The following is a 136,126-nucleotide window of genomic DNA, read 5'->3' on the forward strand; positions in this document are numbered from 1 at the left end:
GCTAACCGTTAAAAAGAAAAGTAAAAATAATCCAAAAAAGTGGCGAAGGGGGCGGCAAAAGACTCAAGCAGGCGCCTCATGAAGAGAAAAGCCAGAGAGCCAGTAAAGGCAAGAAACCAGATAATCCACCTCGTTAGTAATCAGAGAAATGAAAATCTGAACTGCAGCGAGAGAGATTCCCCACCTACAAGACTGGCAAAGATTTAAAATTCTTTCAACATCAGGTTCCTGCAAGGATGTGAGCAACTGGAACACTGGGAGGCGGGCAAACAGATACAAATTCTTTGAAAGACGAATTGACATCCTCAGTGACGCCACAGATGCACAAACCTTGTGACTCAGCAGTTTCGCTCCTAGATCTGCACCCTAGAGAAAACTCAGGCAAGCCCAGGGGAGAGAGGGGAAAGAATGGCTAGTAGGCGTCTTGAAGAACAGCAAAGCACAAATAACTCAAGTCTTCATTAAGCATCATTATTAAAACATTAGGGCATTTTCTTATAGTGACCTACTATAGAGCAGAGAAGTAAATGAAATACCGTTTACATGCTGCAACAAGATCGAACTTTAAGAACGTGATGTTAAGCAGGAAAGCCAATCAGGAGTCAAATCGCGGTTGCTAGGGCTTAGGGGTGGAGGAAGTGGGGAGCTGCTGATCCATAGGCATAAAGTTTCAGTTATGCGAGGTGAGTAAGTTCTAGAGATCTGCTGGAAGACACTGCACCTGTAGCTAACAATACTGCACTGAACACCTCTGGTGAGGGGCGCCTGGGTGGCTCAGTCAGTTAAGCGACCGACTTCGGCTCAGGTCACGATCTCGCCGTTTGTGGGTTTGAGCCCCGTCCTGGGCTCTGTGCTGACAGCTCCGAGCCTGGAGCCTGCTTTGGATTCTGTGTCTCCCTCGCTCTCTGCCCCTCCCCTGCTCATGCTCTGTCTCTCTCGCTCTGTCTCTCAAAAATACATAAAACTTAATAAAAAAAAAATCTGTCGAAAGGGCAGATGGTATGTTAAATGTTCTTACCACAATTAAAAAAAAACACAAAGAAATAGTGTAATAAACATAGATGAAAGATAAAAATAAAAACAGGTCAAAAAAAGAGTGCCCACAGTCTCATGTAAGGGTATGCAGTATCATGTAACGATTACATATTCTTCAAATAAAGATAAATCTGAACAACGTGTTGTTTAGGGATGCTAATGTGTTTGGTGAAACTGTGAAGACAAGTTAAGGGATAATAAAATAAAAAGGCAGGATTCCCTTCTGAGTGTAAGGAAATAGGATGTGGTTCAGGGATGTGTATAGGGGAACTTCAAAGGGAATGGTAATGTAATGTTTATTACACCGGATTGTGGGGTCATATTTATTATATTTATGTATTGTTTTGCATCTACTTTATGTTCAATTACCAGAATTTTGAAAATAAGCACTCATTCAACAAATATCTATTGAATCACTACCGTGTCTCAGGCACTGTTCCGGGTGCTCAGGATACATCAGTGAATGAACCATCCCTCACTGCTCACCTAGTAGCCAAGGCACCGCGATGGTAGCACAAATCACAAACAATAAATGTTCCAAATAAGCAAACCGTGTGGCACGTTCCAAGATGAGACATTTATGGAAAAAAAAAAGGGGGGGGGTTGAGCAAGATAAATGGGAAAGGGTGTGGATGGGAAGTTTTGTCAAGAAACTATCTTGGGGAAGAGCAATCTAAGTAAAAGGAAGGACCGCATGAAGGCTCGAAGGCAGGAAAATGGCTAGCAATTTGAAGAATAGCTAGGAGGCCCCTGTGGCTGAAGTGCGGTGTGCGTAGAGGGGAGATAGCAGAGCAGGTGATCAGGGAGGTGCTGGAGAGGGTGGAGGCCAGAGGCGGAGGATGGCTTCAGCTTAGGCAGGGATTTGAGACACGTTACTTTCCTATTGCTGCTCTCACAGACGACCACATATTTCGTGGCTCTGAACACCTCAAATTTATTACCTTACGGCTCTCTAGTTCCTCTGGGATAGAGTCCAGCTGTCCGGGTTCATTGTTTTGGAGGCTGGAGGCTTTCAGCTCCTAGAGGCCGTCCTCAGTCCTCGGCTCCTTCCTCCGTCTCCAAAGCTGATGGTTTAACACCTTCCAAGCTTCCACCACCAAATTGCGTTCTCGGACTCCACTTCTCCTGCCTCCCTCTTCTAAGGATGCTTCTAATTGCCCTGGGCCCACCCTGAGAGTCTCCTCTTCGTGACAGTCTTAATCAGGTCTGCAAAGTCTCTTCCGCCATAGAAGGTGATACATTCACAGGTCCCAGGGATTTGGATGTGGACATGTCTGGGGAAACAAAGAGACCACGAGAGACATGACTGAATAATTTTTTAAAGGGGCTTGGCAAGAGCAAATGTAAACAATTGGGAAGTTATCCTCATCATCCAGTTGAGAGTTGATGGTGGCTCGCATCGGGTGGCTTGGGGAGGCGGGTGGGGTGGGGGTCAGATACTGAGTGTATTTCTAATATAGTGCCAACGTTATCTCATAATGGATAGGACGTGGGATATGAAAGAAAGGGCGAAGTCAAGGATGAATACACGTTTTTTTCTCCTGAGCAACCAGAGAGCTCAAATCATCACCAATTTAGGTGGAGAAGACCACGGACTGGGTATATTTTTAGGGGGAAGATCCATTGAGTGTGTACATTGAGGGAGACTACAAAAAATAGACACATCCTTATTACACAACGTCCCCTGGCACTGTGACTCTGCCCCTCCTGTTATCAAGGGGTGAAGGCCACTTCTCCACCCCGTGACTCCAGAATGACTTTGTGACCAAGAGAGTGTGGCAGAGGTGACACCATGTGACTCCTAAGCCTAGACTCAGGGGCCCTTGCTGCTTCTTTCTCCCACTCCCTTGGAAAGCTGCCCTGAGACCGCCACACAAAGAAGGCTGGTCTGCCTGCTCGAGGATAGCAGATGGGGCAGAGCAGAGACCGTCCCCCAGTGAGCCCCCACCCCCACCCCGATCAGCCGGCCAACAGCCGGCACCAACCACCAGATGTGTGATTGAGACGTCCTAGATCACCCAGCCAGGTTGAGATTTCCATGGTATCATGCTGTCTGTTTCCTTTGTCATCCTTTTTATTCTCATTCAATGTCGCTGCCAGGTGTGGTGGTGAGCAAAGACCTCACCTGTGTGGGCTACATCGTTGGGGTTCCCTGCCTTCTGCCTTCTGATTAGTCAAGGCAACGGGGTGCACCGGCTGGAAAACCAAGGCTGTTGTTGTAATATATTGCAGGATCGTGGACTTTAGAATGCTTTCATTCCCCACCTTACACATTCACGTTATTGTTGTCTAATGTTCTAGTTTGATTGTTTTTATAGCCGTGGTGTCAATTCATTTATTCTAAAGAAGTCAATGCTTATGTGTTCTTATATGATACATAATCTTATATGATTCTTAAATGATTATGGCTTATCATTTTTCACCATTTCTTCTACAGTTTTTATCTCCCAATTATATATAATTCTCTCCTGAGTTCACTCTTTAGTAATTCTTTCAGAGGGTTCTGGGAGGGGTAAACACTCTCACTTTATTTTTCTGGAAACATCTTCATTTACTCTGAACCTTGGATGGTAGTTTGAGTGTAGAATTCTGTGCTCACGCGTATTTTCCTTTGTTGACTTATTATTCATCTTCACCCTTTATTGTTGAAAAGTCTACGGTTGGTCTAATTCTCACTTCTTCATAAAGGATATGTCTTTTTTTTAACTTTAAAAAAAGTTTTTTAAGGCTTAATATGTTTTAAAAGTTTATTTATTTATTTTTGAGAGAGAGAGAGACAGAGAGAGAACTCTTTAGAGAAGACAGAGAATCCTAAGCAGGCCCACCACTGTCAGTGCAGAGCCTGATGTGGGGCTCAAACTTGTGAGCCATGAGATCATGACCTGAGCCGAAATCAAGAGTTGGATGCTTAATTAACTGAGCCCCCCAGGCATCCTGAAAATTTTTATTTAAGTAATCTCTACACCCAACATTGGTCTCAAACTCACGACCCCGAGATCAAGACATGTCTTTTTCTCTTGATGCTTTTAAGATGTTATCTCTATCAGCCTTGATCCGTGTCTTTACTATAGTATGTTTTTGTGAGGATTTATTTTATCCCTCTCAAGACTCATTATATCTCCTGGGTCTAAGTAGACATGTTTTTCGTAATTCTGTAAAATCCTTATCACTACTTCTTATGTAAAATAGTAAGTGCAGACAGGATGCCGTGGTTCCCTCTACTATCTTTAAAGCATCCTATACTATCCCTGTGTTACACACAAGACTCTTCCTGGTGGCCTGTTTACATGGGTTGTGCTCTTTTACACTCACCAAAGGTTCAAAGTCATGCCTCAGTTTAGTCTGTTTCACAGGTAGACCACAACCACTTTGGATAGTTTTGTTTTGGGTTTTGTCTTGTTTTTCTAATGTTTTAAAATCTCTTTCTGTTTCTTGGTTGGGAGAGCAAACTCACACCTTTGTCACTACGTCTCTAGCATTTTCCAGTTTCATACGCTTACCCAGGGGTCAACCCACAGTCCAACTTCAGCCTGTAACTCGTTTTTTGCAGCACCTGAGAGCTAATGGTGGCTTTTACATTTTTAAAGGGTTGTAGAAGGAGGAGGGAAAGGGGTAGAGGCTATACAGGGTGAAACAGATGAGGTACTCATTTGGGGTACAAAATTTAAAGAAGCGAAAAAGCTCTGTGCTATTTTTTTTAACACAATACATAAAAAATAAAATTGGCAAATTATGGCATGTTTTTGTAAAGTTTTATTGGAACCAGGGTCAGGATTAGAATGAGACAGGCTCATGCAAAGGCAGGGTTGGATCCTGTCTTTATTTAAAATTTTAATATTTTAGGGCACCTAGTTGAGCGTCTGACTCTTAATTTCAGCTCAGGTCATGATCCTGGGTCATGGGATTGAGCCACACCTCAGGCTCTGCACTGAGCATGGGTCCTGGTTAAGAGTCTCTCTCTCTTTCCCTCTGCCTTTCTTCCACTCTCTCTCTCTCTCTCTCTCTCTCTCTCTAAAAATAAAAAAATAAAAATAAAATCTTAATATTTTGCTCATCATAGTTTTTTTTGCGTTAATGCAGATTTTTACAAAATATTACATAAATATTACTTATCTAGATGACTGAGATTTTTGGCAAATTTTGTACCCAAAGAAGGTGCCTGCCTCACCCTAGTCCCAGTTCCACCTAAAGTACTTACAATCTGGTCCTTACAGAGGAAGTTTGCTGACCTCTGCTCTTATCTATTGCTTGGATTCCATTCTTCCTGAAGACTTTCTTTTTAAAGCTCACTGACTTTGATTCTAATTTGACAGGTTTAATTTTATACTGCTGCACAAAAATCATCCTCGGATCTCTTTATTGAGCTCCTGAGTGAGAGACACCATTTCTTGGATTCCATATTGTCTTCTGGACAGAAATTATCTCAGAAACTCCTCTTCTGTCTGAAAGCGATTTTAATTTTGCTCCTGCATTTACTGATAGTTTGACTAGGTATAAAATTCTAACAACAAATATATTTTCCCCCTGAGCTTTGGATACTTGGACCCACTGTTTTCTAACATTGATTACTGCTAGCAAGAAGTTGCAGATAAAAATTCTGATACAGATCTGATTTTTCAGCTTTTTTTTTTTTTTCTCAATAGCGGTTCATTACCATCTTTGTGCTGTGAAATTGCCCAGTGATGCATCAAGTGAGGTCTCTAGTCATATGTCTTATTCAGCTCTGGGCACACTCGTGCATTTGGAAGGCTCATACTTCATTTCTCCTCTGGAAATTTTTCTTCTTTAAATACTTCGACTAAATTCCTATTAATCTGATGTTGAACATTCTTACTTGATCCCCTTTTTTCCCATCTCTTTCCACTGATATTTTAATTTCTGAAACCACATTTTTTTAGGTCCCAAGAGCATGTTCTTTTTCCAATTTTTTCATTTTTCGTGGCACATTCTATGCCCTTATTTTATTGGTATGCATCATGATTTAATTAGTGATACTGCAAAGATTCTACTTGACATAAAAGTTTTTACAACAATTTCTTTTTTTTAAATGTTTGTTATTTATTTTTGAGAGAGAGAGAGGCAGGGTGAGGGGCTGAGAGAGAAGGAGACAGAGGATCTGAAGCGGGCACTGCACTGACAGCAGAGAGCCAGATATGGGGCTCGAACTCACGAACCACAAGATCATGACCTGAGCCAAAGTCGGATGCTTAACCAACTGAGCCACCCAGGCGCCCCTACATCAGTTTCTATTTTATGTATATTTTTGTGGGACTTTATAGTGCATATTTGTGACCAATAAAGAAACAGCTAATTGTAAGGTTTACTCCTATAAGATACATATTCTAGGGGTACCTGACCAGCTCAGTCATAGAGCACATGACTCTTGATCTCAGGGTCATGAATTCAAGCCCCACTTTGGACGTGGAGATTACTTAAAAATAATTAAAAAAAAATAAGATACATATTCTAAGTTAAAAAATGTTAACGTTTATTTATTTTTGAGAGACAGAGACAGAGCACGAGTGGGGAAGTGGCAGAAGGAGAGACAGAACCTGAAGCAGGCTCCAGGCTCTGAGCTGTCAGCATAGACCCTGATGCGGGGCTCAAACCCATGAACTGTGAGATCATGACCTAAGCCAAAGTCGGATGCTTTACTGATGCTCCAATATTTTAAATTTTAAAGCAGCAATTTCTTTTTTCAAAAAATGAGATGGGAATTTATTTTTATCCTCCTGTTTGAGGACAGCATTGTACAATGTCAACCAGCTAACTTGGAGGCATCATTTTCTGGGCCATAACAAAAGTAAGCTAAATGGGCTGGGTGAGTGCTGAATCCAGAATAGCCTCAATAATTCCATACTCATCTCTTCATATTCTCTTCTCCCTCCCTATTCAGATCTCTTTTCTAGAGAGTTCTTATCTGCCATGCCTGTTACTGCGAAGGCAGCTGTACCTTCTCTTTCTTTCCACCCACCCCCCATTTTAATGTTCATGGTCCTGTTTGTGGGGGGTGAGGGGGAGAACTCCAGCTCTTGCCCCTTGAGGGAAAGACCATGTAGAGTGAGAGTCAGGAAATGCGGTCCTACTTCTGTCCACTTCTTTCCCTTAGGCAGGAAATGCAACCCCTTGCTAATCCAACCGTGGCTCTTGACCATCAGCCTGGCCGTTATCTGGGGACTTGTTAGAAATGAAGAATCTCAGGCGTTGACACAGACTCAATGAATCAGATCCTGCATTTTAACAAATCTGCAGGTGAGTGGTGTGCACATTAAAATTTGGTCAGCACTGGGGCCCCTGGGTGGCTCAGTCGGTTAAGCGTTTGACTTCGGCTCAGGTCGTGATCTCGGGGTTGGTGAGTTCAAGCCCCGCGTCGGGCTCTGTGCTGTCGGCTCGGAGCCTGGAGCCTGCTTCGGATTCTGTGTCTCCCTCTCTCTCTCTGCCCCTCCCCTGCTCACACTCTGTCTCCCTCTCTCCTTCAAAAATAAATAAACATTAAAAAAAAAAATTGGTCAGCACTGACTTAGCCTCTCTGAGCCTAAACTTTCTGCGAAATGAAGTTTCAGTCCCTGTATAATGGTATTGCTCTAAAACCCTACAATTTTATGTATGGGAGGAAGACATAACCCCTCTTTCAGAGGCGCCCAGTAAATATTTTTTGATACTCTGTCTCCCAATTAGATCTTGTGAGCCAAGCTGTGAGGGGCCCTGTTGAGGTCATGGAGAATGCCCAAAGCTGTCACACATGGATTCAGGGACATACGTACGGGCAGAGAAGTTTCTCTAAGAACTGACTGTCATCCGCTCGGCTGGCGTCAGTCACATCTGGAGCCATTTGTGGGCTCTCTGAATGCCACTTTCCTCCTGGCTGTTGTTGTTACATCTGAAAGGCCAACAGTCTTCAGAAAGTCTCTGAGGAAATGACAGGAGTTCTCTGCAGTCTTGAGAAGAGCTCTCAGAAGAAAACAAACAGGATTCTTCTTTTTTTAATTTTAATGTTTTAATTAATTTGTTTAGTTTTGAAAGAGAGAGACTGCAAGCGATGGAGGGGCAGAGAGAGAGGGAAGACAGAGGATCTGAAGCGGGCTCTGTGCTGACAGCGGTGAGGCGGCTGCCGGGCTCAAACTCACAAACCGCGAGATCATGACTTGAGCCGAAGTCAGACACTTAACCGACCGAGCCACCCAGGCATCCATAAGCGGGATTCTAATTAGAAAGACCGCCACAAAGGAGCGTGGGCGTTTGGCCACGACTGTGACCTTCAGGAAGGCATTTGTCCTTGCTTCTGCTCTCTTGCTCTTAGACTGGTCTCGAGAGACACATATATTTCTGAAGCCCCGAGGGGGGACAGGAAGGTCCCCTCAGTGATGCATCCCCACAGGGAGGTGTAGTTCTAAGAGGCCGTGCCACCAGGTGCCCCACTGGAGCCAGAAAAAGAGCTGCCCCACGCCAGGAGCTACTGCAGGGGGATTCTCCAGCGTGTGGGAGGTCAACCCCCTCTTTGTGGCTCCCGACCCTCCCGTTACGTTGTACATCACACCTGTGATTACAGAGTAACTGTGGCTGCTGTTTTGTTAAAATAACACAGAAAGCTTTTATGATTCAAATGCCGATGAGTTCTTGTATATTTATGAAAAGTTTCAATCAGCCATAGCCCTGCCTTAGATAAACCTCATGGCATAATACACCGACAGCCTGGACTAGTTCACCACGGGGATCTCATCTGTAGATGAGCTCATACATTGCCTTGTTTTCTTTCTTTCTGCCTTGATTACACCAATAGTTTGGAAACACATGGTGGGCAGACACCTTGCATGTTACTCCTTTTATATACCCAGAGATCTAATCAGAGCTCATAGCATGACAGGGGCCAAGGAAGTGCTTTGCACAACAAATGTGTGAACGAATGGCCTTGAATCTCTTTAACCTCTACCTCGTGGTTTCCAGACAGAAATAAAATATTTCCTCCAACCCTGTGCAGTCTGGGTAATATAATTGACTTTGCTTTAAAGAAAACCGTTTGCACCAAAAATCTTACGAATGTTTCAATCTTATAATTCTTTGCCTTCTACGTAGAGTCTGTATCAAGCGGGGGGCTTGGCAGGAAGCATGAGGCACTCTCAAGAGGGGTAATTTGAGAGTTTGGTAAAGAACTGTTTACGAGGGAGTGAGGGGGATTCAGGAAAGCCAGAAGGACTCACCCGCAGGGAGCAGGAGCCCAGAGGGTGGTCCTCACTAGGCAGCGCCTAAAGGGAAAGTGGAGGGAGCGGGTGCTGGCAGCTTAATGGAGAGGTCTGCAAACAGGGCGATGTCTTCCAGAGAGGGATGCAGCCTCCTGGCAGAGAGGGAGCCGGGAAAGGCAGCACCTCAGCGTCCTGTCCCTCTGGCCACCTGTATGGTGAACTCCAAAGATGCACAATTATGCCGGAAAAACTTCTTTCAGTGATAACCCTCTTCCCTCCCACAGCTCTTTGAAAGGTCAGAAAAATTGGTGAGCAGGGGGGAGACTATTGAATAGAAATAATAGCGCTGGAAATAATTTTGTTTTAAATGAGATTGTGTGATCAGAAAAAGCAAAGCAAAGAAGTCGCAGGCCAAACCACTGGAAGCAAAAGCAATCCGTTCCAAGAGCATCTCAGAGAACCACCAGGCTTGGGGCACCTGGGCAGAGCAATGGCCAGCCATGGGCACTTATCGGGGTTCATAATGAAAGGGAATTAACTCTCTTCTCCATTTCGGCTGACCCAAAAAGTTCTACATTCTGGCTCACAGTTTCCTTGTAATATATGCCCAGTCTTTCTTTCTTTCTTTCTTTCTTTCTTTCTTTCTTTCTTTCTTTCTTTCTTTCTTTCTCTTTCTTTCTTTCTTTCTTTCTTTCTTTCTTTTTCTTTCTTTCTTCCTTCCTTCTTTCTTTCCTTCCTTCTTCCTTCCTTCCTTCCTTTCTTTCTTTCTGTCATGTTTATTTATTTTTGAGACACAGAAAGAGAAAGCACAAAACAGGAGAGGGGGAGACACACACACACACACACACACACACACACACAGAATCCAAAGTAGGCTCCAGGCCGTAAGCTATCAGCACAGAGCCCGACGCGGGGCTCAAACCAACGAACCGTGAGATCATGACCTGAGCCGAAGTAACAGACTGAGCCACCCGGGCTCCCCCAGTTCCCAGCATTTCTATCAATGAGATGTATTCTTCTTATTAAATCTCTGCTCCCCTCTGATTAACAAATTGAGCTCTGGAGCTCTTTCTGGAATAACAGGACCACTTGAGTTTTTCCTATCCCCACACTCACTCAGGTGCGTGTTTAAAAGCGCTCCAGTCTATACCACCGTGGCAGACGCGGAGGGAAAGTGGAAGGAGAGGAGAGGGGGCTCCTTTGGAGAGGCACGGACACCTTGTGCAGCACACCAGAGCCTTCCACACTGTGAACACGGCCTCCCTCACTTCGCATAGTGCTGATGTACCATAATTTATTTACACGGTCCCTGATGATAGATAATTTAGGTTGTATGGTCAAACTTCCTGATCTCTGCCAATCGGATAGGTGATAAATGATAACTCAGAGTAGTTTTAGGTGCAATTATCTCATTGTGAGTGAAATCAAACATCTTTTCATGTATTTAAGAGACTTTTGTATTTTCCTTTCTGTCAGCAGCCCGTTTGTATCCTTTCCTGTCCGCCCCCCCCATTGGACTGTTTGTCTTTTATTACAGATAAGGAGGCAATATCTAAATTGGGGGTGGGGGCTGAAAAACAATGGAATCAAAACTGGTAAAAGCCCACAGGTCACTATCTCTGAATTAAAATACAATGTAATTGTATTTAGAGGACAAGTCAACTCCACCGTTTACAGCATTTTTTTAACTTCATAAATTTAGCTCAGCAGACAAGAAAATACACTGCTAAAGCCACTAAACTCATCACGTGAAGACTAGAAAGAATCTTGCACATTATTTAGCTCTATTGGTTCTTTGTATAGGTTTAACTGAGAGAAATCAAGGCAAGCAGCCTTAGTTAATAGAATTAGTTAACAGAAAAACCTCCAGATTACTAGTCCAGGGATCTTTGTATTCTATTTTGTTGCTCCTCTTTAATCTGCTATTTAGAGAAACCAGAATTTTCTGTCCTTGGCTGAAAGTTTCTTTTCAAAAGATATGTGACTAGCCAGCTCCAAACCCTTTGAAGAAAGCCCGGGACAGCTGAGCTCGATTTTGCTGGGGCAAGTCTCCTAACTGCTTCCCCGGCTCTCCCAGCCTTGACCTTAAGCTTCTGTAAAGGAAAGAGTTCAGCAACTCTGGGTAGACAAACACATCTTTTGGGTTTCCCTTCGGTGATAGAAACACAGAACAAGGCAGCCCGGGGGGAGGTGTGGCCAGGAAAACCTCAGAGCCAGCACTGCGCTGTACCCCGTGATCCAAGGTAAACATACAGCCGAGTGAAGTTTCAGGCCCTTGGCTCTTTGCCTTTATGTCTGATCCCCTATAAAAGGATGTAATATTTGACGAGAAACAAAAGATTTGAGCAAACCAGGTAATAATCACGTACTGAGAGTAGATACAGGAGCTTCATTGTTTAGATCCTGGATTAATAAAAGTCCAAATGTAAGGATTCCAGCAGAAGCAGTGGCTAGGGAACAAGACAGCCCCTACTTAGAGCTCCAGGCTCAGTAAGGATACGTTGGAGGATGAGGAACCAGACGCCAAGCTCTCTTCTTAAGTAGAGCAGAAATCAGTTCATGCCCACATGTCATTCTGGCAGTCTCTGAAGAAAAACAGGGATTCCTAGGTGAGAATGAGAGAATTGGCTGGGCTGAGTTGTGCCATGAGGGAGAGAGAGTAGCAGACCGTCTCTGATGGATCACACGCAGGGCCGACCAGGAGAAAACTGCCTGCCCGGTCAGGAGTGCCCTGTACAGCTGGACAGCTTGTGCATTCCTCAAAGGCACCATCTGAAAGAGTGCACAGGCTGAAATCCAGCCTGCCTATCACTACTGGGTGCAGGAAAGGATTCTTTTTGCAAAGGCAACTTCAGGGCTGCATCTGAGAGCACCTTTTCCTAATTCAGGCAGAGGTTGTCACAAAGTCCCCTGGCAGCCTGAGATCTTATTATAAATGCAGAATCTCAAGCCCTCGCCCCACCCCAACCACTCGATCAGAACCTTCCCATTAACGAAATTCCAGGTTGACTCGTTAGTCTGAGAAGCACTGCCTTTAAAGCACAAGAGAACATGTTTCACTTTGCAGCAGGGGAAACAGATACACAGGAAAGTGTTGTGTTTAGAGAAGAGGCGGGGTCGCACTCAGGCCTCCTGAGCTCCAGCCCTCTACTGGCTTTTCCAGTAACCTTTTATTAACTCTGATCTGTTTGATCATCGTAGCACAGCACAGGGACACATGACCTGAGTCCCTCATTACTTTTAGAGTTCTAAGCCTCCCGGAATCCTCAAGACTTGCAACATCTTTTTTTTTTTTTTTCCAAGACTCCCTGTTCACTTGGGAATGGGGATCCTCAGATGATATCTGACCCAGAGCAGTGGAGGCTCCGGCCCTGGTCCTGCTGAGAGATCCTTCCTGGATTGTAGCTGGCACCCAGGTCTGAGAGCGTGAGGACGGGGGGGGGGGGGGGGGGGGGGGGGGGGGGGGGGGTGTCTCCAGGGCAGACAGAGTCACACGGCATGCACGTACATCGTGCTCTTCTACTAGACTTTTTTCTTTACTTGTCTTATTATTATTATTACTTTAGGAGAGCACAAGCAGGGCTAGGGGCGGAAAGACAGGGACAGAGGATCCGAAGCGGGCTCTGCGCTGACAGGCTGACAGCAGTGAGCCTAACGCAGGGCTCGAACTTACAAACCGCGAGATCATGATCTGAGCTGAAGTCAGACACTCAGCCGAGCCACCCAGGTGCTCCTTTACTTATCTTTTTACTTAGGGTTTTAGTACTCTTCTAAGGGCCTCGGCCACCCACCTGGCCTGTCACACAGTCCCCAAGAACTTAACTGTTCTTTGCACTCCTGGTCCCTGCAGACAGATTGTACCATGGAAGGTCTTTCAACTGAAGCTGTTCCGTTATCGTTGGTATCATTTCTCTCAATTACTTTCTATTTCTCTCTTTCCCTCTCTCTCAGATTAAGTCACCTTACTAGTACTTCGAGGTGACGTCTAGCCTCCAGGAACAGAGAGGAAGTCTTGAGCCAGAAGTATTGAGGAGGGATTCAGAATTTTTTTTTTTTAATTCAGATGTGCTGTAAAAATCAATGCATCTGTAAAATTCTGGTTATAATGCATCCATTTGAAGTAGCAAGCATCGTCTCACGGTTAACCTGTCTGCTAGCCGCTTCTCAGAGAAAAGCTGTTCTGTTTTTCTCCTTAGGTTTTCTCATTATCCCTTTCTTTCTGACCTCTTTCTCCTCTCCCTTCTCCCCTGCCCACTCTCTCCTTTCCCTCTCTTTCTCTCCCCTCCCCTTCCCACCAGAGGGGACCTCTTTCATTTTCTGTAAGCCGATTATGACTTCCCAAGCTCTCCTTTGTGAGTCCCGGGAAAGAAAGGAAGACAGTGGAAACAGGTGTCCACAGCAGGCTTTCCCAGTGTGAGAGCCCATTCCCAATCTGGGGTTCCTCCATCTACACCCCTCCGTCCCTCCGTTCCAGGGGCTGGAGCCCGGGGACCCTGACACCTGGGCACACAGAGGCTGCCGTCTCTCCAGCAGCTGCGCCTCCTTGCTCAGGAAGCCATTGATTTCTGTCCCTGCTCACAGACCGCCCTTCCTTCCCTCCCCACTTCTAGCCGTTTGTCAGGTGGGCAGAAAGACGGGGAAGGAGTTTCTACCCGATACTTTCTATTAGGACAAAAGCCAGGGAAGGAGCAGTGGTCTTGGCCTGAGAGAATAGGGGGTGGGGTCAGAAGTGTAAGGAAAGTGGAGACTTTACATTTTTGTGTGACCACCGATCGAGGACACAGAAGGATGCTTGGGTGGCCCCGTGACTTTCTTACAGCCTGCTGGTGCTGGTGAAGAGGAGGATTTAGACTCATATGCATTTTCTTCTCTCTCTCCTCTCACTTGCTTGGCCTTCCCAGCAAGGAGGGCGTTTTTCCAGAGGAGTCTCAACTCACTGACAATCACGTTATGGGGAATGAGGAGACAGAGGAGACATTCCAAGCCACAGATCTCATTAATTGGATCTGTTGCTTCACCTCTCTGACCCTGAATTCTATTGGACATAAAATTAAGATAATGCCAGTGATCCAATCCGTTGCACAGGGATATTTTCTATGTGTGTGAAAGAATTTTGAGAAGTATAAAATTGCTCGAGGAGTAGAAGGAGCTGTTAACCTCAACTCACTGCTTCGGTGCTCTGTGGATATAAGGTTGGGGATGAATTTTTTACCAGTCAAAGAGTTTACAAATACAATCAGGGAGGTAAGATATAGAGCAGTCAATAAAAGCTGATAATACGAGACAGCATGGAGTAAGGAACAGAGATTTGGTACAGTACAAATGAGTAGCTAGAAACCTACAAGTTGTAAAAAGAAACAAAAACAAAAACACAGATCAAAGAGTGACTTAGGAAGTCTCCTTGAAGAGACGGGAGCTATTAGGGGTTGAATTCTGTCCCCCAAAAAGATACATTGAAGTCCTACCCCCAAGACATCACATGTGATCTGATCTGGAAAGAGAGCCTTTGCAGAGGTAATTAGTTAAAATAAGGTCACACTGGGTAAGGGTGGGCCCTTTTAATCCACCGTGATCACTATCCTCATAAGGAGGGCAGAGAGAGGGGCGCCTGGGTGGCTCAGTGGCCAACTCTTGGTCTCAGCTCAGGTCATGATCTCACGGTTCATGAGTTTGAGCCCCAGGTAGGTTCTGCACTGAGAGTGTGGAGCCTGCCTGGAATTCTTCCTCCTTCTGTCTCTGCCCCTATCCCACTTGTGCTCTGTCTCTCTCTCTCTCTCTCAAAATAAATAAATAAACTTAAAAAAATTTTTTTTACAAAGAAGGGCAGAGGGAAACACAGGGAGAATGCTACTTGAAGACAACACACACACACACACACACACACACACGAACAGAAATACCATGAGATGAGGAAGACTGCTGGCAACCATGAAGCTAGGAAGAGGCAAGGAAGGGTCTTCCCCCACAGATTTCACAGGGAGCATAGCCAGCCGACACCTTAATCTTAGAGCTCTGGCCTCCGGAACCGTGAGGCCGATTTCTATTGTCTTAATCCACCCAGTGTGGGCGCTTTGTTCAAGCAGCCCTTGGAAACTAAAACAGGAGCTGAACAGGGTCTCGTAAGCTGTGCTGAATTGCCACAGGCAAAGCAGACGAGCAGGAGATTCTTTGTATGACATCGGATCACAGAGGAGTGTTTACCGGTCAAGTTAATCATTTCTCAACATGCTGTCATATACTGGAATACTATCTGTGTTCCGCCTGGATAAGATCAGCAAGTTCTATTTTACTATCTAGTAATCCGTATTATCAGAACTTTGCTACCCAATGTATTGGGCTTGGCTGCACAAACCCTCTTTTAAATACTTCTCCTTGCCCTTTATCTATTTATTGTCCATGAAGAGTCACGCTGACCCTGTTTTCATTTTTAAAAAATCAGTGTTTGGCTTTCATGTTGATTGATACGCAGATCTTAGCGGTACCCAAATTTCCTGATAAATCTTGACATTCAGCTCTAAGGAAAGCAGCATGAGAGCCGCAATAAGAAAGCCCTAAAGCACTCGGAGCACGGTCTGGTACTCAACAGATTTTGCTTCAAGGAAATCCTGTTCTCTGAAGAAGCTGCTACGGTCTGCTGGACCAGTATCCTACCTTGAGAAAGATCTAAGAGCCATATTTACACGTGCAGCTGTCATAGGTCCAAAGTAGCCATTAGTAACGATTCGGTAAATAGAATAACTTCAAATGTCCCTGAATACATATTTGCAGGAGAACAGACCATTGGATGAGATGTTCCTCTTTTAAATAAGCCCAGTTTTTAAAAAGGAGACTCTGGTTAGGTTACAAGCACACTGGGGAAGGCTGCCCTCATTTCTGTGTGTTACCGGGTTACCTATCGTGGTTGTGTCTGACCACGTCTTGGCATCCTTTGGGCTCTCTAAGGGTGAGGTGGACTGGGCAACATTTATTTAATGCAAAGTTCAGGATACTGACCAGTCTTCTAAGCTTAGAGCAGCGGCTTTTGCTTCCATGTCCCCAGAGTTAGTAATAGATGTCTATGTGCTGCTTGCCTGGTTTCATAAAATCTAACAGAAATCATCCGTTTAAACTCAAGCAACCAATGGTCTAATTCAAGCATCACCTATGCATCCTGAAGATTAAGATTTTATAGTCTGGAGCCAGACTGCCTGCAATTCGGCATGCTTGCTCTGAAACCTTGTCCAATTTATTCAACCTTTCTGAACCTCGGTTTCTTCATCAGTAAAATAAGGATGACAGCAGTACGTACCTCCTAGGACTGCTGTGAGGCTTACCCGAGTTGCTGCAGGGTAGGCCTTTAGGGCAGGGTCTGGCATACGGTAAACGCTCAGTGAGTGCTTCTTATGATTTCTTGCTTTTAGCTAAGTTATATGAAGTCCAATAAAATATTTTACACTAATCGGAAATTCTACTTGGCAATGGTATGTGTCTCAACCTAATTTTTAGTCATTATTAGTTTATTTCTAAGATGTCTTTTTTTAAAAATGTTTATTTATTATTGAGAGACAGAGAGAGACAGAGCATGAGCAGGGGAGGGGCAGAGAGAGACGGAGACACAGAATCAGAAGCAGGCTCCAGGCTCAGAGCTGTCAGTACAAAGCCCGACGTGGGGCTCGAACTCACAGACCGTGAGATCATGACCTGAGCCGAAGTTGGACGCCTAACCGACTGAGCCACTCAGGCACCCCTTATTTCTGAGATGTCTCTTAACACCTGGTTTATACAAGGGAGAAAAAATAAAAGGGGTCATTGGTGGTAAAAAAAATATTGGAAATCACTGTGTTTAGGTTTTTTTTTTTTTTTTTTAATTTACATCCAAATTAGCATATAGTGAAACAATGATTTCAGGAGTAGATTCCTTAATGCCCCTTACCCATTTAGCCCATACCCCCTCCCACAACCCCTCCAGCAACCCTTGGGTTTTTTTTTTTTAAAGACTATTTTGTTTACATTGTGTTGACACAGCATCCAAAATCATAAAATCAGAAAACCCAGTCCTTAGAAGCATAATCCTAGTACAATGATAGTGACTTAGTAATCGGACACAGTATCTAATTCTGTCAATTTCCCATTAACATATGCAAAGAGATTCAGAAAACTAAAAATGAAAATGGACACTTAGTAACACTCTAATACTAAAATCTGGGAGGAATCTCCCCTAGATTCAGGTTTTTCCCGAAGACAAGGAGAAACTTCCTCAGGATGATAAAGGCAAACTGCAAAGCACCAATATCTTTGCATTTTGGATGCAGCATTGAAGGTGCAGACAGTGTCCTCATCATTGAAGACCAGAATGCTTTCCTGTCCGCCCCCCCCCCCCCCCGAGCTGAGCCAGGTGTCTGTCTCTTTTTTCACTGAGTTCCCAAGACAGCCTCTGTGTTCTTCTATCATATCACTTGCCACATCATACCAATACTATCTGTTTATAGGTCTACGTTTGAATCTAAATTGTAGGAACCGTCTACTAGTCATATCTGCATCTCCAATAACTGGAAGGGAGCTGAACAAAGAGAGAGAGTGAAGAAAGCTCTGGGATACCCAGAGGAGTTTCCCTGAGTCGTTGGCTGAATACCTAGCTGCACATGAGTGAACCGTGATGCCACGTGGATGGGAAAAGAATCGCCAGAAAGCAGCTGACAGAAACAATTTCTAGAGCGTAGGCAAAGCTAGAGATCGTCCCTGCTTTGACCAGTCGGGGGCGGGGAGAGACCTCCTAATACGCGAGCATCAGCAGTGCTGTGCTACCCTGGGCTTGTACAAACTTGAGACAGCTGATTGTTACATCTCAGGGATTTTGAGAGCTGTTTGGTGTCACATTGGCAGATTGAAGCTGGCTGTAATAGGAAGTAAACAAACACCGTCAATTGGGTTTTTATTTTTCTTAGAGAACCAGTTGGTAAATATTCACCAGCACATCACTGAGCCCGGAGTAGGGTCTTTAGAAAGAACCGTGCTTTAGTAGTTTAGTAAATTTGTCCTAGGAAAAATCTACCCTAGGAAGAAACAAAGACAAAAACAAAAACAAAAACAAAAACAAAAACAGGCAAACCTCAAAAGGATCAAGCAGACCTACAAGTAACTTCACATTAATGTAACCTCAGTTAAGGTCAGACACTTTTGAAAGTATTAAAACAAAATCCAGCTCTTAACATAACATTCATAATAATATGAATAGCCTACATCCATTAAATAAATTTAATTCATTATCAAAAGCACTTTCACAAAGAAAACTCCAGGCCCAAAGGATTTCACTGAATTCTATGAAACAGTTAAGGAGGAAATAAAACCAAGTCTATACAGACTTTTCTAAAAAATAGAATTCAAGGGGCGCCTGGGTGGCTCAGTCGGTTAAGCGTCCGACTTCGGCTCAGGTCATGATCTCGCGGTCCATGAGTTCGAGCCCCGCATCGGGCTCTGTGCTGACAGCTCAGAGCAGAGCCTGGAGCCTGTTTCAGATTCTGTGTCTCCCTCTCTCTCTGACCCTCCCCTGTTCATGCTCTGTCTCTTCCTGTCTCAAAAATAAATAAACGTTAAAAAAAATTTTTTTTTTAAATAAAATAAAAAAATAAAAAATAGAATTCAAAATGCTACGAGGCCAACATCACCCTGCTATCAAGATAAGGCAAGAACATTACAAGACATTACATCACATTACATTATATTACATTATATTACATGACATGACAAGGACACTGTAGACCAATATCCCTCATGAACAGAGATACAAAATGCTCAGCAAAATATTAACAAGTCAAATCCATCAGTCAGTAAGGATAATAATAAATGATAAGCAAGTATTGTTTATCCCAGGAATGTGATGTCAGTCTAACATTTGAAAAATCAATCCATATAATTCACCACATTAACACGTTAATGTAAGACTCTGTACCATATGATTCCATTTATATGAAATTCTAGAAAACACAAAATTGGAATGGCAGGAAGCAGATCAGTGATTGTCTGGGATTGCGATGGAAGGAGGGGATGGACTGCAAAGGGGTACAAGGGGGTATAATGGAAATGTTACATTTCTTTTTTTTTTAATTGAAGTATAATTAACACTTAACGTTATATTAGTTGCTGGCGTACAAAATAGTGATGGGAGAAATGTGAAATTCCCTAATAATGGAAGTCATTATGTGACATTGCCAAAATTCTTCAAACTGTACATTTAGAATGGAGGGGGTTCGGGACACCTGGGTGGCTCAGTCAGTTAGGCGTCCGCTTTGACTCAGGTCATGATCTCGCGGTTTGTGGGTTTGAGCCCTGCGTCGGGCTCCGTGCTGACAGCTCAGAGCCTGGACCCTGCTTTGGATTCTGTGTCTCCTCCTCTCTCTGCCCCTCCCATGCTCATGCTCTGTCTCTCAATAATAATCAAATGTTAAAAAAATTTTAATGGAGGGGTTTCATTTAATGTAAATTATACCTCAAAAAAGCTGATATAAGCATTTTTTTTTTGGCCCAGATCAGCTTCTATGACCATCTCATTTCTCCAGGTCTCCTCTTTCCCTTCCTTGTTTAGCCCTAGTAATACCTTAGCACACGTCAGCTCTGAATGGTTGGTCCCAATGCCCTGCCACCACCAGAAATGGCAGTCATGGGTTCTCTCAATGGAGAGTGTCCAAGAAAAGGCAAAGCATGGACTTCCAGGCTTTTCTTTCCTCTCCTTCTTCTGTCAAGTGAGTGAAGGCTTGAGGCTGGAACTCTTGATAGACTCTCTTTGGTTCAATTGGAAGCATTCATTTATCCATTTATCATTTATTCATTTATTCATTTATGACATTAAATATGTCAAGGACTGGACTTAGGAGTCAAATGACCAGATTTTAGAACTGGTTCTGTGTGAGCTTGAAGAAGGGAACAAATTGCTTACCATCATTGGCTGTAATATCATCCTTCAAAAAAGTAAAGATTGATAATTCTTAAAGTGTTTCCAGTAAAATCTGAGTCATTACTTTCCAGAGGCAAGACTTCTACACATTTACTACCCCTTTTTACACCTTTACTTAGAACTGGTCATCTGCCTTCTATTCATCACTTCAAAAATCATGTCTGTAATATTTTAATGCTCAATTATACTCAGTTTAGTAGCCTTAATATACAATAATACCTCATCCATCTAGCACTCAGAGCTCTCTATTTCTCAATTCTCCAGAATAAAATCAAGGATCAGATAAAAAGCTCTGAAATAGGGAGACGGACAGGGGCTCTGAGCAGTCTATTCAAAGACTGGAGAATTTTTCTAAAAGAAGAAATCCAAATGTTTACTTAGGGTTAACTCATCGGGTACTTTATATCCAAACCTAGTAAGATTGATTAATTTGTTCTCAAGCCCATGCTAGATAATCATCAGCAAATTAAAAGGTACTGACAAGCCAATTACAAGGGAAGGGGTAGAAAAACCATAAAATACAGGTACAATAAAATACAAAGGATTTTATTGTAGAAAGTAAACTGTCCCACACATACTTCCAATAGGTCCCCAGGGAACTACTGGTATTTTGGAGCGAAGTATGATTGCTAATCTCATTAATGCTACTGTCTTATGTTTTAAGAGACAACCTCCCACATGTCCAGAAAACTGGATGGATTTCTCCAGAATGACTCAACCTTGGACAGTTTTGGAAAGTTGATGTTTACTATAGTATATTTTATTTAGCAGCTGCTTCATACGTGTAAATGTTGTGTTCTTTTTTTTTTTTTTTTTTTTATTTTTTAATATATGAAATTTACTGTCAAATTAGTTTCCATACAACACCCAGTGCTCATCCCAAAAGGTGCCCTCCTCAATACCCATCACCCACCCTGCCCTCCCTCCCACCCCCATCAACCCTCAGTTTGTTCTCAGTTTTTAACAGTCTCTTATGCTTTGGCTCTCTCCCACTCTAACCTCTTTTTTTTTTTTTTTTTCCTTCCCCTCCCCCATGGGTTTCTGTTACGTTTCTCAGGATCCACATAAGAGTGAAACCATATGGTATCTGTCTTTCTCTGTATGGCTTATTTCACTTAGCATCACACTCTCCAGTTCCATCCACGTTGCTACAAAAGGCCATATTTCATTTTTTCTCATTGCCACGTAGTATTCCATTGTGTATATAAACCACAATTTCTTTATCCATTCATCAGTTGATGGACATTTAGGCTCTTTCCATAATTTGGCTATTGTTGAGAGTGCCGCTATAAACATTGGGGTACAGGTGCCCCTATGCATCAGTACTCCTGTATCCCTTGGATAAATTCCTAGCAGTGCTATTGCTGGGTCATAGGGTAGGTCTATTTTTAATTTTCTGAGGAACCTCCACACTGCTTTCCAGAGCGGCTGCACCAATTTGCATTCCCACCAACAGTGCAAGAGGGTTCCTGTTTCTCCACATCCTCTCCAGCATCTATAGTCTCCTGATTTCTTCATTTTGGCCACTCTGACTGGCGTGAGGTGGTATCTGAGTGTGGTTTTGATTTGTATTTCCCTGATAAGGAGCGACGTTGAACATCTTTTCATGTGCCTGTTGGCCATCCGGATGTCTTCTTTAGAGAAGTGTCTATTCATGTTTTCTGCCCATTTCTTCACTGGGTTATTTGTTTTTCGGGTGTGGAGTTTGATGAGCTCTTTATAGATTTTGGATACTAGCCCTTTGTCCGATGTGTCATTTGCAAATATCTTTTCCCATTCCGTTGGTTGCCTTTTAGTTTTGTTGGTTGTTTCCTTTGCTGTGCAGAAGCTTTTTATCTTCATAAGGTCCCAGTAATTCACTTTTGCTTTTAATTCCCTTGCCTTTGGGGATGTGCCGAGTAAGAGATTGCTACGGCTGAGGTCAGAGAGGTCTTTTCCTGCTTTCTCCTCTAAGGTTTTGATGGTTTCCTGTCTCACATTCAGGTCCTTTATCCATTTTGAGTTTATTTTTGTGAATGGTGTGAGAAAGTGGTCTAGTTTCAACCTTCTGCATGTTGCTGTCCAGTTCTCCCAGCACCATTTGTTAAAGAGACTGTCTTTTTTCCATTGGATGTTCTTTCCTGCTTTGTCAAAGATGAGTTGGCCATATGTTTGTGGGTCTAGTTCTGGGGTTTCTATTCTATTCCATTGGTCTATGTGTCTGTTTTTATGCCAATACCATGCTGTCTTGATGATGACAGCTTTGTAGTAGAGGCTAAAGTCTGGGATTGTGATGCCTCCTGCTTTGGTCTTCTTCTTCAAAATTACTTTGGCTATTCGGGGCCTTTTGTGGTTCCATATGAATTTTAGGATTGCTTGTTCTAGTTTCGAGAAGAATGCTGGTGCAATTTTGATTGGGATTGCATTGAATGTGTAGATAGCTTTGGGTAGTATTGACATTTTGACAATATTTATTCTTCCAATCCATGAGCACGGAATGTCTTTCCATTTCTTTATATCTTCTTCAATTACCTGCATAAGCTTTCTATAGTTTTCAGCATACAGATCTTTTACATCTTTGGTTAGATTTATTCCTAGGTATTTTATGCTTCTTGGTGCAATTGTGAATGGGATCAGTTTCTTCATTTGTCTTTCTGTTGCTTCCTTGTTAGTGTATAAGAATGCAACTGATTTCTGCACATTGATTTTGTATCCTGCAACTTTGCTGAATTCATGTATCAGTTCTAGCAGACTTTTGGTGGAGTCTATCGGATTTTCCATGTATAATATCATGTCATCTGCAAAAAGCGAAAGCTTGACTTCATCTTTGCCAATTTTGATGCCTTTGATTTCCTTTTGTTGTCTGATTGCTGATGCTAGAACTTCCAGCACTATATTAAACAACAGCGGTGACAGTGGGCATCCCTGTCGTGTTCCTGATCTCAGGGAAAAAGCTCTCAGTTTTTCCCCGTTGAGGATGATGTTAGCTGTGGGCTTTTCATAAATGGCCTTTATGATCTTTAAGTATGTTCCTTCTATCCCGATTTTCTCAAGGGTTTTTATTAAGAAAGGGTGCTGGATTTTGTCAAAGGCCTTTTCTGCATCGATTGACAGGATCATATGGTTCTTCTCTTTTTTTTTGTTAATGTGATGTATCACGTTGATCGATTTGCGAATGTTGAACCAGCCCTGCATCCCAGGAATGAATCCCACTTGATCATGGTGAATAATTCTTTTTATATGCTGTTGAATTCGATTTGCTAGTATCTTATTAAGAATTTTTGCATCCATATTCATCAGGGATATTGGCCTGTAGTTCTCTTTTTTTACTGGGTCTCTGTCTGGTTTAGGAATCAAAGTAATACTAGCTTCATAGAATGAGTCTGGAAGTTTTCCTTCCCTTTCTATTTCTTGGAATAGCTTGAGAAGGATAGGTATTATCTCTGCTTTAAATGTCTGGTAGAACTCCCCTGGGAAGCCATCTGGTCCTGGACTCTTATTTGTTGGGAGATTTTTGATAACCGATTCAATTTCTTCGCTGGTTATGGGTCTGTTCAAGCTTTCTATTTCCTCCTGATTGAGTTTTGGAAGAGTGTGGGTGTTTAGAAATTTGTCCATTTCTTCCAGGTTGTCCAATTTGCTGGCATATAATTTTTCATAGTATTCCCTGATAATTGTTTGTATCTCTGAGGGATTGGTTGTAATCATTCCATTTTCATTCATGATTTTATCTATTTGGGTCATCTCCCTTTTCTTTTTGAGAAGCCTGGCTAGAGGTTTGTCAATTTTGTTTATTTTTTCAAAAAACCAACTCTTGGTTTCGTTGATCTGCTCTACAGTTTTTTTAGATTCTATATTGTTTATTTCTGCTCTGATCTTTATTATTTCTCTTCTTCTGCTGGGTTTAGGCTGCCTTTGCTGTTCTGCTTCTATTTCCTTTAGGTGTGCTGTTAGATTTTATATTTGGGATTTTTCTTGTTTCTTGAGATAGGCCTGGATTGCAATGTATTTTCCTCTCAGGACTGCCTTCGCTGCATCCCAAAGCGTTTGGATTGTTGTATTTTCATTTTCGTTTGTTTCCATATATATTTTAATTTCTTCTCTAATTGCCTGGTTGACCCACTCATTCGTTAGTAGGGTGTTCTTTAACCTCCATGCTTTTGGAGGTTTTCCAGACTTTTTCCTGTGGTTGATTTCAAGCTTCATAGCATTGTGGTCTGAAAGTATGCATGGTATGATTTCAATTCTTGTAAACTTATGAAGGGCTGTTTTGTGACCCAGTATATGATCTATCTTGGAGAATGTTCCATGTGCACTCGAGAAGAAAGTATATTCTGTTGCTTTGGGATGCAGAGTTCTAAATATATCTGTCAAGTCCATCTGATCCAATGTATCATTCAGGGCCCTTGTTTCTTTATTGACTGTGTGTCTAGATGATCTATCCATTTCTGTAAGTGGGGTGTTAAAGTCCCCTGCAATGACCACATTCTTATCAATAAGGTTGCTTATGTTTATGAGTAATTGTTTTATATATCTGGGGGCTCGGGTATTTGGCGCATAGACATTTATAATAGTTAGCTCTTCCTGGTGGATAGACCCTGTGATTATTATATAATGCCCTTCTTCATCTCTTGTTACAGCCTTTAATTTAAAGTCTAGTTTGTCTGATATAAGTATGGCTACTCCAGCTTTCTTTTGGCTTCCAGGAGCATGATAAATAGTTCTCCATCCCCTCACTCTCAATCTAAAGGTGTCCTCAGATCTAAAATGAGTCTCTTGTAGACAGCAAATAGATGGGTCTTGCTTTTTTATCCATTCTGATACCCTATGTCTTTTAGTTGGCACATTTAATCCATTTACATTCAGTGTTATTATAGAAAGATATGGGTTTAGAGTCATTGTGATGTCTGTATGTTTTATGCTTGTAGTGATGTCTCTGGTACTTTGTCTCACAGGATCCCCCTTAGGATCTCTTGTAGGGCTGGTTTCGTGGTGACAAATTCCTTCAGTTTTTGTTTGTTTGGGAAGACCTTTATCTCTCCTTCTATTCTAAATGACAGACTTGCTGGATAAAGGATTCTCGGCTGCATATTTTTTCTGTTTAGCACACTGTAGATATCGTGCCAAGCCTTTCTGGCCTGCCAAGTTTCAAAGGAGAGATCAGTCACGAGTCTTATAGGTCTCCCTTTATATGTGAGGGCACGTTTATCCCTTGCTGCTTTCAGAATTTTCTCTTTATCCTTGTATTTTGCCAGTTTCACTATGATATGTCGTGCAGAAGATCGATTCAAGTTACGTCTGAAGGGAGTTCTCTGTGCCTCTTGGATTTCAATGCCTTTTTCCTTCCCCAGTTCAGGGAAGTTCTCAGCTATAATTTGTTCAAGTACCCCTTCAGCACCTTTCCCTCTGTCTTCCTCCTCTGGGATACCAATTATGCGTATATTATTTTTTTTTAGTGTATCACTTAGTTCTCTAATTTTCCCCTCATACTCCTGGATTTTTTTATCTCTCTTTCTTTCAGCTTCCTCTTTCTCCATAACTTTATCTTCTAGTTCACCTATTCTCTCCTCTGCCTCTTCAAGCCGAGCCATCGTGGATTCCATTTTGTTTTGCAATTCGTTTAAAGCGTTTTTCAACTCCTTGTGACTGTTCCTTAGTCCCTCGATCTTTGTGGCAAGAGATTCTCTGCTGTCCTGTATACTGTTTTCAAGCCCAGCGATTAATTTTATGACTATTATTCTAAATTCACTTTCTGTTATATTATTTAAATCCTTTTTGATCAGTTCATTAGCTGTTGTTATTTCCTGGAGATTCTTCTGAGGGGAATTCTTCCGTTTGGTCATTTTGGAGAGTCCCTGGCGTGGTGAGGACCTGCAGTGCACTTCCCCTGTGCTGTGGTGTGTAACTGGAGTTAGTGGGCGGGGCCGCAGTCCGACCCGATGTCTGCCCCCAGCCCACTGCTGGGGCCACAGTCAGACTGGTGTGTGCCTTCTCTTCCCCTCTCCTAGGGGCGGGATTCACTGTGGGGTGGCGTGTCCCGTCTGGGCTACTTGCACACTGCCAGGCTTGTGTTGCTGGGGATCTGGCGTATTAGCTGGGGTGGGTAGGCAAGGTGCACGGGGGCTGGAGGGGCAGGCTTAGCTCGCTTCTCCTTAGGTGATCCACTTCAGGAGGAGCCCTGTGGCAGCGGGAGGGAGTCAGATCCGCTGCCGGAGGTTTGGCTCCGCAGAAGCACAGAGTTGGGTGTTTGCGCGGAGCGAGCAAGTTCCCTGGCAGGAACTGGTTCCCTTTGGGATTTTGGCTGGGGGATGGGCGGGGGAGACGGCGCTGGCGCCTTTGTTCCCTGCCAAGCTGAGCTCTGCCGTCCGGGGGCTCAGCAGCTCTCCCTCCCTTTGTCCTCCAGCCTTCCCGCTTTCCGAGCAGAGCTGTTAACTTATGACCTCCCAGACGCTAAGTCGCGCTTGCTTTCGGAACACAGTCCGTCCGGCCCCTCCGCTTTTGCCAGCCAGACTCGGGGGCTCTGCTTGGCCGGCGAGCCGCCCCTCCGCCCCGGCTCCCTCCCGCCAGTCCGTGGAGCGCGCACCGCCTCGCCGCCCTTCCTACCCTCTTCCGTGGGCCTCTAGTCTGCGCTTGACTCTGGAGACTCCCTTCTGCTAATCCTCTGGCGGTTTTCTGGGTTCTTTAGGCAGGTGTAGGTGGAATCTAAGTGATCGGCAGGACGCGCTGTGAGTCCCGCGTCCTCCTACGCCGCCATCTTCCGGAACCTCCTAAAACTGTAGGTCGTAAATGTTGTGTTCTTAACTGTACCAAAGCTACCTGAGGGGAAGACCAGGTCATATATGTCTCTGTGCCTCCCATACAATCATCTTCATCTATATGGTGAGACCAGTGACACCACCTTCACATGGGTGTCATTTAGGGGAGGGACCCAAATGTCTAGACAGAGCCTGGCACATAGCTGGTCTTCGATTAATGTTGGTGGAATGAATGACGTTAGTGTGTGGTGTGGTTCCAGAAGTAATTGAATTACTATTGATTTAGGGATCCCTGTGCTTTCTTCAAAGCTGCATTACATGCCCGGGAGTGTCATCCTTTGTCTCTAAAAAATTTACCAATCTTCCCTACACAAATAATATCTGAAATCCCACAAATTTCCAAAGATTTTCCTGAAAAGGTCTGATGGTTTCTCTTCAATCCCATGAGGAGTGGATCACAAACTCCCATGGCCTTTGATCCTATGCTCTTCTCAAAATGTCCTTGCTCTGGGGAAAAAACTCAGAATTTCTCTGATCTCTGACTCATATTTGATGGGAATAGTTTATAGATTGGGTTTAAGATCTATATTTTATTTTCTCTTTTCTCTTTCTATGTTCCCATCATATGGTTGTCTTATATTACATGTTTTTAGTGTCCTGTTGAAACATACCTTCGTAATGACTTTTTACAGTTTCCTGTAGCCAATTAGGTGCTTAAAAATTGCTTAAGAAATAGGAATTAGGGGGTCGAGGATCCAAGCACCTCCAAAACAATATTTTCATTGGATGCTTTCTGAAAACAAAACATTTTAGAATCAAAAAAGAGTATTAATTTATGATTGACTCTTCTGTAAAATTCTGGAACAGGTCAACAAGTCTGTTGTGTGTCTCTTATAAAGCTAATGTAGGGCTGTGTGAGGGAGAGGATACCAAAGTGATAGAACCCGACAGAATAATCCAACTTGGGTATTTCATATATTTGTCTTTGTATACATGTGACAATAAAACACATTTTAACCTTGACAAATGCAAGAAAAAAATACCTCATACAAGACTATGTGTATCAACTTTAGAAATGCTGTGAGTACAGTACCTATGTAGAAAACCCATTTCTTGCCCTGGAGGAGTTGTAGATCTCGGTGGTAAGAGACAAGAGCTACCCAGTTGATGGAGTTTCAAACGAGGTGAAACCATGTGTAGTTTCCAAGTACTAAATGGAGTATTTGCCAAGGAACAAAAAATAGGGCCTATAGAATTCTTCCCTCCAAAAGTGCTTCAAGGTACCCAAAGTATGAGAAAATATCCAAAACCCAAAACCGTCTCTTCCAGGGACCCACTGGTTGAACAACAAGCATTGAGGGAATGTTCCTGGCACCAATAACACCCACCAAGCAGGTGGGAGATAAGGATTCTTAGCCCATCCACTGTGACACAACCGCACCACCAAATAAGTGGGGTTATGAGAGATTTTTCAAAGCTTTGTTCCTATTACATCCTTGCTTGGATATAGCTTAACACCTCTGTAGAGTCACGGCTGAAACAAACTCAAAGTTAGGCCTGAACATTTGGGCAGATACTAAAACACACTGCAGCTGGAGGATGTTAAATCTGCCATTCTCCCAGAACAAACGACAGCCAGAGATAAGCAAGCAGTCATGCGTATTTATGCTGGAAAATTCTTTTTTTTTAATATGAAATTTATTGTCGAATTGGTTTCCATACAACACCCAGTGCTCATCCCCACAGGTGCCCTCCGCAATGCCAAGCACCCACCCTCCCCTCCCTCCCACCCCCCATCAACCCTCAATTTGTTCTCAGTTTCTAAGAGTCTCTTCCGATTTGCCTCCCTCCCTCTCTAACTTTTTTTTCCCCTTCCCCTCCCCCATGGTCTTCTGTTAAGTTTCTCAGGATCCACACAAGAGTGAAAACATATGGTATCTGTCTTTCTCTGTATGACTTATTTCACTTAGCGTAACACTCTCCAGTTCCATCTACGTTGCTACAAAAGGCCACATTTCATTCTTTCTCATTGCCACTTAGTATTCCATTGTGTATATAAACCACCATTTCTTTATCCGTTCATCAGTTGATGGACATTTAGACTCTTTCCATAATTTGGCTATCGTTGTAAGTGTTGCTACAAACATTGGGGTACAAGTGCCCCTATGCATCAGCACTCCTGTATCCCTTGGGTCAATTCCTAGCAGTGCTATTGCTGGGTCATAGGGTAGGTCTATTTTTAATTTTTTTGAGGAACCTCCACACTGTTTTCCAGAGCGGCTGCACCAGTTTGCATTCCCACCGACAGTGCAAGAGGGTTCCCGTTTCTCCACATCCTCTGCTGGAAAATTCTTAAAATGTGCACTTATAGGGGCACCTGGGTGGCTCAGTTGGTTGAGCATCTGGCTCTTGATTTCATCTCAGGTCATGCATGGATGGAGCCCCACATCAGGGTCTGCACTGAGCGTGGAGCCTGCTTGGGATTCTCCCTCCCTCCCTCTCTCTCTCTAAAAAGAAAAAAAAAAAAAAACAACGTGCATTTATATGTGCAGGATATGTGCCAAATTTTCCTACTCAGTGAAAAGCACAGCCACCTTGATGTTGGGCAGCATTCTCTTTTCAAGAACTGGTGTGAGATCTGTTTTCACTCCAGGCACAAGAATTTGCAATTAGTTAGGATCCTCCAATTTGTACCTGCAGTTTCTGGTTTTAAAAATCAAATTCCAGGACACCTTGGTGGCTCAGTCCGTTGAGGATCTGACTCTTGACTTTGGCTCAGGTCACGATCTAAGGGTTGTGGGATCGAGCTCCACACTGGGCACAGCACTGAACACGGAGCCTGCTTGGGATTCTCTCTCTCTCCCTCTGCCTCTTTCCCCGACCCACACTCTCTCTCTAAAAGAAAAATATATATATACATTTTTTTTAAAAGAAAATAAAATTCCATGCAGTTTAAATATTATTTGCTTCTCTCAAATCAAGTTTAAAAAACAATAAACGCATTAATAAATGTTCACTCTAATGCTACTAATTCATTGGCCTGCTAATATTTCTAAGATTTCAAATAACAAAAGTTATGACTTACCCTGGGATCCCAGAAAATTTGGTAAAAAGTGATTTTCTCTAACTATTACCTTGGAGAGAATAGAATCATAGAATATTAGAGCTCTACATAAGTACTGGGGATTATAAAGTCCCATTTCTTCATTTTACAGTGGAGATTTTGAGAGATCAGAAGATTATCAAGAAAAAGTCATAGCTAATTAGTGGAAGAATCCCCATGCAGGCTTCTACCTTAGTGAACATTCGATGAAACTTTGTTGAATGTCTTGTCTATGCTAAGAACTTGCATGTTCTTGCCTCTGGATTTATCGAGATGGAAACAATTCTTAAGGAGTTTACATTCACATGTACCTTCAAGATTGCTTATAGTTGGATCTTAGAAAAATATTTATATTTAATACTTTTCTTTGGTTTAAAAAAAAAAAGATCTTTCTTAACCATCTTAGCTTATGGAGGATGGCAGTAATGCACTTCAGATCCTAGGAACTAAAGAGGATCCTCATTATCCCAATGTGAATTATCCAGGTGTCTGAGCTCTGATGCTGCATAAGGAAGCAAAAGAGGCTTTAAAAGGAAGTTTGGGGGGCACTTGGGTGGCTCAGTCGGTCAAGCATCCAATTCTTGTTTTCAGCTCAGGTCACGATCTCACAGCTCATGGGTTCGAACCCTGCGGCAGGTTCTGCGCTGACAGTGTGGAGCCTGCTTGGGATTCTCTCTCTCTCTCTCTCTCTCTCTCTCTCTCAAAAATAAATAAACTTAAAAAAAAAAAAGAAAATGTTCACTAAATGAATTTCCACTTAAAAATTAGTGCCCACTCAAACATCCCTTCTCACTCAGCACAGTGTTTACCTTCATCCTTTGGGTTACCATTTTTGTTGGTCAGTCTTTGTCTGACTGACCAACACAATGCCAATTGGTTGCAAAATAAAATTGGATCTCTTCCCGAAAGAATTCATAAAATAAATCAAGTTTATGTTGGAGCACTGCTGAACCACACCCAAAGCTGTCGATCAATGAAGTGCTGCTAGAAATACAATGGTTAATGGAAGAAGAGAAAATAGAATGATGACAAAAGCTACTCCGAAAAAGAACGGTCTGAGTATCCTTGAATTGAGAGAAGATCCTGAGAAAATTAATAACATTCTTGAATATTTTCTCAAAAGCGTTCCTCTTCATAATTGTAGGATGAGACTCAAACAGGAAGTGGAGGCCATTGAATTCTGCCAGCATACCCATCTTTCAGAAAAACTCACTCCAAGAGAGAATGAATACTCTGTCATTCTTTGTTCATGCTAAGAATAAAACACTGTTTTCATTTAAATACATGTTTTATGTACAAAATAAGATGAACTTGGGGCGCCTGGGTGGCTCGGTCAGTTGAGCGTCCGACTTCGGCTCGGGTCATGACCTCACATTCCGTGAGTTCGAGCCCCACATCGGGCTCTGAGCCCACAGCTCAGAGCCTGGAGCCTGCTTTGGATTCTGTGTCTCCCTCTCTCTCTGCCCCTCCCCTGCTCACTCTCTGTGTCTCTCTCTCTCTCTCTCAAACATAAATAAACATTTTAAAAATTATAAAAAGAAAAAAAAAGAAACAAAACAAGATAAACTTATTTTTAAGAGTTTTAGTTTGATGCTTAGCGACCTAGTTCCTGCCACTCTTTGATTGGGAACTTTTCAAGTAGACTCTGTAGCCATCAGTAACGGAGATGACCTGTAATTGTAGAGGTGAAGGAACAGAAAGTGTAGCAACTTTTCTAGGGTCTCACCTCCAGTGAGCCCATAGATCACCTAAAACTCCCATCGCCCAGAGATCGCTAATCTCTGTGCAAAGAGGTAAAGAGTTTGCCTTGCATTGAACATGGCTTTTCAATCAAGGTAAGAATTTGATGGCAGGAGAAGAAGTAAAAGACGCCGAGGAAAGATCTTATGGAAGATCAAGTAAAATTTGTTTTCCCTTTACTTTAGCTAAAGAAATGACATGTCTAAAATTGATCCTAATCCTAAACGTACATTCCAGGGATAAGACTTGCCCATTTTAAAGCGTGTTCTGGTGCAATTAAGAGACACACTTAAGATAGGGATTAATCTTGATGGTACTGTTTAGGGTTCTTTTTTAAAGAGAGAGTACACAGGAGGAACTGTGACACTCCCCAGCACCATCGCCCCTGCCGCCTTGTTCTTGGAGGAAGTGACAATATAAGGCTTAAAAGGAGGTCACAGTGTTATGGACTGAATGTTTGTGTCCCCCGAAAGTCATATGCTGAAGCCCTAGCCGCCAATGTGATGGTGTTTGGAAGCGGGACCCAAGGGAAGTAATGAGGGTTAGATGAGGTCATGAGGGTGGGGCCTCCATGATGGGATTAGTGCCCTTGTAAGAAGCGGAAGGGGCCCGCAGGCAATCCTATGCCAGTGCGCTCTTCTGTGTGCACATGTGCACTCTCGCTCGCTCTCTCTCTCTCTCTCTCTCTGCACCATGAGGACACAGAGGGAAGGCAGCCATCTGCAAGCCAGGAAGTGGGCCACACCAGGAACTGAATTTGCCACCACCTTCATCTTGGACTTCCCACCCTCCAGAACTGTGGGAAAATAGATGTTTACTGTTTAAGCCACCCGGCTGATGGCATTTGGTTATGGCAGCCTGAACTAAGACGCAAGGTCTCCACACCAGGTTTGGGTTCTCAGTTGGTAGTTTTCCGGGGACCACAATTCCCTTTCTTGTAGATGCGAAGGAGACGTCAGCATCTGGAGCAAACAGGCTAGGAATGTGCTGTCTCTCTCAGAAGGACGGGGACCGGCCTGGCTCTGTATCTCAGGGAATAAGGCACCCCCTGTACCACCTCTGGACTGTGCCCTTGACACTGGTTATGTTACTTTAGCCTGCCCGGTAGCCCTTGGACCAGGCCAGTGGCAGCCAGTCTAAACAATAAACACCGAGGCCTCTGCTCTGCCCTTGGGAACACAGAGGTCTCACCTTTGATCATTTTAGGGACTAGCTCCCCAGCTAGGCATCTAGGCGGCCAGGGCATCTCTGGGCTATCAGGCCAGGCTCAGACCTACACAGCGCCCAGGCCTCCAACCCACCAGATCTGCTTGCTCCTCGGCATAGAGCATAAGGGAAATGCAACAATCTGCCTTGACGATGAAGACCTTGGTGGCTGTGTCATGGTGACAGAGGGAGCCCAGACTGGGTGGATGGAGGGTGACGTTCCTCAGTAGTCCCTGGTGGCTGTTCTGCACGGAGCTCTGTCAGCTGCAGCCCTTCCCAGGTGTTCGGCCACCTCCCTGTGACGCTGTGCGCAGACGCAGTGCCTGGGGCCAGCAGCAACTGCTAGCGACAGGGCGCTTTCTCCCGATGGTCCTTCCATGCATCCTCATGCCAGTGGTTTCTAGAACCACTGAAGGCCCCGGGACTGGGCTGCACTGCTCTCTCTTAGCATGCCATCAGAGGGTAGCTCCCAAAGGGCCCCTCCCACCCTCACCCCCCCAAACCCCGGGATGGCAGTGGGGCGGCTTGTCTCTGTCTCTGCACAGAAGACACCACCGGCACCACCAAGTTCAGCATACCTAACACGGAGTGCTAGCTCACCCCTCCGTCAGCCGAAACGACCCGATCCTCCAATGCTCATCGCTTCAACCAACAGCAGCGCTAAGGTCATCCACCAGGCCAGAGATCTCTCCCCTCTTTCCTCATAGTCAACTGAGCCAAGACTTCTAGGCCAGAACTCTGCACTCTTCGCATTCCCTGCTTGGACCTCTAGTCCAACCGGCTTCGCAGACGGCAGCCTTCAACTTGTCTAATTTATTCCCTCCCCAGCCTTATTGATCCATTCCCGCTCATGCTCACTAGTCTCTGGCAGGTCCCCTCTCTTGAAAGTTTTAAATCCAAACACCTCGTAACCTTCAGGACACTACACCACCAGAATCTGACCCGGCTCTCCTGAGCCACCTGTCCCATCCCTACCTCACACCTTGCATTCAGGTCTTTTTGGAATATTCCATCTATGTATTCCTGGGATTCACCCTAAATGTCCCTGCTGTGTCCGCTTCCCAGGAAAGGCCCACACTTGCTGCCATGAGCATATCTATTCCAATTCCAGCCGAAAAGCTGCAGTTCTTTAGTTAGGTTTTCTGCCATCTTCTCAATCTGAATTTGTACGCTGTTTTCCAAGTTCATGTGTCACTTCGTGAATGACAAGGATGACCCTACATTCCAGTTGGCTTGGGACAGTCCTGGGTTATGTCTGATGTTCCTCATTATTTGTTAATAATCCTCTCTTTTTGTTCTCAAAAATGCCCAGATTAGGACACTACATGGTGTGGTCACTCCACATATATAATTCTTATATTCTAAAACTTTGTATTCTAACTATTTACCTATGTATATATGTCCTTTCCCTCCTTATCCCTAGGTTCAAGGTCAGGAATGGCACCTCTCTCCAGGTTGCCCTTCCCCAGGGCCCAGCCAGTGCCACATAGGAGATACCCGGTATTATTTATTTTAAGTGCACTTTTTTGGGACTCAAGGGATGAATGTGATTGGACAAGGCAGAGAGTAGACACATTTTGAAGATTATTATAATGATAATAGGTATAATACTAAGATATTCCACTGCAGAAAATATACTTAATTCCCAGTGCATCCTAGACTTAACATGAGGCTTTCCTGATCTGCTGAAGACAGAGCACATGTGAGGTTTCCGAATGTGAATTTCAGACTCTACATGCTAAACACTTAAAGAATAATGGTTTAAAGGGATGTCCATTTACTGGCCTGCTTTGGATGCCCACATGTCTCAATCCAGTGCTAAATCTAAAGATAAGCAGGAAAAAGAAAAGGAGGAAAAAATGAGAAAGTTATTTTAGATGTTAGTGATATGTCATGCATTAATGCATATAAACACTATTGGAAACTGCACTTTTGTGAATACATAAGTGAGTGTATAACTGTTGAATTCTTGTGTGTGTGTGTGTGTGTGTGTGCGCGCGTGCCTGCATGCACGTGTGTTAGACACACAGTGAGAAGGCCAAAGTCTTGCTGCCGCTGTAAGTCCAGTGATCTCCAGTCTTTGTCCTGAGTCTGATTGCAGCCCTCCGGACAAAGATTCTTAAACCTCCTGTAACAAGAACTGCCCTTTGACTCACCTGGAAGGCAATGGGTAAAGAAGAAAATCATCAGGGCAGCGGCATGGTGAGGCAAGGATCACAGCACTCTCTGGGGGAAGTGGCTGGTTCTGGGGAAAGGACAACTTTAAGTACAGCAGGGCATGTGTTGGAACTGTTCTCTTGACCAGTCTCTAGGGGTTGACGCTGGGGGCCTAGGGTCATCAGTCTTGGTATTCACATGGAGCAGAGAGCTTCGCAGTCCCATCAAGCTCAAGGTTGTAACGGTAGAAGGTGGGTTCCACGCTTGCATTCACCTGTTGGGGCACTGAATGAAAGTGCAGCAAGGCCACGAGAATGCAGAGACCGTTGGTAGCCCCTCGAGATCTGGGGACCCAGCATCACCACAGGACTTTGGGGTAGGTATTCTGGCAGAGAGGATGAAAGCTACTCTATGAGGTCAGGGCTACTGACAAGGAGGATAAGATGAGCAAATCCAGATGGCCATTCTTGAACCATTTAAAATCCTAGGAATTCTGAAGGACCAAAGGAAGGCGTGAGGGGTTAGAATACCCAAAGTTTTGGGGCGCCTGGGTGGCTCAGTCGGTTAAGCGTCCAACTTTGGCTCAGGTCATGATCTTACAGTTCATGGGTTCGAGCCCCACATCGGGCTCTGTGCTGACAGTGCAGACCCTGGAGCCTGCTTCGGATTCCGTGTTTCCCTCTCTCTCTGCTCCTCCCCCACTTATGCTCTGTCTCTCTCTGTGTCTCAAAAATAAATACACGTTAAAAAAAATTAAAAAGAGAATACCCAAAGTTTTGAGGAGGAGATTAAGTTAAAGAAATATTGGTTTGTTGCAAATATGATGCCTCTGCTGGACACCCCCAACACCAGCTGGTCATTCTTGGGAAACACTGGTGTGTGTGTATATGACTGGATTTACTGAGTTTATAAGGAGGACACATTCACATCTGGACAGCTGGAAATCTCACTCCTGACTGCTTACATCTTGAGTGTTTTTTAGACAGTGGAGAGAGACGTAGACAGCTTGCTCATCATGGGAACACTCATCAGCTACACTTGGAGAGAAGTTTTACTGATGGAGGAAGTTTCACATCCTGGGGGTTCTGGTCCTGATGACATCCAGAAGAATACCCAGCTTGATGCAGAAGTGAAATGAGAACCTTCAGGAAGGCAGAGTAAATGGGTGTTGACGTGATCGGAGGTTCCGAGTTCTAAGGGAGCATCCCAGGATTTAGAAACATTTCTTTCATGTATGCCCCTGACAGAGGTATCTGGGGTCTGAAATCCTGCCGTTACAGCCACACTCTATGGGTCTTCAATGCTGTTTGTGACATTTTAGAGTATTTTTCTGGGTGGAGGTTGTTTCTAATAGGTATTGCATCCGCATGGCTGGGAGACTATAGATGTAACCTCTTAATTGATACACATGAAAGTCTCCCTCCCTCCCCCGACTCCGCACCCCACCCCAGTTGTTGTTGGTTCATGCCACCGTTGTCCCTCATATTCTGTGTATCCTTCTACCTTCTCTTTTCACACAAACAAGCGATATAAATGCTCATTCTCACCTCCCTCCTATACTCAAAAGTAACATATTGTAGCACTTTGTTTTCTTTTATTTTTGTTTATCAGTGTGGTTTTTTAAATTAAAACATCTTTTTTCTTAAAAATGGGTGTCTGACCCACTTCCGTATCAGAAGTTCCCCTATTATCAAACAGCTAGATGATATTCCATTGTATGAATGTACCACGATTTTTAAAACAGTTTCCTATAATTGTCATTTAGGTTGTATAAAATATCTCGCTGTTACAAATAACTTGCAGGGCACCTGGGCGGTACAGTCGGTTAAGCAACCAACTCTTGATCTCAGCTCAGGTCATGATCTCACAGTTCGTGAGTTCAAGCCCCGCATCGGGCTCTGTGCTGTCAGTGTGGAGCCTGCTTGGGGTTCTCTCTCTCCCTCTCTTTCTGCCCCTCCCCTGTTCATATCCCATCTCTCTCAAAATAAATAAACTTAAAAAAATTAAAAAATAATAACTGGGCAAGAATGAGTCCAGGAGAAGCTTGTCACAATGGTCATCCTGCATGTAGATCTGAAAAGCAAATTCTCAGTAGATTTGTAATTCTGATAGATATTGTGTGTCTGTGGCGACTTTTTATTTTGGAATCACTTTAGATTTCTAGAGAAGTCACAAAGATAACAGAGTTCCCCTGTTCCTAACAATACTCCATATTTTTTACATACAGACATTGAAAATTTTTTATGTATCAACTCTATCCATCTTTGGCTTGTTGTACCAACTTTTGCAGAAAAAAAAAAAACTATCTTGTTGACTTATTTTTCAGTTGCCTCTTTTACACTGAATTCTTTAATTCATCTGAATTTATTTTGGTATAAGATATGGAGAGTGATACCTCACTATTTAAGAATTTAATTTTTCCTATTTTATGAGTATTTCCAAATATCCTAGCATCTTTCATTGGCTAATTCTTCCCTTAATCTTGGTATGCAATTCTGCTTTTATTATATGTGAAATGTTTATTCATACTTGAGTTTATTTGTGGACTTTCTATTCTGTTACACTGATCTGCTTTTTAGCATTGGTACTTTGGGGACAATTTCATATTTTAATTAACAATTTTTTTTATTGGTGTTTTTAGCTGATATTCTTGGGTTCCTAGGGAAGCCATTATGTTTGCTTTGTGTTTCTTAATAGTGGTAATTTTGTCTCCTTTTTAAAGAATATTTGTTGTGGTGCCTGGCTGGCTCAGTCAGTGGACCATGCAACTCTTGATCTTGGGGCTGTAAGTTTGAGCCCCATGTTGGGTGTAGAGATTACTTAAAAAAATAAAATATTTAAAAAGAAAGAAAGAGGGGCGCCTGGGTGGCTCAGTCGGTTGGGCATCCGACTTCAGCTCAGGTCATGATCTCGCGGTCCGTGAGTTCGAGCCCTGCGTCGGGCTCTGTGCTGACCGCTCAAGAGCCTGGAGCCTGTTACGGATTCTGTGTCTCCCTCTCTCTCTGACCTTCCCCCATTCATACTCTCTCTCTGTCTCAAAAATAAATAAACGTTAAAAAAAAAAAAAAGAAAGAGTATTTATTGCTCTTACTTTCATCCTTTGTTTTATTCCATTGGCCAGAAATGAGAAGGTAGAAAAAACATGGAATCAAGTGTACAAACACCGGGGCTTCACCTCAGAAGGAAAGAAGGCCCCTTTCCTTGGGGGCAACAAGGAAGGACAAATAGGTTCAGAGAAGTAGCAAATGAGAAAGCAGGGAGTTGAAGCCCTTCTCCTATGATGGTTCATATCTCTGTGGAGTGGGAGGCAAGACTGTCTTCTTAGAGAGTGTGGACGGTGAGGTAAAGGAAGAGGATGATTGAACGCTCTGGGGAGGATGGCAGGGGCATAAGTGTTCTCAGGTTAAGAGCCAGGTTTTAGTTAAAGATGAGATGATAGAAGCAACGATGTGAGAAGAGACGGGACATAAGAGCATGTGTTCTAAACGGGCACTGTAGAAATCTTTAGGAGTGAGAGATGCCGTAGAAGTTTGGGGCATGGAAAAGAGGCTCCCACCACTATGGGCATGAGAGCACCGGAGAGGGTAAGTGGTCAGGGAAGTCTCCAACTGGGACCCGGCCAAGGATGACAGGGCTATGAGACATGGACATGTTAGTTGGTGCAAAGTTTCCAAAAGGAGCAAGGTCAGAGTCCCAAGGTGTACAGGCAAGTGTGGAGCTGGAGAGGGGTTGCCGCAACAGGAATTGGTTATTCTTCTAAGGGGGTCCCCATCCAGGAGGCTCACAAGCGATAAGTCCCTCTTTGTGTGTTAAAATTCAGCAACCCAAGGACTTCCAGGGCTGGCCAAAATGCAGTGTGCTCACTACAGTCTTTCTACTCTACTGATTACAACAAAAATTCTAGACAAAATAGAAAAAGCAAATACCTGAGGGCTCTGAAAAGGAAATCGTATCGGGCAGATTGGGGAGGGAAGTCCAGACTTAAATGACAGTGACTTTACCGGGTTTTTGTTTGCTCTGTTTTGTTTTCTCCTTCGTCCCCTGGCTTTGACCTGAGGGTGGTCAGAGTTGCTTAAGCTGCACAGCAGGTACAGTTAGCAGAAGTTCTGAGAGAAATCCCCTTTTTCTGGCCATCAGACCAGGTAAAAGGGCCCCGTGGCCCAGAAAGGGTGGAAGAAACTCTCATTGCTTTCACTTTCTTCTTTCCCTCTCTTTCCTACCCTCATTGCAGAGACAGGACTGGTATGGACAAGAAAACTGGAGAAAGAAGCTTTTCTGATCCTAAGATTGGGACCAAAAAAAGTAGGGACAATCCCTACTATTATCTCCTCTCTTTTCTCTTGCCACGTTTCCCTTACGGTGGCCCCATGACATAGAACTGTGAGCCAGCACAGACGCATTGGGAAGGGGTATACTAAAACTCTTAGAGACACCTATATTTCTGAGCTACACATGTCTGGAACAGACCAAAAGAAACAGAAAAAGCTTTTAGAACTGAACTATGACATAGACACTAAGTACCAGACTAAACTCTGAGGAGCATATGCATGGGGAAGAGTCACATAGCACAGCAAAGGCTTTGAATAGCAAACTAACGTTGGACCCATCACCTGAAGTAGCTGAAAGTGAACTTACAGTCTGAACATAATCAGGTTGATTGCCCGTTGAAACAAAATAAATGTTCTTCAGGGGATTTTAATAGGACTCAGAGTCTCACAATGTAATATTTAAAGTGTTCAGAATACAATCTGAAATTACCCAACATGCCAACAATCAGGAAAATATGGCAAATTCTTAAGAAAATATAATTAACGGATGCCAATCCTCAAATGATTGAAATGTTAGAATGATCAGACAAAAACTTGAAAGCAGTCTCATAACTATACTTCATGAGATACAGGTATACAGGTTTGAAAAGAACATAAGATAGACATTCTGTCAGAGGAAAAAAACCCACTTTTTTAAAAGCCGGAAAGTTTTAGTGTAGGACTAAAAGAAAATAATATCTGAAACAAAGAATTCACTGGATGGGCTCAATAGCAGAATAAAGATGACAAAGGAAAAAGTGAGTAAACATGAAAATAAATCAATAGTAATTTTCTGATCTTGACAGAAAACATTTTAAAACAAACAAATTGAGCTTTAGGTACTTATGGGATATTAAAAGTTCTACATGTAAATCATTGGAATCTCAGAATGAGGGGAGATCAATGCAGAAACAGTATTTGAAGAAATAAGGGTGAAAATTTTCTAGATTTTGTGAAAGATATATATTTACACATTCAAAAACATCAGTGGGGGTGCCTGGGTGGCTCAGTCGGTTAAGCGTCCGACTTTGGCTCAGGTCATGTTCTCACAGTTTGTGAGTTCGAGCCCCGCGTCAGGCTCTGTGCTGACAGCTCAGGGCCTGGAGCCTGCTTTGGATTCTGTGTCTCCCTCTCTCTGCCCCTCCCCAACTCATGATCTGTCTCTCTCTCTCTCTCTCTCTCTCAAAAATAAACATTAAAAAATTTCTTAAAAAAAAAAAATCAGTGAATCCCAAGCAAGACGAAGACGAACTCGATGAAAACCAACAAATCATAATCAAATGGACACAAACAAAATACCAAAAAAAAAATTAAAAAAATCTTGAAAACAGCCAGAGAAAATGGCATATTGTGTATATGAGACACGAGTCAATGACTGCAGATATCTCACTAGGAACCACGGAGGCCAGAAGACAAGGGAACAGAGAAATGTTCAAAGAGAAGAATTGTCAACCAGGCTTTATGTACATTGAATATATCCCTCAAAGCAAAATAGAGACATTTTCAAATGAAGGAAAACTAAGAATTTGTCACCAGAGGATCTGCTCCACAAGAAATGCTAAAGGAAGTTCTTCCAACTGAAGGGAAATGATAGTGGGGCACTTGGGTGGCTCCGTCATTTGAGCTTCCGACTTTGGCTCAGGTCATGATCTTGCGGTCCGTGAGTTCGAGCCCCGCGTCGGGCTCTGTGCTGACAGCTCGGACCCTGGAGCCTGTTTCGGGTTCTGTGTCTCCCTCTCTCTCTGCCCGTCCCCCACTCGCACTCTGTCTTCTCTGTCTCTCTCTTTCAAAACATAAATAAACATCGAAAAAAATGACTGTGAAGGGAAATGATATTAAAGGGAAACCTAGAACTTTGGAAATGAAAAAAAGATGAAGAGCCACAGAAATTCTACAAATCTAGATAAACAGACTATTTTTCTTGTCTTCAGTTCTTAAAAATATGTATGATCACTGACAGCAAAAACCATTTCATATTGTTTAGTGCAACTGGAGAAATGATGCAGCTCTTTGAGAGAACCATCCAACAGTTTCTTCGAAAGCCAACCATATGTGTACCACAAACCCCAGCAATCCTGTTCCAAAATATTTACCCTAGGGAAATGAAAATTGTTGAGTATGTAAAAATAATGTGTTGAGTGGTTTTATTTCTAATCACCAAAAACTAAAAGCAATCCAAATGTCCTTCAATTGGCAAGTGGATACAGGAAGCACAGTACAGCCGTACGGTAGACAATAGTCTACAATTTATATGACATTCTGGAAAACGCAAAACTGGAGAGATGAAGAAGTGTGTCAAGGGTTAGGGGTGGAGGGAGAAGTCGAATGACAAAAGGGCAGCACAAGGGAATTTGGGGGAGCGATGGAACTCTTCTGTAGCTTGATCATGATGGTGATTACAGGACTCTATGCGTTTCTCAAAACTCGGAACGGAACACCAAGACATTTCATCATCCTTTATGTAAAGTTGTAAATACATTAAAAAAAATTTAGCAGTCTGTTAATGCCTTCTATTTCTAATGTCTCTCCCTTAAGTCAACATACATATTTCTAAAAGCTGAATGCAGATTGGACTCTTGTAAATTTAAATATTTAAAAATTCACTAAGGGAGCTCCCTTTCAATAAGAATCTTAGTGTGAAATCTTCTGCAAAGTAAACTTGGTAATCTGATACTCAGTATTATCTATGGGAACCAAAGTTCTGAGTTTCATCATCTGATTAAAGGGAGGTAAGTGTGTAACACCAAGTCCATCAACCGATGAATGGATAAAGAAGATGTGGTATATACATCCAATGGAGTATTACTCAGCAATCAAAAAGAATGAAATCTTGCCATTTGCAACTACATGGATGGAACTGGAGGGTATTCTGCTAAGCAAAATTAGTCAGTCAGAGAAAGACAAATATCCTATGACTTCAGTCATATGAGGACTTTAAGATACAATACGGATGAACATAAGGGAAGGGAAGCAAAAATAATACAAAAGCAGGGAGGGGGACAAAACAGAAGAGCCTCATAAATATGGAGAACAAACTGAGGGTGGCTGGAGAGTTGTGGGAGGGGGGATGGGCTAAATGGGTAAGGGGCACTGAGGAATCTACTCCTGAAATCATTGTGGCACTATATACTAACTAACTTGGATGTAAATTAAAAAAATAAATAAGTTTTTAAGAAATATGTAACACCAAGATTTTTCAGGATCTTCTTTCTTTCTCTATAGTTCTGACCAAGAGTGGGTTGGGTGAGTTATTCTCATAGCCTTTCCCAATGTCACGACTGGAAGAAAGAGTCAGAGCGCACTCAGGCAGTTCATATTCCCCCAGGACCTGCCACTGGAGAAACCCATGCTGTCTAACTTACGAAAGAGGACACCAGAAGGAGGGGCCCGGGGGGCCCAGGGGGCCAGGACTCGTCCTTTGTCAAACGGTGCTTGCAGCCAAAGGTCACTGGGGCCTGAGCCCCATTGAGCCGGATCACGGCCACATCCCTGCTCTCACTGTGCCAGCTTCAGAACGCCCAGATATCAAGTGCAAACAGCAACACCATGAGAAGGAGGAAGTCCCCTTTGTCTCAGCTTGGTGGTTAGTGATGTATGTCAGAGATGACACCTGTTCAACAAACCAGGTAAACTTTGCGCGCCTTGTTCTGGCTGCCTTCGAGCCTCACAGTTAGCTCAGGTGCTCTGCCCTCCCATTGCACATCCTGGTCACATTTGCTCGGGTCTCACTTTCCCAAGCTGTGTTTCAGGTTCAGTGGTCTTTCAAAAAACTCGGACAACTCTGCCTTTGCCCCCACTTGGAAAGTGTTCCTCACTTGGCTCAACAACTTCCTGAAAAAACAATGGATGCAAATCTCATTACCAATCATGGAGCACGAGAAATGCCTAGGGGAGTTCCCTATAGAGCAAGCCCAGTGTGGCTCCTTCTACAAATTGAAGTCTCCTTTTGTAAAGGAGCGAATCCACCCCTCTACACACACACACACACACACACACACCCCAATTTCTCTAGCTACTAAATCCTTACTGGCACCAAGTGGGGTTTTTATCTGGTGGGGAGTCTCATGGTCACTCTCCTGGCTTCTTAAACTTACCTATGATTTAATACAGTGATTCTGGGAGGCATAAGCCTGAATTGAACTGCTGGATATGAAAACCACTCCCGGGAGCTCCAAGCTCCTGGCAGAAGTATTTCTTCTTCTCTCTGCAGCACACAGCTGCTGCTGCTGGTCTCCTGGCCCCGTCCAGCAGCACCCACTTCCACAGAAGAAGGTAGTGGCATAACGAAGGAGGGCACACTAAGTAAAGCGTGCAGTTAGTAAATAAGAAGACACCGATTGTAATATGAATGCCCTCTCGTGGAACCAAAACACAACTAGAGTTTATTTTCTTTTTCTGGGGCTCTCACTCCAACTGGAAGGGGTAAGTGAACACAGCTAAAATGTTAAAATAAAGTCCAGTGTAAGTCCAATTTAATTCGTTAATCACCTTATCATTGACAAGCCAAAGAGTATCCGCTACAAAGGAAGGTCCAACCCATTCCTCATCTTGTTCCGGGCTCACCCTATGCTATCTGATCTACCCATTGAAGGGGGGTAACAGGTCAGGAGGGCTCATTAACATCCGCAGACCCTGCTTCATCTGGCTGCCGAGCCAGGCTCATCCTTAAAGACCCCGTGACTGCACCAGCCGTAGGAGCAGACCGGCTTGAACACCTTTATAGGCCGGACTTCCTGTGTCCTCATCCTACATCGAATCGAACATTTTAAATTTACCCACGTCCCACACTATATAGGACTTCCACATGGTCACACAAGAGCTAGAAGCAGTTAACTCATTGATATAATGTTTTATAGACATTTAATGAAGCAGCCACTTTTGAGTTGGTGTTTTTCTGTTCACAGTTTGAAACGAACACATTTCTTTTTGGGTTCCAAACATTCCCACTGTGCCCTACAAAGCCGGTCCTCTGAACGCAGTGTGTTTAATGCAGACAATGGCCTTGCACAGAGGAACACAGAAATGCAGTGCTGGGCCAAATATGTGGTATGTCCAGCTCAAGATGTCTTCACCAACCATGGGCCAAAATGTTTGAAATGAGGAAGACATCAGATTTCAAACACCTACTGGCCGTCAGTTTAATTTATATTATCTATTCCGTTTTTCACAACACTCTTTTGTGTTTAGAATTATCATCCTCCTGTAAAGAGAGGGAAAATAAAGCCCAAAAGTTCTTAGTGACTTGTCCAAGGTCCCAAGGCCACAGAGCAGACTTTTGAACCCAGGGCGCATGGCCCCCAAATCCAGTTTCTAACTGAGTCCCATCTCCTGCAGAAAGTCGCAGCTTGTCCTTCCTGACATTTAAAGTTAGAGAAGTGTTGCCAATTTTAATGAGTACTTAATACTCTGTCCTTCGGAGGTCTGCTTACATTGTTTAAAAGCTAAGTCATTCATCTTTTTCCTGTCTTTATCTTTTTGTCCAAAATGACTTTGTTACGCTCTAAAAGGTACTCCTAATACAAGTGTTGTTTGTTTTTGTTTTGTTTTGTTTTGTTTTGTTTTGTTTTAAGGGGCTGGATTCCAATCACCTTCTCTTCTGTCTCTCAGCCTTACCTCTTATGAGGAATTTCTCCACTGGATGCTTACATCACACACCATCTGTTGAACTCATTTGTCACTTGGACCCCAGGGGTCTTATGTTTCTTGCTGTCTCCCTTAGCAGGGGGTCTAGTGGTAAGTTAGCCCTGGTTTCCAATTCCCTCTGCAAAGCTAACCAGTTATGTCACCTTGGGAAAGTCACCCAACTTCCAAGTCTATTTATAACACGGAAACAATAGTTACCCTGCTTAGCTAAAGATGAGAAAGCAAGCCGATGCATATGTAAGTGCTTTGCAATCTAGAAAGTACTATGCACGCATGCAGGGTGGGTGATTAGCCAAAAGTATTGCTGACTGACACTGATAGGAAAAGCAGGTTCCTGGGGTCGTTTGCCAAACTGAGAAAGTTCATAGACTGTAACAATTTGACTACTACTGTGCTGGGCTTCCCAAGATCACAGCAGGTGAGTCAGCTATGATGCAACAGCCAGGTCAGTAATTGGGTCCCAGGAGAGCAAGGAAAAAATGTCAGGCGGTTGCACCCTTGTGAGACCCTTGTGAGCCTCCTGGCCCTCTCAAGAAATGAGATTGGAACTCAACCCCTGAATGGTACTGTCTGATTGCCAAGCACCTAGAATGTTCTGAGAGGTATTGCCAACACTCAGGCACCTTGCCCTCAGCGCTTACCTTAAGAAGGCATCACAGGTGCAAACACAGATGCCAATACACTAAGAGGGCATTTTGCCGAATCCTTTCTGAAAGCCCCACATTGTCTGAATGAAGAAAGGACTAACGCACGATGAAAATTGGAGGAAATTGAGACAGGGGACCTGACAGGGAAGGAGGCTCCTCGGCCAGAAGGAAGGGACAGGAAGGGAAAAATCAGATTCTCCAACTAGTAAATCTGGGCTTAACAATTCACCAGGAAAAAGTGAGCAGTGGGGCCGGGCTGAGAGGCTGTTCACAGAGCAAGTTGAAGATAAATGCCAGAGGACTTGGATCTCTGCTAAAGGACAGTATTCCAGTCACTGAACTCTCAGCAAGTGGACCTTTGGAAAGTCATGATCATCCTTGAAAAGGTCTTCCTTGTGTGAAAAGTGAACTTTTGCCTCGTCATCCTCTTGAGTGATCAGGAAAAGAAATTTCCAGCTCAACCAAGATAAAATGAATTTTTCCACCCTGAGGATCATCCAGGGTCTGTTTGCTCTGCTCGAATTACAAACGGAATTCCAGGCAATGCAGCAGGTTCAGCGTCTTCCATTTCCTCCAAGCTCACACCTTTCACTGGATATTTTGAGGGGTAATGATGAGACTATCGGATTTGAAGATATTCTTCATGACCCGTCACAAGGTGAACTAATGGGAGAGCCACACTTGATGGTGGAATCTAAACTGGGTTTACTGTAACCTGTTGGGCTGTGCATGAAAATAGAGGGACGGCACCTTGTTTATAGTCATCTTGTTACTATGATTTGATGCACACAACATTAAAAGTACTGACACACGAGAAAAAAAAAAAATTCACCAGGAAAATGTTTGCAATGGAAAAAGAAGTCCCTCCGCAGCCTGACTCCAAATAAAAGCATTGTCACCACCTGTAATAGAATTGCGAGCAAAGAAAGCCACCTGGGCTCAAGGCCCAACACAGCCACACCCCAGTCTGCCCCCCAGTCTAAAACCCATCTCTTTGGGGCACCTGGGTGGCTCAGTCTGTTGAGCGTCTGACTTCGGCTCGGGTCATGATCTCACAGCTCTGTGGGTTCAAGCCCCACGTCGGACTCTGTGCTGACGGTTTGGAGCCTGGAGCCTGCTTCGGATTCTGTGTCTCCCTCTCTCTGTGCCCCTAGCTCACTCGCGTTCTGTCTCTGCCTCTCTCAAAAATAAATAAACATTAAAAAAACCTGAAAAATATATAAATAAAATAAATAAAACCCATCTCCTTGCCCTAGTCTACCTTCTACTCCAGCCAAGCAGCCCTCTTTTGGCTCTTTTCCAAACCTGCAGCTCCAGCTCACCATGGTCCCAGGTCTCCTAGAATGGCCTTCCCTTGACCCGCCCCCCTCAAAGCCAGTGTGCCCCCCAGTGGACAGTGGAAGAAAGAAAAGCAGCCAAGGACGCATTATAAACCTCACACCCACGGGGACCCTCTGAGGAACCATGGAGTGCGTGCCGAGCGTTGTCCTGATAAAGAGGAGAGGCTGGGGCCTGTGGCCAAGGAGTCCTGTCTCCTTGGAGGCTTCAACTCCCCCACGTTTGTCCCCCAGGCCATACCTGTCACAGCCGAGTGAGCGTCTTCAGCTTCAGAGAAAGCCCCGAGGTAGCTAAGGGTTGCCTCTTTTTTGGTACCATGCATCCCAGGTCATGAGATCTGCCACAATGAGCATGAGTGTGCTTTCCCTATGCAACTAGACTGCAAGCTCCTTGAGTGCAAAGATCCTAAAAGGCGAATAAAAATGATGTAAATGGTTCTGACTGTAAATTAACATGATCTTGACTAAAAAACTTTGAGATCGTTTCCTCTTTGTTGTTTTAACTTGATGGCATTTTACCAGTTTTTTACGCCTGTGCTCTCATTGAAAAAATAAAACCCTTGGACCATGTATGGCAAAAACATCAGGGCAAAAACATCATGCATGTGCCTATTACTGCCTTTGGGCTGTAATAAGACAGAAAGAGAAGTGGGGAAATCTTACTTTGGTCTATCAGATTCTTGCTAACTCTCACTTTGCCCCTCCTTCAATACGCAGGGTCAGAGCAGAGGGCCAAGTGACCTTGGGCAAGTCATTTCACCTCTCTGAGCCTCAACTTCCCCATCTGTAAAGCAGAGATACTAACTGCGCTGACATCACAGGGATATTGTCAGTATTAAACGTGCTGGTGTTTGAAAAGACGCTTGGTAAACTGGAAAAGGCTATTCAAATATCGGGCATGATTGGAGCAGGCCTTACTAAGGGACCCTGGTGTGATCAGCCAGGTGGGTGGCTTCCTGCTCTGAAAGACCCAGTCAGGCTCTATACCACCTAAGTAAGGCCAGGTGTCCCATATTGCCTGGTATTGTTATGTACATAGGCACCAGGGGGTCTTTCTCGGTGTCCTCTCCATGTCCCGCCGCGTACTTTGCATTTTGATAGTCCATTAAAAATGGTTCTCAACATCCCCCTGGAGAAGGCACAGCCCTCAGCAGGGCCCCAGTGGTCGTGCTGACTCCCCAAGTCGCAACACACATCCCCACCTTGACTTTCTCCATCCGACCTATGCTCATAGTTTAGAGTCAGCTTCACTGCAACTCTTCCATGAAACACTTTTCGGGCTTCTTCGCCCAAGCATTCCATAAGTTTTGTTGTTGTTTTTGGTTGGTTGGTTGGTTTTGAGCACCTACTAGGCGTTAGTACTGTGAGAGGTAAAGGGGGAGCAATGGTGAACCTATCAGGCTTGATCCCTCCCCTCGTGGATCCAGAGACCTTACTCATAATAATGGTCTGGAACGTAGACAGTTGGTCTTGTGAGTTTTTCCTTTACGGTTATTTCTTGCATGTAGCTTGAAAGGTAGATTTGAGTAGGCCTTTTTCGTACCCTCCTTCTCATAAGCAAAACGGTATGTGTGTGGCACATATGTCAAAATACTTCGTGCCTCCTCTCTTGGCTGAAAGGCAAAGAAAGACATGGGGAAAGTTCCCAATCTACGATAGGTACTCAACCCAATGATCAATTGCACAACTTTTAAATGCACGAGCACACCTTGATTCAGATACGACTTACCAGATAAAAAAAGGTTTGCTTCGAGGCCCCTAGACAAACATAAGTTAATGCAATTTCCTTTAGAGATGCTGCCATTTGAAAAATGTTCTGGTACAATAAGTTTCCAGAAGCTGAGCCAGAGGCGGGTTTCCAGTGTGAGGGGTGAGAGGAGATGTGGGATTCCTGCATTAATGAAAATCAGATGCCACCTTGTGGCCAGAAATAAAAATTCAAGAATTCTGTTGGGCAAAAGAACGGATTGCTCTGGGAATCAAATACAGAATTGCATTCTCCAAGAAATCTGCTCTGTCCCAGTAGGGCTAGTGTGTTCCCACATTAACCCTCAAAGCACTTCTTTGCTCTAATCTATGATGTCTTACAGCCACAGTGCTTAACCATACACATCTGACAACTGCAAGCCTCCTAAAGCCCTCCTGCTGGGCTGTTATTTATTTTCTATCATTATCATTATTTTTTTAATCGAGCTGGCTGTCACCTCACCCAAACTCCAGTGTTGATTAACCCCTGAAAAACTCTCAGGGAAATTCTGGGATCTGAGGAGTAAAGATGACACAGAAGATATTTTCAAGGATATTAGGTGAAAGACAATTTTGTGAGCAAATAAAATTTTAGTAACAAGGGAACGAACGCTTTGCTAAAAGTTGTCTACATAGGAAGCAATTTTTAAATGTTTTATAATTTATAATATTTATTTTTTGTGATGCTTTATAAATTAAATATGTACATTTTGTGACATTATTTTAAATTATTTTTCTTTTGTAAAATTGATCGTTTGTGATGGTCTTTAGCCATCTATAAGTGACCGATTGTGACAGCATTGCAAAGTTCAGAATTTCTCTAAACTAAGAATTATTCTATAGAAAAAATCAATATAAAATAATCATGCCTTGTTGCAAATATCATTTGGGTGACTTTTTTAAGTTTAGAAATGTGTCAATTACAGGGTGACTGAGTGGCTCAGTCAGTTAAGCGTCCGACTTCGCCTCAGGTCATGAGCTCCTAGTTCGTGAGTTTGAGCCTCATGTTGGGCTCAGTGCTAACAGCTCAGAGCCTGGAGCCCGCTTCGGATTCTGTGTCTCCCTCTCCCTCTGCCCCTTTCCCACTCACACTGTGTCTCTGTTTCTCTGTCTGTCTCTCTCTCTCAAAAATAAAGAAACATTTAAAAAATTGAAAAAGAAATGCACCAATTACACTGTCCCAATAATGCACCAATTAGACTGTCAGAGTAGATCAAAACAAGATCAAAAACAAGACTCAATTGTATGTTGTCTACAAGCAACCCACTTTACATATACACATATAGATTAAAAGCAAACAGATAGAGAAAGATATACTGTGCAAAATTAATCAAAAGAATAAAGAAATAGCTATATTAATTTCAGGCAGACAGGACTTCAGAGCAAGGAAAGTTATCAGCCATAAAGAGGGGCGTTACAAAATGATTAAAGGATCAGTCTTCCAAGAAGAGAAAACAATCCTTAATGTATATGTACCTAACAACAGAGCATCAAAGTACATAAGGCAAAAACTGAAAACGACAGGAGAGAGAGATAAATCCCCTACTACAGTTCGCGGCTTCAGTACCCCTCTACCAGAAATAGATCTAGCAAGCAGAAAATCAGTAAGGACATAGTTGAACTCAACAACACCATCAACTGGATATAATGTACATCTATAGACTAGTTCAGCCAACAACAACAGAATGCACATTCTTCTCAAGCTCACATAGAACATTTACCTAAAGTAGAACACATCCTGGGCCATAAAGCACATTTTCACAGAACTGTAAGAACAGAAATCACACAACGTCTGCTCTCAGACCATAGTGGAATTACCTTAGAAATCAATGACAGAAAGATAGCTGGAAAATACTTGGAGGTTAGACAACACATTTCTAAATAACACATGGGCCAAAGAAGAAACGCAAGAGAAATTTTAAAATATTTTGAACTAAATGAAGATTAATTAAAACAATTTATCAAAATTTGTGAGATGGAGTTACAAGAGATCTTATTATACAACATCTGATAAAAGTTTCCATTCAGATAGAGCTGAAAGAAAGTTAGAAGAAATTTCTCTTCCTCGTGGCTCTGGGAGGCCCTGCCTGCCAGATCTTAGCTATAGCAGGAGTTGGCACCCTTCACAAGGTGGCTGATTCTCACAAAGGGCATCATGAGCAGGATGATGCTGGGGCTTTTCCAAGGGGCTCTGCAGACCAGAGAGCGGGAGCAGAACAGATAGAAACAGGACACACCACACCATGGACCTCTCTGATGCAGGACAGAAACTCCACAAAGGCAATGTGCTTCCCAAAGACTTCTACAATGACCACCACACCCCAGTCACGCACTACTCACTACCTATGATGCAAAAGTTCTCATCACAACCACTGAGCCTCTGATAACACTAAATCATTACTGAGTGCTTAAGAAGTATTCCAAACTTGAAACTCCTAATTTCCCATTGCATCACATTTTCCTCCCTTTTCCCCAGCTTTATTGAGGTATGTTCAGCAAATAAAAATTGTATATATTTAAGGTGAAAAAAAGTAATGGGATGCAGCAAAAGCAGTGTCTAGGGGGAAATTTATAGCACTGGATGCATCTATTAGAAATAAAGAAACTTCTAAAACCAATCATCTAAGTTTCTACCTTAGGAAACTAAAAAAATAAGAGCAAATTAAATCCAAAGTAAGCAGAAAAAAAGAAATAATAAAAATTAAAGTATAATTCAATGAAATAAACAAATCAATAAATAAGAATAGATGAAACTAAAAGCTAGTTCTTTGGAAATTAAGTCTCTAACCAGGTCAACTAAGAAAAAGAGAGAGGGCATAGATTACTAATATCATAAAAGAAAGAGGAACATCACTACAGATCCCATGGACATTAAAAGAATAATAAAGCATTACTATGAAAAACTGCATCTCCATAAATTTGATAACCTAGATAAAATGGGCCATTTCCTTGAAAGACACAATCTACCAAAACCCACACAAGAAGAAATAGACTATTTGAATAGACCAAATCTACCAAAGAAATTAAATCAATAATTAATAACTTTCCAAAACAAAAAATACCAGATCCAGGTGGGATTGCTAGTGAATTTAACCAAACATTTAAGGAATAAATTAAACCAGTTCTCTACCATCTCTCCTAGAAGATAGAAGCAGAGGGAATTTGGGGCGCCTGGGTGGCTCAGTCGGTTAAGCATCCGACTTCGGCTCAGGTCATGATCTCACTGTCCGTGAGTTCGAGCCCCGCGTCGGGCTCTGTGCTGACAGCTCAGAGCCTGGAGCCTGTTTCAGATTCTGTGTCTCCCTCTCTCTCTGACCCTCCCCCGTTCATGCTCTGTCTCTCCCTGTCTCAAAAATAAATAAAAAACGTTAAAAAAAATTAAAAAAAAAAAAAAGAAGCAGAGGGAATTCTTCCTAATTCATTCTATGATGCCAATAGTACCCTAATACTAAAACCAGACAAAGATATCACAAGAAAGGAAACTACAGATTAATGTCTCTCATGAACATAGATGCAAAAATCCTCAACAAAAGTTTAGAAAATAAAATCCAACAATGTATAAAAATAATTATAAACCATGACCAAGCTGGTTCAACATGTGAAAATCAATTAATGTAATATATCACATTACCAGGCTAAAAAAGAAAAATCCCACTGATCATATCAATAGATGCAGAAAAAGCATTTGACAAAATCCAACATTCATTTGTAATAAAAACTCTCAGTCAACAAGGAATAGAGGGGAACTTCCTCCACTTAATGAAGAATATCTACAAAAAACCTCCAGCTAATCTCATAATTAATGGTGAGAAACCTGAAGCTTTCCCAATAAGATCAGGATCAAGGCAAAGATGTCTCCTACCACCACTCCTTTATAATATTGTGCTGGAAGTCCTAGCTAATGCAATAAGAGAAGAAAAAGAAATAAAAGCTACACTGATTGGGAAGGAAGGAATAAAAGTGTCTATGTTCACAGATGATGTTACTGCTTGTGCAAAAAATCTGAAAGAATTGATTTTTTAAAACTCCTGGAACTAATAAGTGAGAGAAAGGTTGCAGGGATACATGGTTAATATACAAAAGTCCATCACCTCCCTATATACCAGCAATGAAAAAAAAGGAATCTGAAATTCAAAACACAATATCATTTACATTAGCAACCCCCAAAATGAAATACTTAGGCCTAAATCTAACAAAATATGTACAAGACCTATCTGAGTTAAACTACAAAACTCTGATGAAAGAAATCAGAGAATTGAATAAGTGGAAGGATATTCTATATTCATGGATAGGAGGATTCAATACTGTTAAGATGTCAGCTTTTCCCAATGTGATCTATAGATTCAATGCAATTTCAATCAAAATCCCAAGAAGTTATTTTGTGATATCAACATACTAATTCTGAAGTTCATAGAGACAGGCAAAACCCCAGAATAGCCAATTCAGTATTGAAGAAGAAAGAACAAAGCCAAATGATTGACATGACAAGATTTACTATAAAGCTACAGTAATCAAGACAATGTAGTATTGATGAAAGAATACGCAAGTAGATCAATGAAATGGAATAGGGAGCCCAGAAACAAAACCATTTAAATATAGTCAACTGATCTTTGGCAAAAGCACAAAGGCAGTACAATGGAAAAAAAAAAGACAGTCTGTTCAAAATAGTACTAGAACAACTGGACATCCATATGCCCCAAAAGTTATCTAGACACAGACTATACACCCCACCCTTCACAAAAATTAACTCAAAATGGATCATAGGCCTAAATATAAAATGCAAAACTTGGAAAACTCCTCCAAGGTTACATAGGAGAAAACCTAGATGACACTGGGTTTGATGATGACTTTTCAGATGTGACACCAAAGGCACAATCCATGAAATAGTCAATAAACTGGACTTTATTAAAATTAAAAATTTCTGCTCTGAGAAGGATGCTTTGAAGAGAATGAAAAGACTAGTCATTGACTGGGAGAAAATATTTCAAAAGACATATCTGACAAATGACTGTTATTCAAAATATACAAAGAGCCCACACAATTCAACAATGAGAAAATAAACAGCCCAGTTAAGAAATAGCCCTCAGACCTTAACAGCTCACCAAAAAAAAAAAAGATATACAGATAGCAAACAAGTGTATGAAGAGACGCTCCAGATCATGCCATCAGAGAAGTGCAAATTAAGAAGAGGTACAAATACACACCCATTAAAATGGCCAAGATCCAGAACACTGACAAGGATGTGAAGCAGCAGCAAGTCTCCTTCAGTGGTGGGAATGCAAAATGGTACAGCTGCTTTGGAGGACAGCTGGGCGGTTCCTCACAAAACGAAACATACTCTTACCAAACAATCCAGCAGTCACGTTCTTTTCAAACCAAAAGAGTGAAAAACTATTTCTTTTATTTTTTCAGTTTATTTATTTATTTTGAGAGAGAAAGCGCGAGTGGGGGAGGGGCAGAGAGCGAACCTAGGGGGGGAGAGAGAATCCCAAGCAGGCTCCATGGTGCCAGCACAGTGAGATCATGACCTGAGCTGAAACCAAGAATCAGACGCTTAACTGACTGAGCCAATCAGGTGCCCGTGAAGTTATTTCTACACAGAAAACTGCACACGATGTTTATAGCAGCTTTATTTGAATCAGCCAAGATGTCTTTCAGTTGGTGAATGGATACATAAACTGGGGCACTCCAGACAATGGAGTATTATTCAGCATTAAAAAGAATGAGACATCAAAGCCATGCAAATAAATGGAGGAAACTTACATGTATATGAACTAAGTGAAAGAAGCCTCTCTGAAAAGACTACACACTTGATTCCAAGTATAGGACATTGTAAAAAACGGCAAACTATGGGAACAGTAAATAGATCAGTAGTTGCCAGGGGTTAGGGGAAGGGAGGGATAAACAGGCAGAGCACACCAGATTTTAGACCAACAAAACTACCCCACATGATACTATAACAATGGACACACGTCATTATGTCTGTCCAAACCCATGCGCAACACCAAACACGAACCCTGATGTAAATAAACTGAAGTCTTTGGGAGATATTGATGTGTCAGTGTAGGTTCATCAGTTGTAACAAATGCACCACTCTGGTGGGATGTTAATAATGAGGGAGGCTGTGCATGGGCAGGGGCAGGTGGTAGATGAAACTCTGTCCCTTCCTCACAATTTTACTGTGAACCTAAAACTATTCTAAAAAATTAAGTATATAGATACATAAAATTGTAAGTTTAAACGTATAGCCTCTGCAATAAAAAAGAAGCCACAGAAAACCCACATGGTGCCTTCCTAGTCATACACTAGGAGAAAACAAGGGTATGACTACTATCACATTCCCCAAGCTGCAGGCACTTGATACATTATGACCTATTTTGTTTCAAGCATTGTGCTGAGCCTAGAGTTCAACACACAGCAACAGTCCTCAGAATTTAGATAGACATATACGCAATTAAATTATTTAATTCCAGTTGTCCAGAGATGTAGCCATTGAAAGCATATGAAAGAGAAGGATGCGAAGTACACTGACATCCATCCTTTTCCGACACCAAGTTCCTGGATTTCTGTATTTTATTTGTACAGGAAATGAGAAGCAAATGGTGGTAAAGAAAAATGATAATGAATGATTCTTTATGGCAGGTGGGCTAAAAGGTCGGTGAAGATCCTCTTTCCAATCTCATATAAAAAGCATGTAATCATACTTTAATTACAGACTTAGAGACTGCTTAGAGCCTATATTATATGAATATAAGCTGTTGCAGCTTAAGGAACTATTACAGGACATCTGGCCCAACCCTTTCATTTTGCAGATAAGGAAACTGTAGACCGGAATGATTAAATGATTTGCCCAAAGCCCCTCAAGATTGCCCAACCAGTCAGCGACCTGCAGGACTAGTGTCCAGGCCTTTACACATGCTGACCCATCTACTGTGTGCGCAATGGTTAAAATGCACCAGACCAAATAAATTACTTCATTATAGCAACAAATAAAATTAACCGCGTATTAGCATTCACTAGAAGATAATTGTATGCTTTTCACATATGTTTTTTTTAACTTGCTGATCTTAAGAACAAAAGAGTTCTAGAGGTCAAGGTGGAAACTCAAGACAGCTTCATAAACACAAAGGTTTTGATCTAAGTCATACCAGCAAAAAGTAATCTCTTCAAAATAGGAAGCTGGATCAGATGAAGCATGACGGTAAGACTCTAAGAACATTTGCATATGAGTGCTCTTGGCAACCCTCCCTCATTGGAACACCACCATGAGGCTTAGAACCTCAGGTTCCATTCTGTGTGAAGGAAGTTTTTCTCCCATGCGAATAATGGGCTCAGGGTCTGGTATAGCCTTTCCATCTAGAACATTCTTTTTTCCTGGCTGCTCCTCTCAGTATGATTGCTGTTTCAGTACCATGAACCATGAACCCCTTAATGTATAATTTAACCAGATTAAGAGATGAGGTCATACACATACAACTGCCTGAAGATTGTGAATTGACCATAAAGTTTTACTATTATGGACATAAACTAAACCATGAATAGGATCATTGGAAATGCTAGAAAATAAGCAAGAACCAAAGGAAGCTGTTGGCACTTGGGTCTTACCAGCTTCTAGGCTGGTGATGTTTTTTCAGTCTTGGGCCCAAGGCAACTGAACAAAAAGGACATTGCCTTCAATCCTTGGGTATTTTTGTTGCCTGGGACTCTCATGATTGGAAGTACGTACCATAAAGCGGTACTCCTTAAAACCTCGTGAAGCCCAGTGCCACACAAAATTAGGGCATTATGGGTTTTTCAGTAAAGTTTGTACATTATTTTATTACAAATATTACATTTGTAATATTACAATTAGGGAAAGGGAGAGAATTTGCTGAAATATTTCACTCATGTGGTTACATTAAGCTCAGAATATGAATCTTGGGATAATATTTGTCCCCTGTCAACCTAAGCTAAAGGCATCCACCAAGAAAATATTCTCACTATTCAGCAGAAAGCCGGAATCCACTTCCACAAATCCATAGACAGATGAGAGCATATGTTCACAGTATTACTCTTCATTTCTTCTTCTTAAGCTACCTCTTCCCTAAAGGCAGCCACCACAAGGGCCAGTATGACAATAATGAGGAACCCACATATCCACGGTGCCTCCCTCTGTGGCTCTGGGCCTCATGAAGCTTCAGCTACGTTCTGCTTCATTCAGGAAGAGCTTTCAGCAGTGAGTCCTTCACAACAAGAGAAATTAACGAGGACTCGAAAGCAATGACAGGCTTCAATGGCCATGGGTCAAGGACAAAAAACACTGCCAGTATCATCTGGATTTATATTTTTTCTTCTCATAGAGGAGTTTCAGTAAACAGTGAACACAGGCTGGGCTGTCCCTCCTACCATGGCACATGTGTTCTCTTAGCCCATGGTTCCCCCCAGGTTCCCCACCAACAATGGAAAACGCAAGGTCATGACTGCCACGGGTAAACAAGAACATAAGCAAAGAGCTTCCTTACGAAGCTTTGTCAACAGAAACCTGGAATTCTCAAGTGTCACCTCATATCCACATGTTCACCAAAGAAAGCACACATGTTCTCCCAAATAATATTACTTTTAGGAGGCAAGGCTAGAAAAGTAAGCTTGGAATTATTCTCAAATTGTATACACATACTGGGGGGTCCGAATTTTAAGTGTCTGGCTGGAGACCCTTCATGAATTTTCCTTCCTTCCCACTAAACTACTAGGATAGCCCGAATGTTCTGCAAATCATTTAACTTCTTGATAGATATCCAATTTGTTTCCAGCTTTTGACTTTCATGAATAATCCTGGGAAGTGCATTTTAGTGTCCTTCTCTGCTTATCACCTTGGGAGGCTACTGGAATTTTTTTTTTTTTACATTTACTCATTTTTGAGAGACGGAGACAAAGCATGAGTTGGGGAGGGGCAGAAAGAGAGGGAGACACAGAATCCGATGCAGCCTCCAGGCTCTGAGCTGTCAGTACAGAACTGACTCGAGGCTCGAACTCATGATATGAGATCATGACTGGAGCTGAAGTCGGATGCTCAGCTGACTGAGCCACCCAGGTGCCCCATGGCTACTGGAATATTATGGCAGATACATTAGGAACGGCGGTGGGAGGGAAAGCAGCTGAACTGCAAAGGTGGGGTTTAGAAGGGAACCAGAAAAGGCAAAAGTAAGGAGGGGAAAACAAACCAAGGACAAAGAGAACAAGAGCAAGGAGAAAAATCTGGGAATTTTTAAAAATGGTTTTAGCTATTTTCACATTACAAAGAAGCAGGTAGAACCGATGACCCCTCCGCCTTCTTGGAAGCCTCACCTCTTGGCAACCTTCATCATGTTCTGACCACTCCAGTGTCTCCCAGTTCCTATTTCTCTCATGATTACATTTATTTTTTTTAATGTTTTATTTTTGAGAAAAAGAGTGCAAGCCGGGGAGGGGCAGAGACGGGGGAGGGACAGAGGATCTAAAGTGGGCTCCGTGCTGACAGCAGTGAGCATGATGTGGGGCTCGAACTCCCAAACCGTCAGATCATGACCTGAACCAAAGTCGGACGCTCAACCAATGGAGCCACCCAGGTGCCCCTATTTCTCTCATCATTAAATACGAGCATTCCACAATGTTCTTGTTCTCTCTCCGGGCTCTCATCTGTGTGCATGGCTTCTTCAGCCATCATACCCCTTCAGGTAATGGTCAAATCCTTAGCCCTGGTTCCAGTTTTTCTCCTGAGCACTGTAATTAATTCTCCACCTCTGGTAGGTATCTCCACCTCTGATGTCCCACAGGCCTTCCAAACTCAACAGGACTTCAGAAGCTTGCTAAATACAATTAACAATGATGGTTGGTCTTATGCAGAATGGGGGAAATGTTAGTTTGGGGAGCTACGGAGACAAGAGTGAATGAACAGCAGTCTCAGTTCTCATGGGGCACCCATTCCGGACAGACGGTAACAAAAGTGCAAAGTGAGGTAGGCCCCAGCGCTCTAGGCCAGGTGCTGATGAGAAAGAGAGAGATCACACTTGATACAAGAATCAGGATGGACCGCAATGGGCTAGTAAGTGCCATCTTCAGGGCACCTTAAAGATAGGACTTGGATGGGCAGAGAAAGAAGTGGGGAAGAAGCAGGAGAGGGAGGAGGACACTCCAATGAGAACAAAGTTCTGGAAACACTGACCTGTTCAGGAGATTGAGACCTAGGATCTCAAACATCCATCCTGCTCTCCTATCCCGTTTCTCTTTATTCCTTTACACAGGAAGCTAAATCGGACACTGGCATATGTTGGGGAGCCTATTCTTAAGTTCAACAGGCCACGGGGAACCCTCAAAGGTTTTGAGCAAGTGAGTAGCATGGTAAGCCTCTGGCAGCAGGAGAAAGGAGTCTCTTGGGGCTAGGGAACAAGTACTAAGATCTGAGAGATCTCCAGTAGGCAGCTGGACATTGGGATCTGGAGTTCAGGAGAGAAGTCGGGGTGCTATATCCCATATCTGGGAGTCATCTTTCCAGAGGGCCCAGCTGAAGCCGTGAAAGCAGGCCAGCACCAAACAGGGATGGAGAGACAGGAGGCCCAAAGGCAGAAGCTTCCCGAGTAGCCATCCCTAGGTGGCCCAGAAAGGAACTGAAGCTGGTAAGGGGAGCCAGAGGTGGTAGTAAAGGTGGGTGGCCGGGAGGAAGGCAGGGAAACAGAAGCCAAGAGAGGGAAGCTAAAGAAGCAGCTGTTAGCCAAGAGCTCGGAGCTCCTGTGTCGCGCATGCCCAAGGAGAACCAGGACTAGGAGGGCCGGATGGAGTCGAGACAAGGCACCAGCTCGGCCAACACCTGATATTTCTCCCAGCCAGTTCTCCCTCTCGACACCACCCCTGCTCTCAGACAGCAAGTTCTCGTTCTCATCTTGCCCTACAGTCATTCACCTCCCAAGCCCCGCTGATTCCACACTTACCCTCTCATCAGCTGTGCACACTCTGTCCCAGTCGCCCTTGCCTTTTCCCTTCACTATCCCTCTTCTGGGCAATTTCACGGTGGCACCAAGGCGACCGTCTCCTGGCCTCCCCAGTATTCCTTCTCCACTCCATCCTCTCCACTTCCTCCAGATGACTCTTCCTAAAGCCGAGCTCATGGTGTCCTCTGCTCCAAGACCCTTCGTGGCTCCCCGTTACCTACTGACGAAAGGTCAAAGCTGACGGCAGTCAAAGCTCCTATTTGCAATTTACCACTAGGGCACCCTGCACAGTGCTCAGATGGCTGCAAACTCAGCTGTTTTCCCTACTTGTCCTCATGATTCTTAAGCCACTCACCGCATTCTGCAATCGACCGAAGACAACTCTTCATTTCCCTGTGAGCAGTACTAGCACTCCCTGCTCCCGGAGGTCGTGTCTCTCTCTTGTACAACTCTGGGCTTGCGACATTCTTCTCTGTTTGTTCATTAAGGTCCCTCTTGTGGGTAGTACTGGCGTCTCTCCCGGAAGGGGCAGCTGACCAGCTGGAGGCCACGGGAACTCAGACGGAAAGGAGACGTAGGCCCAGCAGGAAAGGGAACCCTCTTCCCTTCATGGCTTTCCTTGGGCTGGGGTGTGAGGAGCGTGGAGGTGCTGGAGAGGACTCCTGAGTGGTGAAGACGGCCTCTGCCACAGGAGGAACCGAGGGGGCCAGCACTAGAAGGCACGCAGGCTGAGCATGACAAGTTTATCTCTTTCCCTTCTCTTGGCACACGTTTACTAAAACACCTGCCACGTGCCAAGAGCTGCGTGCCAGCCGTGGTGGGCTGGGAAGAAAAAGCCCTGATTCATAGCATTTGCCTATTTCTGTGGCTAAACATTCCTACCATTGCCGATTTCAAGCTAGCAACGTGACAGTACCGAAGGCGAAGCTGGGAAGAAACGCACTGTACGTCACTGGTGGGGACACAGCCGTGAGTAAGAGGCTCAAGTAAGGCCGCGGTCGTGGAGTCTGGTCTAACGGCATCTCGTTTCTGTTTTACTTCCACGTCTTCCCTTCTACTCTATGAGCTCAGGCCGGAGAGGGCGGAAGCCGCATCTCACGCTTGGCTCTTTTCCCCACAGCACCAGGCACGGTGCCCTGCTCGAGGGACACACTGCAGACTGGGCGGCAGATGGACGTCGTGGGGCAGGGAGAGGATTGTCTGCCGAATGGATCCGCATGAGCTGCAAACGCATACCGGCCGTACCTGCCCCCTATCCCAGTGGAGTGCAATCACCCACCAGCCACGGATGAACTTCGAGTTGGCCTTCAGTAAGATTACACAGCTGCAAGTTTATCTCACGCCTTCTGTGCCCTGTGGCCCCTCTTCCCAGCTCCTGCACCCTTGGCCATGGTTGGTTCTCAGGCCTGCCCTCAGTTGGGACTCTCCTCCCTCGCCAAGGCCTTTGGTGGTGGGGCTGCGAGTAGGTTCCCTGACCTTGAAACCGTGTGAACAGTCAAGACGCGTCCCTGGCTTTTCAAAGGGGTCTGAGACCTCTCTCCACTCTCTCCTACCTCCAGAAAGGGTTTAGTTCTCCGGCTTAACCTACGATGTGTAGGAACTACGTGTGGATTCTGGTCACTTTTGGGTCTTCCAGGAAGACGGGAGGTGGGGAGGTGCATGTATCAGGTACCCGGGCTGAGAGAGAGAGACAAAGAGAGACACACACATACCAGGTACAAGGGCAGAGAGAGAAACAGGCACACGCCAGGTACCAAGGTGGTGCATACCATGTTCTTGCAGCCTGTCACCCTCACACTCCCACACCAGGAAAGAAAACTGCCACCCTCTCCAGCATGGAGAGCAAAGCCAGAGGCAGCTCTTCGCCCTGGCCCCGACATCATAATGTGACCGTCCCTGGGCCAGCCAACGTGGTAATCTGTTTCCATTTCTCTTCTATTGCAATGTTTATTTTTGAGAATGAAACCCAAGATCCAAAGCAGGCTTCAGGATCTGAGCTGTCAGCACAGAGCTTGACGTGGGGCTCGAACCCACGAGCAGCGAGGTGATGACCTGAGCTGAAGTTGGACATTTAACCAACTGAGCCACCCAGCAACCCTGATCTGCCTCCATTTCTAAGCGAGCGGAAATGGCACTTTCTCTCACAGCCATGGGTCCAGTTTTTAATGAGCGGGGCTGGACGAGGCACCAGCCCCATGGATTAGGCTCCTTCTCTCCATCCATTCTCCTCTTTTTTCAATATTCCCACCACAGAGCCCACAACACTTCAAAGGTCAAGACTTTTATTTTCTCTAGCTCCAGTGTCACCACCGTAGCAGCAAGCCCGAAATATCCCCACGCATGAACGTACATTTGTCCCTGCTCCGAGGAGCTGGCAACACGTGCAGCAGAAACTCTGCTATTTCCTTCAGGCATTTAGGAAACGACACCTGCTCACTCTCACACATGGTGCATCTCACAGGTCAGAAGCAGCAGTACCTTCGCCTGCAACAGACACGACCATCCTTAAGTGAAGTTAAATAAAACCTTCCTAGCGTAACAATGGGTTGGAGATGCAGCATTAGGGGGACGTTGGAGGACAGGGCTTGGAGGAAGGCATCATCGTTAAAAAAAAAAAAAAACAAAAAAAAAACAGAAACAGAAAACACACAGAAGGATGTAGGCTAGTCAGTCGCTAGATTCGATCCAAAGGTAAGAAGACGTAGTCCTGGATTGAAGCTTTATAGCATCTGAAAAAAATCAACTTTTTAATTCTAAGAGAACGCTCTGGTCTACAAATGATTGCATCTCAAGTCACGGTCTGGGCTTTAGCGTTCACACCCGTGTGCACGCACAGTTATCGAGCACTGTACTCAAGTGGCATTGCCTGAGTACAATGTCCAAGCACAGGCCGTGATCACCTGAAGGTGGTCGTCACTGGGGTGCAGCGAGAACATTTTCCTATTTACTTCTCAATGTCAAAGTCACAGTCTGCACGGGGCAACAATACAAACTCTGGAGCCCAGGGCAAGGAGGAAAGTCAGTTCCCGCAAAATGCAGCCCACTTATATTTGTTTAGTGCTTCACAACCTTCAAAACTCAGAAACATGGCTTATCCAGCCTCACAAAGACGCAGTGGGGAAGGCACCATTTCCTAGCCAATCCACGGGCCGACTTTCCAGCTCAGCCCCCAGAGCGCTCAAACTCCCTTCCTGCCTCTCCTTGCATCCCAAGGAGACCTCCTAGTGAGGGGAACAGTTTCTTTTCTGAATAACATCGAAAACAAAATCCTGCAAGAGATTAAAGAATATTTTGCAGCATATCTTACGTGGACAAAAAGTGGTTGGATAATTTAGAATTCTCTCTAGTTTTCTTCCTTTTGCAGAACTTAACAGTAACGCACAGCATGTTTAGTAGAGGATGTGAACACTTCCCACAGCACCGTGGTCTTCGTGGGCTTTTGGCACCCACAGGTGGGGCACAGGCTTGCTGCAGCTGGTTTCCAACTGGTGTGGGGTGGGGGTGGGGGTGGGGGGCTAACTCCAAAGTGGACAGGTCAGCAGCGGGGCCCTCCCAGGCTGGGAACACAGTCCTGTTCATGGGGCACAAGTGGGAGCTCCCTGACAGGGCACTCCCCTGTCCCTGACCTCAAAATTACCCCTGGAGGCAGTGTGCAGCGTCTCCAGAGGAAAACTGTCCCTGACTTCTCGGCAGGAATAAGAGCCTCCAAAGGGGCCTCGGTCTGAGCCTCAGCGAGATGCACTACGAAGGTGAGGGGCAACAGGGTGAAGGCTGAACATACACGTGCCTCCTGCTCATTTTTAAAGGGCTCTACAAGGCAATTGCAGTCTTCCCTTGGAGAGGGCTGGCAAAGGGCGTGGGTGCAGGAAACAAGGTTGCACTTTCTTAGTGATAATCTGGCTCAGATGCGCCATTTCAGAAAACAAGGCAGTGAGGCCTCGAGTTCTCAGCTGATGCAGACTAAATGAGGCTGAAGATAGTTCTAGAGAGGCATCTTGACTTGTGCATTAGATTCCGGGCCTCACTTCAGCAGCTGGGCTCAGCCCGAGCGCCTGGCCTCTGTCACTGTGAGGTGAGAGGCTCTGTGACAGGTGAACTAAGGGTGGCGGAGGGATGAACAAATACCATAGACATACTTGCAATGTTTTTAAAAATCCCTAAAATGGCACCAGGAAGCAGATTTAGCCAACACACACACAGACAAGAGTATCTGAAGTGCCAGTTAAAGGCTGAAGCAGAAAGAAGTCCCAGGAATAGGGGGTAGGATTTATCCCAGCTGCCCGCCCAACAAGTAAAACGTTGGCATTTCAAGAGCTACCGAGTGCTGGCCCAGAGAGGCGTTCCCGTCACTCACCACAAGGAAGGGAATGGTCTCAGTAGGTGTTAAGACTAGTCATCCTAACCCTACTGGGGACCACGGACCTCCAGTGTGACCGTGCCACATTATATATGTGCCACCATTATATACGCATGCGTGCGTGCATACAGCAAGACAAAGTGCCCAGGGCCAGATCTTTGGTCCTGGAATTTTTAGCACAAAGGTGACTGACTGAACAAAAGGAGAAAAAAAAAAAAGTAGCTGGAAGTAATAGCTCATGATTTCATTTTCCACGTACCTTTTTCCCCCATGAAAAGAGAAATTCAAAATATAAACTTTATTATTTTACATTCAAGTGAAACTTCCATCTGGGGGGCTCCGCACAATTTTAGGCCGCATTCAGCAATTTACCACTTTGGTGCCTTTTTAACTTAACCCGATGGAAGCCTTCAGCCCTCTATTTTTTTTAAAAACAGCTTCATAGTCCCAGCTGTAACACCTATCTGTACACACGCACAGGCACACACACAAATCCAAAAACGTCTACGTAGAAAAATAAAGGATAAACATTATCCACCTATTTTATACTGTGTGCTGGAACTTTTATATACAGAACTCTCTCTCTCTTTTTTTTCTTTAATGTTTTCAGTCACTGCACATTTTCTCCCCTCTCCTGCGAACTGCGAGCCTAGGGCAGGAGACTGCTACAGTGAGGCAGAAAAGCTACATTCTTGCCAGAGGAAGGGAGACAAAAAGCCATTTCTCGCTTCCCTTCCAGTCTTTCCCCACCTACCACCTCGGATGTCCCTGCGGACGGCCTTCCGGTAAGCGGCTGTCCCCTCCCTCTAAGGCATCAGGGGAGCGGAGGGCCCATCCTGCAAACACCCCGCCAAAATCAGCTCGGTGCGAGGACAAGGGAACGGAGGCAGGCAGGGAAAGCCTTTTAAAAATAAAAGATTCTGGAACCACTGCCCACAGCCCATTCCTTTAGTATGGAGTTCGATTCTCCAGCTTGTGCTTGGTGAGGAAGTACTTGAAGAACTCATAGACGGACCAGGAAATGGCAGTGGAGGGCATCTGGTAGATGACGCGGGCCTGCATGCCCTTGAAGTAGCCGGGCAGGCCATTGAGCTGGTACACCATCCGGAAGGCGTTGGCCATGCCCGACAGCCGGCCGCTGATGTTGGCCAGGTTGAGGGCCATGTTCTCCTGCGTGTTGAGGAGGGTCTTGCAGACGTCCAGGGGGGTGGTGGCGGCTGCGGCGAGGGCCCCGGCCAGCCCGCCTGAGATGATGTGGGACTGCGGGTTGTAGCCCCGGTGAGGGTTGACCTGCTCCTGCAGGAACTCGTAGGTGATGAAGTGGATGGACTGGAAGGGAATGTTCATGGTCAGCTGAGTGGTGTAGCTCCGGTAGAAGGCCCCCACGCCCTCGGTCCTCCACACCGTCCAGACGCAGCTGAGGGCCGACCGGTGTGGCGAGTTGTACATCTGCATGCGCTGCTTCACGACTGTGGTCGGGGCCGCGGGCAGGCAATGGGTTGGGATCGGCCCCACCCCAGGTCGCAGTGAAATGGGAAGCCAGGCCATAAAGAGAAACAAGCAAGTTTAGACACACTGGTAACAGGTCCCGGAGAGCTAGCACACACGCGGCCCCCAGCCTGAGGACCCAGAGCCAGCTCCAGGCACTCCCCATTTCCAAAGGTGGCCCCAGGCCCCAGCGCCTGGTTTCTCCCGCCTGAATCCTATTCAGGGTGGTCCCCAAACGAGGCAGCCACTTCAGACTAGATTCACTGATCTGATCCCCCCAGAGCCCGCGGGCCTCCAGCATCACACCCACCACAAAACCTAACCCTGCCCCCCGGCCTCTCCGCCCTCCTCCCTCCCGGCTGCTCCCGCGTCCTGTCCTTTATTCTCTGTATGTGGTCCGGACTCAGCGTTTCTAGCTTCCGTGTGTCACAGCGCTCTTGGAAGACACACTGGAATTATGTCAGCCCAAATTCAATGACAAAGTCCAGTGAAGACCCGGGCAGCTGCTGGTTCAAAGGATGAGGCCAATGAGGGCCAGCTGTGGTCCCTCAGGCCTAAGGGTCTGAATAGCCCCCCACGCACCACCAAATGAACACATACAGTGTGCTGGCTTTACTTTGAAAGAAATGAAGTCCTTAAACCATTATGTCAAAGAGGAGAGAGGGTGCTGAACCTCACTTGTTCCCCCTTTAAAAGTAGAAAGAAAATTCTTGCCGGGATGACATGGTCTAGTTAACCGGTCACTGACCAGGTCCCTGTCCACACTGCCTTAAACACATAAAAACAGAAGCCCACCTCCCAGTCTGACCCATCAAGTCCCTGAAGGTCAGAACAAGGAGTCCCTGTCTGCCCCGGGCATGGGAGGCAGCAGAGAGCAAATAAGAAATTTCAACCTTAAGAGACAAAAACAGACAAACTCGGAACACAAGACGTGAAAGGCTGACATTTTACCTCTGATTTTTCCCTTCTGGCAAGGGACCATTTCCAGATGGGGGGAAAGGTGGAGAGACTCATACATGTCACACAGAGAACAGCCCAGCTGAGAAGTGGCCCAATACCAGGTCCCAAATCTCCTCGCTGTGCGGACCCGAGTCGGTAAGGGCTCAAGTCTCCACAGCTGACAACTGTTTCATAGTTTTATAGTGCTCCCAAAATTCAAAATAAAAAAAAGATAATGTGGGAGGAGTTGGCTAAGACAAGATGGCCAAAGGTTAATTCACAAGTAGAGTGATGTGCACGTGGTCGTTCCTAACACTCTTCTCTCTACACTTGTGTTACGTTTCAAAGTGTCCATAATAATTTCAAATCTCTTTTAAAAAAGTAAATTGAACCAAAGCCCGCATGATGACCTTTGATGGGTTCCCCTTAAATTTGCCTAGGGTTAATAAAGGTTAACAAGGGCCAGAGGGTGTGTGTGTGTGTGTGTGTGTGTGTGTGTGTGCGCACGTGCACACATACACGTACACACAGGTTTTAGAGGAGTGCAAAAGGATTGCCCAGGGAGCTTGTTAAGACAGATTCTCTGGGGTGCCTGGGTGGCTCAGTCAGTTGAGGGCCTGACTTCAGCTCAGGTCATGATCTCACGGTTTGTGGGTTTGGGCCCCATGTCGGGCTCCGTGCTGACAGCTCAGAGCAGCAGCCTGGAGCCTGCTTCAGATTCTGTGTCTCCCCCTCTCTCCTCCTCCCCACCTCATGCTCTGTCGCTCTCTCTCAAACAAAATTTTTTAACTTAAAAAATTAAAAAAACAGACTCTGTCTATACCCCCAGAGATTCTGATTTAGCAGGTCTGGGATGGGACTAGAATTGGCATTCCTAACATGGTCCACGGATCACAGTCCCAGTAGCTCTGTTTAAGAGGAACACCATAGGCTCAAATGCTTGCCTCTTTTCAAGGCCTTTGCTAACATGGTAAAGAATTCTCCTACTTATTCTGACTGGAGGCTGGAAGTCCCCTTGCCCGACCTTCTGTCCCCACCACCACCTTTTTTTCCTGCCCCTTTGCACATCCCCTTCTGCCATTCCCTGGGACCATGAAGCATTACCTTCTGCTGGATTCATTACCGCATCGTGGAGCAGGGTGGCCATACTCCCAGCTATCCCTGCAAAACAAACTCCAGAAAATTACCCTCAGGGACCAGGTGTTCTGAGGAAGTTCCTGGAACCTACAATCAGATGGAACCCTGCACCGCTTTCTAAGAAGCAAAATCTACAACCAGCTCCACCCAGGTGAGCACAGACTCTTAAAGACATAAAGTAACGATCGAGCTGTTGGGGGAAATGGGGAGAAGGTAACACAGGCACAGGTACCCACATTTTCATCTTGCAGATCTGTAGTCAATGCTCGGAAAGGCTAGACCCGCTGATGTTGGATGGTACCCGGAAACCACACTTTGTGGCTTTCTCCAGCGGAAAACTGTCCAGATTTTAATTCTCCCCTGTCCCTCACCTTTGTCTACAGACTAACTCCCTCTGCCCTTGAGCCGGAGCCATCAAAGGGAATGGTATTATGTACACAGCTAAGAGGGGAGAAGAAGTCAGAAAAGACATTTTTTTAAAAAAATCCTTAATCAAATCCAGGTGTTTTCAAGAAAACAGGCAGGGGAAGCAGGCATCAGGAAGATCTGCATGCGGCAGATTTCCAGGGTTAGTTGGCAAAGCGAGGACTTGCCTCAGGGACGACAGACCCCATCCGAGGCTCTCACCTGGCCTGGCTTCAAGAACCAGGCACTTCCCAAGTCTGATTGGGGCCTGGAACTTTGCTTTTGGCTCTGGGTTTCCTCCCCAGGCAGGTGCCACTGCCCAGCCAATTAAGACGAGCACCCAAAGGTGGGAGGAATGAGAAATAGCGGGATAACGCTTCAGAAATGCATACACAGCCCCCTTCCCCCTCCGCCCACACTTACAATCACCACCAGAAAGGTCAAATGCAACCACGGCATACGTCGCAGCGAAGCCGTAACAGCGCTGGGCAGAACTGTGTTGCATCAAACCACCGCCACGGGGCTCAGTGACCAAGGGACTAAACATTACACAAGGCAGTTGCAGCAGAAGTCGAACCCCAAGGCCACGGACCCAGGGACGGCATCAGTGTGAGGCCCTCAGTGCCTGTCTTAATAAATGCAACCAGGGGCCCATTTTTAAAAAGCGAAACGAATGTCTGCAAACCAGCCGGGGGGGGGGGGGGGGTTGTTATTACCAGGGTTTGCTGATGGGGCACTCTCAGTAGAACAAAACGAGAAGGGGAAAGGTTGGCCGCTGGTCACTCTACCTGTCCACTGTCGAAACACGAATTCTGTTAAAGTACACCTTAGGCTGCTCTCCGCAGTCCCCTTCCCCAACCAAACGAAACCCGACAAAAGCCAAACCCACAGGAGAGGTGAAAAGAGCCGCTGAGCTGGGCCCGGGAAAACACGGCTGTGTAGGAGCCCCGTACCAACTCGAGCCCCCGCCCGCCTCTTGCCCTCAAAACAACAAAAAGAAAACTCCTCCTCCACAGAGATGCCACTGAGACCAACGGAAGAGAATGGGGGTGAAATTCCCAAATCCCCAGAAGCTTAAGGTGGGAAAGGTCGCCTGTGCTGCCGCAAATCCTTTGTCAGCCATAAAACTTCTTGACCTTTTAAAGCTTAGTTAGATCTTGACGTTGTAGAGACCTGTTGAACCAGTTTTTTAAATAGTCTCAAAGAAGCTGTCCAGATAACTTTTTTTTTTTTTTTTGGAATCCAGTATTGAAAAGTTTTGTTTCTAGTCAGGGTTTTTTTTTTTTCCTAGATCTGATCATTAAGTGCTTTTGCGTGTTTAAAAAAAACAAAAACAAAAAAAAACAAAACAAACAAAAAAAAAACCAAAACAAAATGGAAAAACCCACACAACAATGAAAACTGAAACACCTCTGTCACCGACTGCCCCCAGGCTTTAGAAAGCGAAGGAGGGGAACAGAAAAAGCGTGTGCATGTGTGTGTGCGTGTGTGCATGTGTTTGGGTGTGTGCGCACACACGACTCTAGAGTTCTTTATTCATAAGCAAGCATGGCGGAGATGAGGCGTCAGGCTGCTGGGTCACAGGGAGGAGAGCCCTGGGGAAGGGTCTGTTGAAGGAGAGAGCTCTCTAACTTCCAGACAAACGCTTTCAAAATACCGTTGGCTAGGTGGCTGTTTCCTTGGTGGTGGAAAGCGGCATTTAAAGTCCTTTTCATGTTTTCGTAGCAGGCAAAATACATGGCGTGGGCCGGCCCCGCACCCATCACCATCACGTTGAGGCCTCGCAGGGGCCTCCAGAAGCCTTCAGTCCGAATGATTTTCTTGAGGGCTCCGTAGACGCTGGTGTACTGTGCTTTGGGATCTGGATTCAAACTCTGCATTCGTGTCTAGGGGAGGGCGAGAAAACAAAACGGTGGAAGTTAACAAGGACGGTGAAGAGGAAAAAGAAGACCCGGGGCGGGGAGAGTGAGAGAAAACGGCCCATTTTCAGAGTTCCACAGGATTTCTCGGCGAAGAACACACTTATTCCCTCCTTCCGCCTTCACATACACACGTGGATTTCGTTATGCCCAGCAAAGGGGGAAATGGTTGGGGGGGCAGGATTGGGAAGACGCAGATGGCAAGCTGTGTGACCCCTGAGGAATCCCTTAACCTCTCTGGGCCTCGGGACCCCCAATTAAAAAAAAAAACAAAAAACAAAAAACAGGATTCTGGCTAACGTCAAATGAAATCATGTATACGAAACCCTTAACTCAGAGACCTAGTCAAATGGAAGTATTATTATCCTGTGGTTCCCACTCTGGTCCTAAAGCCTGTGTCCTCACTTATCTGGGACCTCCATGGTCTGAATGCTCCTGCTGTTCAGCCCCAAACAGGAATCTCCCAGGGGCCCTCTGGGCTTCATCCCACATCTCCTCTAAATGCACTTCACATTTTGTCTTCTGAAGTTAGCACTTAAATATAAATGGTCTTGTTCATAATCTCTTCCTGTGTATAGCCTTGCCTCCTTGAGGCAGAAGCTCGGCTTTCTCCCATTTTTGTTATCCCTTCAGATTTCCTGGGCACTTGCGTAGGTGTGACAATTAATCTACACGTCCATGTAGCAAGACCACAGTACCCACACTGGCTCCAACTATAGCAAACAGTACTCTAGATGACGCTATGGAGGCATTTCTTAGGTGTGATTAACATTGAAACCATTAAATCAGACTGAGCAAAACAGATTACCCTCTGTAATATGGTGGGCCTCATCTAATCAGTTGAAAGCCCGAAGAAGAAAAAACAACCTGTTGTCCCCCAAGGAAGAAAGAATTCTGCCTCCAGAAAGTCTCTGGACTGGAGCTCTTCCCTGAATCTCCAGCTGGCCTGCCTTGCAGATTTCGATTCCCCAAGCCTCCATAATCACATGAGCCAATTCTTTCCACATACACACACACACTCTCCCCACCATCGCTCTTATGGCTTGGTCTCTCTGGAGAACCCAGTATCTCCCAGGTGAAAGACCCACCCTGCCTGAGTCCTGCAAAAGCAACAAACAGCACGCCTTCCTCCACTCCCCTTAACACACACACAGCCTAGAGGAAAGGGTCTCCAGTCATTAGCATGGATATCCTTCTACCACACCAAGCAAAATCGTGCCCAAACCTAACACGTAAAACTGAAGAATTTCTCTAACTGAGAATGGGGTGAAGGGCCCTGGGCCCATGTCTCAACTCCGAGGCAGAGACACCCCTACCTCCCCACCCAGCAACTCAAGGGCTCAGAGGAACAGCGTGAAAACCAATGATCTAAATTAACACTCATATGTAGTATTTAAGAAACAAACGAAGGAACAAAGAAAAGAAAACCAGAGAAACAAAAAAACAGGCTCTTAACTATAAAGAACAAGCTGGTGTGTTCACCAGAGGGCAGGTGGGCGGAGGGATGGGCGAAGTAAGTGATGGGGATTAAGTGGTGCGCTTATCGTGCTGGGCATTGAGTAATGTGTGGAAGGGGTGACTCATTATACGGTACACCTGAAACTAACATAACACTGTGTGTTAATTACACTTGGATTTTAAAACATAAATCAATAAAATTTTTATTTTAAAACTTAAAAATAGAAAAATTTTTCAAATTCATAGTAATTTTCAGATTTCACCAGCTTAGTAAAAACCACAAAGAAAATGGGCACATCGTGGGCAACTTTTCATTTTGCCAAGAAAGGACATCAAACAGTAATGATGTGAGTGGCAATCACCACTGCCCTCTATTAGGATTATTCTCCACCAGAAAAGACATTTTTAATGCTTAAAGAAAACAGAAACAAAAACAAAGACTACCTCTAATCATAAAACTGTTCTTTAAATTAAATTTAGCTTTATCAAAAATGCACCACTTTAGCCCAGTGAAAATACCCCCTGGCCCAGCCAGAGCCGCTGCTGGACACTGGGGCCCACACTCCAGGGGAGTGCCGGGTGGGAATGGACGGGGTCAGTGTCCCTGTGCCTTTCTGTTTGTTTCCTATTCTGACATGTTCCCAATAGTATCTGAAGAGGCTTAATGATGGAGGATACATGATAAGCAAACAAGAGCAGGGGAAGAAACACACACTTGTCAACCAAGAGGGCACCTGACTCGCAGGGGTGAATACTCCACCTGGCTCGGAATATGCAAAGCGTTTACTCCGGAGGGGGCAGCACTGCTTCTCCAAGGACAACACAGGTTATCTTTTAAATTCTAAAAGACACTTGAAATCGCTCACGTTCTAGAGCAAAGAAAGCTTTGCATTCTCCCTGGCTTTTCCTTATCACTGCCCCTGATAAAAAGCTGGAGTACAATGCAGGAGGTGGTATAGAGAGAACAGGGATGGAATTCAGATTCTATCACTTCCGTGTGACCCTGGGCAAGATGGTTAACCTCTCCAAGCTTTAGTTTCCTCTTCTGACAGAATGGTTAAGAAAATTAGAGATCTAGGACCATCATTACTGTTAATAACAAAGGAGGCACCAAGAGGCTACGTAATACGATTCTAGTATATAACCTGCAGACGTCTAAGCTCCATGGAGGGGGGTGCTGCGTCTGTCTTACAGGATAACTACAACACCTATTCTGGTGTCTAACTCACACTGGGGGCCCAATAAATATTTGTTGAACAAATGGATGAACAAACAAATGTGTGCAAGTAAGGGTACCAACTGGGGCAATGGGATATGTTGCTTATTTCACTTCCCCCTAAAACATGAGTAGCTTTCCTGGAGTTACCTTTTCCTCCTATCATCCGTTCCCTATTCCCTGTTTTTTTTTTTTTTCCTTTTTTAATTTTAGATGGGGGGGGCAGCACAAGTTGGGGAGAGGGGCAGAGGGAGGACAGAGAGAAAGAGAAAGAGAGAATGAATCCCAAGCAAGCGCCACACTCAGCGTGGAGCCCAACACATGGCTCGATCCCGTGAACCCTGAAATCCTGAATTGAGTCAAAATCAAGAGTCAGACACTCAACCGACTGAGCCACCCAGGTGCTCCCATCCTTTCCCTATTGATAACAAGCCCTCATTTTGCTGCATTTCTCAAGCCCAGGTGTGATCTGTTGAGCCACAGGCAGACCAGAAGCAGCCAGTCCCAGGGGCCTGTCAATAAAGGGTGGCTCCTGTCACTCCCACACCCAGAGGAGAGGTCCTTGGGCATGGACTCTAGAAGTCCATTCTCCCCCTTCCCCCACCACCACTCCTAATTTCTGGCCTTGGGCAGCAAGGCTAGCCTATGGTGAAGCTCCTTGGGTCCTAGTGGGTAGCCCCTTATAAGCGGGGGTGGCAGTGTGAGAAACACACAGGACCCAGAGGGAGGAGCTGAGAGGCTGGATTCTGGGTTTGACACGGGCTCCAATGGGGCCAAGTGGCCTTGGCTATGGCATCTCATCTTCTGGTCCTCAGTGTCCTCAACTGGAAAATGCAGGACAGGGTCAGAATAGTGACTGATTACCAGAATCACCAGGAAATGTTTTAAAATGTCTTTCCGGGCACCACTCCAATACACTGATGCAAAACTTTTTTTTTTTTAACTCCCCAGATGATTCTGATCATCACTCAGTTTGGAGAACCACTAAATAAAGGGCCCACTCAACCTCAGCACTTTCTAGAAACATTCTGTGTCCCGCCTCGGTGGAAAGGCAGGCACTTGGGTTAAGTGAGGAGGGGGGGGGGGCTGGGGAGGCAGTGTGTACAGAGGGGAGCAGAGGCAGGAAGCTTCAGGGCCAGCCAATGTGACATTGTTGGTCTGAACTCCAGCTCTGGGACCTCAAGCGGGTTCCTTAATGTTGGGGCGTGGGATAATCCTCCGGGGAGCTGTTGGCAGACGGGGTGAGGTAACTGTGGGAAAGACCCAGCCCAGGTTGGCAGGCAACCGTGACCGTCCCTTCTCCCATCCACCCTTTCCATACACGATGATGTCGGGAAGGTTCCTTCCTTACAAAGCCACTCACAGAGGCCAGCCCTCGTGGACTTACAAGGGAAATTCGAGGTTGATTTCTCCCCTCTCCCTTTTTAAGGGGGCGAGGCAGCTGAGGAAGCAGTACTGAACCAAAATGCACCACCCCCTGTGGAAAAGAAAAGGGCAACTGGGTATGTCTGCTCAAGCAGTAGACTTCTCTGTCCCCGGGGCCCAGGGGTCTACTCAAAAGGGCCACGTTTAATGACACATACTTGGGACAGAGACAAGTGGCCCCTGAGCATGGCGGAGGACCCGGTCAAGGCCTCTCTGGGCTCACCGTGGCCAAGTTCCGGGCCAGGGCCACCTCAGTCCTACGGCACCTTCGTCGGGTACCCTCGACGGGCACCAGGATGCAGAGAGGAAAAGCTGACGGGGAAGTCAATAACAAAGAATGCAAGGGACGCCTGGGGGTGGCTCAGTCGGTTAAACGTCTGACTTCGGCTCAGGTCACGATCTCACGGTTCGCAGGTTTGAGCCCCGTGTCGAGCTCTGTGCTGACAGCTCGGAGCCTGGAGCCTGCTTCGGATTCTGTGTCTCCCTCTCTCTCTCCCCTTCTCCCGCTCGTGTGCACCCCACCCCTCTCGAAAATAAACTTAAAAAAAATAACTAGGAACGTGGGAGATGAGGGGAGAATGACCCATACTGACCGTCCGGGTGCCACGAGGGAGCTCAGGGAAGAGGGAGGAGTGGCCAGCGTGCACCAGTATGGTCTCCGGAGCCCCCTCACAAGGGAGGCTGACGGAAGCCAAGGTGGCCAGGCAGTGGCCAGAGTGGGGGCGACCACCAGTGTAGACTCTCTTTCTTCTTCAGTGACTCTACTTGTAAAATGTACAACTGAGAGCCAGGTACTGTTTTAGCTTCCTGGGGACCAGAGGAGAAGTTGGGGGTGAGTGGAGACAACCCAAGCGCCCCTCGATGGATGGATGGATAAACAAGGGGTCCACACAGACAACGGAACAGGACTCAGCCTTAAAAGGGAAGGACATTCCTGACACTGGCTCCATTAATGCTGAGGGAAATAAGCCTGTCTCTCTCTCTCTCTCTCTCTCTCTCTCTCTCTCTCTCTCACACACACACACACACACACACACACACACACACACACAAAATACTGTATGATTCCACATAACAGGAGGTACCTGGACTTGTCAAAACCATAGAAACAGAAAGTAGAATGGTGGTTGCCAGGGGCGGTGGGGGGGGGAGGGGAAGGGGGTTGTTCAACGGGCACAGCGTTTCACTTTTGCAAGATGTACACGCTTGTGCGAACGTACTTTAATGCCAGTGAACTGTATACGCTTAGAAATGGTCAGGATGGTACTTTCACTGTCTGTCACATGTGTTTCACCGCAATGTTGTCTTAAGTCAGGGTGTGAGGGTGGAGAGAAGGAAAATGAATGCTGTAGGATCCACAGAGAAAGGGCAGAGATTAAAAAAACGCAACCAAAACAAAGCAAGAAGACGGAGACGGAGAATTTCACCAACTGCCTTTCCTGCCCCGGGTTTCAGTTCCTGCTCAGGCCTGGCTGCGAGGCTCTCCCTTTCTTTATAATAAATCCCCATCCCGCGCATTTTAATTCTCCACACCCTTGGAAGTTCAGAATGCATATGAGCAGATTAAAGGCTCTGGGAAGTCCTTCAGGAAAGCGGCCAGTGGATTCTGTTCCGCAAGGCACTTCTTAAACGTTTGTCTTGGGCAACAGAAACCTTATCTCGCAGAATAACCAGTTCCATCTTGGGGAACACACGTTGAGAAAACAGCTGTAGCTGGTGGGGGCCCTGGAAGCAGGAAGCACAGAGATCTGATCCGGGGGTCGGCAGGACCCCCGGGGGCCCAAGCCCAGAGTGGCTGGCAGGAGTACGGTGGAAGACAGGCCTGAGAGGGGAGCAGCAAGGAAAAAGAGTCCGATGAGCCTCTGGGCCTGTTACTCCAGCACCCCAGCCAGAAATCAGGAGACCTGGGTCTCTGGCCTGGTTCTGCCACTCACTGTGTGACCTGAGCAAGCGTCCCGGAGCTCTAGAAGGGCAATTCTAGATCAGACTCCATACCAATGACACAAAGTCTGTATTTGCATTAAACCGGCTCCATACGCTTCCGGAAAGGCCAGAATGGAGCGAGTCAAGCCCCTTGCCCCAACTACCCCCCTAATAAGACAAATCAGGACGAGCCTGCCTTGTTGGCCTGTTCTCTTCTTGAGAGGAGGCAGGTGGAGAGAGAGCGGAAAATGTGTGCTCTGCCCCAGGTGAACTCACAGGATCATATGACAGGAGCTGCAGGGGCCCTGGGCAGAGGGCACACGGAGCTCAGCACCTGCCTTTTCAGACAGGAAGCTGGCACCCAGCAAGAAAAGCGAAGGGGGCAAGCTGGGCCTGGCAGGGAGACCTCTGCCCTCCCTGGGTTTCCTGCAGAGGACGGCCCAACCCAAGGACCTGTAGCATCACTCGGCCACTGTCCTCCCACCTGCCCCGGATTCCAAGTCCTCCTTCCCACCTGCCCCAGATTCCGAGTCCTCCTTCCCACCTGCCCTGGATTCCAAGTCCTCCTTTCTCGGTATTTCTCAACAATAAAGAACAAGTGGGGGGCCCCTGGGGGGCTCAGGTGGTAGAGCATGTGACCCTTGATCTCAGGGTCCTGGGTTCAAGACCCACACTGGGCACAGAGCTTACTTTAACAAGAAAGAAAGAAGGAAAGAAAGAAAGAAAGAAAGAAAGAAAGAAAGAAAGAAAGAAAGAAAGAAAGAAAGAAAGAGGGAGGGAGGAAGGAAGGAAGAAAGAGAAAGGAAGAAAGGAAGAAAGGAAGAAAGAAGTAATAATATAAAAAACGCCTGCATCGAAAAACATACACTTTCAGGATCAGTAGAAGATAATGCGAAATCTACCCATCATCCATTCAAAAGCTTCTGTCAAGCTCCTACTTTGAGGCAGGTGCAGAGACACCGCAGCAACGGGCATGTGAGGGGCTCCCAAGTTCATGGTGTGAACACCACAGCACAACGGTGGGCACAATGCCCAGACCAGGGCTGCGCCCCAAAAGGCTACGCAGGGGTCTCTGTTCCAGACTTTTCCCAGAGAAAGGAAATTCAGTTCAGGCACCCACTGAATGCCAGGAAAATGCCAAATAGTAATAGCGTCTGACACCCGGTGTCTGTTGCAGAATCAGCAATCAAACCCGTAAATTTAACTCTATCCCATGCGCCAACTTTTCCCAAGTTGCATGGACAGTCACTAAGTAGAACACAGGGAAATGCCTAGGCCAGACTGCAGGTCCCAACTGCAGCCCCCTCCCTATCTTCCAAGCCGCACAGCCAGCCTGCCACAGGTGCACAGCCTCACCCTCCGGCCCAAGGCCCAAATCTCTCCCACTGGCACCCCCTGCCCATCTATGGCACTGTGTACCCCCTGCACTGGGGCCCGCTGATGCCACTCCAGCTTCCCGTCCACAACCACACAGGGCAGAGAGTGTCAGGCCAGGAGCCTCCTCCCATGCAGGCACACAGATCCCCGCGGGCAGCCGGGAGAGAGAGAGAGGCCTTTTTGGCACAGTGCTTTGTCGGGAAAGAACTGCCTTCCGGAATGAAGCCACGGACCTCATCAAGGGCCTAGAGAGTCCTATCCTCACCTGCCAGAATCCTTAGGAGGCACGCACAACAGAGAAGAAACCCAAACCACATCAAGGAGAACCGTGCACACACAGTAAAACCTTCAGCACTCTTGAGTTCAAGACTGCCGGCGTTCCGACTCAGAATCTGGGTCCCAACTCGGAACGTCGTCCTTCCTTGTTTGACACAGAAGACGGACGATTGTGCCCCGGCCCTTTGAAAAACAGTCGAAATCGTAACAAAAATGAGACATGAGGATGACACTCAGTACCATTCCCACGCACACACTAACCAGGAACAGAGCACTGTGGGAAATGCTTTACAGAGAACCACGCTGTTTGTGACAAGCAGAGGCACATCGAAGTTTATTCTCCAGTTCAAGATTCCAAATCATGTCTTTTTAAATCTCCCAAACTGGCAAAGGTGTCCACACGAAGAGAATATACCTTATCTCTCTCTTTTGTTAATCAAAAGGAAAGCTTGATCCTCTTAAAAAAATTTTTAACGTTTTTCATTTTTAAGAGAGAGAAAGAGACAGGGCATGAGCAGGGGAGGGGCAGACAGAGAGAGGGAGACACAGCATCTGAACCAGGTTCCAGGTTCTGAGCCATCAGCACACAGCCCCACGCGGGGCTCGAACCCACGGACCACGAAATCATGACCTGAGCCGAAGCCGGATGCCCAACCGACTGAGCCACCCAGGCGTCCGTCCCCTTGATCTTCTTCAAGTTTAGGAACCAGCAGGAGAAAAATGACTCCTTCAAAGAAGTCCTTGCCTCCCTCTCCCTTCCCCCCAGATAAAAGGGGGGGAGGGGGGAAGGAGAAAGAAGCATGTGGTGGCGTGGTGATGGGGAGTTCCAGGCACATACCTTCCGAAAGCCCCTGGTGAGAACCAGCATTTTAGAGCAAGAAAAAGGGCTAGTTCATTGTGCCATCGGTCAGAAGAGCGGTACCAAGACGAGGCGGAGAGATGAGAGTGGGTAGGAACACGCGTCTGCATCCATTTCCCTGCCGCCCCTATGGGAAGGTCCAGACTCCCCTCAGCTCCAGGCCACCCCGATGCTCAGGGGAGGCGGGGAGGGAGCAGTCTCTCTCTCTCTCTCTCTCTCTCTCTCTCTCTCTCTCTCTCTCTCTCTCTCTCACACACACACACACACACACACACACACAAGACAACAAACCAGCAAGGCGGCCGCTCTTCCTTTTGGCTTACGCCCCACAGGAGGCCCGTTTTCAGAACAGCCATATGCCAACGTTCCTGGTTACCTACTGCCTCTAAAGTGTGGAGCCTGGCCTGCGGAGCGTTTGAGACATCTCTCATTCATACTCGCCAGACGAAATCCTGAAACCTTCAGGGCCCATGAGGGGTGTGCTTCGGGGTCACTGCTGTTTCTAGGGATAAAATGACTCAGTATTCAGTAGAAAATACAAATTCCACCAAGACCACCAAAACCAAGTTCCTTGGCCTTCCAGGGAAGGAGCCACAGCACTTCTCCTGAGAACAGGCCACAGTGAGGAGTCAGACCCCAGAGCAGCACATCCAACTCAGAAAGGGTGGCCCAAGAGGGGCCATGGGACCTGTACCTAGAGAGAAGAACGGTACCTCAACTGCTAAAAAAAAAAAAAAAAATGGAGCTGTCTTTACGATCCCTTGTATTATGATTTGACTTTTTGACTTCGTGCATGTGCTACTTTGATTGAAAAATAAAAGGCAAACAGGGCAGGGAGAGGAAGTGAACAATTCTGCCCACGGGGGACGCGACTGTGCGGGTAGCTCTGGGAAACGGGAAGGTATGGCCCAAGGCTATGTTCAAGGGTAAATGCAGAGGTAAGGTGCAGGTGGAGAGGTCGCTCTGGACTCAGGAGGGTGGCTGGGCGCTAGACAATCAATAAACGTTTGCTGAGAGAAAGGCAGGTTGGGACTGGACGATGGGAACGGCTTGCTCAGGAGCTTGGAATTTACTTTACAGTCAAGTGTTTTCCACGGTTACGTATTGCACGTGACGGCAGCTACGGAGAGGCACGCAGTAAGCAGTACAGATGAGGTCTCTCACAGCCGGAGCAGGGATCAGGCCCAGGCAACGGAAGCCCTCCCTACCAGGTCTCATCACAGGCTGGCCTCTCTCTGCTCTCTCCAAAGCCACGGCCACAGGCAAGGCCACCACAAGGCCACCTCACACCCACTGGCAGCAGCGCACCGCATTCCCACATCCCTTCATCCTAGGAGCTGACCCTGGTCACTCCTGCCCTTCTCTAGAAAACTCTCCAGCAGATGGAGGCAGGGATGAGAGAATCCATGCCTGGCTCAGACCCAATATACCCAGGAAATACTCAAAACATCCAGTTTGCGGCCAGCCCAAAGGATTAAATTATTTCTGCCCTACACGTGGGAAAATTCCCAAGATTCCAGGTAACAGGGCTCGGAGTTCACAGACGGGATTGGTGACCCTAGCAAGACGAGCAGGGGCCCAGGGTCCTGCGTTCTAGTCCTACACCTGATATTAAGGACTACGGTGGCCTTCAACAAGTCAGCTGGCTTCTCTGAGCCCCCAAGCCTCTATTCACAAGATAATTATAGTAATAAAAGTCATACCAACAACTATCTCCATTTTACAAACAAGGAAACTGAGGCACAGAGGGGATAAGCAACTTGCTCCAAGGTCACAGAGTACACACAGGAATGGAAGCCAGGCAGATTGGCTCCAAAGCCATGCTCTGAACCAGGAGGCCACACGACCTCTCCCTGGGGGGTGGACAGTAGGGATCACAGGTGATCTCTGACTACCTTCCTGTCTCTGATGTGCTCTGTTTCTCCTGTCATGCTAAGTCATAAATGTATACTAGTCCTTATGTGTCCGACCTCTTTGAAGAGGGAATAGTACCCTGACTATGTCAAAGTCACCTAAATCTTCACTGCTTAAGACCACGATGCTCCTGAGGGATCTGTGTCCAGCCTGCCAGCTTATAGACAGTCACAAGCCCAATCACATGGAGTTCACATAGCTTCCCTGTTTCCCATCGCTGGCCATCAGCCTGGCCGCTGATTCCAAGGGGAACAGGGTAATAGGGGCTCATTCAATACGAACCTGTTGTCACTCAAAAAGAGCTTGAACCATTTGCCCGCCCAGGTTGTGGCCAGGAGGGGCATCTGGATGGATGAAAGCCTGGCGCTCTCTCAGTATTCAAAGGCTAAGACTGAATATTCCAAAGTTCAGGCCGTTTTCAGAGAAGAATTTAATTCACTGCTATTCCCTGGCCTCCCCGGGGCCTCCCTGACTCAGCAGCCTTGTCTATGTCATCGGCTTATAAACACCCCACCTACAAGTAAGGACAAGATGTCAGAGGCAGAACTGAAGGAACGCCTCATTCTCAAAAGTGTTTTATTTTCCTCGTATAGAGGTAAACTCGCTGAAGCACCCTAACGCCACATCAAAGAACAAATTTAATGCAAGAATCCACATGGAAGTACCCTAGAAGAACACAAAGCCACCCCATGGCACCAGGACGACCTGGGTGCAGAAGAACAGGATGTGGCCACTGATTCTCCACACGACCATTCTGGTCCCTGCTCGCTCCTTCAGCCCTGGCCGCTCCACCATTGTGGCCTTGCGTGGTGGGGCTCCCTGTGGGCTTTTGTTTGATTTCAGAGTTCTAACACCCACCTATCCCCCAACCTCCACTTAGTTTTCCCTAACTAGGAAACAGTTATGGGATTTGCCCAAGCTCCCAGAGCTGGTCAGCACTGTGCCAGGACTGGCCAACACTCCCAGACCCAGCCCTGCAACCACACTTTGCTGAAGATTCCAACTGTGGAAATCTCAAAAATACCTTGTTCACCCACCCGCCGGCCTGATGCTCGGATAGTCTCTTGGGGTGCGGAGTTCATCCATTCAATCAACAATGACATTTTGGGCTTCTACTCTAGGCCTGACTGACTCTGTGATTAGCGCCCGAAGACACAAAGATGTCCCCTGTCCCCGACCACCTCACAATCGAAGTCTTATTCTATTTTTCAGCTGTATGCACTTCGAGGAAGTTACTCAACTTCTCTGAACTTTGGTTCCCTCATCTGTGAAAACCCCGATGTCACGTGCTTCCTGCAATGGATACATGAGAAAACTTTTCAGCGCACAGATCACCTAGCACAGTACAGGAGGTGCTCCATAAATGTTTATCATCTTAGTCATTATTTTTATAAGGGCTCCAGCACATTCCTTAACCACCACCTATGTTAACACAAATGGCTTTGAAATCTTAATAAGAACCACCACCAAAAACTGACCTAATCTTGCCAAGAAGGTGTGAGGCTTTTCCTTCCTCCTGCTTGCTGACAAATGGCTGTTTGGCATGAAGGATCTCATTGCAGGTCTGAACTGAACATCAGATGACAGAGTAGGATAGGCTATAAACCACTCACACAACAGACCCCAAGGTCCCAGAAGGAAGCTGCCAGCCACAGGGCACAGGTGTTGAGGACACTAGGCCACAGTGCCTACGACCACACAAGGTACGGACAGGAGTGAAACCTAACCCCCAGCCCCTCTGATCAGAAAGAGGCTGGGTGGGGGTGCCTGGGTGGCTCAGTCGGTTAAGCATCTGACTCCTCATTTCCGCTCAGGTCATGATCTCACGGGCTTATGAGTTTGAGCCCCACATCAGGCTCTGTACTGGCAGCAGGCAGCCTGCTTGGAATTCTCTCCCTCTCTCTCTCTCTCTCTCTCTCTCACTCTCTCTCTCTTTCAAAATAAATAAAATGAATAAGCAGAAAGAAAGAAAGAAAGAAAGAAAGAAAGAAAGAAAGAAAGAAAGGCTGGAAAAAGCAAGGGGGCTACCCATTCCCACCGGCGTCCAGGCCCACAAGGCCAGCACCGCAGACTCGAGGGCCCCACCTGGGTCTAAACCCCATTCTGCTGCTTCCTCCTCGTACCTTTGCACCTTTGGCAAATTATTTCATTTCTCTGAGCCTGTTTCCTTATCTGTGAATGGGAGATCATAATAGCACCTATGTCTAACGTCTCTGTGAGGATTAAAGGAAGTAACGAATGAATGAAAAGCCCTTTGCCTGGGGTCTGGCATACAGCTGCTACTGCTCTCATTCATGTCTGGGTTTTTGGATGGTTTTTTTGTTTGGGTTTTGTTTTGTTTTGTTTTGTTTTGTTTTTGGAGAAACAGCAAATTCCTAGGAAGATCTAACTTCTATTCTAATTCCTTCTTAAAATTCTCATTCCCTTGGAGCAGGGTGCCCTCAAGATCGGTCCTGGTCGGGAGCAACCCCCCGCCCCCCACAATGACTGCACACTGCGACTAGACTAGATTACCTGAGTCATCATCCGGACAGCCCGAGCAGCTTACAGTTCTGCTGCCCTCTTAACTGAAGAGAAACTGAGGCCTGGAAAAGCCAGGGGACTTGCCCACAGCACGCACAAGGGACTCTGTCCCTCCCACCCCACTTCCACATTCACCTTTCTTGGCTCTCGGTTTCTAGACGGGACCCAGCTGCTTACATTAATCCTGATTATGTAACAAAGGGAACCTGGGCAGCCTGAAAGGGAGAGGGGAAATCACCAGTGTCAGTTTACAGAGGCGCCAAGGGTCCAAGATGGCAGTGCCTTGGGAGGCTCGCTCACCTGGCCTGGTTACTCAGAAGCAAGGGCGGTTCTGGAGACCTTTAACCAGTGTGAAAGTCTGGGCTGGGCTGAGCAGGAGCCTTAAGTCCCAAGGTTCCCTGACACTGCTGGCTGCAGCCCATTTCCTGGAGGTCACCACTGTGGAAAGGGCCCTCCTGTGCTCAAGGACTTGCTCTTCTCTGAACTGCAGGGAAACAGCCAGATGGGGCCAAGAGGAACCACAGAACCCTCTGTGGGCTCTGCCCCCTCTCCTGTGGTCCACCGTCACCCTGCAGGACTTGGGCCCCCACCGTGGGCGTGGGCAGGTGCTCAGGTCTCCCGGATTCCGGAGGATACATCCACGTGATGCTACAGGGCACAGATGTCTCCACCGAGGATGTCTCACTTTCCTAAACAGGGGCAATCCTCCCAAACCGTGCATTTAAATGTGAGCATGAAGGGACAGAGCCCTGTTCCAAGAGTCAGAAGACCTAGGCTCTTGCCCAGCCCTGCCCTCAAATCCCTGAGGAACTGGGAGCAATCTAACTAACTGGGTATCAAAACAGGTTTCCACCAGAAGGTAAACACCAGAAACGGTGAGAAATTTCCTCTGTTTTGTTCACGGATCTATTCCAATTGCAAATTATCTGTCAAAAGGATAAACGGGAGTTAATAGTGATGTCTCTAAGGATGTCCTTTTTGGCTCACACAGTCTAAATCTATGAAACTGAAAAAGAATCCTTTGAAAAACAAACGTGTGTGGGTGTGTTTTACTTGCAGGGAGATAAATCTATATATCTACCTTAGTGGCCATCAGGCCTACTTGCAGCGTTAAAACGTTTACCTGTATTTGAAAGAAAGAAAGAAAAAGGAAGGAAGGAAGGAAGGAAGGAAGGAAGGAAGGAAGGAAGGAAGAAAGGGGAAGGAAGGAAGGAAGAAAGGGAAAGAAAGAAAGAAAGAAAGAGAAAAAGGAAAGAAAGAAAAAGGAAAGAGAGAAAGAAAGAATGAAAGAAAGAAAAAAGAAAGAGAAAAAGGAAAGAAAGAAAAAGAAAGAAAGAAAAAGAAAGAAAGAAAGAGAAAAAAGAAAGAGAGAAAAAGGAAAGAAAGAAAGAAAGAAAAAGAAAAAGGAAAGAAAGAAAGAAAGAAAGAAAGAAAAAAGAAAGAAAAAGGAAAGAAAGAAAGAAAGAAAAAAAGAAAGAGAAAGAAAGAAAGAAAGAAAGGAAGGAAGAAAGAAAGAAAAAGGGAGGGAGGAAAGGGAAGGAAAAGAAATCAAAAAATGAAATGAAACGCAAGAGAAATTGCAAGCCTTGTGTACTGTGGGTAGAAATGTAAAATGGTGCAGCCCCTATGGAAACAGTACAGTGGTTTCCAAAAAAAAAAAAAAAAAAACTAAAAATAGAATTACCATATGATCCAGCAATCCCACTTCTGGTTTATAACAAAAAAAAATTTAAAGCAGGGTCCCAAAGACATATTTGCACACCCGTGTGCATAGCAACATTATTCGTAACAGCCAACAGGTAGAAGCCACCCAAACGTCCATCTGTGGGTGAACGGCTGAACAAATGTGGTATCTTGTACAACACTATCATTCAGCCTTACAAAGGAAGGAACTTCTCACACATGCTACAACATGGATGAACCTTAAGGACATTATGAGACAAGCCAGTCACAAAAAAGACAAATACTGTATGATTTCACTTACACGAGGCACCTAGAATAGCCAAATCCAGAGACAGAAAGTGGGATGGGGGCTGCGAAGGGCTGCGGTGGGGTGGGGAATGGGGAGTGGCTGTTTCAAGGGGACAGTTTTACTCTGAGAAGATCAAAACGGTTCTGGAGATTGGTTGCACAACAGTGTGAACGGATTGGACATTACTGAATGACACACTTAAGGGCATTAGGGTGTATTAGACACCTGAAACTAGCATAACACTATACGTTAACGTCACTGGAATTAAAATTTAAAACTTCATGAAAATGAAAAGGAAGAAAAAAACTGTTAAGATGTAAATTTCACGTTATATGTATTTAACACAACCTCTTTGAAATCCTCAATCTAATCAATAGCTCATTCCACATGCTGTTCACAGTCTGAGATCCTGTCACAATCACGTAATCCTCTAACACCTTTAACCTTCCTCTAAACCCCTGAAATAGCGTTTTTTGGTTTGTTTGCTTGCTTGCATGTTTTTGCCAAAGGCAAACCAGGGGTCTCAAAGGCACAGCGTGATCCCCTAGACACAGTAATATTTCCGGCTCCAGAGCCCGCCTTGGAAGGAAGCACCCGGAAGGTGAGCCCGGGGACTCCTGGACAGAAGGCAGAAATGGTTAAGATGTAGAATCTGAATCTCCATCCCTTCCCAGAGGTGGCCCCCAGCCTCAAGGATGCAGTGGTTCCCTGTGACACTGGCCCATGCCCACCCCAAAAGATAGTATCCCAGGAATCAGTACCCCAACTGCTCAGGCCAAAAACCAGCCAAGTGTTTGTATGTTACGGACCGGGTGACGACACCGATGGCAGGCCATCAGAGCCGGGGAGTGCAGGGGACCCCCTGAGCGTCGTGGGTGACGGCTCTCCTGGAATCCACTCCCGCAGGCCCAGGGAGCCGGGCACCTTGAAGCCCTGCATACAGTTCTCATGTCAAGTGTGGTCCTGTCAGCTTCTGCAACAGCAGCTTCCACACCCTTCACAGAGGCCACACCTTCTAAAGCATGCCCCACTATTAGCCTATTAGCCACAGGAAGAAAAGACTTTTCCAAGCAGCCCTGTCGCCAGCCTTCTCTTGCTCATTTCACTACTTATAATTACATCAGGTGATGTGTCTGCATGCCTGTCTTCCATTAACGTCTAAGGGCATGAAGGAGGGGACAGCCTCATGGCATTTGTGATCTCAGGGTCCTGGCAGCGTGCTTTATGCAACAGACAATCAATACGCGATTGTCGAGAACTCAGAGGTGCACAAAATTTTTTACCCGCAGGCACATACAAAGTAGGCACTTGAAACCCCGCTGACAGCTGTCTCCGGGCTGTGTCCTGCTATCCACGTGCTGTGTCCTGCAGCACGATGCACATCATCATCTTCTGGGGCCTGCCACATAGAGGGGCAGCCCCATCAGAGCCGAGCACCAGAGCGTATCCTCAGCATACGCTGGAGGTCTCAGCAGGGCTTCAGGGGAAACTTCCCAGATGTTACTGAAAGCCAGATTTCACACAAATGCTAAGATCAAATTATCTCCATAATGCTGGCTGATTTACAGGTGGGTTGGGTCAGGTCATAGCCGGAGACGATGGTCTCCTGTGCTCTTCACACACCTTGCACACCAGCCAATAACAGACAAAGAAAGCCAAACGCCAGAAACACCAGGCTTGAAGTTCTAAGCGTCTCAGGGGAAAGACACCAAAGGAAACATCCTGAAGATTCATATTCCAGCCTCTGGAACCCGCTCACATGCACAAACGTCTGCATGTACAAACTGTTTCATAAGCTTTTGGGGGAGTCATATTTAAGTTTTACTGGATGCCGAAGGGAAGGGCAGGAACCTACAATCATGGGTGAGCTTTCATGCCGACTAAACCCTCATCCTGGAAAAGAGAACTTGGGTGTACGATTTAAACTGAAGCCATCTTGGGGCGCCTGGGTGGCTCAGTCGGTTAAGCGTCCGACTTCGGCTCAGGTCATGATCTCACGGTTCATGGGTTCAAGCCCCGTGTCAGGCTCTGTGCTTCGAGCACGGAGCCTGGAGCCTCTTTCGGGTGTCTCCCTTTCTCTCTACCCCTCCCCCACTCTCAATCTGTCTCTCTCTCTCTCTCAAAAATAAACAAACATTAAAAAAAATGAAAAAAATATAAGCCGAAGCCATCTGATGAGAAGGGTTTCCAGAAGTGAGAGCACAAGACTGGCACGGGGGACGCGAGTGAGTGGCCTGAAAGTGGTAAAACAGCAGGGTTTTTCTCCCCACTCCATAAACATCGTCAGTGTGCCGACAGGGGTCCTGGGGCTGAGTGGTGCAGGGCACCAGGTCCTTGCCTGCAAAGAGTCTGTCGTCTAGCAGGCACAGGCAGAGTAAACCAAAAGTCGCACAAATAAAATATGGCAAAGTCTAAGGACCCTGAAGGAAAGCAAAAGGACAGCAAAGGCACGAGACCTAATTTACACATAGGGAGGGGTCCTGGAAGTGACTTGGAAGCCAAGAACTGAGGCTGGGTGAGTCAGGCCAAGTGGAGCTCAGGACAGAGGGGCTACGTGAGGCACAGGTAGTGCAGGTGGGGGGCGGCCAGAGGCCCTGAGAAGGCTGTGTCACTGGCAGCCTGCTGAGTTCCAGGGGATGAGCCCAGAAAGGCACAGAAGGACACAGAGCCCACGGGTGTCCTGAAAACATCATTTTATCCTTCAGTCTGTTCGGTCCTGACCTCCTGCCATGGATTTGCAAACAGAAAAGGAGGAAGAAAGGAGGTGAAGAACACAGGAGAACGTTTCTCATTGTGAAATCCAAATAGGAGTGCCAACCATGAGGAGCAGAGGTGTTCCTGTCACCAGGAGGGGACACGCCTGAGAGCCTCCCAAGTGAGGAACCCCCCCCCCCAACCTGTCATTCACCACAACGCTTCCCCCAAACACTCGGGTCATCTGGGCTAACTCATCTGTGCTTCTGGCAATGCTGTGTGACCTTGGCCATGCCAGCTGACCCCTCAATGACTCAGCTTCCTGGTAGTGAACTTGTAAAAGGTCCCCAGCAGGAAGGAGTCAGAGTCATAAACAGGGCCTTCCAGAAGCATCTGCTACATGTCTCCCCTTGATTCCAGGGTGGGGCTGTGACCATTCAGCATTTCTGGAATTGCCTGAATGAATGGTTTGCAGCCTTTAAGCATTGTACTTGGAGGTTTAAGTAAATCAAACAGACTATAATTTCTAGGCAGGCACTCTAGGATGCAGGGACCCCAAATGGTATATTGGCAGCTGACTCTGGTCCCTGCTCCTCAGCCCCCTAGCATTCCAGGGCAGGGGTCTTCCGGTGTCCTCCTACAAACAGAAGTGCTTGTCCCTCTATACATTTCAAGTCAAAAGGGGGTGCCCAAAAGTAATACTGCCCCATGGAAATAAAGAGTGGAGGGACACCTGGGTGGCTCAGTCGGTGAAGTGTCCGACTTTGGCTCAGGTCATCATCTCACAGTTCGTGGTTTTGAGCCCTGCGTCAGGCTCTGTACCAACAGCTCAGAGCCTAGAGCCTGCTTCAGATTCTGGGTCTCCCTCTCTCAGCCCCTTTCCCGCTCACACTCTGTCTCTCTTTCTCAAAAATAAATAAACATTAAAAAAAAAAAAGAGTGGAAAAAATTTAGAATCTTGCCATTTTACAGATGAAGAAACTGAGACTGGGACAAGTGACATGTTTTTCTCAAGGTCACTCAGCTGGTGGGCCCCTGATTATCTTAAGCTAATTACAATTCACCCTAAAATACAAATGTTTCATGTGCCTGTGTTCACAAAGAAAAGGCTTTTTTGCCTTGCCTTTTTCTCAGTTCGTTCCCTGCCCTCCAAGCTCAAGTCCTGAGTTGACAAAGTTCTCCCTGTCCCTTAAACTGGCTGCTCACAGATCAGAAATCTGTTTTCAATTTAAAGCAGTTCCTGGTAAAAGTCCAGCTTTGCAGTGACTTTCGGTTCTTAGGGTCTAGAAGAGAATTTCAGAAACTTTCTTGTGACTGGATTATCAGAAAATACAAAAGATCCCTGAAAGAGACACCCACAGGAGGTCTGAAACGAGACTTTCTAACTCAGGGTCAGGGGCAGCACCACCAGCGGGCTCAGCAGCCTGCGGAGGGACAGTAATGGAAGGTGCTGCCACCTGAGGCCATCCTGGCTACATCACCATCACAACAAACTGCACGCACTTCCAGCCCCTCCTCCACCTCCTTCGGAAACTTGGAAGATTCTTCTAGAAGCACCGAAGGAGCTAGGAGTCTTCCAACATGTCAATATACTCCTTGTTGTTATTACACTGTTTTTACAGTGAAAAGTCACTTTTGAGGCTGATATTCTTAAAGCTCTAAGTGCCAACCATAAATATTCAGTAATTTGCAAAGCAAGTTCATGAAACGCTTCACCCTTCCTGGCCTGCGTGAATACGTGTACGTTAATTCAGTTTATTATCTGAGAAGCCAGGAAAAAGTTTATTATCAAAGATTCCAGGGGAAAAAAATTAACACAATTACATTAAAAGAGAGCTCTCTAGTCTCACGTACTTTTTAGGATTTTAACCATTTCACTGATGGCTCCTGTCCCGACCGGGCACTTTCTATGGTATAACTTGAACCAGATCAAATCTTGGCTTCTATCCCGACCATTTCTTCTGGATAACAGCTCAGCATTGTCTAACGACACTGAAAAGGCCCACACACGTCCTCCTTCAAAACACTCAGCAAATAGATTTGGTAACAAAGACCTCCTGTGCCAGGGGAATCCGCAGACACAGAAACAGAGGGCTGGCCTCGGGGTCAGCCGATTCTTGTCCATGTCACCGGACTGGCCTTTTACAGAAACAGGACTCGGTTTCCAGAAGCTGCGAGTTCCAGGAGCTTCTGTCTAAACCTGGCTTCATACAGACACCAGGGGAACATTCCTCAAGTTTCAGGCTCTTTATCAAAACTGCCAGAGACTGATGGACCAGCCGAGGGACTGTACTCTGCGTTTTATAGGAAGCACCACCGGAGCCAGAGAGGCTAAAAAGGAAAGAGAGGACAGGGTAGAGTGTTCAGCTACATAGTTGCCTTTAAAAAGTGCTAAGGAATGACATGAGAAACTGAGTTTCAAGAAAAGGTCCAGGTGCCATGGGGCTCCAGATCAATCTCACTGTTTGTCGAGTCTTTCTCTCATAACCCTACAAACTGTGACCTGTGCCAGTAAAGGTCATTCAGGCAAACCCTAAACCTCCACGAGTCATGTGACTGTATTTAATTTTTAGCCACTTCTCTGGCTGCTGCTGCTGCTGGCATTTGCCACTAATGCTACCCATTAATTATGAACCAATTATGAGCAGAAATGCCTTTGACATGACAGCTTTCCTCCCTTCCTCCTGGTTTCCGCCCTCCTCGGGGCTTTAGCGCTGCGGTAAAAGTTCCTACTCAGGGAGGAAAAGCCACCAGGCAGTCGCTGAGTGGCCAAACGGAATTAAAATCCCAGAACACGGGGGAGGAAAAGAAGAAATTTCAGAAAACAGGGGTAGAAAATTTCAGAGCAGGGGGGGCAGGTCCCCTGTGGAGGCCCCAGTGTGGTGACCTCAAACCACAAAAACTTTCTCTGCAGATTCTGCAGTCAGGAGGCTCAGGACAGAACCCCAAGATCAGAGTGTCAGAGGGGTGCGAGTGTCCTGCTTATGGCCAGGCACCTCGGGGACAGGAAGTGACAGCCTAGGGGAGAGAATCACATGGTTTTGTTCGAGTATCTCTGTCTCCTTTGGTCTAGATGTGGATCCTGAGCCATTGCCCCAAGGGGCCCTTTCCTGACCCTTCTGGATGAGGTTCCGGGCCCCTGAGTACAGGCTCAACACCTCCTACAGGAACGACTCATCCATACGTCTGTCCTCTGGGCCACACAGGGACTTCCGTGGGCAGAGACCCCAGAGGTGTCTCGAGCCTTCTGGCTCCCTCATGCCCAGCACCCATGCTCACTCTCCATGTGCCCCCCTCCTTAATTAATCTGGTCACCGAGTGAAGTCCAGGGGCCGAAGTTACATTTTTGCAAATGCCTTTCAGCTCTTCCACGTTTCTACGAACCGAGCTGACGCAAGCCCACATTTAGCAAATAAGCCATGGAGACAGTGACTAAGGAAAGAGACCGACTCAGTTCTTCAGTTAAAGACACGCCCCGGGTTTGCCACACACGTACACACACACCGACGTCTTTCCTTTGGGAAGGCTTCCCTGCTCTGGTCGGACTCCTTAGATCTGCTCGTCAGCTCCTTTCGTCCAGGCTCGTGACGGCCCTGGGACATCCCTGGGACATGCCCCGCTCCAGGGGAGTGGAGCACTGCAAGCCAGAGGCAAGGCCTGGCGCGTCCCCCTCTCGAGCAGGCCTGGCTGGCAAGCTTCCCACGGGCTGCCGGTGTCTACGGCCAGGCCCCGGGCAAGCGAGGCGCCGGCACTGCCCTCAAAGCGGGCAGCACGAGGAGACGAGGACTGGAGGACCTCGAGACAAAGGCGTCTGTGTCCTACCTCCTTCCCCTCTTACTTTCCTGTGACCGCAGTCGTGAACAAACAAGGAAAACCGAGACACGAGGGACCGAGATGGGAAAATCCCCAGCCCCATCTGCCTGGCACGCAAGGGGCAGACTCACTTAAAAAAAGGACAAGCGAGCACATAAAATGCAAACCCCCCCCCCGCGAGATGAACGGGGCCCAACGTCCCCTGCACGTGGCCTGGTCACTCACTAGCCTCAATCTCAGGAGCCACACGCAGCTCCTCTCCATGCCAGCCCGACGGAGTCAGTGTTGGGTGTGTTGTTTTGAGCATGCTCGGAGTACTACCCGGAGAAAGAGGCGGGAGCAGGCTCCCGCCTGCTGGTCTTTCCTCAACAGATGGGAGACTGTGTAAGGAGAGAGGTGAAGTGCCCGCGGCCACGCAGCTGTGGCGAATCCTACAGCGGCTGGAAGAAGAGCCCGTATTTTCCATTGCAGGGAGCAAACCTTACCCCTTTAACAGGATCCCAGTCTGATAGTAAATACCGTGACCTGGCACCTGCAGACAGCTTTATACTTTTTCAGCAGCAGAAAGGCTCGTTCGCTGCAAGCCTGGCCATCCTTTCTTCCTGGATGCACTAAGTAGACCTACCAGGAAGGTAAGTCAGGCATCGCTACCCTTCCCCGTGTAAGATAAGAAAACTGCTGCCCTAGATCAAGGAACTCTGATGTAGAGCTCATCCCAACAGGCCATCTTTATACCATGATTTGCAAAACGATTCTCAGGCCAGTCCAAATTCAAATCACTATACTGAGCCCAACTTTTCAACTCCCTGCTGAAAAGAGAAGGTGCCTCTGCAATTCACTCCAGAGAGTGAAGCCACAACTTACCTACAGCAACAACCATTTGTCATCATCCCCTTGCCCTCTGTACTGGAGTATCTGACCAAAGAACTCCTATGTATGTGTTGGAGCCCTGCATTCCACACCATACTTTCTGACCAAAGAACTCCTACGTATATGTTGGAGCCCTGCATTCCACACCATACTTTCCCTGCTGGCTCTCCCTTAATTCCAATCCCTCCCTCCCAATAACGTGGCTGGGGCCGCATCATCTGCTCCTCTCAGAACCCAGCCCAGGGGCTCTGCGGCCATTAACATGTGAGTCTACTCCCCACCTCACTTGTTGCTCTCACCTGCTCCCTTCCACATTCTCCCCCCTTAGCTCTGGTGTAGCAGAAAATGCTATTTTTCTGAAGCTGAGTTTTCTCATCTGTGAAACGTGAAACAGTACATGCCTTTTCCCACCTTCAAAGGAGAGCTAAGAGAATCAAAAGACAGAATGCAGATCGAAACAATACAAAAATACTGCAATATACAAGTGCAGAAATGACATACAGGCATAGGCAGGCCTTCAAGTAATAACGCTTTTAGAAACAATATAGGAGCTAAAACGAACTGAGTGCTTAACAGGTACCGACGCTATTCTTAACACTCTAGGTGTGTCATAATTCAATATCATAATTCTCATAGCAACACTGAGGTGGGTCCTCTTATTATCCCTGTTATTACAGATGAGAAAAATTAGGCACAAAGAGGTTTGTCTGGGCACCGTCCCCAGGCAGTCTGGCCCCAGACCCTGCGCTGTTAACCTGAGCTGCTCTCAATCATTAAGTGTATTGCCTCTGATACGATCTGTCATTATCTGGGCAGGTCAGGGTTTAGAAAAGCTGCTCACAAATGGGATCCCACCTGATCCCAGCCCCGTCAAATAAGGAAACAGCAATGTTAGTCTAAGACTAATATTAGGGGAGTCTGGGTGGCTCAGTCAGTTGGCTGACCCTCCAATTCTTGATTTTGGCTCAGGTCATGATCTTACAGTTCCTGAGATTGAGCCCTGTGTCCAGCTCTGCGCTGAGAGCTTGGAACCTACTTGGGATTCCCTCTCTCTCTCCTTCCCTCTCTCTCTCTCTCTCTCTCTCTCTCTCTCAATGCCCCTCCCCCACTTGCACATGCACGCTCTCTCAAAATAACTAAACATTTAAAATAAAAAATAGGGGCACCTGGGTGGCTCAGTTGGTTAAGCATCCGACTTCAGCTGAGGTCATGATCTCATGGTCCGTGAGTTTGAGACCCGTGTCGACTCCGTGCTGATAGCTCAGAGCCTGGAGCCTGCTTTGGATTCTGTGTCTCCCTCTCTCTCCGCCCCTTCCCCGCTCACACTCTGTCTCTCTCTCAAAAATAAATAAACATTAAAAAAAACTGGGGGGGGAGGGGCACCTGGGTGGCTCAGTCAGTTAAGCATCCAATGTTGGCTCAGGTCATGATCTCATGGTTCATGGGTTCAAGCCCCACGTTGGACTCTGTGCTGACAGCTCAGAGCCTGGAGACTGCTTCAGATTCTGTGCCTCTCTCTCTCTTTGCCCCTCCCCTGTTCACATTATGTCTCTCTCTCTCTCTCAAAAATAAGTATTTAAAAAAATTTTTTTAATTTCTTAGATAAATAAAATGAAATAAAACATAAAAAGAAAAGGCTAGTATTAGTCTATTAGACAAGGAGGCACTAGCCTAGAGAAGTAACTTGGCCAAAGTTTCAAAGCTGGCCAATGGCAGGACCAGGACTTAACTTCCTAGGGCCTACCCTGCCCCAGTTGGGTGCCCTTTCTAGGGGCCTCAAGGCCAGCACAAGCCTGAACACACACACACCCCTGCCCAAAGGAGCATCTCAAATGTAGCCCTTATAGCCAGACCAGGGAACAAAAAAGCGGTCACTATGAGAGATCAGGGCAGGGCTTTTGCCAGCCAGACCTCGGGTGCCACTGCTCTGTCTCTCTCGCCCGATGCGTCCCATGGATCCAGAAGCCCCAGAGAAAGTCCCCTCAAGTGACACAAAGCTGCAGCCCCTCAACTTGACCCAACAAGGGCCAGACATTTCTAAAGCTGTTATGCAATTCTTGCTTCAACCAAGCTGCTGCTGGGATCTCTATTTCAACACGTTTTGTTTTCTCTTCAGAGAGAAAGCATGAATGTGAAACCATAACACCTCTTAGTGACCAGACAACGGCCCTTCCCGACCGTCTGGGATTACTGGTAGGGTGGAGGATGTTTTCAGAGTTACCTTCTGGGAGCCGATTTCAGCTTCCAGAATGACTAATGACCTCAGGAGCAAGGAAGAGGACTGGGGGGGGGGGGGGGGGGGGGGGGGGGGCGGGGGGCGGGTGGTACAACTGAGGGCCACTGTCTCCTCCAGGGGAAGGAGCCAATTCAAGATTGCTCAGCAAAGAAGCCCAAAACAATGCTTCCCGGCAGGCTCCAGACCTGCAAGATGGCAGCCTGAGTCCAGAGTCCAGACACCCCAGACCTTGTGCCTATTTGAAAGCAAATACCAAGTTGGGCCATTCTTCTTTTCAGAGAGAGCCAGTCCTGCCACCTTAGCTCAAGGTCTAATTATAGGGAGCAATGCCCCGGGAACAGGGGCCGGGACTTATTTTTGTTGCCTGATGTCTAGCACCGAGCCTGGCAGGGAAGGAGCTCAGTAAGTGGGGAATGAAGTGGGTGGCCAGATGAATTAACAGCCTCACTGGGGGAAACACTGAGACTTGCGAGTTCTACTGCAAAAAAAAAAAAAAAAAATACAAAAGGGCTGAGAAAGTCTTTCTGTGGGTAAGATCCACATGGATTCAAAAACCACACATACACACACACACAAATAAAATTAAAACTAGCATTTTTTAATAGCATATTTCAAAGCACTTTCGTCCCCACGTCTCTGTAAAACAACCGTGTCTGCATCCATTCAACCGGTATTCACAGAACAGAATACCTTTATCTGTCTTGCTCTGGCCAACACGTCAGAGCAGGAGAGGCTCTGGGTATCTCACACTACCCAAGGTTCAGGCTTTATTCTGAAAGCAACTAGGACAGCTGGGGGAGTGGGCGGAGAGAGACACCATGTGACATGAGAGGCAGCCGATGGGGCCGGGCCTCAGCCCCCCTTGTGGGCTCTGCGGCACTTGAAGAACAGGCTGGATTTTCCATTCCAATCAGCTAACCTTACCTTTTAACAGGATCCCAGGTTGATAATGTCATGCCCTGGCACCTGCAGAGAGCTTTATACTTTTTAAATTGTGTTCATTGTTTAAGCGCGGTTCACTGCAAATCTGGCTGCATTTTCTTCTTAGAGGCAGTAACTGGACCTGAAAGGTGGGCAGGACGGGCACTGTGACTCTTCCCTGCTTAAGAAAACTGCAGCCTGCCTAGAAGCTGGAGGCCTCAGAGGTGAGGATGACCAGGAGTGATTGACAGTAATTCATTCAACAAATCCTTAACTGAGCACCTACTATGTGCCGGGTGTGGTTTCCGGCAATGGGAACAAACGAGAGAACAAAAGAGCTAAAAGATTCCCGCCCACTGGGAGCTTACATTCAAATAAGGGGAGACGAACCATAAATAACATATAAATAAACGTACAAAGAACACAAACGATAAATAAAAGTAAAGGGCACTGTGTGTTAGAAGGTAACACACACGGTGGAGAAAAACAGCAGAGCCCGGCAACGGGGAAGTGGGGGCGAGGAGAGGGAGGGCGTACTCAGTCGTGACTCGGGTGGTCAGGGAAGCCATCACTGCAAAGGAGACAGTGAGTCCCCTGAAGGCCCCAAGGTGGCCCCAACGGGAAGGAGAAGAACAAATCAAAGAGCTATCACAGATGCAGAAACGGAAGGGTCTTGGAAACATACAGGGGGAGGGGGGAGAGTGGGCAGAGGCGAGAGGAAAGCTGACCACAGTCGCCACGTTCCTGAGGGAGGGGGCCCAGGCGGGAACGTGGCCATCATGGACACCGAGACAGCCAAGTGTGCGACATGGCTGTGAGGCAACAGGACAGCCGGCTCCGGGGAAGACGGGACCGGAGACACCAGTCCGCCATCTACGAGTTATCAGGACCCAGGCAGAAACGGAGACACGTGTCCTGAGGGAAGAAAAGAGAGTGGCTTCCAAGGAAGACCAGGCGGCTGCCCCACATCAGAGGGGCCAGGAAAACGACGACTGGATTTATTAGCAAGGAGATCACCAGCAGCTTCCGTGAGGGTGCAGCAGAGTGGTGGGCACAGAGCCAAAGGCCTGGCCGGTGGGGGGTGAGGGGAGGGGTGGACAGGTGAGGAAGGAGAGGCCGAGTGCCCACGTTCCTCTCACAACACTTGTTATTTTACCGAGAAAAACCCTCGGGGCACATGGGGTCAAGGTGAGATGTCTGGGGTCTGTCTGTTATTTAAGACGGGACAAGTCTGGACTGTACCGATGCTTTTAGGAGGGAATCGCTGGTCGGGGGGAGGGCAAAAGATACCGAAACTGAGTTACTCAGGAGATGACCGAAACGACTCCCATCATGACCATTCAGAGAGCACTGGTGCTTTATCTGCACTGCCTCGTTTAAGTCTGTCCCAGCCTTCTGTCCGGGTAGGCCTCGGCATTAACCTCCCCACTCTGCCGACAAGGAGACTGAGCTGAGACAGGCCCCTAATGTGCCCCAGGTGCAGAGCCAGGATTGAAATGCAGGTGTATGTGGGAGGTCCCCACACACCCCCTTTCCCTAGGCCCGCTGGTTCATCTTTGACAGAGGAAGGGCCCTCTTACCTTAACGACAGTAGGAAGGTGGGGAACGGCACACTGGTTGGAAGGACAGTGACGGGAAGGTGAGCTTGACTGGGGTCCTGGTTTCTCTATGAACTAGAGCAAGCAAGATGCCGCGCAGAGGCTGAAAAAGCAGAGGGATGGGAGTTTGAGAAGCAAGAGCATGGTCTGGAACGGCTGTTGAGACTGACCAGAACCCACAGCAGGACAGGCTACGGGCCCCGGAGGCGTGGGCATACACGGCGCCAAAGGAGGCAATATGGGGCTTTTCTCCGGAAGGGCTCGGCTGCCCCGTGGGTCGATGGGTCATCCAAGACCGGGGTGTGGGCAGGCAGGTGCGGGAAGAACCGAAGGCAGGAAACGAGAGGCCCCGGGAGTGGATGCACGGAGTGGGTCATAGGCCCCAGTCTGGATGAAGGCGACAGGGACAGGCTGAGAGGGAAGAGAAGAGGCTGAGACCTAGCCCAGTGTGGCCTGGCTGAGACATCTGGACTCAAGACCTCCAGGTGGAAAAGGTGGGGGTTAGGACAAGGCCCCATGGAGGTAGATGCCATCAGCCTGAGGGGCATAAAGAACGCAGGGATTTGGATGTTCGTCGGGCAGTGGCCAGGAGGGGACATTCTCGGGTGATGACAGCATTCATTCGCGGTGGGAGCAGTCTGTGAGCCAGACGCCAAAGCCCCGGGGGTGGGGGGGAAGGGGCTGCAAAACCACGTTGGTGCCCATGACCCCCGGGGAGCACTCACTGCACAGCAGCTACTGTCCTCGGTGCTTTAGGGACTTAACCCTCACAGTCACTCACAGGCAGCAGTACCGCCTGCCTCCTTTTCACAAACAGGGAACACAGCACAGACAGAAGGGACTTGCCCAAGGCCACACTAAGGGGAGCCAGGGCCCAGTCCACACAGTCTGGCTCAAGGGTCCCTGCTCCTCACGAGTCCGCCTCCTGCCCCTCAGCGTAAGTCAGGCTGGAGGCGGAGGCGAGCAGGCGACAGGAGAGAAGAGGGAGGAGAGGAGCATCAAAGGAGGAGAGGCTGATAAGATGCTAGTGGATAACGGTGCCTGGGTTTGAGCTGATGGGAATCCTCCAGGAAGGAGCGGCCTCAGGAGAAGAGCTGAATTTCTCTCAGCTCAGGCAGGCAGAAGGAGCACAGGGTGAGGCTATGAGGGAGCTTGTTACAAGGCACTTCCGTAGGGTCTGACCGATAACGAGGGAAGAAGAAAGCAATGGACAGCTGGGTCAGGAGAGAGAAAGCAGCAAGAAAGTTAGTGTCTGCATTTTACAAAGAAATGACACCTCAGAGAAGCTAAGTGTCCTGCCCCAACCAGTAAGTCAAAGACTGGGCTCTGAATCTCCCCAGGATAGTTCTCTGAGGGTGAGACATCCGGCTCAGAAAGAGATGGAGGGAAGGCTTATATAGTTAAAGACAAAGGGATGAGATACTTCTCCCCTATGAGAAATGTCAGCCGTGAACACCCCAGGTGGAGGTGGGGAGGGGAAGGGCCGGCTTAGGGCTCACGGTGCTTCCTGAAGCGCCCGGCAAAAAACAGCATGACTGTAGCCATGTGTCTGCAGCCAGCACCCATGAGGCCAGAGGGCTCACTGAGGTTTAAAAAAAGAAAAAGAAAACTCTCTGAGAAGGAAATGTTGGGTACTAGGAGAGATATGAAGAGAGCCAGAATGTTCTGGAGTTTAAGAGAGACTGCCAAAGGCTTCATTCAACACACAGAAGCCAGTTCATCCAGTGGGTTGGGGAAGGGCAGCCCAACTGGAGTTGGAAGGGGGGGTCAAAATCCCATAAAAAAAAAAAAAGGGAAAGTCGGACTACAGTTGGTCATTGCTCCAAAGAGCAGATGGGACAAAAGTCCTCATGAATGAGATGGCCAAAGGTGGTGAAAACAGGCCCAAATGAAAACCAGGAAAAGGCAGGGGAAGAACACTCCACAGAGCAACGCCCTCTCTTCCCCTGTGACATGTGCACACCCCTGAGTGCTTTAAAGGACCCAGTCGGTTAAATCCCCCATGAAGCCCCCACTGCCCCTCTCTAGAGGTGAAGGCGCCTTCTCTGCCCACTAGAATCCCAGGGGCGCCCCCTCAAGCCCTCTGCCCCAGCCCACCCCTCCCCCACTTCCGGGCAGACGGGGCTGGGTCAGATCCGCCCCCTCCTCCAGCGGCAGGCCTGCAAGGTGCAGATCCCGGCTCTGGGCAGCAGCACGGGTGCTCACGAGGCAGAGAACAGGACCCGAGTTCAAGGGCACTCCTTTCTTGACTCCCTGGCCCTCCCAAATGCACCTTTTAGAAAAGCACCTCCCACTTAAGGACAGAAAAGAACGGAGGGGAGGGACGCGAAGGAGACAAGACAGGAGAAGAGAGACAGAAAAATCATTGTAATTTTCTCGCAAGAACTAGAGCAATTTGGGATTTCACGCCCTTTTGAAGCTGAATGGCATCTACTGAACTGCACTGGGTTTTGAAAGCTCTGACGTGGGTGGGAGGGGACTCTGACTGAGCACCCTTCCTACCAGTCAGCCTGCATGGCTAGGCCCGGGTGGAGCAAACTCCGGGGTGAGGAATGCCGAGCCCTCCTGGCACCTGCCTGGCTCACTCCTGCTCAGAGCTCAGCAAGGCCAGCGACGCAACCACTCCCCCCGCTTCCCCGAGGCCAACTGAGCTTTCCAACGGGCTCAGCACCCACGGGCTCCTAGAGAGAAGCTGAGCCTCACACCCTCACCATCAGCGCCACGGGCCCGGCTGGGCAGGAGGCCTTCTCCCAGCAGAGTGAAGGGCAGCATTTCCCTGACTAGCAAAGCAAGCAAAGGTCTGAGAAAGGGTCAGCGGAAGTTCCCTCGCTTCAAATCTTTCCTGTTTCCTTTTGCCCCTGCTTTCACCACCACGGGACTCAGCATGGTCTAGAGTGGTGTGCCTAATCTGGATGGAATTTCCTCCTCCACCCACCTGGCATTCTCCCCACGGTCTCGAGCGTTCCCGACCAGGGCTTTTCACCGCCACCCCCACGTGCTGGTCTAGGTGACCATGCCCCTTGCCACTGTGGAGCGCCGGCTAGAGAATCGTGGGGAACCTGCTGCAAAAGTCCCAGTTGGAAAGGAATGAGTCATCGCTACCAGTTGGCAAAAGCCCTGCAGAACCCTCGTGTTCCGTACCTTGGTACGATGCAGGGGCTCAGAACGGATGGCAGGGCAGGGTGGCTGGACCCTTCATGGGTTAGTAAGCACTCACAGTCCACCCCTGGGGACTGAGAGAAGAAGGCACAGGAAGAAGCAGTGAAAGTTTGCGGAAGGTCTTCCAAATAATGCTTTAATAATCACAGGCTGTTGCGACTGGAGCTCAAGAGGCATTAGTGCCCATCAGGTTCAGTGTTCTTCATACTTTCTGGGGCCATAAACCCCAGTCGGAAGAGCGTTTTGCACAGCCAGCCAGGGAATACACACACACACACACACACACACACACACACACACACCAATTTCGCTAAGCAACACTCTCCTTACTGCATGCCACACGCACTTAAATTCTGAACTCTCACCAATCTGTCTTTCTTAAAATGTTGATGCCATTAATGAGTCACAACGCACAGTTTGAAAAACGCAGGTCATTAAAATGACACGGGGGGGGGGGGGGGGATGGGGGGGATGGGACTTCATGGGAAGGCATAGTGAACATAATACTTTAAGGCATTAGTAAGGCTGGCCTTCTGCCCCTGTGACCACAAAAGCAAGGAGGACAGGCTCAGTGGTGAAAGAGGCCAGCACCAGCTTCCATGATCCCCACCATCTAGGACAGAAAAACTAGAAAAAGCAGGCCCACTCGATACTCTCACTTAACGTCACATGATCAAAGTTCAAACTGTGTGCCTTATAAAATTAAAGAAAACGTTTTCTTCCAACCTACAGTTCACACTGACTTGGCTTCAACCGTGATAATTATCAGGAATGTCAAGTATCATAAAGGAGGACGATGGGTGTTCTGTGTACATACAAAGGGGAACAGGTTAAGGATGGGGAGACATACTGAACTGGTCCACTGCCCCCACTTTCCAATGACAAAACTAAGGCACCGAACAGTGCCTAAGTCATGAAGCAAGTTAGGGGCAGGGCTGCAAACCCGACCTAGGGCTTCTGACTCCATTACTCACAGTCTCCATCGCCCAAAACATTTAAGCACACAGTCGAGGTCTCCCCAAATGGAGCATTTCCATGACTGAAGCATGGACGCATCCCTGATAGGTCATGCTGGGCACGGACAATTCTGCTGATCTTGGCAGACCTTGGCACTCTGCTGCAGCCCCCCCTGGGCTCATGCAATGACCCATGCCACTTAACTTTCTCTGTGCCTTTTTGCTCAGCTGAAATATGAAAAGAATAATCCTTGCTACCCGCTTCCGGGAAAGTGGTGGTGAAAAGCGAGGTGCTCTAAAAGCAAACCTGCATGCTTAAAAACAGAAGAACTCCTTAATTAGCTAACCCAGGCCTTCATTTTACAGTCAAGCCCCGTAAGGCGAGTGACTTATCTAGGACAGCCAGACCAGCTCCAGCTACCGCATGCACCCTGTTACCTCTATCCACAGGTGAAAACTGCTAAGTAAAGTAACACTAAGTACACAGTGACATCTGTAGCCAAACAGACAACGTCTACAGGGCAGGAGGAGGGGCAGGGAAAAAACTAAACAGAACACACAACTTAAACATGTAAGACAAATGCCTCTTTAGGGTGTTGAAAAGGGAGTTGAAAAGGCATGACTAATTATTTCCAATCCTAAAGATAAGCTACAGTGATGCGCTAAAGCGAACTCCGCAAAATCTCTGAAACGGTAGAGTTCCTCGATAGAACGTTCATCTCTGAGATGCTGTGGGTCTGGTGCCTGCTCCAATAACACCTCCCTGCCCCTAACTTTTTAGATACTCTGTCCAAAGGCACTGGAGACAACAGCTTCAAATATGGGAAATTTTATTACATGTGAGGGATTCTTTGCTATACAAATGCCACCTGGTATCTGTCCAAGGTCTTCCCTGGAGAAGCTTTGAAAGCCTAAGAGGCAAGATCTCCCCGCTGCCCTCCATAACCCTGGCAGCAAGGATCATTCCCTTCATTCCCTGCTGGCATGCTGGACAAGCCAAAGGTGTGATGGCTCAGGCTCAGCGGCATAGTTACAGGCTTGGACCTCACCTTTCCTCAAAGGCTCACGCTTTCTCTCACTGGATTGGTGTCTATCTGTCCACTGACGGCTAGCTCTAGGAGAGCTGTCCAGTGCAGGGAAAACCCTCTGAGTCAGACATTCTGGTCCTCACACCTCCAGTGTGGGGCCAGCATCAGCAAGAAGATAACAGCTGCAGTGAGGGAGCGCTGTGAGCCCTGCCTTTCAAGATAAGTGCCACCAAAGCACACTGGGGCTGGAGTCCGAGGAGGCAGGTGGAGTATCAGCCTGGCAGGTTAATCAGTTTGCTATCTCTTTGCCTCAGTTTCTTCATCTGTCAATCCCTGGGTTGCTGGATGAATTAGTGGAGTTATGCTTACAAAAGTGCAAGGTGTCAATACCCGCATTACCTTCCTGCCACTCGGTGTCCTGGATAGGCGGACAGAAGGCAGCTCTCGGTCTAACAGGAAAACTCCTGGCTAACGCTGCCTCCTTGCAGAAATGCATGTAAAACTACCTGGGGAAGTGACGGGCAAACCGAGTGCCTATTACACAACCCACAGTAAGAGTGGTAGAGCTCACGCTCTCCTTGCCTGCCCGCCTCCCTGCAACAAAAAAAGAGAAGGCAAATGTCAACGCAGGGCTCGCTGCCTCTAGGCTGCTCAGCTGCCCGAACTCCTGGGGAAGAGGTGCAGAAACCCCGTGAGAAGGGGATCACCTAAGGGCGTCGCTGAACCGGTATCTCCAAGAGAGCTGCTAAGAACCAAGAGAACCCCTACCACTCCTACGCCTCCCCAGAAACCCGGGGAGCAGGAGCAGGAGCAGGAGCAGAAGCACACTCGGGCCAGAGGGCGCGCGGCCGAGCTGGGGCCACGTTTCTCCGCGCCAGCGTGGTTAGCGCTTCCCGGCGGCGAGCTCCCTCGGAAACTGCGCACGTGTGGGCAGCCTTGGCCGCCCTGAACGGACCAGAAGACACCTCTCGCCGCGGCTCGGACAGTGGGCGCGCCGGCGGGAGCCACGAAGAGCTGGGACCCACCGAGCCCTAGGGTCGCGTGGGCAGACGTGGTAAGACTGTGCAGAGCTGCAGCGATCGCTTCCTCGGGCACTCCGCCGCCGCCGCCGCCGCCGAGAGCAGGGGCGCTCGCCAGTTCCCCCCGCCGCAGCGCCGCGAGCAGCCGGCGTCGGGAAGGCGGCGGAGGCAGCGGTGCGGGGCGCCGGCGGGAGCACCCCCGTGGGCAGAGGGGCGCCCCCCGGGGCCCCGGCGCGCGGCGGAAGGAGTGGCGCGCTCGCCGCGAGAGCCGGGGCGCCGGGCCCACGCCCGCCACAGCCCGGAGGAGAGGTGTTTTCGGGGCGCTCCCCCAGGCTGCTCTTGCGCGGGATGCAAACGCACGCACGCACGCTCCCCTCTCTGCGCCCTCCGTGCCTACAGTCTTCTCGCTCCTCACCTTCACTGAGTCTACCGGGTACATGACCGAGTGCTCCAGGATCCCGGCCATCGCTCCGGCTGTCATGTGGGTGGATAAGGAGGCGCTGGTCGGCAGGTTCTCATAGTCCTCCGACCCGCCGTCCTTGCAGCCGCCGCCGCCGCCATCTCGGCTGTCCCCATCCATCCTGCGCCCCACAGCCTGGCTCCCTACGCCGCCGCGGCGCAGCTCCATCCGCCAGCTCCGCGGGGCGCGGGAGGCTGCAGGAGGTGGGCAGGGAGGGGGAGGGGGCGAAAAACTTCACTTCTTAAAGTGGGAACCACCTCCCCGGTTTTGCGGCGCCTGACGCCATGGCGGGCTGGGGTGGAGCAAAGGGGCCCCAGACACCAATCGCTGGAAAAGAAGAGGCCAGCCGCGGCCCCGCCATTGGTGTGCGGGATAGTGGGGACCCGCCTTCCTGTGTGACGTCACTGTCCAGTGCAAATTTCCAAGCAACCGGACGGGGGCGAGAGAAGACATGGGGGTGTCCCGGGAAGTTGTACTACCTCCAGGGTGCTGCTGCTGCTGCCCTTGGGGCGGGCGGGGCGGAGGGGGGCGGGTGGTCACTGGGCAGCGTCAGCCGGACCGCAAGAGGGACGTGCCCAGGGCTGAAGGGAGATCAGGAACAACGGGTAATCTTCCCCCAGAGCCCGGAGTTTTGCAAACAGTGTTACTCAGCACGCGTTGGCATTCCTAAGGCCTGGAGTGGGGGCAGTTCCTGTGGATGCCATCTATGGAGCAGTTACGATGGCTGGATGGGGGAGGGGGGCACCCGGGGCGGGTGTGTGTGTGTGGAGTGAAGTTCTAGAAATGAGGGAGGACGCACTGCGTGGTGTCACTGGAGCACCACCTCCTTTTGTGCAACACGAGGGCATATACCGTGGAGGTGACAGAGTTTAGACTCAAGAGCCTGTGCTAAGCTTCTTTGTTGAGGAGAGCGCCCATTTAATCAAAAATTTTTCTCTCACTGAAACACGTAATATAGAGGTAAATGTGTTCTCCTCTTAATTCTCACGAAGAGGCTAACGCCACCTTGCCCTGGACTGATCAAGGCATGGGTAGTCATCAGAACGCCTTTCAGCACGTTTTCCTCAAGACTGACAGGCCTGGAAGGTCTTTAGAGGCTGATCTCTGGGTGGGGTGCAGAGTGGCCCCGAGTAATATCTTGCAGCATCGCGTCTGCCTTTTAAGACTCTGCTCTCCTGGTTCTTAAACTCATCCGAAACGGACTCCTTCAAGTGTAACCAGGCTGCTTTATTTCAACCTAAACAATGTTGTCTTGCTCTGTCTGGGGGAAGGGGAGGAATCAGAGAGTAGGAGAATGACCTGTCTTTGGAAGCCTCCATGAAAGCATGGCATCTGCATATCTAAATGTGCTCATTCTGGGGCTTAAGACCTGGCACTTGTAAAGCACCAGACACCTTATCCCGGGAAGCCTTCTGGTCAGGAAAGCTGTGCCTTGAGAGATAGGAAAGGGTGGGGGAGATCCTGAAGATCTGCACCGACTCTGCCCTCACCCTGGTTCCAAGATTCAGGTCACAGCAACCCAGCCCCCCCCCCCCCCAGGGGTTTTAGGTACAGCGATGTAAGCATTGTCAATTAAGACTTCAAGGCCAAGGGCACCAGTTTCCCATTTTGGTTAGCAGCCAGTAGTAGTCCCCAAGATGAGTGCTAAGGATGTCATAGGTAGAAGAAGCAAGCTCTTTGTTTAGTGATCGCCAGAGAAAAAATTGTTTTTACTGTAGGTGATTTTTAAGAAACGTTAATCAAAAGCTGTTGATACTCATTTAAAAATGGTACTTTTGGGGACGCCTGGGTGGCTCAGTCGGTTGAATGACCAACTCTTGATTTCCGCCCAGGTCATGATCCCAGGGTCCAGGGATCGAGCCCCATGTCGGGCTCTGCGCTGAGCGTGGAGCCTGCTTAAGATTCTTTCTCTCTGCTCCTCTCTCCTGCTCATGTTCTCTCGTTCTCTCTCTGAAATAAAATTAATTAATTTTTAAAAAGAATTTTAAATGATACTTTTTAACCAATACGTATTTTTGACCCATTGTCCCTTCTGGCAATGTGCCACAGAAGTTTTAATATGCGTAAGCTCCCCTTCAAAACATTATTTATAGTACTAAATAATTGGAAACAACTGAAATGTTCCACTAGAGAGGAATGGATGAGTAAACTATAATTTGTATCTTAGTGGACTATTATGGGACCATTAAAAATTGTGGTTACATTACACCATAAGATGAGAAGTGATTATGATACAATGTTGAGTGAAGAAACAAAACAAAATTATATAAAGATGACATTTACAAAGATGTAAATATGCACATGGACTGAGTGAAGTGGTCATTGTGATAGTGACGTAGGATTATAGGTATTTTTACTGTATTTTTCAGACCTAAATAGTACTTTTTATTATCTCTATAACTTAAAAAGTGGAAAGAATGAAACTAGATCACTCTTTTTTAGGAGACAGTCTCCTAATGGATGAGAAGCCTTCTGAACTTGGCAATGGTGATGCTGGTGGAGAGAAGCCACCCTCTGGATGATTAAGAGGAATCTTGGCAAATGTGGACATGCCCATAGTTTTCAGAGACACCAGACTTTTTTTTCTTTGAACTTTTTTTTTAATTTTATTTTTAATTTTATTTAATTTTATTAAATTTTTTCAAATGTTTTATTTATTTTTGAGAGAGAGAGAGAGAGAGAAAGAGAGATAGAGAGAGACAGAGCACAAGCGGGGGAGGAGCAGAGAGACAGGGAGACACAGAATCCGAAACAGGCTCCAGGCTCTGAGCTGTCAGCACGGAGCCCGACGCGGGGCTCGAACTCACGGACCGCGAGATCATGACCTGAGCCGAAGCTGGACGCTCAACCGACTGAGCCACCCAGGTGCCCCTATTTTTTTATTGTTTAAAATTTACATCCAAATTAGTTAGCATATAGTGAAACAGTGATTTCAGGAGTAGATTCCTTAATGCCCCTAACCCATTTAGCCCATCCCCCCTCCCACAACCCCTCCAGTAACCCTCAGTTTGTTCTCCATATTTATGAGTCTCTTCTGTTTTGTCCCGCTCCCTGTTTTTTATATTATTTTTGTTTCCCTTCCCTTATGTGCATCAGTTTTGCAGAGACACCAGACTTTTTAAAATGTCATTAAATAAATGTTAAGCTAGAGCCGTTTAGAGAATCTGGAAATTTTAAGTATTCAATACTTTTTCTCATGTAAGGAAGATATGGTAGTTTGGCACTTAGCATCCATCTTAAACTCCTTCTTGTACTGCAGTGGCCAGAAATTTTTAAACCACATTTATCAGACCCTTGCAGCTAGGAGGCCAGATGTGAGTTTGATTCTGCTAATTAGATGAACTGGAGAGATCTGGGAGGCAGTAAGGAGACAGAAGTCACCTTCCTGCTTCTTTGATGCTTTCTGATGCCTCGCGAGGTCATAAACGCTCCGGCCAGGAGCAGCTGGGGTGGGCAATGGCTTTCCTCTTGCAACAGCACGGCAGTGTCTGGTCACCGGATCCATGGATGTCAAGAAGCAATTGTGGCAATGGGAGTGGCAGCAGGAATGATCCCTGAACCATAGCTCCCGTAAGTGGCCTTCCTCACTTACCAACACATGGTGGAGATTCCCTTGGGAAGCCAGTTAGGCAATGTGGATCTGAGAGTTCTCCCTGGAGGCCCAGCCTCGGTTTCAGCTCTAACAATATTGTATATACTAGCAAAAGGGTCTGATAATGAAGGAGCCATTCCTGGACGTCAGAATACAGCCACCAGCCCCGGTCCTAGACCGCCGTGAAGGCCTGTTTAGAGGGAGTTGACATCCCAGACGCCATCACCCAGTGCTTTGGCCACCACTGTCAACAAAGAGGGAGCATAGGGACCTGGGAGCAGAGCAGTGATCCTGTCCTGTAGGGTGAGCCTGGAGACTCAAAATGACACGCCGACTCCACTGGATTCTTACATAAAGTTCCTGAGTCTTGAAGTTCTAAGGATGTCATCATACTGCCCTAACCTAACTGGGATCCAAGCTCCATTTAGAAAAGGGAAGCCACAGAGGCTGTATGGTGAAGAGCACGTCATGGATCTGTGTGGCTCTTGCCCACTGGTCGGCATGCTTCACATCTACTTAACACGTGGCGAATGAAACACAGACAAAAATAAAGGGGCACCTGGGGGCTCAGTAGGTTAAGCGTCCGACTCTTGGTTTCAGCTCAGATCACGACCTCACTGTTTCAGTTTGAGCCCCGCGTCAGGCTCTGTGCTGACAGCCCAGATCCTGCTTGGGATTCCCTCTCTCCCTCTCTCTTTGTCCCTCCCCCACTCATGCTGTCTCTGTCTCTCTCAAAATAAATAAATAAAAACTTAAAAAGAATGCCTGTAAAAAATAAAATCCCATGGCCAAGTATATATAATTTGGGAATACTGAGGGGAAAGAAATGGAAAGGAGTTAACAGTACAGAGGTAAGAGGTCCAGTCTGTCTCTAGAATCTTCCTTTTTTTTTTTTTTTTTTTTTCTTCACAATAATTGCTCCAGCCCTGGCATCCACCTGCCCACCTATGGAACACACAGACATACTAACAATCCTATCCCGATTTCAGCCAATGCTGTAGCTCCCACCGGGGACACACTTGTCAGGGACGAGGCTCCATGCCTTGGAGTGAACGCAGCTGGAGTGATGCATCCTAGAACACCATGTGGAGGTGGTGTGGTACCAGGATGGGGGGCTGTGCATTTTGTCTTTGTTTTTCTTGATGTACACCCATCCGCCCGTTCACTTCAAGTCAAGTTTATATGTTGGAAGGGCTGCAAGGGCCTCTAAATGGAGGGATCCCTCCCTCTTATACGTATATGGCCCTGTATTCCCAGAATCTCTTGCCTTCCCAAGCTCAGCACCGTGTTTCCTAAAAGCTCTATCTGTGATTCGTCCTTTGGGATGAATCTCCCCATAAGATGGAAGAAGAAATGAAGGCAAAAAGCTAGCCTTCCTCTACAGCCCCATGTCCAATAAGGAAGGAGTGAGAGAGAGCCATCAGGCCCAGAGAACACAGAGCTGCTTCACTTTACCAGGCTTTTCTTTTCAAAGGATGGCGATGGGCGAGGGTCAGAGCTGGGGGTTGAATCGGCAGGTTGGGAGAGGAGTGTTGACACCTGGTCTACCTCTCGAGAGCCTGCCCTTTGTTCACGCTTCTGCAGACTCTACTGCTGGAGTCCACCGGTGATCATCCATGTGATGTGGCTGGACCCCACCACTGTGGGACAGTCCCCTGACTCCTGTTCTGTGGATGCCTGGGCCATCCTCTTTAGCAGCTGTCCCACGCACTTTCACTGAGGAGAACCAACCATGCCGGCTGCCCCCTCCCCACATCGCAGGCCACACCGTCTATGCACTGCCCCCATGCCTGCTCTACTCAAGAGCCTATGCCCTAGTGAATGGCTCGGGGCCCCAGAACCGGACAGGGGTTGTGGCGGAGGAGTGCTGAGGCCCCATTGGAAGCAAAGCACTGGCTAAATTCTGGGCGAGAAGTACCATGTCTGTGTGTCCACGTGGGTGGATGCTGGACCATCCATTAGCTGCCCACTGTGATAGCTTCCATCTGTTAGTTTTTCCCTCTCCTCACCTTTCTCCATAAATAGACTCAACTCTCCATGGCTTAAAAAAAAATCCCTCTCCCCTGCTTTACACCTTAAGCGATTGCCCTATCTCTCCCTCCATCCGGAAGTCTTGAAAGAATAATCTCCCCTTGTCTTTCCATATTCACAATGCACTCACTCCTGAAGCCTCCACATGGTTTCTAACCCCTGCAGTTTTCTAACAGAGGAGCTCTCGAAAAGGTCACCAGTGACCTCAGTTCCAAATCAGCCTGGTCTAGTCCTGACCTCTTGACCTCTGCTTCCTCTAAAATTCCTCCCTCACTTCCTCTCTCTTCTTGCCCTTCCAGCAGTGCCCCCTGCCTCCTCTCTACCTTGCCTTTCTCTCCGCACCCTCTCCTCAGACTTCCTTTCTCCTCTTCCCTGTGGTCCTTTCTTCTAGTCCCCCCCTCCCACTCCCAACCCTGGCTCTGTTTTAATCCTGACCATTCCTCTGCACTCGAGCCCCACATTTTCTTGTGTTTCCCAGACAGTGACCTCTGAATATCCCACCTGAACCGAAAGCTCGGGAGGTGGATCAGTGTCCCAGGGCTGCCGTAACAAAGTACCTCAAACTGGGTGGCTTAAAATAACAGAACTGTACTCTCTTACGGTTCTGGAGGCTACAAATCCAAAATCAAGATGTTGGCAAAGCCGCGCTCCCTCCAAAGCCTCTAAGGGAGGATCCGTCCTTGTCTCTTCCTAGTGTCTGGTGGCTCCCGGCTATGCCTGACCTTCTTTGGCTTCTAGATGCATCACTTGGATCTCTGCCTCCATCTCACATAGCGTTCTCCCTGTGTTCTCCATGTCTACCATCAGATTGTCCTCTTCTTATAAGGACACCTGTCATATTGCATTAGGGGCCCATACTGTGCCAGAATGACATCATCTTAGCTTGATTATATCTGACGAAGACCCCATTTCCTAATAAAGTCACATTCATAGGTTTTCAGCAGACATGAATTTAGGAGGGACACTATTCAACTCAGTACAGGGAGGTAGAGAGAGCTGCAAAGAGGGGCAAGTGACCTAGGTTCCAGTCCTAATGTCCTTTGCCCCATTTCCTTTACCTGTGAAAAGAGGGGTTGGGGTCACTGGTGTGCAGACAACTCTATCTCTCCGATCAAAAACTGAATTCATCATCTTTCCTTCTAGTTGGCCACTCCTTCTGATGCCATTTTTATCTGTATTTTACCAGGCAACCAGCTGGCAAGCTTAGTCATCCCTGACTCCTCTCTTTTTCTTTCCTTGTTTTAATTGAAGTCTAACTGACATGCGATATCTTACTAGTTTCAGGTGTACGTTATAATGGCTTGATATTTTTATACTTTACAAAATGATCCCTACCTTAAGTCTAGTTACCATCAGTCACCACACAAAATTATTACGATATCATTGAGTATATTCCTTCTGCCGTACATGACATCCCGGTGACTTGAATCTTTTATAACTGGAAGTTTGTACCTCTTAATCCCCTTCACCTATGTTGCCTGCTCCCCCTCCTCTCCCCACTCTGGTAGTCAACAGCTTGTTTCCTGTGGCTAAGAGTCTGTTTCTGTTTGTTTTGTTTTGTTTTTATTTTTATTTTTTGATACAATTTTTAAAATTTATTTATTTATTTTGAGATAGAGAGCACGAGCAGGGGAAGGGCAGAGAGAGAGGGAGAGAGGATCTGAAGCAGGCTCCGCACTGTCAGCGCAGAGCCCCATGTGGGTCTCGAACCCACGAACCACGAGATCATGACTAAGCTGAAATCCAGAGTCGGATGCTTAACTGGATGGGCTACCCAGGTGCCCCTGTTTTGTTTTTTAGATTACACATATACGTGGCCTCTATTATGTTGATGTACCTTCCTTCTATACCCACTTTTTTGAGAGTTTTTAATTAGAAATGGGTGTTGAATTTTGTCAAATGCTTTTTTCTGCAATTATTGAGATGACCATATGATTTTTATCCTTTGTTTTGTTAATGTGGTGTGATTTGTGGATGTGGACCCAACCTTGCATCCCTGGAATACATCCCTCTTAATCATGGTTTATGATCCTTTCAATGTGTTGTTGAATTCAGTTTGCTAATATTTTGTTGAGGATTTTTGCATCTATGTTCATCAAGGATATTGGCCTGTGATTTTCTTTCTTGCGTGTTGTCTTTGGTTTTGGTATCAGGGTAATAACTTGCCTTGAAAAATGAGTTTGGAAGCATTCCCTTCTCTTTAATTTTTTGGAATAATTTGAGCAATATATGCACTAACTTCTTTCTTTTTTTATTTTTTTAAGTTTACTTATTTATTTTGAGAGAGGGCGCACAGGTGGGGGAGGGACAGAGAGACATAGAGAGAGAATCCCAAGCAGGCCCGCCTTTGTCAGTGCAGAGCCCGATTTGGGACTCGAACTCACAAACCATGAGATCATGACCTGAGCTGAAACCAAGAGTCAGACGCTTAACCGACTGAGTCACCCAGGCACCCCTGTACTAACTTCTTTAAATGTTTGATAGGCCTCACCTGTGAAGCCATCTAGTTCTGGATTTTTTGGGGGGGGGGTAGTTTCTGATTTAATTTTATTACTTGTGATCAGTCTATTCAGATTTTCCATTTCTTTGTGATTCAGTATTAGAGGTTGTATGTTTCCGGGAATTTATCCATTTTTTTTTAAATTTTCAAATTTGTTGGCATATCATGGTTCATAGCAGTCTCTTATGATCCTTTGTATTTCTGTGGTGTCAGTTGTAACTTCTCTTTCATTTCTGCTTTTATTTATTTGGGCCCTCTCTCTTTGTTTCCTGATGAGTCTGGCTAAACGTTTATCAATTTTTTTATCTTTTCAAAGAACCAGCTTTTAGTTTCATTGTTCTTGCCTATTTTTTTTTTTTTTAGTTTCTATTTCATTTATTTCCTCTTTTATCTTTATTATTTCCTTCCTTTTAACTTTGGGTTTTGTTTGTTCTTCTTCTTCTACTTCCTTTAGTTAGATTGTTTAATTGGAATTTTTCTTGTCTCTTGAGGTAGGCCTGTATCCTATGAATTTCCCTCTTAGAACTGCTTTTGCTGTACCCCATGGATTTTGGAAAGTTGTATTTTCATTTTCATTTGTTTCAAGGTATTTTCTGACTTCTTTGATTTCTTCAATGACCCACTGGTTGTTTAGTAACACCCCTCTCTTTCTTTCCCTCTCAGATCCTATTAGCCATGTGGATATTTGGCCTCTTAAAGAGTATCACTTATAGCTATGGTGACAATATAGTTTATCATCCAAATTAGGATGATTTTTGAGAGTGAAAAGGGGGCGCCATTAACAACTACACCAGGACAGAAAATATAAACTGAAACTGTCTTGGGAAAACTAGGACATATGATCACCCTGTGTATGGCCAGCCCCTGCTTTCCATCCCCAAACCTTGGTCAACCTGTGGCCCCGTCCCTCCTCTTCTAAGGGAAGACTCTCCATGTCTCCACCTGCTGGAACAGTACTCATTTCTCAGCTCAGACAGCTTTGCTTTCATAAAACCTTATCTGACCCGGAAGAAGTGAGCTGAACCCTGTCACTTTCATGCTTTCTTCATCGCTCTTGCTACCTCTCACTTTTAATGTTTATTTATTTTTGACAGAGAGAGAGAGAGAGACAGAGTATGAGCCGGGGAGGGGCAGAGAGAGAGGGAGACACAGAATCCGAAACAGGCTCCAGGCTCTGAGCTGTCAGCACAGAGCCCAACGCGGGGCTCGAACTCACAGACCGTGAGATCATGACCTGAGCCAAAGTCGGATGCTCAACCGACTGAGCCACCCAGGTGCCCCTCACTACCTCTCACTTTGCATCGTAGTTCTAGTAGCCATGTCTTAGCTTTCCCCCTACAGTCTAAGTTCTTGAGGATGTAAATTGAGTAGGCAATCAATATTTTTTAAAGGAGTAAGAGTTTCTTTCAAAAACATTCCATATTCTTACATAACATGAAAATATTGCAGACCCTTTTGGTCTCCAGGAAATTAAAGCACATCCTTCACTTCACATGAGCATAGCTCTGAACACAGTTTGTGAAGAAAAGAAAAAAAAAGTGGCATTTCCTTTCCTTCCAAAGGACATGTCACAAATGCTAAATTAGGTCGCTACTTTCCAGGAACATGAAGTTACAAAGCCCAGGAACTGGAAGAGATCAAGAATGGGATGTAGGCCGTAAATCTCATCTCACGGGTAACAAAAGAGATCCAAAGGTAAAGCAGCTGTCCCAGGATACAAAAGTGGTTAATGGCAGAACTGGGATCCAAACCCGGGTGTTTCATCCAGTATTCTTTTACTCCACACCTTTGAAATAAACCCTGAGGCTGATAAGATTTACTGCTGCCATTAGTCATATCTCAGATGCCTGTTCTGTAGAAATAAATTGTCATCAGTCCTCCACTCTGGCCAGGTTTGTCTGACACAGAACATTAGCACATGGCCACGTTTGCCAAATTCCACACGTGAGTTTTACGCTGAGCTCTGTACCTCCTGAATAAGAGATCGTGATCCTCTGGACAGTATAGTTACCATTTTCAAACACCTCAAGTAGACTACTGAGCATAGAAGAGGTGGTCTTTAAGGGAACATAGGAGATACAGAAAGCATGTGCTTTGGAGACAGATCAGAATTAATTAAATCGATACCTGCTGCTTCCAAGAATTGTCCTGGAGCAAAGCAGCCCCTTTGCAAATTGGAGCACCAACATTGTGATTTTTCATTTGAGTTTCATATTTGTTTTCTCTCTCCATAGTATCCTGTTATGCACGGCATGTCTCTCCTGACCTCTAATCACACGTGCGTCTCAAGGGTGGACCTCAGTTTCAGCTGCTGTTGGAGAACACTTGCAGACCAATTGTGAACTTACAGGTGAAAGACACACAAAGGGGCACCTGGGTGGCTCAGCTGGCTGAGTGGTTGAGCATCTGGCTCTTGGTTTCAGATCAGGTCATGATCTCGCGGTTCGTAGGTTCTAGCCGCAGGTCACGCTCTGTGCTGACAGTGGGGAGCCTGCTTGGGATTCTCTCTCTCTCTCCCTTTCCTCTCTGCCCCTCTCCTGCTCATGCTCTAAATAAATAAATAAATAAATAAATAAATAAATAAATAAGAAAGACACACAAAAGTGCCCTAGTCACTAGTGAACAAAGCAGGGGCTGGGTTAGTACTCGGAGTCTCTCAGATCAAGGAGAAGTGTTAACCAAGGATAACCACTGGATTTTCCATCTCCACAGTCCCCTTCAGAAATGGAGAGTAGAGGGAAAGGGCCCAGTGAGTGGCCTCGGAGAACAGCCAGTCTGAACCCCTCAGCGATCATCTTGGGAGGGGGAGTACCAATATCCGAGGTTCCCAATTTGGTCATGCTTAGAATAACCTGGAAGGTGTGTTTTCCCTAAATTAAAGCTCCAGACTATGGGAAAATCCCACTGCACATAAACGGTGAAGTGTTTCATTTCACTTTGTTAATTAGTAGTTAATTAATTAATTTGTTAATTAGTAGTAAAAATATGAAACTCTACTAATTAACTCACTTGATATGAGAAAGATATCCTTCTCAAGTTAGCCCAAATGTAATTCACAAAATCTGTCTGGGCCGCAGTAAGCCGTGTAACAGTTTTTCCCAAGAAATCTGCCTACCCAGGACAGGTTATCAAAAACCAGACTATTTGGTCAACATAATCAGAAAGAGTAATTTTAGTCTGGTTTTTAAAACCAACTAAACCGATACAACCAATTTGGAAAACTGTCTGACAGCATCTTCTAAAACTGAACATACATACACATAACCTTTGACCCAGCAATTCTACTCCTAATATATACCCAGCAGAAATGTATACTTTGAGTACCAAAACGTACAAAACGTGCATGTATCAAAATGCTCATGGCAGCACAATTTGCCACACAGCCCCCAAATGGAAACAACCCAGATGTCCCTCAACAGCAGAATGGACAAATGAGCTCTAGTTTGTTCACACAATGGAATGTTAGGCAGTGGTAAGAATGGATGACGTCTAACTCGAATGCCTCATTCGTAGAGAAAACAATCCAAACCAGCCCCCAATCACTTTGTAAAAAATTTATAGCACCCATTGCTCTGTCAGATTATCTTGTTTGTTTATTCTCTCTCTGCCTTCCCACTATCTCCCTTCTCTCTCTCTCTCTCTCTGTCTGTCTCTCTCTAACACACACACACACACACACACACACACACACACTGTAAGCTTCAAGAGAACAGACACCGGGTGTCACATCTTCACAGTTGCATTCCCAGTGCTTATGACTGGCACAGAGTCAGCTATGATATGAATGATGTGAATGAATAAATAAAATGTCATTTCTTCCAGGAAGCCTTCCCTGACCCTGACAGCCCACACATACCTCTCTCCACTGAACTTTCCTAGGATTTGTTTGCCACACCACCCACATGACATTTATCCTTTACTACCTTGCACTGTGCTTTGCTTCAGTACACATCTTAGTCCCCTTCTAGTTCTTAAGTCCTTGGAGAGCAGAATTTCTGGCTTATACTCCTTTATATACCCAGAAACTAGCCCACAGGAGGCTCCAAACACCCTGCTCATAACAGGAGAGCAATAAACATGTGCTCAATCTATTGAAGAGGAAGCAGGGCATAGTAGAAAAGGTGAACTTTGAAGTCAGAAGTCCCGACTAGCACTTATTACCTAGCTGTACGTCCTTGGAAAAATTACTTAGCATCTCTGAGTCTAGATTCTCAATTATAAAATGGGCACAGGAATTCCTACATCATAGGATCAAAAGCGAAGTTATATAAAGTAGTATGTGTGTGTGTGCGTGTGTGTGTGTGTGTGTGTATGTATTCAAAAATGTCAGTTCCCCTTCAATGTTTGATAAAAGTTTGTCATCTCTTACTGTAACCATGGACATATTTCATACAATGCTTATGTTTACCAAAGATCTCCTGTCTGTTAGGCAGCAGCTGATTCTGCTTTTTAAGTATTTTCTTCCCCCACCCCCACTAAAATGCAAGTGTATAAAATTTTCATCAGAGTGTTTTTTGATGAATGCAAGTGCATAATAAAATTGGGGCATGAACACAACTTGCTAAATTTAATAGGCTTCATTTCAACGTAATACTAAACTGGACCAATTCAAATTCTCACCATTGCTTTCCCACCCACAAAAGTGACTTCAAGAGCAAAGCAGTCTCCCAGAACTCATTAACTTGGTGCAAGGAAGGCATGTTTTACTGCAGCACATTTGAAAAGGTAGAAACCCTCCCATCATCTGCTCTGTGACAGCAGCATGCTCATTTAGCCCCTGTTGTGTCTCCATTCCCAGAGGTTGGTGGCCAAGTCATAGTAAACAATGGCAACTTGTGTCACTCTGGAGAACTTTCCGGCAGTTTTACGCATCTTATCTCGTTTGATTCTTAGGGCTGTTATTAGGGGGTCAGATGGAGAAGTACGGGCCGTGTAAGATTATCGTGCGGTCGGGTTGATCTGCAGCTGTCCCCCAAGGATTGGTTAAATGGGGCCTGTATCAGCAAGAAGGGAGGTGTGACACAGGACTCTGACCTTGACCGGGTTCAATTCAACTATTTTTTAAAGTCAGCTACTAGAAAAAGTCATGGAATACAACAGACTTATCAACGTCTTAGAAGACATAATACCGGGGGAATAGCTTCCCAGAATGCTAAAAGTCAAGGTTGTTTTTAAAATCTCTAAAAACGTAAAATGCTGCACTTCAATCCTAAACAGGATGGATATGCTGAACAGGATAGAGCACCCCTGAACTGCTGAATCTTCACATGACTCTGTAGTTGTCTGTAAACTTGGCACAAGCTCCAGTTTCTAGGGCGTTTTCCCTGGCACGCTTCATTTGGATAGCCTCCACTTGTCCTTCCAGCCCCCCTTTAGATGTCACCTCCTCTGGGAAGCCATCCTGATCCCACACCTTCACCTCTAGTTGCTCAGGCTGAAACCCAGGAGTCATCCCAAAGTCCTCCCTGTCATTTACCTAGAAAACCCTGTCTATCAAGAATCATGCCAGCCTACCTCCCAATAGACAACATAGTTGTATTTATCATTTATTAATGCATAATGTGACTTTTGTTACTTATAGTTTTATTATTATGCTTTTGTCTGTCTCCCTCCAATATCACATATGCTTTTTAAGAGAAAGGCCTTTTCTTTTTGGCCCACTGATCATTCTCAAAGTCTACAATAGTACCTAACACATGACAGGAACCTAATAAGTATTTATTTTTAATAAATGAATGAATGAATGAATGAATGAATGAATAAATGAATGAATGAAGGTGAGTTAGGTGCCCCACTTTTGTGCTCCTATATCACCCTGTAATTTTCTCATCATAAGGCTTGATATGCTGTGGGGCAACTGGGATTTATTTCCACTTAAAAAATATATCTTTTAATTATACGTTTGCCCATGAATAAATTCTAGTTGTCATGTAATGGTTTACTTGTCCGACCATTTCACTAGACTACAAACCACAAAAAGCCCATAGCTGGTCTGCCTGGCTGACTGCTGTGCCCCCAGCTCCGGGCACAATGCCCTGTGCAGAGAAATAGTACATTTATGGAGTGTCAGGCACACTTCTAATGTTTTACATGCACTAATTCACTCAATGAATACAACAACCCAATGAGGTGGGTTCGATTTTTACTATTTCACAGATAAGGAAACTGAGGTTCCGAGAAATTAAGAAACATGAACGATGGCATCTATGAAGTCTGGCTCTGGAGCTCAAGCTCTAGATGACTGCCCTGAATTGCCTCACCTTTACAAGGTACCCAATAAAACCTGTTCAATAAATGAATCAAGGAAATATGGCTGACCAAAAGAAAAAGGCAATGTGCTGCTTGGCTGTGTCAGTAAAGGGTCGAGATAAGAGAGGTTGTAGTCCTGGAATACAGTTCAGGTCGGGTCAGTTGAGGATAATTCCTGTTTGGAAGCAGATCACTAAATTGAAGTGGGTCTAAAGACCCACACCACAATGGCAAAGCATCTGAAAATTATGAAATAGCCAGAGACTGCTTAGATTTTGAGGAGTTGGCAGTGAGGATTCAGGACCTGTCTTCAAATCCAGGGATTCCTGCGGCGCCTGGGTGGCTCAGTCGGTTAATAATCCGACTTCGGCTCAGGTCATGATCTCACGGTCCGTGAGTTCGAGCCCTGCATCGGGCTCTGTGCTGATAGCTCGGAGCCTGGAGCCTGTTTCGGATTCTGTGTCTCCCTGTCTCTCTGACCCTCCCCCCATTCGTGCTCTGTCTCTCTCTGTGTCAAAAATAAACAAACGTTAAAAAAAAAAATCCAGGGATTCCTGTGGGCCACTCTCAGGCTGTGGGCCCCAAGGGCAGAGCTGGACGGGTGGGTGGAAGTCACAGAAAGGCAGGTTTTCGCTCTCTCTGTGGAGGAATTGGTAGGAAACATTCAAACCCTGAGGGCCCACCAGCAGATGAATGGATAAACAAAATGTGGTCCACACATACAAAGGAATATTACTCGGCCTTGAAAACAAAGGGAATTCTGACACAGGCCACAACACGGGTAAACCTTGAAGACATTACGGTAAGTGAAATAAGCCAGTCACAAAGGACAAAAGGATTCCCCTCATTCGAGATATCTCCAGTAGTCAAAAACCACACAGACCGGAAGAACAGTGGTTACCAGGGCCCAAGGGGGCAGGAGCCAGAGGAGTTATCGTCTAAAGAGCACAGAGTTTCCATTTGGGATGATGAAAAATTCTGGAGACAGACAGTGGGAAGGCTGCACAACACAGTGAATATACTTACTGCACTTAAGTGTACTTAATGGTTACTTTTATGTTCTATAAATTTTACCACAACAAAAACAATTAAATTAAAAAACAAACAAGGAGACAGCGAGACATTGAGCCTCCACCACTGGCAGTGAATAAACAGCAGCTAGCTATCAGGGAAAATATAGGGGCATTTTTTAAAATGTTTATTTATTTATTTATCTATTTATTTATTTTTTAATAGATGAAATTTATTGTCAAATTGGTTTCCATACAACACCCAGTGCTCATCCCAAAAGATGCCCTCTTCAATACCCATCACCTACCCTCCCCTCCCTCCCACCCCCCATCAACCCTCAGTTTGTTCTCAGTTAAATATTGATTTGTTTTTGGGAGAGAGAGAGAGAGAGAGAGCGCACATGCGTGGGGGAGGAGCAGAAAGAGAGGGAGACAGAGGATCCAAAGCAGGCTCTGCACTGAAGCCCGATGCGGGCCTTGAACTCATTAACCATGAGATCATGACCTGAGCCGAAGCTGGACACTCAACCAACAGAGCCACCCAGGCACCCCAAGGGGCTTTCTTGAGTTTGGGTGGGAGTTGGACTGGAGAGCCCTTACAATCCCTCGGTCCTTCAGTTCTTGTCTGTTTGCTTTAACATTTATGGGGCACTTGCTGTGCACGGATTAGCTTATGGATGCTACACCACTCCATAAGGCATGACTACCATAGTCTGCACCTTACAAGTGAGGAAACTGAGGCCAAGAGACCTCCAGTCACTTGCTCAAGGCTTCCCGTGTGCTAAGCATAAGGAAGAAGGGCAGGAATTCCAGAGGCGGCACGTGCTACAGCACATTGACTGCACCACGCGTAGGAGGAAACCTAGAGGGTTTCATGACTTCTCATGCTATCTCAGGCTCTTCCAGTAACTCCATGCCGCCTCGCGCTCTTTCCTGCTCTGCCCTGGACCTCAAATGCCCGACGTGGGCATTCCTAGTCAGTCACAGAGGGCACGAAGCTGCCCGCAGGAAGGCACAACCTCGAACGGATTCTGAGGGTGTCGCTATGGCCAGGATGTCTTATGACAGACAGAAAGCCTGGACCGGCGTTGGCTGGTACCATTATTGGCCTTGAAGGGTCAGTTTTCCTGGGAAATAAGCAAGTGACCTTCTTATTTCCCTCCCAATTCTCATGCCACAACTTCCACGTTCCCTTACTTGAAAGCTGATTGTAAATGAGGGTTTGAGAACAAAAGCTCTTGCATAGACTCAAAGCCCATTTTAATTTTATGAGCGTTGTGCTTTATACTAGTTACAGTCTTTAAATGCTTTGAAGCAGTGTCTAGACCAGCAGGGCCCAATAAAAATGCAACACATGCCGCATATGTAATTTCAAATTTTCTGGTAGCCACATTAAGAATGTAAAAAGAGGAGGGGCGCCTGGGTGGCTCAGTCGGTTAAGCGTCCAACTTCGGATCCGGTCATGATCTGGTGGCTCACGAGTTCAAGCGCTGCGTCTGTGCCGACAGCTCAGAGCCTGGCGCCTGTTTCAGAAACTGTGTCTCCTTCTCTCTCTGCTCCTCTCCTGCTCACACTCTGACTGTCTCTCAAAAAACAAATAAACATTAAAAAAATTTTAAAAAGAGGGTCTCCTGGGTGGCTCAGTCGGTTAAGCGTCTGACTCTTTGATTTCGGCTCAGGTCATGATCTCACAGTTGTGAGATCGAGCCCCACTGGGTATGGAGCCTGCTGAAGAGTCTCTTCCACTCTGCCCCTCCCCACAAAAACTTAAAAAATCTAATCTTGAAAAAAAAATTAAAAAGAGAATGTAAAAAGAAACAGGTGAAACTAATGTTCATAATATGTTTTATTCATCTCAATTTATCCAAAATCATTATTGATGAGATATTTGACATTCTTTCTCATATTGTCTTTGAAATTGCTGTATGTTTTGTACTCTAAGCACATCTCGATTCAGGCTAGGCACCTTTCAAGTGCTTAACAGCTACATGGAGCTGGTGATGACCACTGAGCAGTACAGGTCTAGGCTCTGCTTTTCAAGGGGTTTGATGGTGAAGAGGAAAGAAGGCATGTTTTAAGGGGAGCTGGACCTAGTGAAAGTGTTACTTATTACAGAATTCATGATCATGTATGTTGACCGTGGGGGAGAGAGAGAGGAGAAACTTAACATGGAAGCAAGAAATCGTGGTGCCTCACCCAGGAAAATGCTGCGTGAAACTGGGAATGGAGGAGAGAGCTCAAGGGGCAGTGGGATCAAGGCCCGAAGACAGGGGCAAGCTTTGAGGTTGTTGCTGGTTGGGTTCTTCTGTGATTACTTAAAACCGTTTTAGGGGTCCCTGCGTGGCTCAGTCGGTTAAGCGTCCAACTCTTGATTTCCATTCAGGTCTTGATCTCGGTTCGTGGGATTGAGGCCCGCCTCGGCTCTGCACTGACAGCACGGAACCTGCTTGGGATTCATTCTCTCTCCCTCTCTCTCTCTGTCTCTCCCTCTGCCCTACTCTCGCTCTCTCGTCTCTCTCAAAATAAACATTAAAATCATTTTACTCTTTTTGTGATCCCTAAGTGTCACCCTTATTCCCTTCCCATCACCCCCTGCTGCTGTTGATTTATCCAGTTGCCACTGTTGTGATATCACAAATGCAGAGCTGAGACTCAAGTCCCTACTCTGCCCCAGGTGCCAGGGCTCTGCTGTGGCACTTGGAACCAATCAGCATTTCCCGCCCCCTTCAGTTTCCTCCTTTCTAAAAGGAGCTGGTTGGACTATTCAAGAATTCATTCAGCCAGTCAGTCAACAAATATCCAATAAGTCAACAAGGACCCAATAAGTACTGATCACTGATCACTGTTCTAGGTGCTTTCTGATCATTGCTTCCTTTTTTTTTTTTTTTTTTTTAATGCTTATTTATTTATTTTTAAGAGAGAAAGCACAAGCAGGGGAGGGGCAGAGACAGGGAGACACAGAATCCAAAGCAGGCTCCAGGCTCTGGGCTGTCAGTACAGAGCCCGACATGGGGCTCGAACTCACGAACTGTGAGATCATGACCTGAGCCAAAGCCGGACGCTTAACCGACTGAGCCACCCAGGCGCCCCCAGCTTCCTTCTGACTCTAGTTTTTTGTGCCCCATGATTTTTGGGTGCTGCTTTGTCTGTCACCATGAGGTAGATTTCACAGCCCGAAAATGTCCATTCCCAAGTGACAGCAGAGATTCCTCAGGCTGGTCAGACAGTCCCCAGAGAAAGGGAGAGAAAGTGGCAGAGAAGTGGGGGGGGGGGGAATGGTCACTAACAGGGTGGGTCAAATCTGTGCCCACTACACTCTTCCACTCTGAGCCCCTACTGAGAGGGATTTCCTCAGCATCAGTGGCCTCCTTAGCTGACATTGGAGGTTCTTACCAACATCCACCTAAGCCCTTGGTACTATACAGCACAGCACTGAGAAGGTCAGGAAGAAGGTAAAACAAAACTCCCTAACCTGATCTATCTAGAAGCCTGATTTATGGCGGCCGTCAGTACCTGGGAGCTTGGTGATCCTCAAGGCTTTGGCAATGAGGGACAGTTCGCTTTCTTCTGAGTGCTAAACTTGAAAATCTACACACAATACGCCGGAGGTGTGCAGTCATTTGAAAGAGAGAAGAGGTTGCTCAGGTCTATAAAATCTGACTGATCATTGGTTGAAAATAGCAATATTTCAATTAAAGAAAAAAAGGGGGCGCCTGGGTGGCTCAGTCGGTTAAACATCAGACTCTCGATTTTTGGCTCAGTGCTGAGTGTGGACCCTGCTTGGAATCCCCCCACCCCACCCCCGCGCCCAAAACGCTCTCTCTCTTTCTCTGTCTGTCTGCCCCTCCCCAACTCAGGCTCGTGCTTTCTCCCTCTCTCAAAAATAAATAAATAAACTTGAAAAAAAAAAGAAAAAGGAATGGACCTTGAGGCCATTATGCCCAGTGAAGTGAGTCAGACACAGGAAGACAAATCCTGTGTGATCTCACTTATAAGCAGAATTCACAGAAAAAGAGATTCGATTTGTGGTTCCCAGAGGCCAGGGTAGGGGGTGGGGAGATTGGAGGAAGATGGTCTGAAGATACAGGCTTGCAGTTATGAAAGAAATAAGTACTCAGGCTGTCGTAGGCAACATGATGGCTATAATGACTGCCGTGTGGTCTATTTGAAAGTTGCTAGTAGAGTAAATCCCAAAAGGAAGACACACATTATTTGTAACTATGTGAAATGATGGCTGTTAACTTCTTGTGGTAAACGTTTCATAATATATGTTTGCCAGTCGCTATCTGTATGCCCTAAACTTATACAAGGCCGCGTATCAGTGATAACTCAATAAAGCTAAGGGGGAAAGGAATGGGTTAATCAGAAAGGGTTGTTAAAGTCTAGAAGTAAAAGCAGACTCACAGATAGAAACGTCAGCGGCACTTGTCTGGACAGAGATGAAGAAAAGAAAGAGGGAACAACCTTCAGTGTCCCATCCTTTGCCAGCCTCTCTGATGCCAGGACCCACAGGGCCGTGAACGCCGACGGCACACCGGTATTTCTGCCTTTGGTGGGATGGTTCTGTAAAGGCTTGAAACCTATTATGAGGTCAAAAAATGTCTGATTCATCTAAATACCCTGGTTCTGGCTCTGTGCTCAGCAGGTCACCATCCGGGTCATCTTTGGGTTTCCACAGGGATTGCCTACGGAGTTGGAACGTGCAAGGCCCCCGCGCATTTATTTCTCAGTGTGTAAATTCACGGGTAACCTGGCATCCTCATTCCACACGTTAATCTCGAGTGTTTGATAAATATAGAAACACCTGAGGAGTCAGAGTACCCTTGGGGCACCAACAGAAGCGGGTCTCTGAGCCTGGGATTCTGTGGCCCACACCCTGGACTGTGCGGTCAGTCACCACCACCTTAGTGAGTATCACCCAGCAGGAAGTGGCCGTGGCTCATGCATCTGACACATCATCTTTGGACACCTTCTTAGTGCTAGGCATGAACTGAGTGTTGGGGACACCGGACCCCTGCGCTCTTGGAGCCGCTGGCATATTTTCTACTGCAGCTCTCAGAGAAGTTAAAACCAACAGCCCTTCCTACCTTTTCTCAAGCCAAAACGCTAACTTTGAAAAAATATAATATAAATGCAGACTGCAGGAAACTTCTGCAGGCCTGTTCTGTCCTGCCACACCCTTAGGTACTGCTGACATGAGGTTTGTCTTTTAATGAGTGGTTTCCCCTCATGGGCCCCTTCTTGAAACCTGGCTCTGTCTTTGCTGCGTGCTACCTGGACGGGCAAGCAGGAGAGAGCAGCCAAGGCTGTCTGGAGTCGGGGGGTGGGGTGGGGAAGGGTGGGGAGAGACCTGCTGGGAGACAGACAAGGAGCAGTCGGATGTATGGGCACCCAAGGAAAATCTTCCCTAAGGTTCAAGCCATTACAGAGTACCCAGGGATCCAGCTGGGTCCCACAGCCTTTCTGCGTGATTGTGTCTGGAAGTGTAGAAACAGCAGGGAAGTTGTACACGGTGCCCTTGGTGGGCCCTCAGTGGAAGCTGCTGGCCTGCCCATCACTTCTTTGCATTCCATTTTCAACCTCCCAAGGGGCTCCTACAGGGGAGATCTCAGCTGTATTTATCGCCCGTGGACCTGCCAGGTCCTTTTTGGTTGATTAGGAGAGGGATGGGTTCAGCCCATCAGAAACCATCTGCTGTCAGGCCAGAGACACGTGTGTGAAGCCAGATGTCTCCGAGAGGTGGTGGGTATGCTAAGATAAGCCGGGGGGACCTGCCAAGGCGGGCACACCCGTCCCAGGACCCGGGAGAAGAAAGGCTCTTAAACGCGCCACATGAGGTCTGTGTGTTTCCCGAGTTGCTTTGATTGTTCAGAACATTCCACTGCGTGATTGTGGCTTAAAGGACACAAAGCTAACTGTCACACACGGTGGCTAATTGAGGGCACGGCTTTGTCCAGTGACCACTAGCAGTCTGTGTCCTTTTTGTGTTCTCTCGGAGGCCATTTATAAATGGTAGCTACTCTACATAGATCATTTAGAAGCAACACTTCAACGTGTTGCTGAAACAAAGCAGGACTGCCTAGGAATTGCTTGGTGCTACCATACAGATTCCCAGGTCCCACTCTCGGAGATTCTGAATTCAGTGGGTCTCAGGTAGGACCCAGGAATCTCTCAGCAACTCTCCTCTCTACACCCACCATCTCTCCTGTGCCCTCATTTATACACGGGGTGATTTGGACAAGGAATCTCAGAGGACTCCACTTTGAGGAAGTCTGTGAAAAAGACACCGGGCTCATAAAGTGAAGGCCTGGATGTAGGAGTAGCTGTGTAACCTTGCAGAAGTCCCTTCACCTCTCTGTGCCTCCACTGCTGTCTGTAGAATGAGGGAACTGATCTTTCGGGTCCTTTCCAGGGCCAATATTCCACAAATTTAAGCATGCTCACCGTGGCCTCCCAAGGCTGTGGGTGTTCCAAAGCTAGAATGGGCAACCCTCAGGCTGAGCTTTGCCCTGAAGAGGACCAGTGAGCAAACCACAGAGCTTTGTCCCGACTTCCCACTCGGGATTGGACCTTTGAGGATACTCCCCTGAACACAATACTCCCCCCAAACACCATCCCCTTCCTCCTCGCGTAATTCTGAGCATGTCCACAGGCGTGACTTATTTTCACCTTTCGGGAAGCTAGACTTGAGGCAGGGCAACAGGCGAAGCTCCACTTTGATTGAAGAAGATTGAGGCACAGAGAGGGGAAGAAGCCGGGAGACCCTGGCGGCCCGTCTGTCCCAGGCTCCCTGCCTTGTCCCGGGGCACCATCCTCAGGGTACATGCAGTGCAACCACACTGGCAAACGGCAAGGGCCAGAGATGAACATCGCAGCCCCCGGATGCGACTTGGGAACAGGCCGTCTCCTTGTGGTAGGATTTCTGTGAGTTTCCGTGGCACGGACACATCACAGGGGCAACGTGCACAGCCCTGCGCTCTTCTGAGTGACAGCACTCCTGAAAGGCACCGGGCACTTTCTCTTACGTGGTTTTATTAGATCTGCTCACCACCACTGCAGTTAACATCTAATGAGCCATAACTGCCTGCACTCAGAGGGTCGGGATCTAGTGGTGAGTCACCAGCCCTCTGGGTCACAGCAGCATGAAGAAGAAAGAGCAAAGCGCAGAGACCCACACGTTAAGAAAGGTCTCGATCTGTGATACTTGAGCGTGGCGGCCCTGCTTTATGTCCTCTCACCTTCCCCCTGCCGATTTTGCCCAAAGGAGGCCTGAGATTATAGTTCTGCCCCTGCACCACCTCCCGGCTCCCAGTTTTCTCGGCTGCTTCAGGTTGTTTCTGACAAAGACGTCATTAATGATCACTTGCTGTATCTTGGGAAATTCTTGCACCAACCACAGACTCTTACAGCAGATGCTGTGTGACTCCGGTTTCGGTCTCAGTGTAGGGCTTTTTAGACATTTCATCTTTTGGCCTCTCATTTCTGTGGCAAGAACCCTGTGCCAATAGCAAAACCTTTGCCCTTGATGGAGATCACCCTGGCAATGAGTGACGCTGTTCTTTTCTCTCCACCTGTCCCACCTCCCAGACTTAAGCCATCCCTTGAGAACACCACTGAAAACCAGAAGGAAGTAAAAAACAAAACAAGATAAAATAAAATAAAACTAAAATTAATTTCAGTTAAAAAGATGGCATAAAGTTGGTGCATTCTTTTATTTTAGGGAATCCTCTTAGCGTGAGCCTTGAGCCTCTTAGGCTGATTGTTTTACAAAGAACTCCAAGAAGTTAACTTCTAAATTCATGGCAGATTAGAAGGAAAGAGGGTGCTATAGACAGAAAACTGATGGGGTAACTCGCAGCAGTCTTGGGAAATGGCAACACTGGGAAAGCTCTAACTACGCGTTCTGTGTTCTATTTAAAAAGGCAGAGAAGTAGATAAAATATTCTAGAAACAGTTCTACTCCGGCTCATTACAATACAAAAAAAAAAAAAAAACGTAAAAGACATTAAAAGGATATGCCCTCAGCCATCTGAGAAAACTCACTCCCAGAAAGTAGCTATGTTTAACTGTAGTTAAATATTTATTGTCAGTAAGTTGTAAGTCAAGTCAAGTCCTTGCAGTGTGCTGGGCAACAGAACATTGGTGAGTAGAATGCAAGAGCCATTTGCCTAGAATCTCTTGAACCAGGCTTGGCTAAATGAATCCTAGAACCTTTTGCTATACTTCCAAACTTTGGGATTTTTCTAATTTTGTGATAAAACCTGCCATCCTTCCCAAACACAGTGCTGTGTGTCTAAGTCCGGGGGAGGAGGTTTATATTTAAAAGTAACCTGGGGCGCCTGGGTGGCTCAGTCGGTTAAGCGTACGACTTCGGCTCAGGTCATGATCTCACAGTCCATGAGTTCGAGCCCCGCGTCGGGCTCTGTGCTGACGGCTCAGAGCCTGGAGCCTGTTTCGGATTCTGTGTCTCCCTCTCTCTCTGCCCCTCCCCCACTCACACTCTGTCTCTTTCACAAATAAACATTAAAAAAATTTTAAAAAAAATACGGTTAACCTAAAACTAACTTTTTAAGAATTTTTGAAACTTTCATCAATCTTTGAAAAAAATGACTGTATTTGGGGTGCCTGGCTGGCTCAGTTGGTAGAGCATGTGACTCTTGACCTCGGGGTTGTGAGTTTGAGCCCCATGTTGGATATAGAGATTACTTAAATTTTTTTTTTGTAAAAATAAAAAATGACTGTATTCTTATCACAAATGTGATACATCAACATTGTGGAAATTTTAGAAAATACAGATAAGAAAAAAAAAGAAGTAAAAATCACTTATAGTTTCATTCTAAGAGTTAGGACTGCAAACATGAATCCTTCCAATCTTTTAATTTAATTTAATCTTTATTTTTTTTGAGAGAGAGAGGGGGGAGGCACAGAGGGAAAGGGAGAAAGAGGGGATCATAAGAAGTCTTCATGCCCAGCTAGGAGCCCGAAGCATGGCTCGATCTCACAACTGTGAGATCATGACCTGAGCTGAAATCAGGAGTCTGTCATTTAACTGACTGAGCCACCCAGGCACCCCCCCCAATCTTTTATTTTTAATTGAACAAGAGATACATAAATACAGGCATCTTTTAAAGAGATACATAAATACAGGCATCTTTTAAAGAAAACCAGAATCATATATTAAACCAAATCATCTATTGACCACGTCTCATAATCCCAGGCCCTTCTCTCTATCTAAGTGACCAGCCACTTTTGGGAGTTTGGTGTGTTTCCTTCCAGAGTTTTATAATTATATATAACATAGTTTGTGGATTATTTTTACATAAGAGGCGTCATACTGTGCAACTTAGCAATCATCTATTGCAACTTATCAATGTTTTGGAAATCTAACCGCGTTAATTTATGAACCAAGCTAATTTCTTTCAACTGCTGAGTGGTATTCCATTGTATGGATATACCATATTTAATCATCCTCTCCGCTTTTAGTGGACCCTTAGGATTGTTAACAATTTTTCACTACCTCAAACAATGTTGCAATAAATGTCTTATATATTTTTTTCCCACGTCTCTCTATTTTAAATTTCTACAAGGGGAAATTCTGGATCTGAGACTATGCCCACGTTGCCTCCAAAGTGGCTGTGGGTCATATGAAGTGTCCCAGCAGTCTCAGTGACCCTTTGCCCTCCAGACCTGTCAAAATGGCCAGTTGTAGTAGGTGTAAACCACTCTCTTCACTGTTTTAATTAGTATTTGCCTGACAAAAACTGTTTGAGTGTCTTATAGGTTTGTAGCTATTCATATTTCCTCTTATGTGAATTATGTATTCATATCCTTTGCTCATCTTTCTAAAGGTTGGGTTTTATATACATATATATATATATATATATATATATATATATATATATATCTGTTATACTCATTCTTTGTTGCATGTATTGCAAATTTTCTCAGCCTCTGGCTTGCCTTTAATATTGTTTGGGGTATCTTCTGTTATATAGTGGAGCTTTGAACAACTCAGGGCTTAGGAGTGAGGACTTCCTCCGTCCCCAGTGGAAAATCTGCATATAATCGGAATCCCCCAAAACTTAACTACTGATAAATAGCCTGTGGGTGACCAGAAGTCTTGCTGATAATGTAAACAGCTGATTAACACATATTTTACGTTTTATTGTTACTACATTCTTACAATAAAGTAAGCTAGGGAGAAGAGAGAAAATGTTAGGAAAAATCACAAGAATAAGAAAATACAGGGCCACCTGGGTGGCTCAGTCAGTAAAGCATCCAACTCTTGATTTCAGCTCAGGTCATGATCTCAAGGTGAGATCAAGCATGGCATTGGGCTCTGTGCTGATAGCACAAAGCCTGCTTGGGGCTCCCTCTCTCTCTCTCTCTCTCTTTCTCGGCTCCTTCCCCTCGCTCATGCTGTCTCTCTCTCTCTCAAAATAAATAAACATTAAAAAAAAAAGAAAAAGAAAATACACATATAGTGCTGTACTGTAAGACATCATGTATGAGGGGACCCATGCCGTTCAAATCTGTGTTGTTTAGGGGCCAAGTGCACAGTTCTTTTTCTCGTTTACAAGTTAGGTAACATTTACTCAAGAACTCAAGTTGTTTAGCGTTTTACTGTTTGAGTTTTGCTTTCCATGGCCTCTTCAAGGTCTCCCTTTTCCTTGGATTGTAATGATATTTCCCCTTACTTGTTTCCCCTACTATTTAAAACTTTTGTTTCGAGGGTTTAGGTTTTTAATTCATCTAGAGTATAATTTTGTGTATCATCTAAGGTAGAGACTTGCTTTCATTTATTTTGTCTACATATAAATACTGATTTGATACCATTCATTAAATAGTTCACTTTTCCCCACCGACTTGAAATGTTGTATCATACACCAACTTGCTGCATTGTTCCTAGATTCTTTTCTAAATCATGTTTTATTGACCTAGTTCTATTTGAGTCTTACCGAAAAATGATACTGATTGACTTGCTCTGCCGCGTGTATGTTTGTTTTACGCCCTGCCTTTTTTTTTTTTACAACCTACTTTTGTTGTACAGCCTGCTTGTTTTACTAAAAAAAAATTGCAACAGGAGAATGGATAAGTTCTGACAATCACACCGTGGAATAGTATATAGCAATTTATAGAAACTAAAGCTATACATATCAACATGGATACATTTCCCAAATATGTTGAATTAAAAAAAAAAAAAAGTAAAAAACAGGTTTCCACACAAATACCATAGAGCATATCATTTATAGAAAGCTCAAAAATGTGTAAAAGACACTTGATATCATTTAGGAGTACATATGTAACAAAAACAGGAAATTCATGGAAATGATGGAAACCGAAATCAAGATTAAAGGTGTATCTACCACAAAGCTTGTGAAGGTTAAGCCCCTCACTTACATGGACTCCTTTTGAAGTCCCATAGTGAAATTTTATTTCATAATTTTGTGCTTTTTTTTTTTTTTCTTAAAGAGGCTGGCCTTTCCCAAATTGTGTTAGCTTCAAGCCTATCCTCAGAGTAGGGGAGGGAAGGGGAAGGAGGTAGGAAGGGGAGGGGAGGGAGGAGGAAACAGAGTCTCTCCCAAAAGCCTGCTGGCTCCTGGGCGCCTGCCTGCCGTTCTGCCACCACCGGCTGGCTTTGGGGCCCCTGGGCCTGGAGGCGTATTTACTGTAAACCAGGTGGTAATTGGATGGGATCTGATGTGCTGTTCAGTGCCTTGCGCAGGGCTCCAGGCCTGGAGACACCTAGCAGCAGCCAGCTGACAGCCAACAGTTCCCAGGAGTCCTGCCTGCTGCCACACCTCACGGATGGGTCTATTTCTTCCAGAGAGAAGCTCTCCAGGCCAGAGGCTGCGTGCTTGAGGCTGTGTCCCGGAGAACGATTTGAGACCCCAAAGCACCCTCGAGCTGCAATTCTGCGCCAGGGCTTGAAGCTTCCAGACTAAGTCTTGCTTCTTGTTCAATTAAAAAAACAAACCGGGCGCCTGGGTGGCTCAGTCGGTTAAGCCTCCGACTTCAGCCCGGGTCATGATCTCGCGGTGAGTTCGAGCCCCGCGTCGGGCTCTGTGCTGACAGCTCGGAGCCTGGAGCCTGCTTCGGATTCTGTGTCTCCCTCTTTCTGCCCCTCCCCTACTCATGCTCTGTCTGTCTCTGTCTCAGAAATAAATAAACATTAAAAAAAGTTTTTTTTAAAAACCGACTAGAACAAAATAAATTTACGACAGTTACTTCAACAACGGCAACAGAAATACACACTCTGGACATCTTTCCACATGGTGAAATACTCTTCAACAACATCTTTCATGGCTACATAGGACATGTCACTTATTATTAGATCACTTATTGTTAGATGTTTAGATCATTTCCAGTTTCTGCTCAGGGTTGGAACAAATGTTCCTACAGCTCACCCCTGGTGTACAGCCTTAATTATGTCTTCAGAAAAAACTCCCGTAACTACACTCCCTTGGCCAAGAGTCTGATTATTTTCAAGGCTTTTGAGATATAGTGCCAACTAGACTTCCAAAAATGTTGCATCAATTCACCCACACGTCAGGATAGGAGAGTTTCCTTGGCAAATTGAAACCAATGCTAATTATTTACCTTAAAAAAATTGTTCAGGGCACCTGGGTGGCTCAGTTGTCTGAGTGTCAGACTTTGGCTCAGGTCACGATCTCACAGTTGGGTTCGTGAGTTCAAGCCCCACCTCGGCTCGCTGTGTCAGCATAGAAGCCATTCCAGATCTTCTGTCTCCCTCTCTCTGCCCTTCCCTCTCTTGCACTCTCAAAAAAAAAAAACAAAATTGTTCATTGGACAGACAAAAAATGGAACCTCATAGCTTTAATTCGCCATCAGTTACTAGGCTCAATTGCCTTATGAACATTAGACACTGTTTCTTCTGTGTTGATTTACTACTCGTGTGCTTTGTTCTGTCTTCTATTATGGCACTCCCCTTTTTCTTACTGATTACAGAGAGCTTCTTATTTATTATGATATTGACTCTTTTTCATGTGTGTTTTTAACTCTTTTCTGTTCCGTCATTTGCCTTTATATTTTCTTATTCTAAGTTTTCTGACATGGGTATTTTTAATTAAATATTTTAATTTTCTACTTCAGCTTCTATCTTTAGTTTTGTTGTGTTTTTTTTTTTTGTAAGAAAGTCTTTCCCCCCAAATTATGTAAATGTTCACCTATATTTTCCCCCAGTGCTTCCCTAGCTTTATTTGGGGAATTTTTCCTAGTCTGAAGGATGAGATGGGACTCTCTTTTTCCCCCCAAAGAGTTAATCATTTCATTAATAAGTCCTCTTTTTCTTACTGATTTTCAATGGGACTTTAATTATATACCGAACTGAGTCTGTTTCTGGACTGTCTTCTGTTTTAATTGATATGTATGTTTCTGGGGCGCCTGAGTGGCTCAGTCGGCTGAGCGTCCCGCTCTGGCTCAGGTCATGATCTCACAGTTTGTGGGTTCGAGCCCCACATTAGGCTCTGTGCTGACAGCTCAGAGCCTGGAGCCAGCTTGGGATTCTGTGTCTCCTTCTCTCTCTGCCCCTCCCCCGCTCATGGTCTGTCTCTGTCTCTCTCTCTCTTTCTCTCAAAAACAAATAAACATTAAAAAAATTAAAAAAATTGATATGTATGCTTTTGCCAGTACTTATGTGAATTATTGTAATTATTGTATATGTCATTTCTAGTGTTATGGAAACTCTTCATTTCTTTCTTTTCTTTGTTTCAACATTAGTGTGGTAGTACTTGCCTGTGTATTCCTCCAGAATTAGGGCAGTTCTGCTTCTTTTCCCTTTTCTTATAATATTAAGAGTATTAATGCTTTTTCTTAAACTCAGTCATGGTTATGACCAGAAGATGTGGTTGGAAAAGAGAGGGAAGTTTAAAGAGACACTTACCAGTCCAGATGAGACATTATAGATTTTTTGCTCTAATCATTTCACAAATAACCAGACCTCGAACTCTTCCAGAATGTTCCAGAGCCTTGCCACTTATGGCATAAATGAAAACCTTCTGGGTAAAAGGGAGCCATAGAGAAAATAAAATGACATATGGGTAGAAGTAAAAGAAAGAAAACAGGATCTGAAATTGAGAGGAACATAAAGGCACGTGACATCAAAATGCTGGATGTAACCAAAAACATTATCCATGGTTTCCATTTGTTCCTCTTCATTCATTTTTCATTTCTGGAAAAGGAAAAAAAAAGTCTAGAAGTTTCTAAGCAGCTACTGAAAATTTTTCATATTATCTCCATATTTAATTCATGAAGTATTGAACTTGCATCTTGGACAGTTACAGAAGAACAGAATCTTTGAGTTAATCTGCCCAATGCAAGAATCCCCCTGCAGCACTTCTAGGAGGAGTGGCTGTTCAGCCTCCGCTTGACTACTGCCTGACGAGGTCCTGACTCACGGCCTCATTGAGCTCTTTCCATGTTTAAAAAGCCTAATTCTTTGAAGGCTCTTGCTGTTATAAACTCAAAGTCTGTCTCCCAGTATTCCCTCTTCCTTCACCTCGGTTCTGCCTTTTCAAGCCAACAGAGGCCTCAGTGCTTTGAAGGTGCCTCTCCTCCTTCAGCTTTATCTTTCACAGCCTTGTCATTCCTGATTCCTCAAACTAGTCCTTTTAGGACATGGTTCTAGATCTCTCAACATCTTGGTCTCTCCTCTGGAAATGTTGTAAAATAGCCAGCATTTCTTTTACAGGTAAAACACAGGAGTTAACATAATTCTCCAGATTCCATCTGGCCTGTGCAGCAAATTGGGAGCAGCTCATTCCTGACTTGACCTTTTTTTCTTTTTTTTTCTTTTCTTTTCTTTTTTTTTTTTTTTTAATGAATGCACCTAAGTTACAATCAGGCCTGAGATCACAGACACAGGCTGGAGCTATTTGGCCTTGTCATCATGAAAATAGCTTAGGCCCTTTGCACATAAGCAAGTGAGCAAATCTCACAGGCAAAGTTGACCCCCTAACAGACTTTGGTGAAATTTGGGAAAGCCAAGAGAAAGGAAAGGCATTGCCATGGAAAAACGGAAGAGTCCAGGTGGTGGAATTGTGGGTTATGTGCCCAGAGAAGATGAGTGCCTGCTGGCCCACGAAGAAGCCCCTGGATGAGTCCCTGTTCCGGGTACAGGCCTGTGTGCTGGCAGACGAGCACTGCATGACTGAGCTTTTGCACTTTTCAGTCTTGCTCCCTGCTTCTCAGGATTGGTTAGGAGCAGGGCGGACTTACCTTTCCATCTTGTTCATGGCAGTGAGAGCGATGGCCTGACCATGCAAAATGGAAATTAATACTCAGGACCCCAGTTACCGGAGGGCTTCAGTCAGACCTCACAGCAGCTTCTCTGTAACCCAAGGAGCACCTAACTCCAGGGATGCCCCTCCTCCCACTGGCCTTTCCGTCCCCAAGAAGACAAGGCCATCAGCACCCCAGGAGGGCTGGCAGGCATGGGCAGGAGGGTGTGGTGACTCCACCATTGAGCTGTGACCCTGGGGTATGCCACATCTGGGGGGGCGGGGGCAGATCAAGGAACTGGGGGCCGCTCTAGCTGCGCAGATTGGCCCTCTGTTGTTGCCTCCAGATCGGAAAAATCAGGCATATTCACAGATGGGCCCTGCCTGAAATCCAGGAGCGGTCTAATTACAGAGCTACGGCTCTCGGTTTTCTCTGTTACCCTAAATCCTGGCATAAACCATAGTGAGTAAGTCAGGAACTAAATAAACACTAGCTTTCAAGGGAGGGAGGCGGCGGTGGAGGACGAGGAGGGTGGGGGAGGGTGGAAGCTCACCGAGCTTCTATTGGTAGAGGAGGATCACGTGATCTGAGGTGCACTAGGATCTTTCTGAGCAAACAGAAGTTTCTTCCACTCGCTCATTGTCGGTGGGACCGGCCTCCCTCACCTTTTTGGGGCTTTGTTTCCTATTAATCTGCCTCTTATCATGTCAAATCCATTCGGGAGTAGGTTGCATATATCGTCTTACACTACTATTCTTCCTGGCCAATTAAGTCACCGAGGAAATACAAAGCAGCCTGGTTTGTCTTCACTTTTGCCACCCGATGAGGCACCCTATGAGGCCCTGGGCTCACCCTATGTTATTCGGAGGTGTTGATGTACAGGTGCTTTCTGTCTCTTTGGTTCAGCCAGCTGGAAAGTACATCTCCCTTTGCAAAGTGGAGCCCAGGGCCAGTGGTTATAAAATAGAGGGGAGTAGAAAAGCTGACAGCATCCCACATGCGCCCTCTGCCCCAGGCTCGGCCATGAGCCCCAGGCCCCTTGGACGTGAAGAGAGTGACTGGGGACAAAGAGACGCCCTCTTGGGCTCCCCAGTCCGTCCACCCTTCCTCCCTACCTGGGAACTCTAAGCCCTGGGCAGAGGCATACCACACATGGCCGCCTCCCTGACCCACTGAGCTTCCTGTAAGGTTTGGGGCGTTTGCTGAACTGTTACCTTGTGTCAACTTTTTTATTTGTATATCACATCTCTGAAACTCAGCTATACCCCTCACGGCTCATCTCTGGGCTCAAGATGAAAAATAACACCTCCTGAATGAATGAATAAACCTGTAATGGTCACTCCCCTGGTCCACAAGGAGGAGCTGGGCCCTTAGGGGATGTTTCCATGGACTGATCAACACTGGGGAAGCTTTTCAGAAAGCTGCAGTCAAGAGGTGAGTTTATCTTTATGTTCGACTCTGAATCTTTACACTCTGGGTTGGAATATCCCGCAAAGGTCATTCGTGAACAGTCCAATGATTTGAGATTTATTTTTATTTTTATTTTTTTACGAAATTTATTGTCAAGATGGTTTCCATTAATTTGAGATTAAAAAAAAAATGTTTTCCTATGACAACTTTCAAGCCAATGCAAGAGTAGAGACAGTTCCCGTGTATCTACCGCTTAGCTTTAACAAAATCAACTCTTGGCTGATTTTGTATCACTTATCCCCTGTCTGGTCTGTTCGTTAGGCCCCCTCCCCAACCCGGATGATAAACAAAACACCCCAAACAAACAAAACACATCATGTCATTTTGTTCCTAACTATGCAGTGCATATGTCTAGAAGATAACTTTTGTTTGAAATAATCACTT

The 136,126-nt window shown here is 46.2% G+C and overlaps 1 protein-coding gene, 2 long non-coding RNA genes and 1 pseudogene across 15 annotated transcripts; 2 read left to right on the top strand and 2 right to left on the bottom strand.

Annotated features, from left to right (window-relative positions):
* Positions 1 to 43,259: 43,259 nt before the first annotated feature.
* Positions 43,260 to 46,571, top strand: LOC122218355 (annotated as a pseudogene).
* A 387-nt stretch (positions 46,572 to 46,958) lies between these two features.
* On the bottom strand, positions 46,959 to 62,154 carry LOC122217515. The gene is made up of 5 exons (XR_006201562.1): positions 62,059 to 62,154; positions 60,064 to 61,385; positions 59,709 to 59,925; positions 48,222 to 48,632; positions 46,959 to 47,425 (listed from the first exon to the last, which is right to left on the bottom strand). It is a non-coding gene; the product is annotated as an uncharacterized LOC122217515 (long non-coding RNA).
* Positions 62,155 to 64,348: 2,194 nt separating this feature from the next.
* Positions 64,349 to 103,964, bottom strand: SLC25A37 (solute carrier family 25 member 37). 13 transcript variants are annotated; one of them, XM_042934550.1, is made up of 7 exons: positions 103,606 to 103,694; positions 97,011 to 97,131; positions 95,434 to 95,572; positions 74,015 to 74,104; positions 69,692 to 69,920; positions 67,597 to 67,653; positions 64,349 to 65,534 (listed from the first exon to the last, which is right to left on the bottom strand). In XM_042934550.1, the coding sequence occupies exons 5-7, from the start codon at positions 69,912 to 69,914 to the stop codon at positions 65,014 to 65,016; spliced, it is 801 nt and encodes a 266-aa protein (XP_042790484.1). In that variant the 5' UTR covers positions 69,915 to 69,920; positions 74,015 to 74,104; positions 95,434 to 95,572; positions 97,011 to 97,131; positions 103,606 to 103,694; the 3' UTR covers positions 64,349 to 65,013. The 13 variants fall into 13 exon arrangements, with proteins under 13 accessions (XP_042790484.1, XP_042790483.1, XP_042790485.1 ...); XM_042934549.1 differs by lacking the exon at positions 74,015 to 74,104; XM_042934551.1 differs by lacking the exons at positions 74,015 to 74,104; positions 95,434 to 95,572.
* Positions 103,965 to 106,667: 2,703 nt separating this feature from the next.
* LOC122217516 lies at positions 106,668 to 121,453 on the top strand. Its single transcript, XR_006201563.1, has 4 exons — positions 106,668 to 107,220; positions 114,008 to 114,123; positions 117,930 to 118,042; positions 121,416 to 121,453. It is a non-coding gene; the product is annotated as an uncharacterized LOC122217516 (long non-coding RNA).
* The last annotated feature ends 14,673 nt before the right edge of the window (positions 121,454 to 136,126 follow it).

This window comes from Panthera leo, chromosome B1, assembly GCF_018350215.1.
Source record: "Panthera leo isolate Ple1 chromosome B1, P.leo_Ple1_pat1.1, whole genome shotgun sequence".
Taxonomy (NCBI): Eukaryota; Metazoa; Chordata; class Mammalia; order Carnivora; family Felidae; genus Panthera; species Panthera leo.

What these genes read in the sequence shown, in the direction of transcription:
- SLC25A37 (XM_042934544.1), bottom strand. Translation starts at nt 103,818, where the DNA reads ATGGAGCTGCGCCGCGGCGGCGTAGGGAGCCAGGCTGTGGGGCGCAGG. An exon ending in ACCCGGTAGACTCAGTGAAG is followed by an intron (nt 69,921 to 103,605) that starts GTGAGGAGCGAG and finishes GCCCTCCCCTAG; the next exon opens with ACACGAATGCAGAGTTTGAA. An exon ending in AAACAGCCACCTAGCCAACG is followed by an intron (nt 67,654 to 69,691) that starts GTATTTTGAAAG and finishes TTTGTTTTGCAG; the next exon opens with GGATAGCTGGGAGTATGGCC.